General features: G+C 31.4%; 11 protein-coding genes and 2 long non-coding RNA genes across 15 annotated transcripts in view; 7 read left to right on the top strand and 6 right to left on the bottom strand.

The window, feature by feature from the left end:
• Positions 1-2,218, bottom strand: part of LOC107940746 (BRASSINOSTEROID INSENSITIVE 1-associated receptor kinase 1-like) — a 6,810-nt gene extending 4,592 nt beyond the window's left edge. Inside the window, 3 exon segments of the mRNA NM_001327440.1 lie at positions 579-650; positions 735-867; positions 1,978-2,218. Coding sequence (NP_001314369.1) covers positions 579-650; positions 735-867; positions 1,978-2,071 — 299 coding nt within the window. The 5' untranslated portion in view covers positions 2,072-2,218.
• Positions 2,219-32,283: 30,065 nt separating this feature from the next.
• Positions 32,284-33,951, top strand: LOC107903175 (uncharacterized). Its single transcript, XR_001685720.2, has 3 exons — positions 32,284-32,436; positions 33,263-33,365; positions 33,479-33,951. It is a non-coding gene; the product is annotated as an uncharacterized lncRNA (long non-coding RNA).
• Positions 33,952-58,122: 24,171 nt separating this feature from the next.
• Positions 58,123-61,904, top strand: LOC107940742 (beta-xylosidase/alpha-L-arabinofuranosidase 2). The gene is made up of 6 exons (XM_016874188.2): positions 58,123-58,745; positions 59,399-59,686; positions 59,789-59,958; positions 60,051-60,148; positions 60,274-60,624; positions 60,702-61,904. Exons 1-6 carry the CDS (start codon positions 58,296-58,298, stop codon positions 61,682-61,684), a joined length of 2,340 nt encoding a protein of 779 aa, XP_016729677.1. The 5' UTR covers positions 58,123-58,295; the 3' UTR covers positions 61,685-61,904.
• Positions 61,905-64,303: 2,399 nt separating this feature from the next.
• LOC107940745 (uncharacterized) lies at positions 64,304-67,575 on the top strand. Its single transcript, XM_016874191.2, has 2 exons — positions 64,304-64,537; positions 65,057-67,575. Exon 2 carries the CDS (start codon positions 65,396-65,398, stop codon positions 67,322-67,324), a length of 1,929 nt encoding a protein of 642 aa, XP_016729680.2. The 5' UTR covers positions 64,304-64,537; positions 65,057-65,395; the 3' UTR covers positions 67,325-67,575.
• A 42-nt stretch (positions 67,576-67,617) lies between these two features.
• On the top strand, positions 67,618-70,378 carry LOC121214815 (mRNA decay activator protein ZFP36L2). Its single transcript, XM_041089091.1, has 2 exons — positions 67,618-67,742; positions 68,295-70,378. Exon 2 carries the CDS (start codon positions 68,308-68,310, stop codon positions 68,746-68,748), a length of 441 nt encoding a protein of 146 aa, XP_040945025.1. The 5' UTR covers positions 67,618-67,742; positions 68,295-68,307; the 3' UTR covers positions 68,749-70,378.
• Positions 70,379-75,879: 5,501 nt separating this feature from the next.
• Positions 75,880-82,293, top strand: LOC107940744 (dynamin-like protein ARC5). 2 transcript variants are annotated; one of them, XM_016874190.2, is made up of 17 exons: positions 75,880-76,496; positions 76,601-76,765; positions 76,864-76,986; positions 77,323-77,544; positions 77,852-77,985; positions 78,079-78,171; positions 78,397-78,460; positions 78,695-78,743; positions 78,849-78,931; positions 79,412-79,569; positions 79,681-79,741; positions 80,284-80,346; positions 80,454-80,554; positions 80,833-80,890; positions 81,240-81,587; positions 81,770-81,934; positions 82,030-82,293. In XM_016874190.2, exons 1-17 carry the CDS (start codon positions 76,182-76,184, stop codon positions 82,120-82,122), a joined length of 2,295 nt encoding a protein of 764 aa, XP_016729679.2. In that variant the 5' UTR covers positions 75,880-76,181; the 3' UTR covers positions 82,123-82,293. The 2 variants fall into 2 exon arrangements, with proteins under 2 accessions (XP_016729679.2, XP_040945024.1); XM_041089090.1 differs by having other exon boundaries at positions 75,991-76,496; positions 76,861-76,986.
• On the bottom strand, positions 82,290-84,926 carry LOC107940737 (L-type lectin-domain containing receptor kinase SIT2). The gene has a single exon (XM_016874184.2). The coding sequence runs from the start codon at positions 84,792-84,794 to the stop codon at positions 82,665-82,667; it is 2,130 nt and encodes a 709-aa protein (XP_016729673.2). The 5' UTR covers positions 84,795-84,926; the 3' UTR covers positions 82,290-82,664.
• A 5,203-nt stretch (positions 84,927-90,129) lies between these two features.
• Positions 90,130-91,679, top strand: LOC121214814 (probable protein arginine N-methyltransferase 1). The gene is made up of 4 exons (XM_041089089.1): positions 90,130-90,397; positions 90,559-90,674; positions 90,817-90,967; positions 91,085-91,679. Exons 1-4 carry the CDS (start codon positions 90,145-90,147, stop codon positions 91,288-91,290), a joined length of 726 nt encoding a protein of 241 aa, XP_040945023.1. The 5' UTR covers positions 90,130-90,144; the 3' UTR covers positions 91,291-91,679.
• An 8,091-nt stretch (positions 91,680-99,770) lies between these two features.
• On the top strand, positions 99,771-101,746 carry LOC121214813 (NAC domain-containing protein 104). Its single transcript, XM_041089088.1, has 3 exons — positions 99,771-100,365; positions 100,474-100,757; positions 101,402-101,746. Exons 1-3 carry the CDS (start codon positions 100,200-100,202, stop codon positions 101,537-101,539), a joined length of 588 nt encoding a protein of 195 aa, XP_040945022.1. The 5' UTR covers positions 99,771-100,199; the 3' UTR covers positions 101,540-101,746.
• Positions 101,747-104,042: 2,296 nt separating this feature from the next.
• On the bottom strand, positions 104,043-106,179 carry LOC121214812 (uncharacterized). The gene is made up of 2 exons (XR_005910551.1): positions 105,740-106,179; positions 104,043-105,224 (listed from the first exon to the last, which is right to left on the bottom strand). It is a non-coding gene; the product is annotated as an uncharacterized lncRNA (long non-coding RNA).
• A 2,322-nt stretch (positions 106,180-108,501) lies between these two features.
• Positions 108,502-111,467, bottom strand: LOC107908193 (probable serine/threonine-protein kinase PIX13). 2 transcript variants are annotated; one of them, XM_041089087.1, is made up of 8 exons: positions 111,044-111,467; positions 110,806-110,895; positions 110,375-110,688; positions 109,917-110,052; positions 109,670-109,812; positions 109,456-109,579; positions 108,859-109,303; positions 108,502-108,764 (listed from the first exon to the last, which is right to left on the bottom strand). In XM_041089087.1, exons 2-8 carry the CDS (start codon positions 110,870-110,872, stop codon positions 108,695-108,697), a joined length of 1,299 nt encoding a protein of 432 aa, XP_040945021.1. In that variant the 5' UTR covers positions 110,873-110,895; positions 111,044-111,467; the 3' UTR covers positions 108,502-108,694. The 2 variants fall into 2 exon arrangements, with proteins under 2 accessions (XP_040945021.1, XP_040945020.1); XM_041089086.1 differs by having other exon boundaries at positions 110,806-111,466.
• A 22,665-nt stretch (positions 111,468-134,132) lies between these two features.
• LOC107908988 (protein EXORDIUM-like 5) lies at positions 134,133-135,732 on the bottom strand. The gene has a single exon (XM_016836323.2). It carries the CDS (start codon positions 135,328-135,330, stop codon positions 134,281-134,283), a length of 1,050 nt encoding a protein of 349 aa, XP_016691812.2. The 5' UTR covers positions 135,331-135,732; the 3' UTR covers positions 134,133-134,280.
• A 5,591-nt stretch (positions 135,733-141,323) lies between these two features.
• Positions 141,324-143,881, bottom strand: LOC107908987 (amino acid transporter AVT3B). Its single transcript, XM_016836322.2, has 2 exons — positions 143,053-143,881; positions 141,324-142,587 (listed from the first exon to the last, which is right to left on the bottom strand). The coding sequence occupies exons 1-2, from the start codon at positions 143,406-143,408 to the stop codon at positions 141,645-141,647; spliced, it is 1,299 nt and encodes a 432-aa protein (XP_016691811.1). The 5' UTR covers positions 143,409-143,881; the 3' UTR covers positions 141,324-141,644.
• Between the last annotated feature and the right edge of the window lie 298 nt (positions 143,882-144,179).

Raw genomic sequence — 144,179 nt, 5'->3', positions numbered from 1 at the left:
GACAAAAAAGTTCAATCATAGCACATATCCAAGTAACTTTATACGGAACATGCAACTAAATCCAATGGAATACAAGCATCTTAAAGATTAAGATGGAAAAACAAATAAACAGAAAAAAAAGCATGGAAAATCAGTGCTTACAACCATGTCTACTTTTCCTACGGTGGATGCATTGTTGTCAGGGCGCAGAACCAAGCACAAAGGTACAGCGCCAGATAAAGTTATGACCTCAAAACTCTCAAGCAAGGTCCTTGCACCTTGAATAGGGGTTCTAACATCTAGAGTGCACCTTGTGCCCTTGAGGAGTACTTGAAACTTTGAGTTTAAATCAGGCATTCTAGAAAGTTATGTTTATTTGATTTTACACAGTTATGAATTTAAGAAAAATTATTCCAAATGAAACCTATCTCACGGGAAATTATCTAAAGGGAGTCCTAATCAATCAAAAATGTAATTAACTATTTGGCAATGCATGCAGATACTCTGATTTTCCTTTATTTATTCATCTTTTTCCGCTTAAAATAATTATAATAATCCGGGGCAGCATGTATTCACCAAGTTCAGTATCATCAACTTACAAATACTGCAAATTTGGAAGTGACCCGAGCTGTGGAACCAGTTGACCAGTGAGATTTGCATTCCCAAGATCACTAAATTCACGAAAGGGTAAACATTTAATATTGTGAAACTAGGAACTCAAATTACAACAATAACAGTAGCAAAAGTAAACTTACACTCTTGTTACACTATTTTCACTATTACATGTAACATGAAACCATGTGCAAGGATTAACAAGGGTTGGGTCCCAACTTTGTAACACATTATTAGGGTCAGCCATATTGGTCTTCAATGCATTCAAAGCATCACCTGTTTCATAAAAAACAAAGCAATGGATCATTGGAGGCTGCAAAACATCAACCAGCATATATATCTTCTGATAAAATATAGCTACTATAGGAACGTGAAGAACTTTCTTAATTACTGTAACTACTTGTGAATCAAAGAAGTGTGTTTCTCATATTTGAAACAGCGAGGGACTTCAAAAAGGAATAAGGGTAAAGAACATTTCAGAAAAACTCCAATGCAAAAAAAGCCATATGATAAAACCAGTTCGGGGGGGGGGGGTGCATGGCCCCCCTTGCATCTCCAAAATTGTTCTTATTCCATTTTCTTCAGTCTAGTCGCCCCCTCGTTGATTTGATCAATTTGTTTATAAATGATTGAACACTTTCAAATCATGCACTCAGTACTAATGACTTCTAATAATTATTCAACAACTGTTTTTGTTTTTGGTTGATTTAAGCGCTAATTGTGTACAATTTAGTACTCATAAAACTTATTTCTACATTAATTACGTGATATTTTCATAAATATACATTCTTAATTTTCATATAATTACTTTTCCTTGTAGCATGCATATTATTATAAAAATATATGTTAAGTATTTATAGTTGCTGCTATCAGAAAAAGTACATATAGTTGCTAGTTTTCAATATTATTATATATACTTCAATTTTCTAGCTTAAGGCTTCTTCATCCCTAATTTTGATTCCTTGCTACCTCCCTGAAATATTGAGAAGGACAAAAACTTCAACATAACTTGCAAGGTCCAACACATGAAAATAAACTTCACAGACGTCAGGCATCTGTGAAGACAATTAGACAAAGCATTGGTTTACTACACCAAACTGAGTATCAAAATCGTGAATCAGAATGTAAATTATATCCAAAAATTTCGAAGAAAAATCATTAAGAAGCGTGCAACTATGCCTACAGTGAAATCAATTAGCACACTGAAGCTAATTGAAATTCGAAACAAGCAGTCAACCTTATTCCACTAATAAACCAATCAAATAGCTACTAAACTGAAAACCTTCTAATCTCGACCTATAAACAATAATTCCATTTTTAAAAAATCGGAAAACAAAATTAAATGAATAAAAGAGGAAAAAAAGAGAGAAAATAGTGATAACAAACCTTCGGCATTTCCAGCAACTCTGAAAGCCAAATCCAACACGAAAATCAACCATAAACAAAAGGAAATCAATCGCCGCGTCATATTTTCCTTCATTTTTGCCTACTTTTGATTTCAAAGAGCTAAATCCCCAAATTCATCATCAATCATCCACTTGACGAATCACGGAACCATCAATTCAGTCTAAAACGAACATCACAAATCACACACATATCGGCCGTTGACCGAATCAACGAGCAAATAATTCAAAAAAGAAAAGAAAACAACACGATACACTTTGAAAAAGACTCTTCTATAATCTAAATCCAAAAGAGAGAATAGAAAATGTTCAAGATTCTAGCAAAATTCTTAATTCTATTTCTCTCACTTAGCTTCTACAAGGTAATTATGCCCTTCTTCTTCTTCTTCTTCTTCTTCTTCTTCTTTTGTGCAGTGTTTTGCGGCAAATTGAAGAGAAAGAGGGAGAGAGAGAAAATTATGTTGTGTTTGGTAAGGGGAAAGAAAGAGAAAGGAAGAATCGGAGTTATTTTTATTTTTTTCTTTTATTTTCAAACTATGAAAAATACTTTTTTAAAGAAAATTATGAAAAAAAATATTATAGTAGAGTGGGTTTTTCTAACATTTTTGTTTGGCTTAGTCAAAGTAGCATTAAGTCAGCAAAATGTGATTTCAGGGAGAATTAAAAAATTTACTAATTACGTTATTATTACATTATGATTAATATTATTATTAGAGATTTATTTGAGAAATATACAGCTTAATGAAATGAAAAAAAAAAGGGCATTAATAGGAAAAGCGGAGGCCGGTCAAAGACGCACGCTTCAAAACAACTGGTCCCCACCGTTTGTTCGTTTCTTTCCTTCTTTTATTATATTTAAAATCTATGTTAATTTTGGTATATTATTGTATTTGCATGTTGTTTTTGATCGCCTAACTTGGGATGAAGAAAAAAAATATAGGACTAATTGCACAAAGATTCAAATTTTAAACGTTTTAATTGAATTTTATCTATTAATCAGATTCAGTTTAATGTTAATTTAATTATTAAATGTTAGTTAGTATTTATAGTAAAGTAACACATAATTATAAATTTAGCTTTTAACAATTTTTTTGTCACTTTAATTTTATTTTTATCAATTTAATCCTCAAATTTTAAATTTTAATCAATTTGCTTTTTGTTAAATATAAAAGATGATTAAATTATTAAAATTTTAATAGTTCAGCTCGCATGATAATTTAAAAAGTCTAAATTATCTGTTCAATAAGTACAAACGTGTTTTAAATATATTTTATATCAAATCTAAGATATTTAATGTCCAAGCTCACGGTCCAACTAACAAAAAAAACTTAATTAATATAATATTGCTATTTGATAACTTAATTATAATCATTTTAAATTGAAAGATCAATTTGAAATTTATACCACAATTATGAACATTTAAGGAATTTAACTGAAAAATTTTATAAAAGCTAATTTTTTTAAATAATTGCATTCCTAAAAAAAAAAGGTTGAATTCATTTATTATTACAAAGAATCAAGAAGATAGGTAATTGTAAACTAATGTCCCCTTTGGATGCCAACGCACGCAGTGCGTTGGATTTTTTACCCTTTATTATCAGTTTGACTGCACTGGAGTGGAAACGCTGTGCCTTTGGATGTGTTGGCTTCCAGCACAGTGAGGGATTCCCACTGCACTGGACAGCCTTGAGCTGGCTGGAGGTAAAAGCTTCAGTTAGGTGTAGCTGGAGCAATTGACATTTTTAGAAGATAATAATACCATTTCTTTAATTTATTAATTTACCATTTTATCCTTAGATGTTAAACTAATTTCTTTCTCAATCTTATTTGTTTTCAGATTTGGGAACTAAACATCAAAAATTTGATCCAAGTATAATGTTATTATTTGTGAAAATAATATTTATCATTATTATAAAAAATATTTAACTATAAAAAAATTAAAAATAATTATCATTTTATCTAATAAATAATTTAAATTAATTATATAATTTATTAAAATATTAGAAGATAGATTTTAATATTTTATTAAATGAATTTATAAATTCACATATTTTAATAATTTTAAAAAAGTAAAATAATTTAAATAACTTCTATCATATATCAATTCTAATCTGATATCCTTAATAGTAATTTCTTATTCTCACCTCACCGCTACAGCTGCTTTTGAATCCAAACACACACTCCACCATTGTTTCTAATCTCACCGCTACAGTAACTAATCTCACCGCCACCGCTGTTTTTAACCTCACCGGAGCTAAACACACAGTTTGAATGGGCGGTGTGTTTAGCTCCGGTAAGGTTAAAAACAACGGTGGCGGTGAGATTAGTTACTGTAGTGGTGAGATTGGATACTATAGCGGTGAGATTAGAAACAATGGTGGAGTGCGTGTTTGGATTCAAAAGCAGCTGTAGCGGTGATGTGAGAATAAGAAATGACTATTAAGGACATCATATTAGAATTGATATATGATAGAAGTTTTTTAAATTATTTTACTTTTTTAAAATTATTAAAATATGTGAATTTATAAATTTATTTAATAAAATATTAAAATGTATCTTCTAATATTTTAATAAATTATATAATTAATTTAAATTATTTATTAATATTTTTTGAAAAATTTGTTTTTACATATATTAATATACATATTTATAATTTTTCTATTAAGCACATTTCTCTTTAAATTTTCTATTAATATACATATTAATATACATATATGATTTATTTTTACATATATTAAGCACCATTCTCTTTAAAATTTCTATTTGTACCTACCACAACCGGTACAGAGAAAGGAATTTGGAATCTCAAATTCCTTGGTTTCAAAAGAATATGAATTTTCTAGGGAAAAACCAAACAAGAGAATTATATATTTTTTCTCTACTTTGTTGAATCTGTATTCTGCCAATATCCAGAAGTCAAATTAACAGGATAAGGATCAGTAACAGATGTAGAATAATTGGTCCATGGCCCATCAGCTAACATACTCTTTGTTCGGCTAATATCTGTATCATCTTCTTCTAGTTTCCGGTGCACCTTTGTTACAGAGAAAGGGCATAAGTTGCAGAAGATCGGTAGTGGCAGAAGTTGAAAATGGTTGAAAAGTCCACAAAAGTCCACTACCACAACCACAAGCAAACATGGTTGAAAATGGCAGAAGTTGTAGCAGAAGCTTGAAGAAGGAGATGAATGACTTACCTGGAGCTTTGTGAAGTGAACTGGTTGCACAATTTGAAGAAGGAGAAGCACGGTAGGAGGAGGAAAGATATGGAGAGTTAAAGTAAGGGTATTTTTGGAGAGTTAAAGTACCAATAGCTCACTGCACCTCCATTGCTGCTGAAATCACCAGCTGATTTTCAGCTGAGCAGTGTGGTGGAGATGCAATCTCACTGCACTGACTTGCTGAACCAAACAGCATAGCAGTGAGATTGGCACCATTTTTTCCCCCCAACTGCACCTCACTGGCTATAAAAGCCAAACCAAAGGAAGCCTAAATAAATTTCATTTTTTTTTATGTTTACTCTCTGTCTTAATTGTTATTATTTAGCCAAACCTCAACTTTCCCCTTAAAACCTTATCTACAGATAAAGGTTCGATCGAGTCAAGGCGAATCACTTTAAAATGTTCGAGTTAATCGAATTGACAAATCATATTTTATCAATTAAATCCAATTTAATTTTTTTAAAATATATAAAATTCTAGTCGAGTCGAATCGAATATATTTGTTCAAGTTAATTTTTAAAAAAATCCAAAAAATAATTATAAAAATTTTATTTTCCAAAATAATCATAATCAAGAGCATAATATGCTCAATAAAGACGTAAATGAAAGAGTTAAAAGATTCTCTTCTTTGAATATCTTTTGCTTCAAATGAAATTAAGAAAATAAATAAATTCCATGAAGAGCATCTGTTGTATCTTTTGCATAAGAGTATTATCATAAACCAACAAGCATATATTTGTTGTTTTCAAAGTCACCTAATGTAGTTAGTACAAAAGCATCCTAGGGTCTGAACTCATCATTAGCACTAATTTCTTTAGGATGTGCAATTGAATAAAGAGCACACTGTTGCTTTCACTCGGCTAACCAAAGTTTGAATCTGTTCATTCAACTCTGCGATTCAGAAAACTTGAGTTTGGTAAAGGGATCACCAAATTGTTATCAAAATCCTATAACTTTGTAAATTTTCGACGTTGTCGTTTAGCTTGTTATCAGCTTGAATAATATCAAAAAATTCGAAGTGAACAGTTTAGCATGATTTCTCATATTATCTTAAAAATGTTTCTTAGAAACGAAGAAATCAAAGCTACATTATGATATGACAGAGGCACAAAACAAACAAGGCAGCGTTTAAAAATAGCAAAACAACATAAATAGCTCTTCATTTTTTTAGTTTTACACATATATTTACCAAAAATCACAAAGGCTAAATTCCCAAAATGTTTCTTTCAACATTTGCAGCTTGTTTGGTTTGGTGTATTGGCTAAGCCAATACACCCCTAATCGGTGGGGCCCACCTAATACCAATCTAAGACGCCGTTTGGTTGAGCGTATTGCTAATACGCGTGTATCCCCTTACTTTCCTAATCGGTGAAAAGCACCGATTTCTATTCCCCCCCTTCTTCCCAGATTAGATGACCCTACCCTAAACCTTCCCTCTTTTACCCCTAATCGATCCCCTCTGTTTCTCTTCCGTTTCCCACCTTCATCCGAATTGCTTCCTTGTTTCATTGCTTTTTCCCAGTATTATTTTCTTCCCTTTTCTGCCGATTTGCTCCCCCGATTATTTTCTTTTCTATTTCGGCCGATTTGCTCACAGTTTCTGCCGATTTGCGTCATCGGTTAGTCTATGTTTCCCGATAGATTAATATCCTTTGCTATTGTAGATGAAAACCAATACTTTCGAGGTAAATATGATCTATTGTTTTTTATCTAATCGGTTTCCCCTTTTGCTTTTTTCAGGTTCTTCTTCATTGTGCCCCGATTTGCTAATAGGTTAGTTTTAGCCAATTTTATTCTGTTTGTATTGCATGTTGAATTGAAATGTGTTTTTTGTTGTTGGTTAGGCTTAAGAAATGCATGTCGTTCGAAGTTTTTCTCTCTTCTCTGCTAATCTTCGATTTCTGTTTGTTCTGTTGTAATTTTCGAGTCCTTTTCTAATCTCCAAAACCGCGAATGAGATTTCTTCCAATGTTTGTTTGTTTAAGTGCCTGAACTGAGTAGCAAAAATAGGTAAGATCATTGAGTTCTTTTGGTCCTCTGAAAGTAGCAAAAATAGGTAAGATTTCTGCAGTTCGAGTTCTTTTGTTTGTTTGTTCTGTTGTAATTTGGTCCTCTGAAAGTAGCAAAAATAGGTAAGATGAAAATGTTAGATGATAACGAATGTTCAAAACAATTTATAATGTTAAGAATATTGAATTTCATGCTGAGTGCAGATCAGAGAAACTAGAAGCTGTTAGATGCAATTTGTGTAGTCTGGCTTTGGGGTTTAGGGGTGAAGATACTGATACTGGTACTTAGAGGTCTTTCATGTATTCCATTTTTTCTAAATAGTTAATTAGGATGAACAGAAATATGATTTTTTTAAGATATTAAACATTTTGGAATTTGACAGCTTGTTATTGATTGAATAGGATGTTTGATATGAGTAAGAATTTCTATTTTCTTTTTGTGTTTTAATCTATGAATTTGGGCAAGATATGAATTTGAGTCATATGTATATAACTACTTTGTTGTAAATTACGAATAAAATTTGATATTTTCAGCCTTTGATAAACAGAAAAGCAATGATGAGTTGGATTTTCCAATCAGTGTAATATGATTTTTTTCTTCTAACCAAGCTATCTATATGTTTATGTTTAATTGTAGGTCCAAAGTTCTGAATTCTATAGTCAAACTTCTAATGTTTCATCGGAACTTTTTAAAAAGCAATAATATTTTTGCAAAATTCCCTACAACTACCTTTTATCAACTTGTTACAGTCATTAAGTTCTATTGTTGGTTTTTGAACTTATCAAAGTACATTGTGTTTGGATCATTTATTAAACATAATTATGTATTTTCTGCTAGTAATATCACAAGATTTTGTTGGTTTGTTCTGGACATTGTTTTGATAGTCTGTTGGAAAATGTTATTTTAGTTTGTTAGTGAGTATAAGATGAAACTGTTGTGGAAGATGAAATGTTATTTAAGTCTGCTGGACCTTGTTCTTGATTTGTTAGTCAATAGAATTTGTTATTTTAGTTCTTTTGGACCTTGTCTGTTGGAAAATTTTGATTTGTTCTTGATTGGGACGAGTATAGGATTTGAAGAGCATGTGTTTTGAACATAGGCCATGATAATACAAAGGAAAAAGTCAGCCATTAAAACAAGCAAGTAATTACTTTCAGTTTCAAATAGCATTCAAAATAGGCTTTCCTCATTTGCTTTCAAAAAAATGCTGATGTTCTTGAAAAAACTTGTAAAAGCAAGTAATTAATTTCATTAAAATACCTTACCTTTCAAGCATCACTTTTCATGCCCTTCATGATGTTTTAGGGTGAAAGTTTGTAATCTATTTACCAAAGCTAAATTATAATTATATCTTTCTTTATATGATATTTCACCGACCAAAGTAAGCTAATTTAATGTGATTAATTGCTCTCTTTTTATTATGGTTTACGTCACTATCGCTCAAACCATATTAATTTCGTTTACTTTTGTCTCTAATTTTTTTTACATTGGTATTTAAATTATTTATCGATTACTGTTTTTAGTCAAATAATTTAACGAGTTTAAAAAATAAATACTCCATCCGATTATTATTTTTATTCATATTTAACAATCTTAAGATTTGCTTACCTAGTTTATTACTTGTATAATATTTGTCATGAGAGCAATTTTAAGTTAAAATTGTCACTTAATCCAATTTAACAAAGTAAAAGGATTAAATTTTTAAAATTATAAATAAATAAATTAAATTTTAAATGTGTAAAAATATAGAGACGAAAGAATAATTAAACCAAAAATGGGGCTTGTGACCTAATCTATCAAAAAAAAATTCTTCATGCGGCAAAGGTTGTTATTATTTAAAATAGTACAGGTAATTTATTATAAATTTGATGTTTAATTAAATTATAAATATTATGATACTAATAATGAGAACATTATTAATAACATAAATATAATTGTAATTATTATAATTTTTATCTTTAATATTAATAATTTGAAATTAATAATAAACACGAAACCTGTTTGTTAAGTATTAATGTTGATATAATTATTATAATTTTTATCTTTAATATTAATAATTTGAAATTAATAATAAACATGAAACCTGTTTGTTAAGTATTAATGTTGATATAATTTTATGTGGAGAGAATTATATTTTTATATTAATTAATAAAAATTATCATATATATCTAAAATATACGTAAAAATTATCATACACCAACAATGTTTTTTAGGGTAAATAACATTAAACCAACAATTATACATACACCAACAATGTTTTTTAGGGTAAATAACATTAAACCAACAATTAAACCAACAATTATACATACACCAACAATGTTTTTTAGGGTAAATAACATTAAACCAACAATTATACATACACCAACAATGTTTTTTAGGGACAATAACATTAAACCAACAAGTAATTTTAGGTCAATTATACATACACCAACAATTAATTTTAGGTCAATTATACATGCTTTATAATTTCTTTATTGTTTGGGTGATTCATAAAGAAATGAAATTAAAGTTGCAACGATATCATTTAGTATCAACTATTTTGCTTCGTGTGTTCTAAATTTGTATTGTTTATTTTTATTTTATAATGTGTAATTGCAACTTTAATTCATTGATAGTGTGTGTTATAATTTTAATATGTTGCAGTAATGGCTCGTCTGCCTTTAATTGCACAAAGTGTGAGGCGTAAAAGAATTGGTCTTGCTTTGACATTATGGTTGGAAATCTGTAGAATTGCGATTTGGTTCTTGTTTAGAATGGGTGCCAGCCTTAGCCTACAGACTTATCAACCAAGGATTAGGTCCTACACCTTAGATTTTTATGCAAAACGGGATTATGTGAAGAGGCTTGTATATGCTAGTGACGAGACTTGTATTGAACAAGTTAGGATGAATAGAACTGCCTTTTGTAAACTATGTGAGATGTTAGAATCGATAGGGGGATTGAAGTCGTCAAGGTTCATGCTTGTTGATGAGCAAGTAGCAATGTTTTTACATATCATCTCCCATCACCTGAAAAATCGAGTTATCAAGCATCACTTTAGAAGGTCCGGGGAAACTGTAAGCAGAGCTTTTCATAGTGTTTTAGATGCTGTCATACGCTTAAAGATGTCTTATTTAAAAAGCTAGAGCCAATTACAGCCGACTCTTCTGACACAAGGTGGAAATGGTTTAAGGTAGTAGACTGAGTTTTAGATATAGCTTGTACAACATTTTTAGTTGAGTTAGATTTAAATTAGTATTCTAACACAAGGTTTTATATCATGTGATATAGAATTGCTTAGGTGCTCTTGATGGAACCTACATAAAGATTAGGGTGCCAACAGCTGATAAACCTAGATATCGAACTCGAAAAGGTGACATAGCAACAAATATGCTAGGTGTTTGTACACCTGATATGCAATTTGTTTATGTTCTTCCTGGTTGGGAAGGTTCAGTTACCGATGGACGGGTGCTCCGAGATGCCATCAGTAGAAGACATGGACTTAAAGTTCCTCATGGTACAGTGTATACTTAGAGGAATTTGAATTACTCATTAAGATCAAACTTTGTTTGCTGAATTAATCATTTTTTAGCCAATTTATTTTATAGGTTGTTATTATCTAGTTGATGCTGGATACACAAATTGTGAGGGATTTCTTGCACCATTTAGAGGACAGCGATATCATCTGAACGAGTGGCGTCAGGGTTATCAGCCAAGTTCTCCGCAAGAGTTTTTTAATATGAAACATGCCTCAGCACGTAATGTCATTGAAAGATGCTTTGGCTTATTAAAACTTAGATGGGGAATACTTAGGAGTCCATCGTTTTATCCTGTAAGGGTGCACAATAGAATTATTATTGCATGTTGTTTGCTCCATAATTTTATTCGAACCCATATGAGTATTGATCCCATTGAAGCGGAGGTGGGAGAAGGATTACCTACTAATGTGGTGGATGACGATGAACCGAATATCACAAATATTCATCCATCGGATGCTTGGGCAACTTGGAGGATGGAACTAGCCAACCAAATGTTCGATGAATGGCAAGCATCTAGAAATTAGTTAGGTTTAGGGACAAATTCAGTTTGAATTGATTTGTTGATGTTTTTTTATGTATAAACTTTGTGAAACTTTGGTGGTCTTTATAAAACTTTATGAAACTTTGTTGAATTATAATGTAATTATCTTTTCATTAAGCATGTGTTATAAATTTAAATTTAGTATTGAACTACCGATATAATATTATAAACTGTTCACCCAACAATTAAATGATATTCAAAATAGTAAATAATGTTAATTTGTTTTTTTTTAAGAACAATATGTCAGGTGTTCCACCAACGGGTGCTTCTTCTCAAGCTTCTCGAGGAAGCAAAAGAAAATGGGTTCCAGAGGAGGATGCAGCCTTGGTTTCTTGCATGGTGGATTTGCACAATGTAGGAACATTTAATGATGATACCGGGTTCAAAGCCGGTTATTTGAACGAGCTAGAGAAAATGCTAGAAAAGGCTTTACCAAGAGCAATGTTGAAGGCGAAACCAAATATTGAATCTCGGATTAGGTGCCTAAAAAGGGAATGGTCAGTCGTCTACGACATGATTAATGGCCAAAACAACAGTGGTTTTGGTTGGGGCGAGCATAGGCAGCTCGTTGTTGCTGAAGATAGAGTTTGGGAATCCTATGTAAAGGTAAAATGTATTTCAAGTATTTATTTGTTTTTTTACAAAACTTATAACTAATATGATTTCCTCATTTTTTTAAGAGTCACAAAGAAGCCTCTCAGTTCAGACATCGTTCTTTCCCTTACTACAACCAGCTTACTGCCATATACGCAAGAGATTGGGCGACTGGGAAAGACGCTCAAACAGCTGCTGATGTTCTTGAAGAAATACATGCTGAGGATGATCGTACTACAGATATGAATGAAGAGAGAAACACATTCTATGACTGCGAAGCTGACGTCTCTTTAGACGACATGGATGTTTCCGGTATGGATCCGCGAGGAGATAGAGATCAAGGGGGTTCCTCATCTTCAAACAAGAGAAAAAAGAAATATGATGCTCGTGATAATGTGTATGCTTCATTTGAGGAGGCTGCCACCTTGTTGGGGGAAAAAATCCAGGCCGTTGGCGATCAAATCAGTAGGACTATGGCCTCCGAGGTGGTAGTTCAGCAGAAGTCTGAAGAAAAGATGGAAGAGAAAGCTTTAAATTTATATTCAGCCTTATGGTCAATTGAAGGTTTAACCGACGATCAGCGGTATGATACTTTGAGTAAAATTCCCGATCATCCAACTCAAATGATCGTTTTCTTCAGTTTACCTTCTGTTGCCCGATTGGAATGGTCAGAAGATTTCTTTCTCACCATTAAATATCAATGTTCAAACTTTTTGATGTTGTAAAACTTTTGAACATATTGATTATGATGTACAATTTCATTTTCATCTAACTTTTTCTTAGTATAAGTTAATTATGTTTATGCAGAATATAATTTTCAAGTTATATATTTAATAATAATTATGTTAATTTATATTTTACAGTATCATATATTATGATTTGAGTAAATTAATATAAGAATATTAATTATTAAGAATTTTTTTAAATTATATAGTTTAATTAAATATATTTAATAATAATTATGTTAATTTATATTTTACAGTATCATATATTATGATTTGAGTAAATTAATATAAGAATATTAATTATTAAGAATTTTTTTAAATTATATAGTTTAATTAAAATATATTTAATAATAATTATGTTAATTTATATTTTACAGTATCATATATTATGATTTGAGTAAATTAATATAAGAATATTAATTATTAAGAATTTTATTAAATTATATATTTTAATTAAAATATATTTAATAATAATTATGTTAATTTATATTTTACAGTATCATATATTATGATTTCAGTAAATTAAAAGAATATTATCCAATTAAGAATTTCATTAAATTATATATTTTAATTAAAATATATTTAATAATAATTATGTTAATTTATATTTTACAGTATCATATATTATGATTTGAGTAAATTAATATAAGAATATTAATTATTAAGAATTTTTTTAAATTATATAGTTTAATTAAAATATATTTAATAATAATTATGTTAATTTATATTTTACAGTATCATATATTATGATTTGAGTAAATTAATATAAGAATATTAATTATTAAGAATTTTATTAAATTATATATTTTAATTAAAATATATTTAATAATAATTATGTTAATTTATATTTTACAGTATCATATATTATGATTTTAGTAAATTAATATAAGAATATTATCAAATTAAGAATTTCATTAAATTATATATTTTAATTAAAATATATTTAATAATAATTATGTTAATTTATATTTTACAGTATCATATATTATGATTTGAGTAAATTAATATAAGAATATTAATTATTAAGAATTTTATTAAATTATATATTTTAATTAAAATATATTTAATAATAATTATGTTTAAATATGATTAAATTATTTATTATTGATAATAAAAATCTTATTATAATTTAAATAACAATAACAATAATCATTTACCAAAACAAATTTATGCTAAGGGTATTCTAGTCATTTTAGTTTTTTCTATTATGCTATTACACCTCTATTCCATTCAACCAAACACAAGATTACTATTATGCCTCTATTCCATTACATTCAACCAAACAGTGGATTAGCTATTACACCTCTAATCTAATACATCTCTAATCCCAATACACCTCTAATCCAATACGCCTCTAATCCAATACAGCGAACCAAACGTGCCCTTGAGGCTTCTGGAAGATTCTAACAAGCAAAAACAAACACGACTTACACCTATAACCAATTTGTAATTTTATCATCAAGTATAGGATCTTTTAAAATTCTCATTCAAACCCAAATTATACCCCAAAATCAAGGGAGTCGTGTTCCACTCCAAATCAGAAGACCTTCCGCCCAGAAGTCATGGCAGTTTATTCTGCACCACTGTCAAGGCCAAAGCATTTGAGAGAGGTCAAGTAAGTTAACAATTTAAACTGGGAAGAATTAGTGGGTCGTTCAGGTTTGAAGCATACAATGATCAAGAGGAAATTCCTTGTTCTCCTTCAGGTAGGAACAAGTAAGCTAAAAGAAAGCCAAAAGCTCCTAAATAATTAGTGAACATGGGTTATCCGGTCATCTACTCGATCTCTTGTTCACTTCTTCATTTTCATATTTTCTAAACAAATTAAGATATTTAATAGCTAAAACAATAGGCATTCATAAACATGTTACCTGAACAATTGAAGACTAAGGGGTGGACTGTGGACTCGGCGGAAACGATGGCTGTGGCAGTGGCGTTTACCGTCTGGACGCTGCCGCTTACGCTTCTCGAAATCAAAGACGAAATAAGGATTAAGAAAAGTTCTGCAGAGAAAAATCTAGGGTTCCAAATTTGGGGGTTTAAGAATCGGGGTTGAGGAAGAAAAAATGGCAATGGGCATGGAGTTAAAAAGTTTTAATTGAAGGTGTTTTTTTTTAAACATAAAGGAGTAAAACGAGTAAACGACGTTAGGGGAGGAAATCAAAATCGAATTACACCTAAATTCAGAACCACCTCGATTTTGTTATTATTCGAGTGGTAAATTTTTAATTTATTTTAAATTTGAAAAATCGATTAATTTATTTAAATTAATTCGAAAAACCAGAGCAAATAACAAAAAAAAATTGACTTGTTTAAATTCATTCGAGTTTTAGGATGAGTTTGGATGGGCGGTGCGTTTACTTGTGATTAGTGTAAAAACAGCGGTGGTGGTGAGATTAGATATTGTATCGATATTGTAAAGTGAGACAAAAAGTAAGTTAAACGCACCGCATCCAATCGTCCATCCAAATTCACTCTTACTCGCACTACTAGTCCGGAGAAACAACCATCTGTATCAACTGTTTCATTTTAATGCATTAATGTCACGTAAAAACCACGTGATCGTATATGATACATGGGCTATGGTAAAATACTAATTACAAACATATATTCAAACTTTCCGGAGGTTTTATAAAAAAATCCACTTACTCGAAAATATAAGTTTAATGAAAAATACATTAATCTTTTAAGGTTTACTTATTAAACGATTTTTAAATAAAATAATAAGTTTAGCTTTCATTAATTATTACTTATTTTATTTATCATTATCTTCAATTTTTTATTCAATCGCTTTTAATTAATAAAAACTTAATTAATTATAAAAATTTAATTATTATTAAATTTTTAATTAATATATGTATATTTTTTAAGTTATAATCACACTCACATTACAATTACAAAAAAATAGATCCGAATAATTTATTTAATCATTATAAAGCACGATTAGATTGATAATTAAGATATAACTAAACTTAGACAAAATAATTATAATCAAATTTAATCATTATAAAGCACGATTAGACTGGTCACCAAAATATATTCAAACTTAAATATGGGCTAAGAACCCACACGTGAATTACACAAAAAGACTTAAAGTTCTCAAGGCCTTTAACTTTGCCCATTGAGTTAAAACCTCGATGGCCGTAAGTTTATTTTTTTAAAAATTATTATTAATGATAAATATATTTTGATTTTTTATTTCTCTCTTACTTTTTTAAAAAATATTTTTAAGCAAATGCATGTTAATTATTTGAATTTTAATTATATATATTAGATAATCTCACATATAAGTAAAAGATTTTTTAAAATATATTGATAATTTTATCTTTAAAATTAAAAAATAACATTCTCTTTTAAGTAATAGTGAAGGCTATTTTTGCTTTATAAATACTCCTACAATAATGTTTATAAAAATTATATTTTAGATTTTTTCCAATTAAGCTAGTGTTTGGTTGATTTGTACCAACTTATTTAATAGTTTTATATATAATATAGATTAACGATTCTGATCTAGTACCCTTAATGCAGTTATTTCATCAAATTAATAGTTATAAATTTTTTGAACGAGTTGATTAATAAAATTCCATCATTTATATTATTATCTTTTGTATATGTCCTTAATGGTTTTTGTATGAAAAACAAAATGTATAAGCAAATAATGACTCACTAATTACCTAACATTAACTGATATTAAGTTGTATCATGTGGTTGAATCATGATGCAAGAAGTTGATCTGTCATAATTTGATACATCAAATTAGACTCTCCAATACACTTGAGGACCTTATTCTCAAGCAATTTAAATATCTTTTATATGTTTTTTTTTTGCTTATTTTTAGTTCTGAGCATTAATAAACGTTTTTTTGTTTAGTTTTACGCCCTTTTAAGACTTAAATTGACCAAACGTGTCATGGAAAACCTAACAATATGATTAAGTTGGTGTAGGGAGACAATAATGGCTCAAACTCGAGGAGAACATCATTCAAAGTGAGTATCGCGACACCAATACCATGGAAGTCGTGATATCCCTAAAGGTGCTAAAGTGAATAAATTAAGTCATTTTCCAGTGGTATCGCGATACCGAAGAATGGGTATCGCAACACAGAGACCCCCAAGACACCAATTTAGCTATTGTTTTGGGTATCGTGACACTAAGGGTTGGGTGTTACGATATTGCTGCCTGACGGGTGAAAAACTACAAGGGAAATTTTATGTCCAAACAAGCTTAAGTCTTTTTTTCATTTAAGGGCATAATGGTCAATGTCAAGTTAAATGTTAGTAAACTATAAATACTACTTTATAAGCTTTCGATTTTAGATTTTTTTGGTTGAACATATTTCTTTAGTTTTATAGTTTTAGGTTAGGTTTCTTTTCTTTTCATTTTTAGATTAGGTTTTCTCTTTTCTTTTTATAACATATTTTATTTTTATTGTTTCATTTCTTCCTTCTTGTTAAAGACTATGTAAAAGAGAGATTATCAAACCCTTGAGCTTCATTGGATTTCCCTCAATGAAATGAGTATTTCTTAAACTTTTCACTTTTATTTTATGCCTACCATGTGTTTGATAAAATGTTTGTTTGAAATTTAAGTTTGATTATGTGCTAAATTGGTTAATAGTTGGTTGATTGGCTATTTGTTAGTTTAAGTTAATTTTATTCTTGATTAATTGATTTTTCGATTATATTGAAATACTTAATACGCTAGAATTGATGCCTCTAGTGGAAAATCTAGATAAAAGAGACTGAAATGAGAGTTTATCATTAGATAGTTCGATACAATTATGTTGAATACTGAGACTGATAAGAGATTTATATGCCTAGGTGAGATCAATAGGAGATTCTTATCTAAGAGTGACAAGCAGTATAATCGGTATAGATTTATTAGCTTAATTAGAGATTAACAAATCAATTGATCATTGTTTTATCATTTACATTGTATAAAACAATAGAGAAGAAAATTAGATTAGCTTGTTCAATTGATAGTTTAATTTTAGTCTATAAACCTGATACGAGTCACAAAAGCCCAACCTAAGTTCAAGAAAGTGATGGGCTCAAATTGCCACAAGGCCCAATAACGAGATCAAAGGCCCGACAAATGCGGTCCAAACTAAATGGGACCATTCAAGAGTTTGTTATCAAGGCCTTAGATGCATACACGAGAGAACAAGAAAATCAATATTCACTTTCTTGTTTTCAAGAAAATCAAGAAACCGAATCTTGGCCCAATTATGCTGTTCGAAGAGATTTCAAGAATCAAGAAAATCAAGATTTCAAATCTTGGAAATCTTGGTCCAAGAAACCAAATCTTGCAGCCAACACGCATTGGATCTCCGTTACGAGCATCAACGACCCAATTTCGGAAGGAGATGGATCACGAGCCCAAATTCTTGAAGGCGAGGCCCAATAACCAAATTCTAGCCCAATCAAGAAATTCCTTCATACTTAGTTGAAAATCAGGCCAAAATGTCAAAGGGCCCAATTTATAAACATTTTAATTGTTTAATTTAATTTTTTTAAGCTGTAGGAACATACATGTAAAATTCGGCCCAAAAACAGCCCATATATATGCTTGGCCGAATTTTCCTTTATTTTATTCTATTAATTAGGTTTAATTTTATTAGTTACTTGTTAGATTAGGATTACTTGAGGCCTATTTAAAGGCATGGCCAGCCACCCCTTGTAAATAACACTTAGATTCATTCTTAAATTTCAGATTTGAGAGAGCAGAATTTTCTTTGAGTTTTCTTTAGAAGTTGTTTTAACAATCTTTTGATTGTGGGAGCCATCTTCAACCTTCTTCTTGCCATCGATATTCTTTGGAGGGGAGATTAGAGCCGTTTGAAGAGATTTGTGAGATCTTTCGGGATTTCAAGGATCTTTAGGACTTATCTTTTATTCTTGCTGTTCAATTTCTTTTCTTTATTTCTGTTGATGCTGAATCTATATCTAATTTCTTTGCTATTTTTGTTTGTGTTTCAGCCTTGATTCAAACTCTAAGAACTCTTCATTTAATCGGTTCTTTTATTGGCAGCATCTAATCGATTCAAAATTTTCTAAAATTTAGGGTTCTTGCCGTTTTCTATTTCTTCTTGTTGGGTGAAATTCGGCTGCTGAAATTTGGGCAATTCATCTTGGGTGTTCAATTGGACCGAATCGCAACTTAAATTCACTTCTTGAACCGTTCAATTTCATCTATTTCTTTCTTTTCTTTTTGCCGCCCAAATCCCTAATCTTCCAATTAAAAAAATCTGATTGTTTCAATCTACTTACTGTTTTGGTGTTCTTGGCAGATTCGGCTTGTGGGATTTCACTATTGGAGTTCGATTTCTTCTTCTTGAACTCCGAATACATTTATTCATTCGTTCTTTGTTCCTTGCTGCTCATTTAATTGAATTTGGGGATTTAATTTTAGATCTGATTAGTTTAATCTTGTTCTTTGTTTTAATTTTCAGATCTGTTCGTTTTAGAGCTTTCGTAAGAGTTTCCCGTGACTTGGCAACTCGATCTTGGTCCGCGCGCAAACCCCGTATCAAAACCATTTATATTTGAATTTGCACTAATAATTTTTTACTCGATTAGATTAGTAATTGTTTAACTTGTAATTAACTTGATAAACAAATTTACCAATTTTGAAATCCCTTGGGTTTGATCCTTAGAATACTCGAAGTGTTCCATTGTAACACTACAAATATTACAACTGACCTGTCACACTTGAAGTAAAGCCGTTAGGTATTTAAGTATAATAGAGTTGATTCTTAGCCCCCGCGTGCAGTTAGAAGACAACTTATATTAGTAATAATCTAAATGATCTATAGTCTAAAGAATCAAAATTGAGCAAATTGATTCAATGGACTATTATTCCGTCTATCAAGACTAATTAGGGAGATACTGTAACACTCTAAACTCGGCCTAGAAGTTATGGCCAGATCAGGAAGTGTTACGTAAATTGATTGAAAATTTAATTTTCGTATAATTTGGAAATCATCATAAACTCTTAAAATCTCGGATTATTCGAAAACATATCTTATCTAACTATTTTATTGAAAACGTTGTTTGTTTATATATTTAAAAAAAACTTACAATTTTGCAGCGGAAACTTTTAGAACGTTGATTTTTGAAAATATTGTCTATTGTTTGAAATCTGTTACTTTTGCAGAAAAACGGATTTTTTCAATAAACCGTTTAAGTAGTATTTTATGAAAAACGAAAATAAAGTTCAAATCTCACACAACCAAAATGTCCAGACAGTCCAAGATTTACAAAAAAAAAACACTTAATAAACAAATTGAACGAAAAATATTTATAACTGAGCTTCGTCGCACCAACCCGCCTAAGTCTAAGGATTACTTGAAAATATCAGATAAACGGAAAGTGAGTTTTCAAAACTCAATGTGTAACAAATAACTCAAACAGATAATTTATATTAGACAGATTAAATAAAAATAGAGTCATAACAGAATAGTACATATACAAACATATTTCCTATCCCCATCAGCTACACACCATCTCTGACCATCCCAATACATCATATGGGGTATAAAATGCACATCCAACCCTACACACCACTTAGTGTCGATATGATGCTTTCCAGAATATTTGCAGTTGTGTTGCCAGATAAAGAAGTGAATTATCGCCATTTACAGAAACGCTTCCTCCATATAGCAAAATAGGGGTGAGCATTCGATCGAATCGAATCGAAAATTTTTGAGTTAATCGAGTTTTCGAATCTCATTTTATCATCCTAACTTTATTTGAAGTTTTCTTGAATCGAGTCGAGTGAGATGGAATTTGAATCGAATTCGAATCGAATATATTTGTTCGAGTTAAATTTTAAAAAATAATTTTGGGTCCTTGTAACCACTGTCACCCATCGTAATAAAATTTGTCCACCTTAATCAAATTTTTTATTAATTTTCACCACCTCATAATTTATTTATTAATTTTTTATATACTGGTTAGCTTCTTTGATTACTTAGTTGTTTCAATTATCTTCAGATTCTTGCCACTATGTATTTTAGAATTAAAAAATATATTACATGTAAAAATATGATTTTTTTAATAAAAGTTATTTTAAAAATAAAATGTGAAATTGATACAAATATAAAATTTTAACACGAATATTTTATGGCACAATTAATAATTCAATTTTAATATAAATATTCAATATGCCTAAACAATTCAATAATATAAATAATATAAAATGTGAAATTTAATTTAATAATATAAATAGTAGATATAAATAAAATTATTACTATTTATGTTTAGTGATTTTTTTGGATAATTTTGATTTTTTATTTTAGAGTAAAAGTGAGAAGTAAAAGTTTAGGGGGAAAATAAAAAGTTTTGGGGAATAAAAGTTTGAGGGAAAGTAAATAGGGGGAGTAAAATTTTGGAGGGAAAATATTAAAAAAAATGTAGGGGGGAGGGTTTGGGGTAGATGAGAGGTAGGATGGGAAAGGAATAAAAGTTTTAGGGGAAAAGTGGGAGGAAGTAAAAATTTTGGGGGAAAATAAAAGGTTTTGAGGGTTTTTAGGAGTAAAATTTTAAGAAAAAGTAAATGAGAGAGCAAAATTTTGGTGGAAAATGGATTTTGGGTAGACTGGGGGGTTGAGAGGGGAGGGGAGTAAAAGTTTTGGGGGGGGAAGTGGGAAGGAGTAAAAGTTTTGAGGGAAAAGTAAAAATGTTTGGGAGTTTGGGGTAAAATTGTAAAATATTATAGTTTGATATTTGAATTATTCGAATTATTCGAGTTATTCGAATTCGAAAACTCAATTTGATTTGAACTTGAAATTTGAAAAAAAAATTTGAGTTGATTCGAATAACTCGATTAACTCGAATAACTTGATTCGTTTAACTCCAAATTCAAATTTTTTTTCGATTTTTTCGAGTCGAATCGAGTTTTGCTCACCCCTATAGCAAAACCCACCCCAAATGCAAATACAGAATGTAACAGAAATCAATCATACTTACAGTATATACGCATAACGTAATAGATACAGAACATATACAGAACATACATAGCATTTCTCGGTTTACTCACAACCTATTACGTAACTTACTTATCATATAACGTTTCAGATTTGCGAACATATATCAGAATTAATATTAACAAATGATCATATTTCATGTTTTTTAGTTCATTTAATCACATACTGACCCTACAGAAGGCCCACAGTCAATCAGAACGAAATGTACAGCCCTAAGGAAAAATTCAAAATTTTGGGCTCACACACGCTTGTGTGGCCCGCACAGCCCAAGTAGCCCAAAACCGTGTGTCATACACGGCCCAACACACTGCCTATCATGCAACCGTGTGGCATCAACTGGGTAGATTTTTAGTTTTCGTGGTTCACTATTTTTCGTATTTCTCATTACACACCTGGGTATTTTCAAATGCAAAATCAACAATTGAGTATTCCCACACCTAAAACAACCATTAACACAAGTAATTTCAGAAACAATGTGCGAAGCTCAATTCAAAAATCAATCTCAAACGAACAAACTAAAATCCCCAAAACACAATCGAACCCTTACCACTTGAACGAACAACTATGCGAGGACTAAGTGGTAAGAGAAACGCCAACTTCGGGATCCCCACCCATCAAAAATTCGCATAAATCAACACTACGCCATAAAGAATACAACTCGTCTATTTACATATTTCAACAAAAGTTTGATAGAGAACACTTCCTTGAGATAATTTAAAGATTGATGGCACGATAAGACTTAGAAGGAAATATCGGTGAAGGGTAAACAATAGGAAAAAAATTAACCAAGAAGTTATGAACGAAAAACAAGAAATTTGAATAAAAAAGATCAACCGAGAAACAAGAACGTGAAAAGCACAAAGGTGGCACCGCAATCAAACTTTTATGGAAAAAGAATTTTAGATAACCAACAAAAATAAAATTAAAACAAAATTAAAACCAAAAGAAAATCTACCCACTAATCAACTACTCATAAAACCCCACCACATTCGGTAACTTAAAACCCCCAACTTTCCAAAATTCAAATCCCAATCTAATTCCACTACCAATACAACCTAAGCAGGAGTTTGCAAAAATATTGCCTTTGTTGTTCATGTAGAGGCTCAAAAAAAGACCCCTAATATATTAACAAATCCCTTAACCACTGAAGCAAGTACTTATTACATAACAAAATTTCACAAAAGAAAAGCTTAATATTTTTAGGCCGTTACAGATGTCTTGTCTTGAGTAAAGGGGCTAACCACTTCCAAAAAGATAGAGACATAGGTGTGATTTTTTGGACTTACAATACATTGGACATGACCTAACTTGAATTTATCCTAGATCTGTTCATGAATTTATTTATGACATTCATAGTGTGACTTTACCTCAATCCTGAGTAAGTAATTGATTAAGCGTAAGCAACTTGTATTCTTTGATATATTAAAAGCCTAAATTCAATTGGTAGTAGAGTTGAAAGCTAGTATGACAGGTATAAGACTTGTATATGACATTGCTTTACTTACAACAATGGAATTCATAGCCTAATGAAGGGTGAATGATATCCTTTTATATGCATTGTATGATTGATGAAAAAGAAACATGGTTGGTACAAATGATTTTATAACTATGTGTTAGTAATTAACATTTTCATGAAGAAAAATACAATGGTTACTGTAATACCCAATTATTGCCAGGGGCCCAAACCAAATACTAGAACTAAATACAATTTCAAACCCAATAAAACTTGGGCCAATCCTAATCCAATTACAAGGCCCAATTAGCCTAAAGTTTTAGAAACCCTAGCAGCTAGCAGCAAAACCAGCAGCCACAGCAACCTCACCCACACCTCAACATCGTAGTACATCGCCCCGTACCATGCACGATCTTCCAGCAACAAACCACAAACCGCAAGCACGTTAGCATAACATAAAGATAACAAAGTGATAAAATGGGTTTTCTTTTTTGTAAATGGGGGGATTGAAAAGAGAAAAGGGATTGATACAGAAAAAAGGGAAGAAAATATATTGGAGGTGATTTTTTGCAATGATTGTTTGTTTCTATTTTTGAATCTTTTTGTTTATTTATCGTGTGTAAAAAAGGAAAAAGAAATGATTAAGAGGTGAAAATTTTACCTAGTATTGTTGAATCTTTCCCCTCTTCGTCGCAATCAGAGACTGGGGCGACAAAGGAAGCTGTGGGACGGTCCTGTTGGCGACGGCGGCAAAGGGAAATGAGAACCCTAGCGGAGGGTTCATCTGTTTTCTGTAAAAGAAAGGAAAAAATGAATTCTTTAGAAAATTTTTGATTTTTTATAATTGGCATGAAATGGCGTCGTTTGGGCCTATTTCAGTTAGGGTTGTGCATTATTCGGTTAAAACCAAAATTTTTCGGTTAATCGACTGAATTCGGTTAATCGATCGGTGAACCAAAAAAATTCGGTCGGGAGTCGGTTAAATTTTTTTGGTTTGTTCGGTTAACGGTTAAATCGGTTTGAAACGGACCGGTTAATCGAAACAAAATTGGGTAAACTAAAATTAACAGGGTAGGGCCTAAAAGTTAAATTTAAACCCAGCCCAAATTTAAACCTACTGTCCAATGTCCATTTCTCAGCAGCAGCCCGACTACTCTACCCCCTCCCTACTTTCACTTTCACTTTCAGTTTCACTTAAACTTTCACTCACACACTTAACACTTAACCCCCCGTAGCCCTAAATCCCACCTTAATATTCTCAATCTCAGTCGAATCCCACCCTAAATCACACACTTAAGCTTTCACTCACACACTATTTCTCTTCTGCCGGAGTCGCTAAGTCAGAGTGTCGGACCACCACACCAATACCCAGACCCAGGGCCAGGTTTGCTTTCTTCTAATTTCCCTTTCGTTTTTTTTTCCAATTTCTTGAATGGGTCTGTAGTTGACTGATATAGTATTCGTTTTTTTCCTAATTATTGAATCTGTAGTTGACTGATATAGTATTCTATTTTCTCGAGAAAATGATCCGGATTTCGTCGAGGATAAAAATAAAAACGCCAAATAAATTGTTTATTACAAAAATAGGTTAATCAAATAAATGGTTTCCAAATTCACGAGAATGGCAGAACATAATTACATTTTGTTTATCCCTGCACTATTCTAAAACTATCTGCACACATTTAAATGCCAAAATCTCAGCATATCAATGCCACTCTACTTCACAATTGCAATTATAAGCTTTTTAATATCATATCTTACTTTTTTTTTAAATTAAAAGCTTTCAAGATTTGTCGATGAGGTGTTCACAAGGTTGAGATTTTTTATTTTGAATGTCTAGATTTGAATTTCATAATATGAAAATTTATGTGTAGATTAGTTAGTTAGTTGAGTTTAATTTAATTAGTATTAAATTATACAATATTTATAATGCGTTGATTCAGATTAGAACTGTGGATATAATAGTTGCATGAAACAGTTGTGTTTCCTACCACCACAACTGATATTCAAAATTTAATTTTAAGTTATGAAGAGTGGGAAATCAATAGTAATAAAAATTCCTAATATATAGATTCCCTCACTTTTGATTCATTTTCTCTATGTGAAACATCTTGGTTAAAGAATTCAAACAAAACTTTGACTAGTGTAATTCATCATTATATGTTTATAGTTGACCATCTGATAAGTAAAAAAATGATTATAATAGAATGTGGATTAATTTGATTAGGCCCCTAAAATAGAAGGACCTTTTAAGTATATTCACCTATCTGTATCTACTATTTTATGATTATATATGTATATGTATGCAATCTTATTTTTGTTTGAATTATTTCCCTTTGGTCATAAAAGCAGGCCATGAGATCACTGCTAAAGAATGCACCGGCATAGACGCATAGTTTGTTTATTGTGTATTTTAGTGACGGAATCAAGTGTCGACAATTCCATGCATTTGTTATGTTTTTGGCTATTTTAAGTTTTAACTTAAGAAAACCACAGATTGGACATTTCGACAATACATAATAAAGTTTTCTTTCTTTCTTTTTTGCATTAATTGCATGCACCACAGCAGTCGAACATGGTAAATTTATGATATAAAAATACTGTAACAGTCTAATATTATAGATGCATATGCATTGTAAATTTGTATTAGAGAAATCAGGATATGGTTTTGTCTTTTTTCTTACAAATTACTCTTGAAAATTCGTGCCCTTCCAAGTTGAAATAATTGCTTATTCATTTCTTAATACTATTCTCCTTTTCCGTTGGCCATATGTAATTCACTGCTGGGCACCTTTCTTGATGTTTAACTAATCTTTTACTTGTCCCGTGGGATCATTATTACTAAATTATAATCACTCTCGAGTAATTATTAAGTAAAATCAAATTATTATAGTACAAATAACTGATTACTAATATAATTCATTTTGGACTTAATCATTAACTTCATTTAAAAAAAAACTTTATATCATTTTGGACTTAATCATTTAAATAATTTTCTATTTTGCATCTATTTAATTAAGTGTTGAGTATACTACGTGGATGAAAATCAAAATTCGAAAGTATTCCTCCTATTTACATCTAATGGAATACCAATTCTTAACTGATGATGCTAGGTTTTCGACAAGTTATTAGACCAAACTCTTGATATTTATTTATACATACGTATGTATTTATTCAATCCCACAGCACCACTTAACTAGGACTAAGAGATATAAAGTTTTTTTTAAACTCTTGATATAAATTATTTAAATAATATTGCATCAATTTAATTAAGTTTTTGGATTTTGTAAATAATATTGTCCTTGACAGTTGACCCCAAGTTTGTCGTATTATTTTAATTTATTATATACTTTTTTTTCTTGCAGAATGTCAACCGAACCAACATCTATTGAGGGTAGTGCTACACCTCCCACTTCGATAGATTCTGAAAATTCGGGAGTTGGAGCTTCAATCCAAACAAAGGGGACTACCGGGAAAAGACAAGTCACTCCTCAAATGTCAGAAGTTTGGTCTCACTTCACTGAGATTATTAATAGTGAGGGTCAATTGTATTTAGATGAAAGGATCAAGATAAAACAACTTTTGAAAAGTTCTTGTTCTAGAGTTTGCTTAACTACTGACACATGGACTTCTTTACAAAGAGTTAATTATTTGTGTATCACTGCTCACTTTATTGATAACGATTGGAAATTGAATAAAAAGATTTTAAACTTTTGTCCAATTTCTAGTCATAAGGGTGAGTCCATTGGGATGGTAATTGAGAAATGCTTGTTGAATTGGGGGATTGATAAGTTGTTTACTGTTACTGTTGATAATCCAAGTTCAAATGATGTTGCTATTGGTTATTTGAGAAAGAAATTTAACCCTCGAGGGGGTTTAGTTCAAAATAGCAAATATCTTCATATGAGATGCATGGCACACATTGTGAATTTGATTATTGTTGAAGGCTTAAAGGAAATTAATAAATCTGTTGAACGTGTTAGGGGGGCTGTTAGATATGTGAGACAATCTCTAGCTAGATTACAAAAGTTTAAGGAGTGTGTTGTGGTGGAAAAGATAGAGCGCAAGAAGATGTTGTGTCTTGATGTTTGTACTAGGTGGAACTCAACCTACTTAATGTTAGACAATGCTCAGAACTTTGAGAGAGCTTTTGAGAGATTTGAGAAGCAAGATACAAACTTTAGGGCTGAACTTGAAAGGGGAGAGGGTTGGCCTAGTGTGGATGATTGGGATAATGTTAGAAACTTGAGGGATTTCTTGGAACACTATTATGAAGTCACTTTGCGTATATCTGGCACTTCATATGTCACGTCCAATAATTTTTTTGATGAGCTTTCCGAAATTGATATTTTTTTACGAGATGCTCAGTTAAATAGTAATATTGATTTTAATGTTATGGCCATCAAGATGAAATAGAAGTATGATAAGTATTAGGGTGATATTGATAAGATGAATTTGCTTATGTTTGTTGCTTGTGTTTTAGATCCTAAACAAAAACTAAAGTATCTTGAATTTGCACTTAGTGAAATGTCTAGTTCTGAAAAGGCTTGTGAAATGGTGCAAAAATTGAAGGAATCTTTGTATGAATTGTTTGATGGGTATAAGCCTCCACTTCATAGTACTTGTAGCCAATCGAGTGTGCCAACACATGTTTCTTTCGGTGAACTACAACAAAAATTGAAAAGGCGAATGCAAGCTTTGTATAAAAAGCGTGAGTTGGAAATTTGTGGTGAGGATAAAACATCTGAGTTGGATAAATATCTAGCTGAGGCTAATGAGGAATTTGTTGAAGATTTTGATATTTTATTGTGGTGGAAAGTGAACAGCCCTAGATTTCCCACACTTTCAAAAATTGCCAGAGATGTGTTAGCTATACCAGTTTCTACGGTTGCTTCAGAGTCTGCATTTAGCACCGGGGGACGTGTGCTTGATCAATATAGGAGTTCTTTAACTCCTAAAATTGTACAAGCTCTTGTGTGTACTCAAGATTGGATTCGAAAATCATCATCACAAGAAGACGTAAAAAAGATTGAAGAACAAATCCAAGAGCTTGACAAGATTGAAAATGGTATGTTTATTGTTTTATTTTAATAGTTTCAATTTTTTTACCGTATCACTCCTACTTATTTAATTGATTCAATGTTTAGACATTTCATGGAATGCATTAGAGCCTACCCTAGATTCATGAGCTTTCGTGAGTTGAAGGGTATGCTTACTATCTTATTCTTATTAATTTATAATCTATTCATTTGTTTATATTATTTGATTTTTTTAGATACGTATATTTCTATTATATGCTAAATTATTGCACATGTTTTTTTTTTAGGTTTAATGCAAAAGGAGATATTTTGGAGAGATGAAATGGACATAAATGGAGAATATTAAAGACTTACATTTCAATTATGTGTTAATTTCAAGACTTATGTAATGTTTTTAATTATGTAGTGATTCAAAGACTTATGTAATATTTTTAATCATGTAGTGATTCAAAAACTTATGTAATATTTTTAATTATGTAGTGATTCAAAGATTTATGTAATGTTTTTAATTATGTAGTGATTTAATTCGGGTAATTTTTAACCAAAAATGAACAAAACATACTTTTCGGTTAATTTGGTTAACCGACCTTATTAACCGAAAAAATTTAGGTTCGGTTAATTTTTTTTTAAAAAAATTCGGTTCGGTTAACGGTTAAAAATTTTGGGAGGTTGGTTAATTCGGTTAGAGCAATTTCGGGTCGGTTATGAACACCCCTAGTTTCAGTGGCCCCAAAGTAGCGTCGTATAGGCCTATACTCGCGTGTGTGACCCGACCCGCCTAGGTGACCCGCGTGTTTTCGCTGGTGGGGATACTTGCGCAATCGGTCCCCCCGCTTTTGTTTCATTTTCAATGAAGTTTTTTTCACATATTTTCAATTTTGGCCACAGAATTTCTCTCCTGTTTCAATTTGGTCCATAGACCATGTGCATAAACTTTATTAGAGCGACGTCGCTTGATCGATAGGGGATAATTTTCGATTAGCCCCCTTCTTTCGCACGCGTCCTGATTTAACCCTTTTTTGTGTTTTTTTTACTTTGATTTCGGTCCTCAAATTTTGTTTGAGTTTCAATCTAATCCTACATTTGTGGTTTAATTTAGTTTTTTATTTTATTTCTAAAATTGATTATTTTAATATAGTTATTATTGTTATATATTAGTATTAGTATTAGTATTGTATGTACTTATGTGTACGTATTTCTAATATATATTTGAATTGGCATTTCATAATCCATACATATATATATACATTTTCTATAATATATATATACGTACACTTTTTTTAAAATTATTATAAATATATTTTTTACATATTTCATTTTTTATATACATACATATACTTATATATATGTATTTTAATACATACATACATACATACATACATACATACATACATACATACATAATCTATTGTTAGTTTCGTATTATTATATAGATATTTTATCTCTTTCAAATGCTTTAACATCTTTATTTTATTTCAACTTATTTCAATATTATTAATTTATTTAAATTTATTTTAATATTTAAATTTATATATACTATATTTATTTCTTAAATTATGTTTAAATTTGTATATGTCGTTAGTGTTTATATAAGATTGCTTGATTTTAATTAGTTTCCTCTTATTAGCCAATGTGGGTATTTACATGAGATTATTGTTGCTATGTGTATTACTTGCTTGTATATATATATATCTACCGCTCATTTGATTAATGTATGGTTTATTTACAAATTATCATTTTCGCGTTGCATATTATCATTTAATCACCTTACATTTTTCATTCAAGGATTTATAAAATAAGACTCGGTATCCAAGATTCTTGAGAAGATTGTGCCCTAACTTACTGGGCTTCAATTTTCCTCGTTGAATTTAAGTAACCGAGTATTCCTTTTTCAATTAAAGCAAAGATTCCAAATTAAAGCTTATCTCGAAGATTCAAAATGTTGTGTCTTAACTTATTGGATATATCATTCTATTATCTCGAGGCGAGGTTTTTTAAAAAAGGGCAAATTTGTGTGTTGTCAATGGAACTTCAAATAATCGTACCCTAACTTACGGAGTCTCGTTTTCTTTGTTGAAGCAAGATGACCAAATTTTTTAGTTTTCAAAATAATAAATTTCAATAATGATTTTAAAAGGGAAATCGCTTTTTAATCTTTTTCACTCGACCTTAAGACATAAATAATTAATTTGGTACTAATTTTGGGCGTTATGAGGGTGCTAATCCTTCATCATACGTAACCGACTCCCGGACCCGTTTTTCTAAAACTTGTAGACCAGAATCATTTTTTTAGGTGATCCAATCACACCTCAATAAAAGATTGGTGGCGGCTCCATTTATATTTTTAAAAGTCGATCCAGTTTTATAAAAAAATGGTTTCGACAGTTACAATAAGATAAAATAGGATCATATTGGATAAACGAATTTAACCAAAAAAATAAAATAAAATCCTATGAGGGTAACACACATATGACAAGATCATTGTACAACTAAAATTATAAGTTGCTTTTATAATGGTATATAATAAGGAAGAATTTCGCCATGGTACTTTTAGTGGATTAATTCCATTACTAAATAATGTTGTAATTAATAAAAGAAGAGTCAAAACTTAATTGCAAATTATTTTAGCCCTAATTATATATGTTCAACCAGTCTCTTCGCTAGCTCAACACAACTCTATATGGATTGCATTAGAACCAATATGTTGAATGAATGAAAACTACGAATGGAGAAATAGATTGCATGTATTATTATCCACAGTGAATGCATTTTTTTCATAAAAGACAAAAGATGACTTATTGATTAATTTAGTTTTTTAAAATTAATATTTAATTGATTGTAACTAAATAATTGAAGTTCAAAATGAAAATTAAATTAATTAGTCAGTACCATTTTATGGAACGAAACAATTGAATCTATTTTAACAAAATTATAGGTGGGATGAGAAAATAACTTAATTGAATGAATCAATTGAATCTATTTTAATTAATTAATTAATTAATATTTTAGGAATAAAAAAAATAGTTATTGGGTTGAATAAATTATATTAATTGAGTTAAAGATCAGATAACACATATAATTATATTCAATACATGAAATACCAAAATTTAGCCCATCATATTGCGATGGTTGGCAACCCTAGTGTTCCAAAAATGATGTGCTGCCGATCATATAGTCCCAATGGGATTATGTTTGTTTTCTATTAAAATATTATTATTTTAACTTATTTTGTTCAAGTAAAACTCTTTGTGATATTTCTTTATAAATAAGGACTATGGACTAACCCAAAATATATCATATATTAAGATTAATTATTTTGCCAAAAAGTAAGGAATTTATTGTTCCTAAATAAGTTTTATTTTCGTGAGAACTCGAGTTAAGTTTCTAACCCATAGAAAAATTTAATTTTCTCCACTGAAAAATTAAAAGTTTTTATTGTGTGATCGGTTTGTGTTTGAGAATTGTGAAGAAGATCGTGTTGATTGAAAGCCGAGAAATGATCAGACCACTAAGTTAAAAACACATGTAATAAGTTCGGTAAAGTTTATTGTTATAAATAACATAAAGGCTTGGTTTTAGAAAAAAAATAAATTTTCGTTATGCATCAAACTTTTCCAAACTAAGATGGTGTTCAGTTAACTTGTGAAATCAACTTAGTAAATAGTACAAATTAACTTTGAGGTGAATCCTCTATTTTTTTTTATATTTTAATCAATTTCTTTTTTACTAGAACCTTGTAAATATAATTTTTTTGTAAAAATATCAAAATATTTAATTTCATAACACTTTAATATATAATTAAAATTTCACGGTAATTGAAATTGAAAAGTGAATAAACGAAATAAAAAATACATATATAAATAATAACAATAGTATAATTATCTTTTAATTTAAATTTGTTTTAGCAAATAGAGGATTTTTTTCGAACCTTACGAGATAAGTGAATATTCTTGAAACCATAAAATGTAAGCCTGAAATTAATGTGCAATTTGATACATAAATTTTTGTTTTGTGTAATTATATATATAAAATCTTGATTTTGATTCAAATGTATACATAAAACTTTTATTTTAATTTAAGGGTCTGTTTGATTGGCGTATTTCATTTTCCGGAAAACATTTTCCCTCTTTTACGGTGTTTGATTGACCAAAGGAATTGATTTTCCGGAAAAGCAACTTCAACACACGGGAAAATCAAGCCCTTCTTTGCGTAAAATGTCTTACAGAATTTTTTTCCGTAAGACATTTTCCGGAAAACACAGCTTCAACCTCTCATTTCCTCCTCATTTCCTCTCCGTCCATCAACGTCAGCCTCTCCTCCTCATCGGTGTGCTTCTTCTTCTTGGGTTATCAACAGGTTCCGTTCTCCTTTTCTCTGTGTATTATTTTTGTTGATCGTGATTTTTTCTTGGGTGTGCCTTTCCTCCTTTTCTCTGCTGTTTTTCCTCCTCTACTTTCTTGATCTATTTTTTTTTGTTTCTTTGATTGAGTTTTTATTTCAGTTATTTTCTAATTTCAGTTTTGATTGTTAAGGGTTTCTGCAAATGGGTAGTTTTTTGCAAATGTTTTCTGCAAATCAGTTTCTGGGTTAACTGGAAAATGGGTAATTTGGATACTTTAGCACCCCATCATGCATGCGTATGCTATATAGCTTCTGCAATGTTTGCTAAATTTCATCTGTAAGTTCTCTTGACCTCCAACTTGGTCGATTTAAGGAAGGAGAAAAGTATGAATATTTTGGCTGATCATCAATGTCTCATTTACATTCTTATAAAAAAAGAATACATTTTTTAACTAGAAGAATATCAGTCTTATTTTATCATACATTATAGATGGTCAAAAGTCAGCAACTGCATTTGTTCTGCATTTGTAGCTTTCAATCAACTTGGAAGCTTAAATGAGTGCCGAAACTTGTTCTGCATTTGTAGCTTTTAAAGGTGCTTTAGTTGGATGGTCATGATTATCATATTGTTGCAATTTATTGTCTTGTTTTATTAGTTAATAGGAGTAAATGTAAAATGTTCATTGGCTTTTAAAATGTTGGAATTCTTTGAATTACTTGAAATGCTTAATGATGTAAACTTGAAGTGCTTTTTTTTTGATAAAGATGGTTACTGATATTATTGGATTCTTATCAATCTGGTTTTCTTTACTAAAGAACCTTGATTTGTGTTCAATGATAGTGGGCTGATGTTGCTGGCTTTGGATGCTAGCCAGATTCCTGCTTATTTCATACCTGCTTTGGGACCTGTTCCCAAGTGGTGTTCTTCGCTGGAATCTCTTACGGTGTGTTTTTAACTTGTATCCTAATCAATTTTTGTTTTATCCTTTTATTGGATGTACTATGTTGGGATATGCAGATGTGGTGCACTAGTGTTTACTTTGTATATATTTTACAGGAAGAGCTTGAGGAGGGTGGACAAACGAGCATATATGACAACTATAAATTTTTAACAAAAGAGGATCTTGAGAAGTTGAATTTGACAAATCTAATTGGGACCAATCTTCTGCGAGCCTACATGCACGGGTTCTTTATTGACTTTCGTTTGTACAAAAAGGCAAGACTGCTATTCTTTTTATTATTTCTTGTTAAGGATATCATGCAGCTTAAAAACTCCGGATAATTGCATTGTGTCACCTGCTGGAAATTTGTCTGGTTGGGTGTGTGAAACACGAAATATCTAGAAGTAAATAAAAGTTGAGATGCAGAAACAAAAAAATGAGTTCAGAGTTGCTAGATTAAATTCAGAAAGAGAGTTATGTAATTTTTCTATTTTCTGATCAGATAGTGCTTTCAATGCTCAATGTGGTTCTTTTGTACATCTTCACTATTTTGCTGTTTAATATTCATATTTTTACATATATTTCAATATTCTTACTAGTACTCATTGTGGATAATATTTTTTCAATTTATAACAATCAATATTGTAGCTTATTATTGAGTATTATTATAAATAAATTATTGCAATATATGTAAAAACAATTTTAAAATATAAAAATTTATTAATATATATTAATATATGTAAAAAACAACTTTTCCGGAAAATATTTTCAGGAAATCTGTCAAACAGCAGAAAATATTTTACACTGATTCAATCAAACACCAGAAAATATTTTCCAGTAAGTCATTTTACAGAAAAGTAAAACATTTTCCAGAAATCATTTTACGGAAAACATTTTACTGCCAATCAAACATACCCTAATTGTACACATTTAAAGAAATAAATACATTAATTTTTTATATTGAATAAGTATACTTTTTGTGTGTATGTAATATGTAAATATAAAACTGTGCTGTATCGGCACTGATATTGACAATTTATAAAAATCAAATCAAATCAAAATGGTATGTATAAAGCTGTACAAAATCAAAATTTATGTATGATGTTACAAAAATATAATATAAAGATTTATCTCTATATTTTACCCAAATCATTACTAAATACAAGCACTTTGATTTTTTTTAAAGAAAGAAATAGAATAGTCAGAAGATGGGTAGGGATGAAAATGATGGAATTGTATAATATAATTCTTAAAGGGACCACTCCTTCCAGGTCGATATTTCGTCCACATTTTATGTGAGCAATTTGCCATTTGGTCGGCTAATCATCCTTTATAAAAGTCTTGCCCTAAAAGTATTTTAATAATAATAATTATCCCATGACTTCAACTCAAGTATATGGCTTTAAACTGAAAGTCACACTCTTGAATTACATGGCCAATCTTTCAAAAGTGGCCACGTTTTTGGAATTTTAAGTAGTAACTTCAAAATTTTCAATCTATTTTGACAAATTTTGCTTCTTTTTTTTACTTGTTATTTGAATCACAAATGTACAAGTAAAAGATTTTATGCTTAATTCTTTTTGTTGATATTAATTTCGAATTTAATCTTGGAATAATCTTGTAATAATAAATATTATTTTACCTATAAATTAGATCTAAAATGGGGTTAAAATATAATTTTTCGTAGTTCTAATCATACTTAATTAGTGTAAAGTTCTTCATTAAATTTAATTACAAATGTGATCTTTGTTATGCTAATCCATAATAATAGGCCATACACTTGCTTGATTTAACCACTCGAGCTCTAAGTTTGGTTATATAAAAATAAAATGTATAATCTTAGGTTTTCATTCATTCTCTCAACACTCTTCCTTATTAAAACTGAGCCCTATTATTCTTTACAATTTTTGTTCCTGGATATTAATACAACATTAATTTGGTATTTCAACTTAATTTTTTTTCTTACTTTGGTACTTAAAAGTTTTTTGGTCCAGTTTAATATTTAAACTTGACACTTTTTCTTAAATTTGGTAGTTAATCTTTTTTGGGTCCAATTTAATGCCTAAACTTGACACTTTTTTCCTCAATTTAGTACTTAATTAATCTTTTCCTGTCCAATGATACTTAAACTTGTCAAACATTATACAAAATACTGTAACATACTAACAATGTTTTTTAAGAGGTGGTAAAGATAGTCAATATATGATTGACATGTGACAAACATGGTTTTTTTTGTATTTAAATGTTCAATTGCTTTTAGTTTAATTAATTAATTAATTTTATTAATTTAAAATAACAAATTTCTTTTATTTTAGTTTTTTAGAACTCTTCTTTTGTCATTCAATATTAATTCGTTAAGTATAGCTCAATGCACAATTTTTTAACACAAATTTCCTCTAATATTGGCGATATTTTTGTAGCATAACATGACTTTTTAAACACCATTAGTATTTCGGGGTAATTTGTATATCATTTAATAGGTTTGGGTACCAAATTGAATCTAAAAAATCTTAAGTACCAAATTAAGAAAAAGTGTAAAGTTTAAGTACCAAATTGAATAAAAAAAAGCTTAAGTATCGAATTAGTAAAAAGTATTAAATTTAGATACCAAATGTTATATTAAACATTTCTTTTTAATTATTCTACAAGAATCCTACTTAACTTAAAGCCTTAAACAACGGTTGGAGTTTCAACTCCCAACACCCCTTAATTCACTCATTTATTGTAGGTTTAGTCAAAGCTCGTGATTTAGCATTACGGCTCAACCTCTCCTCAAAAAATACAAACAATACTACTATAAAAATATATATTTTTAATATTAAATCAACAATAATTTAAGTTCATAGAATAGATTAGACAAAAAATGCATCAAGCAATAACTATATCAATTTATTTTTATATTAGATAAATATAATTATTTGTGTATTTAATATATAAACATAAAATATTATTAGACCAATAATTGTGTTACTAATTAGTGAGAATTCGATTAAATTAAAATTTCATGTATAAAATTATGCAAAATTAAAGTTCATATATAAAATTACACATTAAACCAAAGTTCATGCGTTGAAATTTTTCTCTCAAAGTTTTAATTAAGTTTTTAAGGTATTAATAATATCTAGGTTTAAGGGTGTAAAAAAACTCTCGAACTTTAAAAAAAAAACAACAATTAAACCATTGCTTCTTTTTTTTTGGCACTCACTTAGATACTTAAACGCCAAAACTCAGTAAACTCAAAATGATGTGGCAGTTAAGTTTGAACTTTTTGTTCCTTTTTTTCAACTAAGACGCCACTTCGGATACCACGTGTACTATTTATGACATCAACATTTTTTAAGAGTGAGTAAAACTCGTTTAATTTCGATTCCAAAAAATCGAAAAAGAAATTGAATTTTGGTTAATTAAATCAATTCGATTCGACCGACTACTCACCCCTTTTTTGTTTCTAATACGAATTTTCTTATTTGTTATTGTAACTAAATTAATTTATTCAATTTTTAATTACAACAAACATCATTTACACCAATCATAAGAAGCAGAGTTAATAAAATTGTAACAACTTAAAACATCATCAAAAATAGAAAATTAATCAATAGTCCATATCCATTATGAGGAAATAACTTAGCCTAATTATCTTGTCCTAAAACTAATGAAGATTTAATAACAAATAAGTAAATAAAACTCCTAATCAATGTCATTTGATAGATCTTTTTTAAACGACACTTTTCCAAAACAAAGTTTGAGGGGCTCGAAAGTGAATTTCCTATAAATGGTCCATGCTAAGATATCAAAATATAATGTTTCTAAAGATAAAATTACTAGAAATAATAAAAGAAAAGTATGAAAGTTTCCCGAAATAGAAAGTTTTTGCAAAAAATAGTAACGACAATGATCAAATTTATCTAACGATTCCTTTTTTACGTATTTCAATTTCATGAAACAACTTAAACTGTCAAGAAATAAAGTATTTAACAAAAGGATTAAGTTTGAATTTCATTTGAAGCGCTTTGCTTCTAGTGACTGGTCCACTAAGTAAAACAAGTCCTTGTAAATCATTTGCTGAATTTTCATGATTTTAACATAAAAAAAAATTAATGGTTCACATATTTTTGTTTTTAAAAAAGCAAACAAAAACTATATATGTTTTCTAAAATAAAATGAAGCATTAGTGTTTTCAATTTTGTAGCGGATACTCTTTAATCAATTATTTTATTGACTAAGAAAAAAAAACTCTAAAATTTAGAAATTAATTTAAAATTTAAACTATATTTTAAAGGTTATAATTCAAATAGATAATCTGGAGGTGGTCAGAACTTTATAAGACAATGTAATGGTGGACTCAGTAATCATAGTGCTTAGAATCCAACGAATTTTGATAACTGAAGGATAGTGGTGGATTTAGTATGTCCCTAAAGAAGATAATTTAGTTGTTGAACGATTAGCTAAGCTGAGTTTAAAATAGAGGACAAGTTTACAGGTTTTTGAAGACGAATCCAAAGAAATTTTTGGGTTTTTACACCAAGACAAAACTAGTGAGGCTTTTGCTCATGTAATTTTAGTCTTTTGTTTTTCAAAAAATAAATTCTCATAAAAAATTAATTGAAAAACCAAACATGGTTTCCTTAATATGATATTTATTTCTTTTTAGACTTAATAATAGAAAAATATAATAAAATACATATATCTTTAAATCAATGTAATAAAGTTTTGGCTTATAAATTAAAAAAAACTTTTAAGAAAAAACGAAAAAAACCATTTAATTAAAAAAAAATTAAAACCAATTATGTGATACCAGGACGTGAGTGAAATAAAATTTTAAAAAAATACATTTATAATTTTATATTGAATATTGGAAACCCTTTTAGAGTAGCAGATGATGCTTAGTTTTTAAGCACTTTCTTTTTAAGCGTACACCATAAAAATAATCAATTTTGTTTGTCTTAAATTACATTTTAATTGTTTATATTAGAAGTGTTACGTTTTAATCACTTACGTTATTGTTTTGTTACGAAGTGGTCACTTTACCGTTAAGCTCTGTTACATCCTTAGCGGCGGTCTTATGTGGCAGTCCAAATGGGTTTTAAATGCCAACTTGGATGTCTTACGTGACAATCCAACTTAAATTTCTTTAATTAAAAACTTATTTTCATCCCAACAACTGGAATCTAAGTTGGCATTTAAAACCTATTTGGACTGTCATGTATGACCATCGTTAGGGAGGTAACGAAGTTTAATGGTAAAGTGACCATTTCGTAACAAAACGATAACGTAAGTGACTAAAACGTAACACTTCAAACATAAATAATTAAAATGTAATCTGACGCAAACAAAAGTGACTATTTCAGTAGTTTATATAAACTATTAGATATAAATACTTTTATAATAATATTTTGTTGTTTTTAAAGAATAATATTTTAAATTTTTCCAAATTAAATTGGTGTTTTATTGATTGAACGTTTTATATATATAAAAATATTTCACATCATATATATATATATATTATAATTTTATCTTTTAAAATTGAAAGGAGAAATTTCTCTTAGAGTAGGGGGTTGAGATTTTTCTACCATAATCCTTTCAATTTTTAAATATGAAAATGAATGCGCTTTGGTGCATTTAAACCCATATTATTTATATTTATTTTTGTTAAAAAATATTTTAAATATTTTATAATTAAATTAGTGTTGGAGTTTATATAGAGAGAGTATTGATACATAAATTAGTATAAATAGTTTGGAGGGTATAGAAGACTGTGTAGGTTGGGACACTGGCGGCTTGACTCAAAAGCCCACCAAACCAGTGCTAAAATCGCTCTGAATAAAATTTAAATGCACTTTATGAGAGCTAAATTTTCAATACAACTTTTGTCACAATCGTATATGTTTTTCAATAATTATTTTTATTTAAACAAATACCAAAATTTAATTTTTGACTAAGCGCAGATCAAATTTGAATTATTTATTGAATCATAATAATATAATAAAAGCTAAAGAACTTTATTAGTCTTTCCTATGACTATACCGATTAAGACAAGTCTTTAATTATATTATTACTATTAGGAAAATAAATATGAAAGACTTTAAGGTATTATGGAAATTGGAAAATAGAATGTATTTAAATAAAAATTGTTAGTGCTTATCGCATTGATTTTGTTTTTAGGGTTGGACGAGAGTTTAAGGTATTTTTTTTAGAATAATTGAAGAATAAAATTATTAGTATTGAAAAGTGTCTTTATCTTTAAAATTTTATTTTCAAAACTAGACTGTTTGTGGACGTATGGTCACTCACCAAGAGATGACATGAGCGTCTGACCTTTGATGGAATTCGAACACCTGACTTATGTCATATAGATCGGTTGTACATCTTCTTTGAATAATTAATGTAATCATGGATGGATATCTGTATGTTTTGGATGAAAATATACATATAAAGCCCTTTACGACAGATATATACTTGATGATCAATTCACGTCGGGTCAATCCATGAAATCATTGGAAACAAACCAAAAATCCGCTGGAAACCAGCTAGTGTTCCGTTGCAGCAGCTAGAGCATATCATATGCTGATGCCTGATGCTGAATTGGCTGGCTTTTGACAAAACGAGACAGCTACAGGTTTTCAACATTTTCTTTAGAAGCTTTTGGGCTGATTTGCTTGTAACTTTGATGTTATATGAATAAGGTTTTCAACAATATTAGTTCATCGTGGTCTCTGCTTTACCAAATCTTCCTCCATGTTATAACCAAACCAAAGCTAAGCAAATAATTCAGAAGCCTGCCATCCAGTCAAAGTACCTTTTGTCATATACCCTATCACAGTCCATTTATTTTAAAGGGTAAACCATATATAAGTTCACTAAACTGTTAGTAAGTTTATGTTTTAATTACTTAATTTTAAAAATAAAAAAAATGGTCATTGAACTATTTGAGAGTTTTTATTGAAGTCGATAGATTGTTTTTTTTTTTTTATAAAGTTCAGCTAGCAAGTTCCAAGTGATGATTTGATGATCAGTACAGTGGATTAGTATTTATCGACGAATAGAAGAAAATAACTTAGATTTAAGTCAATCTACGGTTAGTTTCGGAGATCAAAAAAGAAAGCTGTTTGGATATTTGTTTACAGATTCAAAGTTGTTCCATGAAAAAAAACTGAATTATAAAAGAAAAAAGAAAGAAGAGTTTTCTATTTGTGCAAACGATGCAAAAAAAGAAGGCCATATAGTGATTTTAACAACTCAACGACTTCAATAAAAATTTTCGAATAATCCAATGACCATTTTATAACTTTTTGAAATTTAATGACCAAAACATAAACTTACTAACCGTTTAATAATTTGGGTGCACTTTACCCTTTATTTTAATTGCAGCAGTGACAAACCATGCAGGGTAGATTTCTTTGCTAAAAATATTTGCCATAACTTCAATTCGGACCAGCCCATTTGCTTTACAGCCAAGCGCCAAGCCTCAGCCCTTTGGAAGCCGAACTTAACTAGGCTGTAAAAAGCTCATTAGCTAGCCAACCGAGAGCTGCTGAGGCTCAGTACCTACGGCCTATAAGCCCACTGGGCAGCGGCTGCCGCCTTTCCTTGGGTCCTGAGGACCTACGTCTCCCTCACTTTTTTTTTTAGATATCTATTTTACGATTCATATTTGAAGCTTTGTATATATCTTTTTTAATAATATTATTTTTAGAGTTTAAATTTATATTCTCTTTTTTAAAGTGCGATATATTTTACTATTATATCTAATTACTTATAAATTTTTTTCTTTATAAATCAAAACTAATTTTAATGAGTTAGCTAAATATATATAAATAAAGTAGGAATAATGATTCCAAAATTACCAAGTAGAAATATCTACGCAAGTCACAATAATAATGATTCCAACTTACTACAAAGAGTATAAAGTAAGCAAAAGTTGATTATACGCCGTGACATATCAGTAAAAATAAAAGGAATAATGCAAATCTTTTGCTGGTGGGGGTTAGGGAATTTGTCTCAATTCAGTTTCACAATCATAGCCCTTTTCTTTCTCCATTATGAATCCCATCAAATAACCACCATCCTTGAAGGGCTTCATTTTGCCTAGGTGGACCACACCGATCCACCGTAGCATTGGTCCTTAAGATTTCATTTGAATTAGGTTAAATTATGCTCTTAGTTCCTTCTCTTTATGAAAGTTCTAGATTTAGTCCTTATACTTTAATTTGGTCATTTTAGTCTCTCTATTTTTCAAATTTTAAAAATTTCAGTTTTCACCAAATGATAACTGTTAAATTCATTAAGTTTTGTTGTTTCTAATTTTTGATGGGGCAAATATATTATCACATGTTTAATCCCATAACAGCTTTTTATTTTCACATATTACTTACAAAAAATCCAATTAATAAATTAACTACTATTATTTGCGTCAAACCAAAAATTTAAAATTCGAAAAGTACAGGGACTTAAATCTACAACTGTACGCGTAGTACAGGACTAAGAATTAAGTTTAACCTAATAGAATTACTACTACTGTTAAAGTCATGACAAAATTTTCAAAATTTAAAAAGTACAGGGACTAATAGTAAAATTTAACCTTTGAATTATAGAGTTCAAGGATATTTACATGTTTTCATAATATTTTATGAGAGATATTTAGTGTTTTGTTAGAGCATAAATTTCTTGCATCCTCACTTAATAAAAACAAGATAAATCATAAAACTCGAAACTCAAAAAAAAAATAGTGAAAAAGTAATAAATAAATACTAATAATAAGTATAAATTATAAATCTGAAACTTAAAAACTTAATATAAAATTTAAATTCTAAATCTTAAATCTTAAACCACCAAATCTTAAACTTTAACTTTAAAACTTGAAACTAAAAAAATAAATTATGTTGTTATTAGTTGAATCATTTCTTTTTAGTCAGTTTAATATTCTATTATTTAAATTCTGCATAGGGATAATTATATGTATCTCTCCCCTAGGCATTGTCACGATGTTCACGTCAAAATAGCAGATAAACTTCGATGCTGTACATATCAGTCATGGTATCGATAGCAGGAAAAATGAATGATTGGATAAAATCCGAAGTCCACATTCAATATACAAACCAAGTGGGGGGAGCCCCACATTTATCAGTGGTCACAAGGCCAAAAGCAAAAAAGAAAGTGGGGGCAATGAGATAGCAGATCAGACCAAGTTGCTGAATAGCTTTAGTGCTAAGTTAGTCATTATGTATTGCGTTTCTATTTTGTATAGTATTAACATTATAGCCATTAAACCAACAAGTAGGCTAGCAGGCACTCCACTTATTCCCACAAGAAAATAAGTACAGCTTTTTCTTTTATACTGCATGGAAACTTGGGGGGGGGGTGGAACAGACAAAATGAGCCAACCCTTGTGACTTAATAATCCGAGTCATGGATTCAGGCACCTCGTGATCTTTGATTTTTGTACATATATATTTCAATTATTTTGACCTTATTTAGGAATTAGGATAGAGTGTAGCTAAGTAGAGTAAAACACAAAAAGAGACGAATAAAACAAGAGGTTGACTGATGAACCGCCTCCAAAGATGGCCAATGAGCAATGATTTTGCCTTCGGCATTGGCTTAGAAAACATTAGATGATTATTATGTGAATGAGAAGCAAATACTTTCCGCCCATGTGCGTGTTTACCTGCCTTTTAGACTTACAGGATAACAATGGAAACATCCTACGTACCTTTTTATGCTTAAATAAAAACTAAAATATTATCCGTATAATTTTGTTTTTGGTCCTTTATATTTGATTACGTGATATTTTAGTATTCGAAATTTTTTAAATTTAACATAAAAGAGAACAAAAACATCATAGTCCAAATCTTGTCCAGTCAACAGATTTATTCCATGGCTCTATTTTTTTTTTCCAAACATAACATAAACATCATAGTCGTTTTTGTTTTTTCCCTCATTTATTTATTATTTATTGGGAGACATGTTGATCAATGTCTGTATTTATAATTTAGTAATGCAAATAATAACATGGAATGGTTGGTATTGTATATGTTTCGTTTCAGCTTCCGACGGTGAAAAAGGATTCAGGGTTTGGTGAGCAATGTGGGGATCTTTGATTTGGATTTTTTTTTTAAAGTGATTTGGATATTATTAACACAAGAAAAATGGGGAGGGGCTAGTGTTAGGTGATATGTAAATAACACGTTACCTGCTGCTTATGAGCTCAGCTATGGCTCAACAGTGGTGGTGGGATTGTGGGGGCTCTGGGGTTGTCTTCAATTCAAAATTACTAATTGCTGATATTACAAAATTCTTTTCGGGTCCTTATTCCAAAACTTTTCCAAGTTAAAGCTAGGATATAATTATATAAATAATTGATGAATGTGTTTACTTCTTTTTATTCCTATAGAAATTTATTATGGTAAACTATTAAAATAGTCACTTTTGTTTATCTTAAGTTACATTTTAGTCATTTACATTAACATGTTGTAACAATTTAGTCACCGTGTAGTTAATTGTTGTTAACGGTGTAACGGTAAGCTGACGTGGCACGTTAAATGATCATTTCAAACAAATATTTTAGGTTACATTATACAATTGATATTCATATATTTTTTTCATTTTGATCAATTGAATTTTTTTCTTTTTTTCATTCTCTTCTGCTTCTCCCTCTACTTTTCTCTCTTCTCCATCTCTTTTAACATAAAAGAAAAAAATTAAATTGCTCAAAATAAAAAAAAATATAGGGACCAATTGTATAATTTAACCTAAAATTTTCGTTTGAATGATGATTTAAAGTGCTACATCAACTTACTGTTACACCGTTAACGACAACTAACGCTCAGTGACTAAAATATTACAATGCGATAACGCAAGTGTTTAAAATGTAACATTTCAAATATAAGTGACGAAAATGTAACCTGAAACAAATAAAAGTGACTATTTTAGTAGTTTACCCAATTTATTATATATTATATACCTTAATTTAAACTAACGAGTATACCCGTGCATGTTACATGTAAGTTTCTACTATAGCGGTTATCATTAAAAGCAAATAACATAATGATTAAAAAACGTAAAATAAGCTTGTAAAAGTAAAGAGGCAATTAGTTATAACTTATATGAAAGAATTAGAAGTGAAGAACGAAAATTTGAGTCATAAGACGCACATTTTAATGTATTAATGACATTTAATTTAAAAAAGTTTTAAATTTTATAAACAAATAAAGAAGGTCTGCTATTCTAGCATATCTTATATTTTTGGGGTTTTTGTCTTTTGTTTAAGTTTGGTATGCGGCGGTGGTCTTGGTAGTGATTGGTTTATTTCTTTCAGATTTGTGGTGATAGAAATGGAAAATGATTTGGCGAGACTTACTTTGGAAGATGAGGAGGAGGAGATTTTACAAGTAAGGGGATTGATCTTGCGAAGGAGATCTATGATTTGTGATTGGTCGGTTGTTTCTTAATTGCAAGTGTAATCTATTTCCTGGCAATGAGAAGTACAATGGCTAATCTGTGTCACTCGGTGAGAGGAGTCCAAAATTTATATCTGGTAGAAAAACGTTTTCTGCTTCGGTTTTTCCATAAAAATGGATCTTGATCGAGTACTGAATGGTGTTGTATGGGCTTTTAATAATTATTTCTTGGTGATCCATAGCATGGAGGATGGAGAGAATCCACTTAAAGTTCTGTTAACCCATGTGAGTTTTTGGGTGCAAGTCCATGAATTGTTGTTTGGTTTCTTCTTTACCCATATAGCAAAACAATTAGGCGATTTTGTGGGGGAGTTTTTGGAGTGTGGCACTAAAAATCTAGAGAGGGGTTTGAATAATTATATGCGAATTCAGGTTTGACTGGATGTTAGGCGTTCGCTGAGGAGGAAGAAGAGGCTAATATTTGCTCTGGGTAAGTGTTCGTATGTAGTTTTCAAATATGAAAGGTTGACTTTGTTTTGTTTTTTCTGCGGTTGTCTGGGACATAGTGATTCTTTTTGTCAAGTCAGGATGGCAAAAGGAGTAGAAATATCGTAGATAGGATGAGATCTGTAGACTCGTGCTCAGTTTAGAAGGGTTATGATAACAGATGGTTAAAGGGAGAAGGAGGGAGTAAAGACGTTGGCTTAGAATGATTTGAACCGATGCTGGGGATAAATTTGGAGGGGGGACTCAGAACATATGGGTATTATAAGAGGGAACATCCCCTTCTCAAGGTCTGGAGTTTCACACATCACGGGTGCACTCAGCAACATCGTATGGCGGTATCTAATAGAAGTCCCCATTTCCCAAGTCCTAACTTCATCTAACCCGCCAATAGTTTCCCCGCAACATGCATACATTACTCAAACATTTCATACAATTTATCATTATATATACATCACGCCAATTAATCAAACATTTACTATCTACCATTAAACAATCAACACACGACTAACAAGCTCACATAGTACTATACACATACATAACCTTAGGCAATCTCTGTATATAAACAACATGTACATGTAAGTCATAAGACATCATCTATCATCTAGAAGGCAAGGTACAAAGACTCATCTTGCTTATTTATCATTGACAGCGTAGCTTGTTCGAACGCCAGAACCTCCTTTATCCTGGTAACTAACCATGACAACCACTTATTATTGTAAAATTATTAATTATTAAGAAAAAAACCAAAAAAATAATATTGACAAGTGCGGAGTATTAATTTACAATGTCAAAAAAATATTTGTACAATATAAATGTTTTAATAATAAATAGAAATAATTTAAAATATCAAAATAACTTTTTTTAATTATGCTTATTAATTATTATTTTGAGTAATATGTTTTGCGTAATTTTCTAAAATAAAATTGTTGTGTTTAATACCCAATAATTTCTTTAATTTTTAATTTTTATTTAATATGTAAAATATATTTCTCATTCACAAGTGTTGTAAATATAATTATCAAAGTAAGTTCATTTATTCAAAAATTTTCAATGAAAAAAGAAGATGTAAATGGACAAATTTATAATATAATGAATAATATACGGTAATTTAGTCGATTCAGATTGTTTTTTTTTTAATTTGTGCTTATGTATATTATAAGTAAAAGAAAAATATTTTATAATTCATTGTACAATTTACATATCATCACAAAAAGGTCCTCCGTAATTAATTAAGAATAGGTAAATTAATTATCGTGTAAATAATTATAAACCTATTAATTTACAACCCTGATATTCTATCGTCGACCTACTCTTCAAATCACGTCGGTCTTCAGAGGTGGAAAGGGAAAAAGGGTCACACATCCATTTATATTTCGATTTGAGATTATAGTTATTACTGTACCTTTATAATAACTGCTTCGACATTTTTCTTACTTCAAATTTTATTAAAAAAAAGTTGGATGACTAAAATAAATCTGATATCCATCATATCATGGGGTTATTATCCACGTATCGCATTGGTACCGACTAATTTTAAATTAAATTTCGTTCTAAAATCAAAATTCCATTGATAACATATTTTGATAATTTATGTTTTAACTACATTTATATAATCATTAAATAAGTTATTAAATTTTATATTCGTATATAAACAGATGTAATCAATAACTTAAAAACACTACATCGTATTCACATGTTTCTCTTCTCCATTAATCTGTTCACCATGTTATGATCTTCTTCTTTTGCCGTAAACCTTAAGATTTTTTTAGGTTATAACAGCTAGCAGAAAATGACTATTTAATTGATTCTAAATTAGTTAAGTAAAAGACATATCCAACTGTTTTATTTTAATAAAAAGTGGTTTTGTCACATTCAATGTCTCATTCAAATTCCAAGTTGGTTTTCACTTGCGTTTTCATACCCTAAAGTGCAGTACTTTTAGACCCTTTCCACTGCTCTTCTATATCTTTCATCCTAACCTTCATTTTTTAATTGCACTTTGATAATGACCATTGTTCTGGTCCTCCACTGATGGAATTTCCACCCTAAATCATGTGATACGTTAACAACCTCTCCTCCTAATCAATCAGTAGGTCTAACAAATTCAGACTAATCCAATTACGTCACGTAGTGATTTTTCAAGAGTTGATATTCAATAAGTTTGATCAGGATTAAATTCCAGTCTTTCTTTAATTCTAAGCTATGGACTTCTATGACGTATATCATTTCTTCGGCTGGAATTTTGTATTAATAAATTACCATTTACTAGAAGGGTCTAATAAGGTTAGGAAAATTAGCTAAGGATTAAAATAGTGATCAAGGACCACAGCAATCACATGGGGGGTTAAGGCCATGTTCTGCCTACCTTACCTTATTATACCCTCTAATCTTAGCTTCAAGACGGTGAAATCCATGCATGGCACCATGTAGAATCATCCTCATCCTAATGAATGTCCCATTGTCATTACATAACGTCCCTCCTACCAATCAAATCATGCAATATGACAATCTTCCATCGAATCAATTGAGTCACACACACATATAATATATATACATGCTTATCGTGATTGAAATGTAAAGAGAGATCAAACCATTATTGATATCCCAAATATTCTTAAGTTGGCCATGGAATTCCGAGAATTACATTTAAATTGTTATTTGTCTTTGGCTTTGTTTGATGATAAAGTTCGAGCAATAAATTTTTTTGGAATCTCATGTTTAAATCATTACATTAATTTTAATTTTAAATTTTATTATGGTCCTATCTAAATTTATTATATTTTAGGTTAAATTTGGTGTGTGTATATGTTATCATATATATATAATAAACAAATAATAATATGAATTCGATAAAAAATAAATATTATATTTATTTTTGAATCTTAAATTAATTTAAATTAAATTATTATATGATGTAATTAATAGTGAAGTATATGATATGATAATTAAATTAAATTGAAATATTATATAATGTAATTAGATTAAGTTAATAGTGAGTCCTATAATTATAGATTAATAATTAATAAAATATTTTGAAACTCAAACAATTCTCTCAAAATTTAATATTTTCATATATACTATTGATAGCTTCTTCCAACTCTTAAATAAGAAGATAATTCGCTTCAACACACTCGAACCCATAACCTCTTGCACTGAAAATAATATCGATACCAGTTGAATTAAGACTCAATCAACACTCCCTACTTTTTTTTTTGTATATAATATATAATTTTTATCATGATATTATATTAAGGAATAAGAACCGACACCTTCTTATGGGCAAAAGGAAACAAGAAAGAATAAAACAAGGATTAAAAAAACAACCAATTATAGGAATCAAATTTATAGATCTCCCACCCAAACCCAGAAATGATTAATTATTGCATATGGCAATTACTTTCTTTTTCTATGAAAAAACACATCCAAATGCCTATATTGACAAAATTAGCAAAATAAAGAAAATCTGTTTTTCACTTGTCAATTCAATTCTGTGTAAAAGTCATCATACGTATACACTACAAACCAAAATAAACACAACTGTTAAAATGTTAGAATAAAAAAAAAACAAAAGGATTAGGCTAAATCGTCTACCTAACAGTTCGGGGCCAGATTAAGTCGTGTGTGCCCAAAAGGGTAAAATATCAAAAAAAGCCCATTTTTTTAAATTTATCGAAATGGGCCCGATATTTTATTATTTACCGGAATGAGTCATTTTCCCTTAAATTGCGTCCACGTCAGCGCGAAGTCAGGGGACATTTAAGCGCGATTTGCTGACGTGGACACAAATAGCGTCCACGTTAGCGCTTTCATTTGCAAGCGTCCACTGACTTCGCACTGACGTGGACGCGATTTAGAGGAAAAGGGGCCCATTCGGGTAAATAATAAAATACCGGGCCCATTTCAGTAAATTTTTAAAAAAAGTGGCTTTTTTGGTATTTTTCCCTTTCATTTGTTCGACGGATATGTGCTGCTTATCAAGACGAGTCAATTCTCTGTCCATTGCGAAAATCGTACAAATTTTTACGATTTAAAAAAATTTAAAAAAACAATTTTTTTAAATTATTTAAAAATAGGGATTTAAGAGAAATTTAAGAGCAAATTGAGATTAAATATGGATCTGGGAGAAATTTGGAAGGAAATTGAGAGCAAATTGAGAGGAAATTTGAGAGAGGATTAGTTTGTGAAAAAAATAAAGGATAGGGGTACTTATAGATTTTTTTTTGACCCATTGGGGGGGCAACGGTCAAAAAAATGACCGTTGCACTGTTCATGTGCGGGGAAATCGCGTCCCCAGGGGCGTGCTACGTGGCAGCAAATCGCATCCACGTAAGCGCTATTTGTGTCCACTTCAGCAAAACGCGCTGACATGGACGCGATTTGTTGACATGTCCCCTGACTTCGCGCTGACGTGGATGCGAATTAGGGAAAAATGGTCCATTCCGGTAAATAATAAAATACTGAGCCCATTTCGATAAATTTTAAAAAAATAACTTTTTTTTTTGATATTTTGCCCTTCCCAAAATATATATTAAATTAATTTTATCTGTCTTCATATATACACGCAATTAGCCTGGAAAATAGTTTGACAGATAATGAGAATTAAATGATTGATGATTTTTATAAGAAAAAAACGTGTTGTCTACTTGTCTTCAAGTAGAAAAATGATCAGAATGCTTCTTTTTTTTTTTTAATTTTTTCTAAGTACATTTGATTAAGACTTATTATCTATATAGAATGGTTACTTTAAAGTGATTTAACACTAATTAATAGAACTGAACAGCTAGTGCTTCTAAAAAAGGGTGAAGGCATTATTCAATTAAAAAAATATAAGTACCAATGATCTTTCACCATTGGAGCTACGTTATTTTCCATTTAGCTAGTATACCCAATTGAGACATATATGGAGCTAAATTAGAAAATGTTAAATAATTTTAGGGTGCAGCCCCTTTTATAGCAAGTAACTGACAACAACGGTATAGGTAATTGAATTTGAGTGTTAGATGCGAGGATCATCTTTTTCATATATTATTTTATAATTAATATTTTAATAATCAAATCATGGAATTTATACGTACAATTGTAATCGTCATGCATATAAATATTTGAACCCATTTGATAGTGTATTTATTGATATTTTATTAAACGGTTAAAAGTTTTTTTACATAAAATAAATAGTTAGAAAATTTTAATTTATGTCAATTTTGGTACGAATGATTTGTATGAATGGAATATGAAATATTAATCATACCAAAAAATACAAAAGGATGTAAGTGGATCCCTTCCCTCTATCTATAATATCAAGTATCACGAACCAACCAAACAAAAGCTCAGTTGTAAAATTATTAAATTACACTCACATATACAAATTAAGTTATACTTTTACGATGGTATTCTTGTTTATTCTATATAATAAATCAATAAAAATTTGAATCCGAAACACTATGCGTAAAACCAATTAATTTCAGTATTATAACTAAAACACCGATTGATTTTTATGTAAAATTTTAATAAATATAATATTTTTTTTATATATTTAGAGAAGTATGCATTCATATATATATATATGAATATGCCTTGGCATAAGTATCTTAAAAATGATGAATTCAGATACATAGCACTCCCCACAGCCACAAGGATTAACCGATTAACACACAAACTTTCCCTTGAATGATGAAAATATAATTTTATTATTTTTAGAGAAGTTAAATTAATAAATTTTAAAAGAATTAATTTAATATTTAAAGGGCCTTGCCCTGACACCGTCATTGACTCCACTGCTTCATTTTGCAGTAGGATAATAATAATAACACACACCAAGTTTATATTATATATATCAAAGAATGTCTAGTGTTAAGGTTTTATGAAATGCAGAAGCCTATGTAGTCTTGCAAGTTGCAATATTATTATATAGTAAGGCCATTGAAGATTGGAATTTGGATATGTTGGCCTTAATTTCTGCCCTTTTTTTAATCATGAAACATCAGTCCGTTTAAATGATTTGATGTGTCGATTTGTGCTTAATGTGACTCATTTGCAGCTAAGGTAGGTTACCATGATAAGTACGTTTTGTGACGATGAATATCTGAAATTCACATAATTTCTACATATTGATGTCAATAAAGTGTTGTGCACCATTAGCCGCACCAACTTATATTTCAAGTTACCGAGAAATTTAACTTTTACAAGACATGACTGTTGACTTCATAATCCAACTGGATTTAAAATTTAGTACAACTGTATATTTTTAAAAACGAGTAAATTCACCGGATGTTTTTTTTTATAATAATTTATTCGGTTTTTATAATTTTTTATTTAAAATTTTCATTTCTTTTAGTCTTTAAACTTGTGATATTTGTTAAATTATTCATAAATAAATAGAAAATTTAACGTTTATTAACTTTATTGGCGCGACATACGTGTGGATTGCAATAAGAATGCCACAAAAGCTAGTTACTCTTTTAAAATTTAAAAATTCAAAAAATCCTAAAAATATAAAAATCTTTTAAAAATTTAATTAATTGCTAATTTAGTATACATGCGAACTACCATATGGATGTCACGTTAGTAAAGTTAACAAACATTAATTTTTTTCAACTATTTTTAATTGATTTGACAAACAATTTAAGTTCAAAAACTAAAAAAAACAAAATTTAAATAAAAAACTAAATTTTTTTTTTTTGGTTAAAAATAAAAAAACCCAAATAAATTATTATACTTTTACTACGAATCTCGAACTCAAAACTTTATTTAAAAAACATTAAGTTTCTTCCATTAAGACCCAAATATGATTGATTCCCTTTCTTGGTGGGATTGAGGATTTTCAACTAAAATTTAATAGGCAATGTACCTATCATAACCCTTGCAAGTTGCAAGGGACTTGACTGATAACAGATAATTGTACATTTTTTATCTGATGCAAAAATTTAAAATGGTGGCACTTTTAAGGCAATATTTACTATAAAAATGTTTTGCATATTTGGTCATTCTTTTGTCCATGCTTGTAATTTTGGGACCTTCATGGGGGAAGTTTTGCTTTAATTTTCAGAGTCCCTTCTGATTGCAACATACCATTAATCTTTCTTTTAAAAAAAAATTATTTGTTGAAAAGTGTTAGGATCGTCCCGATTAAGCAACAAACAAGTAAAAATAGCAAAAGAAATTGAGAAGATGAACACACAAATTTAACGTGAAAAAGTCCCTCTAAAGAGGATAAAAAACCACGGGCAAAAATAATTTTACTATAATGGCAAAAGAACGAAGAGTACAAAATATGGAGATAAAAACTAAACCCCGAAAACCCGAAAAACAAAGAACCCGAAAAACATAAACACAAATAAACTGTACTAATAAATGTTAAATATATTATACTAATAAATACTAAATCTTCTAAAAAGAAAATACATTTTTGTTTAACTTGACTTGCAAGCAATCTCTTAGAATTTGGGTCACACAACTTTAACAAAAAGTTACAAACAAATTTATTAATGGTGTAAATAATTTTGGTTTAATTATAATTTTAATCTCTCTGTTTTAATTTGATTTAATTTGGTTCTTATATTAATCTACTTTTTAATAATTTGACTTAATTTGGTTCTTATATTACTCTACTTTTTAAGTTATTATTAGTAGGTCTACTTTTATAATATCATTAATTGTTTTCATTGAAGTGATTACCACACAAAAATTCAATTAATTATGTTCAATCAATAATAATTTACCTATCAACTGGATACTTAAAGCTATTTAAAAAGATGTTTCGCATCATCATTTTAGTGATAGTGGCTAGTCATTATTAATGTAGACTTTTTTTTTATATCTTTCATGTTTGTGTTACGGTATTTTTTTGGTTATCGGTATAGACCTATTAATAATATCATAGAGGTAGGCTAATATAAGAACCAAATTGTACTTAATTAAAATATAGAGATTAAATCCCAACTTCTAACATAGTAAAAAAACTAAAGCCGTAATTAAACAAAATCATTTACATTGTTTTTTACATAATTATTTTATCTCAACAATCATTTTTACAAAACGACATATATTAAGTTTAGGTTAAATTCTCTTTGTGAAAGTTGTAGATTTAGTCTTTATACTTTGATTTGATCAATTTTAATTCCTATACTTTTGAATTGGTCAAATTTAATCCCTATACTTTCTAAAATTTAAAATTTTAGTCCTTACCCAAACAGTAGTAGTTAAATCTATTTGGTTAAATTTAATTACTAGACTTTACTATGTGTACAGTTGTAAATTTAGTCCATATTCTCCAATTAGATCCTTCTAAGTCCCTATACTTTTTTGAATTTAGAGATTTCAGTTTTTATGCAAATGACAATTGTTAATCCATTAACTAAAGTTTTAGTGAGTAATACGTAGAATCAGTGGAAATAACAAGTTGATTTGCCATTACATATATAGTAATATATTTGTCGTATTATATTTTGACAATAGTAGAACTTAATTTAATGAATTTGACATTTATCTTTTGGTGAGGACTAAAATTTTAAAATTGGAAAAGGAAATTAAACTATAGGGATTAAATTGGCAACTTTCATAAAATACAAGGACTGATAGTAAAATTTAACCTTAAATTTAACTCAAAAAAATTGCTTTCACCAGGAAATGAGACCGCACTTTCCAACATTGAAGGATCGTTTAGTATTGCTTTTGAGAAGTGATTTTGAGAAGTATTTTTGAAAAGTTTGGTTTAAGATTTAAGTGTTTAGTATTGCTGTTAAAAAAGTGCTTTTGAGAAATAAAATATTCATTTTAGACATGGTGTTATAAATAACAAATAAACATTTAAATAATGTTCAAATCAGTTAATATTACGATATTTTAATAAGAATATACAAAAAAATTTATTATTAATATTTTAATATATGAAAAATAAATTTTAAATATTTTTTAAGTAATCAACTAGAGAAGGGAAAGTACCATGTGTTTGAGGGGTGAAAATGTAATTAAGCTATCAAAAGTGCTTTTAGGAGAAAAAAAGTTAAAAAATTTAACTTCTCTATTTGGGAAAAAAATACTTTTGAAAAGTCAAAAACTTCCTTCAAAAGTTACTTATTTAGCATTCCTTTTACTTCAAAAATATTTTTCATGTCAAAATTATTTCTAAAAAGCACTGCTAAACACAACCTGAACATTTTTAAAAAACACTACTAAACACAACCTAAACAGTGAACTATTATTATTATTATTATTACAAGCCTATGGGTGGGTTTGGATGGGCGATTGGGTGCAGTGCGGTGCGTTTAGCTTACTTTTTGTCTCACGCTACAGTATCTAATCTTACCGCCACCGCTGTTTTTACACTAACCGCAGATAAACGCACCGCCCATCCAAACTCACCCTAAATCTCTATCTCCCCTTTACATGGATTTTACATTTTTAGATAAACTGTTTACGTTTTGATAATGTCCACAAAATTGCATTGCGTTGGTATTTTTAAATAGTAAAAAAGAGAGTAAAATTTATTTTCCTTTTTGATATTATCAGAATTTGACGCTTAACAGTGAACAGACCACAACGTTATTTGGCAACTTTTTAATAAAAAAATAATTATATATTTTAGGTACGAATTATTTATAATTTTTATTATGTATTTTGTATTTGCCAACCATATATATCAGAGATAAAGTATAGATTCACAAGGATTTTATTTTTTACCTTTTCTTTTTGTTGTATTAGGTGAGTGATTAAAATTTGCCGGCCAAGTTGGAGAATGTTGACAACTTCAAGTACTGTACTGCACCACAGCTTCTTCTTTTCTTATATAGAATTGGAATAACAATCCATTTCCTTTTCCAAGTTTAATATAAAATATGATTAATTGTGTATAAAGAGAAGAGATAATTTTAAAATTTTTCAATATTTTATAGATAATCATACCAAAAGCTTGTACATAATGTGAGGTAAAAAATAAAACAAATTAATATACTTTTTTTAATTGTAATAATATATTTCTTCTCTACTAATAAATGTTGGGTGCAAACGTAAGATATTATACATTAAAGTAAATTTATAAGTTTAAATTTTGAAGACGATAGTGTTATAAGAGATATATTTAATAAATGCTTAATTATTTATATATTTATATAATAATAAAATGAAATAATTAGAATAGAAAAAAGTTGAAAGTCAAGTAGTGATGTGCCATTTAGTTTTCTTATGTTTAAGAGATATAGATTAATGAGAGATGTGTGTGTTTTTAAAAATAAAATTATTAATACAATCTATAAATATATTATTTTTATTTTTATAATTTTGTTTTTATGTAATGTTTTAATTAATTTTATGTAACCGTTGATTAAGCCTTAATTCAATTGGCATCATTGTTATTGTAATAATTAGTAAGACATGAATTTAAGTGCGTTTTTCCTCTGGTTTAAGAGTTAGAAAGGAATCATGAGTAAAAATAAGTGTGTTAAGTTACTCTCACTAAATTGAGTGATACTAAACTCAATTAAGATTTTTGTGATGGTATAAATTTTATAATTTAGTTTTTTTTTAAAACCTAGTTGGTGCCACTAAGTTAAGAGACATCGGATTCGATTAAAGCTTTTATCATGGCACAAGAATTAATTGATATGCAACAAATATATTTATTAAAATTTCATATAAAAATTAATTGATGCTTTGATAATAATGTTAAAATCAAATTTTTATTATTTATCGTGTTTTAGGTTCAAATTTCATTGTGATTGAAATTTATTGATTTATTATATAAAAATAAATATACTTTTATAAAATATAACTTAATTTGTATATGAGAATATATTTTAATAATTTCACAATTAAGTTATTACCCGATTGACATGTGATATCAACTCAACAAAAGACTTATAGATATTCAATATTTATAGTTATTTAATTTTTACAGCTATCCATTGGATCCCATTAAGAAAACTAACCATTTTATATATAATTTTCTATACTTATTTTAAATATTTTATTGAGTTAGTGTCATGAGTTAACCAGACACCACTTCAATTATGAAATTACTAAAATATCCTTTCGTATATAAATTAAGTTATATATTTATGATGGTGTTTTTATCCTTTTATATAATAAATCAATAAAAGTTTGATAATAATGAGACTTAAACCCGAGGCACTATGTATAATAAACAATTAACTTTATTATTGTAATCAAAATATGAATTGAATTTTATGTGAATTTTTTGGCATGTTTGATGAAGTGTTGAAATAATATAATCCATTGAAAATTAATATTTTCAGAAACCTAATTTTTTGGACACCTTTGATAACACACAATAAAAACTACTAGATAAAATTTTTCTATAAAAATGTAAAAATGATGAGTAAATAGGGGCGTACTTATCACTTAATAGAGAACAAATCCGATTGTTTTTATTTAAGATTACATTATCCTTTATCAAACAATATAATTATATTAATATTTAATTTTAAGTAATATACTAAACAACTTTTATGACTTAAATTGTATACTTAATTTTTTAATTGATCAAACATAGCCTTAACAAATATATTTGTTAATGTAGGTTGCGGTGTCATAGTTGAGTTAAAATGTGTTTTGCACTACAAATACTAAGGAAACCCTTATATTAGGAGTTAAGTTGTATTTTGCGCCATCCACTAAAATTATGTACAAATTAATCTCTGTACTGGTAGGTCAAAGAACAAATTGGTCATCCTATTAAAAATTGATTTTTATACTTCAAAATGTAACCTTCCATTTATTCCTATCCGTTATATCAAAATTTAATAATAAAAATAAATAAAAATTACAAAAATGACCAATTTACTTTACAATCAAAACATACATGCCTACATTAATTTATTCTTTTGAATTAATAAAATAAAATCTCCATAATAATTTTAGCTGTGTTTCGGGTCTTACGCATTTACTTTTTGGCTTACGTTGAGAGGCTAAGAAAATTAGGAATATTTTACTAATTATTCTCCAGGATTGGTTCACAGACCAATCACGACGCAGTTTCTGATATCGCCATCTTACCCAAACCGAGGGGTCAATTTGGAAGTCAGGCTTCGGTTTTACTTTTTTTTCACTTTTTGTCGTGCCATTTTCTCTTTCCAATTGTCAAGTTTTATTCATATAAAATAATTGTGACATGAATTACTATATATAAGTTGTTAAATTTACCTAAAACTCTTCTACTCCCTCTGTCCAACTTCCAAGCATAAGCTGTAATAAATAGTAGAAAACTCAACCTTTAATATAAACTCAATGCAGTAAAAAGTTATTTTAATAAGAGACTTCATAAATTTTTATCTAAAACTCGAAAAGAAGATGGATTAACTCGTGTTGACCTGATGGTCAAAGTATTTATAATTCCAAATATAATTTAGAGTAAATTGTATTACTATTATAGAACAGCCAGAGTAAATAAAACTTTTAAACCTGAGCTTATTGTAAAACATGACGGTGAAACAAAATCCCTCACGTGAGTTACAGAAATGCAGAAAAACAGGCCCAGGAATCTAAATTTACGATATTCTAACCTTACTCTACAGTACTACAAAATACATAATTATACATAAAAAAAGCTTCGAAGCTACTGCTATACGAAGACACTCATCAAACAGTAACATCCCATGCATTCAGTACTTCCAAATAATAATTAAAAAAAACACCCTTGATTAAGTTAGAAAAAAGATGAATCCATCACGGACTCGACCATAGCCTCTTTTATTTTTCTTTCTTTTTAATTATTTTTTCAAAGAAAAATCTCTTGGATTCCCTAGAAAAAATTTGGGTTCATTTCTCTTTTGCCAAGAAAAAACAACCCTAAAAGGAAATTTAATGCATTTACACCAAGTTCCCATCACGGGCTACTACAAAACAACGTGTGAGTGTCTATTTAACAACTCCCCCCCGCTATATAAAATACACACCTAGCTGAACCAGTTTTTCATACCCTTTTTTTTTCACTAATTCTTGAGTTAGATTAGGTTCCTCTAGATATTTGCTCTTTGTTTTTTTTTAGTTGCAAAAGAGGATCAAAGGGAAGGTCAAAATGACCACCTTGTTCTCCTCTGTTTTACAAAACAGAGCACCTAAGGTCTCTGTTTTCATCTTCTTCTTGATTTCTTTGCATTGTTTGTCATTGATCTCGGTTCGGGTTTTGGCCCAAACATCACCTGTTTTCGCCTGTGACGCTACTAAAGACCCACAAGTTGCGAGCTATGGTTTTTGTGACACAAAGTTGGGACCCGATGCTAGGGTGGCTGACTTGGTTCACAGGCTGACATTACAGGAGAAAATCCTCTTCATTGTGAATAGTGCTGGGAGTGTTAGCCGGCTCGGGATACCAAAATACGAATGGTGGTCCGAGGCACTTCATGGAGTCTCCAACGTCGGCCCAGGGACCAAGTTTACTAGCTTGGTTCCTGGAGCCACGAGCTTCCCTCAGGTCATCTTGACGGCAGCTTCTTTCAACACTTCTCTCTATGAAACCATTGGCAAGGTAAAACTTGTGCCTTGTTCCTTTATTTTTTATCCTTTGTTTTGGCTTGTTCTTCATCAGGTTCATGTCGTTTTGCCTTTTGTTTTAACGTTCTTTTTCTGTGGTTTTCCTTTTTCTTTTGTGTATACGTTTTAGAATATGATGCTAACTTGTTGGGGATTGGGCATTTTCATTGTTCTTTAGATTTTGGTTTTTCTATATTTTTCATAACTATTTTCAAATGTTGCCTTTAGCGGATATTAATGACAATGAAGTTGGCTGTATAGTGAAAAGTTCAATGTTGATATTGGGAAAGTAGTTAAGTAGATGGAGGCCAGAGAAAAATTTAAAATAATGAACTGTCTTTTGCTTCATATTGAAGAAAGAGGAGGATATTAATGCAATTATATGGTTGAATTATTTTATGTTTGTTGTAGAAAGTGGTTGATTTATTAATGTCTCTGATTACCAAATGCTGAAGAATATAGACTTTTTTTGATCACTCAGAAGACTTTGTAACCTTTTACTGATCTCCAGCTTGCAATGCCGAAAATCGAACTCCATCTTACAATTAAACCGGATTAAACCCGAGGTCCGAATTGAGCCATTAATCTATCATTAAAGAACAAGTTGATATCTAATGTATATCCATATCCATTTTTAATAAAATGCAGGTGGTTTCAACTGAAGCTAGGGCAATGTACAATGTTGGATTGGCAGGGCTAACATATTGGTCACCAAACATTAACATATTCCGAGACCCGAGATGGGGAAGGGGGCAAGAAACACCAGGAGAGGACCCATTGCTGGCCAGCAAATACGGATCAAGTTACGTCAAAGGTTTGCAACAGACCGACGGAGGTGACCCTTCTCGGCTCAAGGTCGCCGCATGTTGTAAACACTATACGGCCTATGATGTGGATAACTGGAAAGGGATCGAACGCTACACTTTCGATGCTGTGGTAATTTAAGTTACAATGCAATTTGAGTTTTTTTGTTTTTTTACTCAAAAGTTGTTTTTTTGGGATCCAAAAGTCATTTGATTGGCCTTGGGGTATGGTTAGGTAACACAACAAGATCTGGATGATACATTTCAACCACCATTCAAGAGTTGTGTAATTGATGGGAACGTGGCTAGTGTTATGTGTTCTTACAACAAGGTTAATGGTAAGCCAACTTGTGCAGACCCTGATCTTCTTGCTGGGGTTATTCGAGGCCAATGGAAACTAAATGGGTATATATATTCATTCCTCCCTTCCATTTCTGGACCCATATAGATTTAGTAAGCAGTGTTTTTGTTTACCAGGCTTTTTGGGGTTGGTGCAGGTATATAGTTTCAGATTGTGACTCGGTAGACGTGTTGTTCAAGAACCAGCACTATACCAAGACACCAGAGGAAGCAGCAGCCAAAGTTATTTTGGCAGGTGAAACTTCTTAATAAGCAATAAAATGAAGAGATTGGGCATTTGATATCATATTTCTGCAAAATAACATCTTAATTAGTAAACTAGAATGCTGTGCTAATTGCAAAATGTTAATGATATTCTAGGGTTGGATCTGAACTGTGGGTCATTTCTTGGGCAACACACTGAGGCTGCAGTAAAAGCAGGGCTTTTGAATGAATCGGCCATTGACAAGGCCGTGACGAACAACTTCGCCACTTTAATGCGACTGGGATTCTTCGATGGTGATCCCAGCAAGCAACCTTACGGTAAACTTGGCCCCAAAGATGTATGTACACGAGAGCACCAAGAATTGGCCCGTGAAGCTGCAAGACAAGGGATTGTGTTGCTCAAAAACAGCCCCGGGTCGTTGCCTCTATCTCCGACTGCAATCAAAACCTTAGCCGTAATTGGACCCAACGCCAATGTCACAAAAACCATGATCGGAAACTATGAAGGTAAATCAAACCCATTGCTTGGAATAAAAAATGACATGTTTTAATTCACAAAATTTGACATTTTATTTTGTTTGCAGGCATTCCATGCAAATATACGACGCCATTGCAGGGTTTAACGACCTCGGTGGCAACAAACTACGTGCCTGGCTGCACCAATGTGGCTTGTGGCACTGCCCAAGTAGACGATGCTAAAAAAGTAGCTGCCTCAGCTGATGCAACTGTACTTGTTATGGGCATAGATCAGAGTCAAGAAAGGGAAAGCTTTGACAGAGTTAGCCTTCTTTTACCAGGACAACAACCACTTTTAATAACTGAAGTTGCAAAAGCTGCAAAGGGACCCGTGATTCTCGTCATAATGTCCGGTGGAGGCTTTGACATATCGTTTGCGAAAAACGATGATAAAATCACAAGCATCCTTTGGGTTGGTTACCCCGGCGAAGCCGGTGGAGCCGCCATTGCCGATGTGATATTTGGGTATTATAATCCAAGTGGAAGGCTACCAATGACATGGTACCCACAATCGTATGTCGATAAGGTCCCGATGACAAACATGAACATGAGACCCGATCCTTCTAATGGTTACCCAGGCAGAACCTACAGGTTCTACACAGGGGAAACCATTTATACATTTGGAGATGGGCTAAGCTACTCCAAAATCACCCACGAATTAGCCAAAGCACCTCGATTAGTATCAATCCCATTGGAGGAAGACCATGTTTGCCGCTCATCTGAATGTAAATCAGTTGAAGCCGTCGAACAAAGTTGTAAAAACCTAGCATTCGACATTCATGTGAGAGTTCAAAACAGAGGGAAATACGGCGGAAGCCACACGGTGTTCTTGTTTTCGAGTCCCCCATCAGTGCACAACTCGCCCCAAAAGCATTTGTTGGGATTTGAGAAAGTTTCATTAACAGGGAAATCAGAGACATTGGTGAGGTTTAAGGTGGATGTTTGTAAGGATTTGAGTGTGGTTGATGAACTTGGAAGCCGAAAAGTAGCATTGGGACAACATTTGCTGCATGTGGGGAGCTTGAAACACTCATTAACTGTGGGGATTTGAAAAGAAGGTTTTTCAAAATCCTCTGTGATTTTGATTTATTTTTATCTTTTTAATTATCCTTTTGTGATATTTGCCCAAGGCAAGTAAGGGAATGGCAAATAGAGCCTGGAATAATTGCGAGAGAGTTATAGTGATTTTCTCTGGTTTTTAATTTTTTAACCAATTGTTGAAATTTGAACATTTCGAAATTGCAAAAGGACAAAAAGAAAGCATTCACTTCCTTGTTGCCTGGGTGATACTCGCGTCTCCCTCGTTTGGTTGTCCTGATATTCGCCTATTGTATTATTTAACGTATAAATAATTATGTGCGCATGCAAAAAATAAGTTTTAGCTTATTATAAATAATGATTAAAATTTCTTCTATGATTATCAATGTCATTTTTACGTATCAATCTGGTGGAGTGATGGTAAGTTTTGACATGTTGAGGGATGTCAATGCCTATATTGCATTTGTAAGTAAAAGAGTAATTAAGAAAACATTGAATAAAATAATACCAAAAGGTTAAATGAGTAGTTGAATATTTATTTCATAAGGGTTTATTCGATCTAATTATACCACATAATCCTTTAAAAGATGTTTCGAGTGTGTTAGTTCGATTCCAAATTTTTTTTTTCTTTGAAATTTCAATTAAATTAATACATTAAATTTTTTATACACAAGTTGAGTGATATTTATGAGTTTTGAGATATGGTTCTAATTTTTTTTCCCAATTATACTCCCATACAATTAAATACATTACATCTATCATCTTTACTTCAGAATTTCTTAAATTAAACAAAAATTTTAGTTTATACCAATACTAAGATTTCTCAGAGAAGTGTAAGAAAGTTTGATTAATTAGAGAAATTTGGTAAATTAAAGAAATTTTGGTATAAGGTTTGAATAAATGATAGAAATCCTTACAATTTTTCGGCTATTCTTTTTCTACCTAATCCACGACAAGGTAAACGAATTATTTATTTATTTTTAATGAGATAAATTATTTTTTTGAAAAAACCCATTTATTAATTTGTTTTAGCAGGAAGATTTGCTATGCGTAAGTAGGAAGTGGCCACTTCCATGGACCCAAGGTTCAATAAATTTGTCGTATTTGAAGTTAACAATTTTTAAAATAAAATTTCCGGACTTTGAATTATATTGATATTATGGATTTGGACCGGAGCTAGGCATGATATTAATAAATTTTATCATTGCCCAAGTCTAATTCGAAAATTTTGCCCAAATTCGACCATATTTATAAATAACTAACCTGAATTTATTTTAAGCCTGTTCATATTATTTATTTTAAAAATTAAAAAATTATATTTATATTATTTTTAATTTAGTATTTTTTCATTTATTAAAGTTTTATATTTAATAATTTTTAATGGTTACATTCTAATATAGATTTAATTTTATATATTATAAAATATAAAATATAAAATATTATTAATTTAAAAATCAATCAAATTAACTCAAACTATAAATATTTAAAATTAAACTTAATCCGTATTTTAAACGGGTTTAATTTTAAACCCAAAATTACTTTTAAAACCTTAAATTTTCATCTAATCCCTCTTAAATTTGAATTGAGTAGCACCACCCATGATAAGTCTAGGCATGTACATGCGCGCACTTGAATTGCGGCAAAGCAGTGGATCCTAAAGGACTGCATCGAATCCTCAATAGTTGTCACATGAACCAATAACTGGAAGCCATGTGTATAAGTTCGGGAATCAGCCAATTAACTGTCGAGTTTCGTGCCCAGCCGAGAGGAACAGCCGGCTACTTGGACCTGGCTTTGGTAGCTGATGTGGCCCTGGCTATTTTTGTCACTTCGTTTATGCAATTGTTTAATTTGGTACACTTAAATCCATTGACTAAAAACTTTCAATGAAACTTATTTTTTGAAAAGAAAATAAGATAAAAATATTAAAATTATCAAAAAATTTCTGAACTCAGCCAACCCAAGCGGAGGCTGGGCAGCTGTTGAATAGAGCAGCGAAGCCGATTCTTAGTGAACATTTTGGCAGTTTATGGAACATTCTTTGATAAGGGCACACCGCGTTACTGGCCGAGGGGGGAGACAATTCCCATGAAAAAATAAAAAAAATAAAATCACACTTTCACTTGACGTTTTTGCACTCCACAATCTTTTGAGGACGGTCCCATAATAAGGGTACTTTAGACTTTTAAAACGACGGAAAAACATGCATTGTCACTAGGAAGCGTTTCGGTTCTGCAAGGCTGTTATCAGTCGCTTCCTTACTGACAATTGAGGCTATTTCGGCATTAAACTGTTTTCCAACAAAAATTTTTTTGTTTAAAAAACAAAATGTAATAATTTAAAAAGAAAATCGTTCCAACCGGCCAATTTATATAAAAGGTTAAAATCTATTATAAGTCCCTGTACGGTTAGTAAATTTAAAATTTAATTTATGTACTTAAGAATTTAGTCATTCTATTTTTTATATTTAAAAATTCATATCTAATTATTATCGGTGTTAAAACTATTTTGTTAAACTTAAGTTTATTATTGAATCTGAATTTCGAAATCTGAAAAAATAGAGGACTAAATTTTAAATTTGTGAAGAATATAGGGACTGATTACATATTTTAACCTATATAAAAAAACCCACTTTTTTCTTTTCGTCTTTTCTTTTAAAAAAAATCATTTATCGGTTTCTCCTCTTCCTATATTTCTTCTAATCTTCTTCCTCCTTCACGCTTTGTTAAAATTCTCTTCTTTTATTTTTGATACAATCTTTTTTTCCCCTATTTTAAAGATTCTTTAGCTCTGTTTAACATATCTTTAGCCACTTCTCAGATCCTTCAGTTTTCTCCATATTTTCTCTAAATTTGGATTCTTCACGGTATATCTACGAATTTTCTTTTCATTTCCATCAAGTTTAATATTTTTACTAGTTATTAGTTCACAGTTTCATATTTTATTTCAATATTTTTTTTGCTGTCAATTCTGTTTGTCTAATTTTCTTTTTGAGGGTAAGTTTGCGTATGTATTTCATATGACTTTATTGTTTACATGGTTTCATAAAACTTCGTTAAGGTTTAGGTTTTTTGCGCTATGTATGCATGGTTTTGAGCTGATATGTTTTCATAGTTTTGTTGTTTGGGTGGTATATTAATAAATTTAAGAAGGAATTTAGCTATCTGTTAATGGTATTTGTTGTCTTTTCATGTTAGATTGATAAAGAGAGTAAAAAGAGTTCGTTCTGTTTTATCTTTTACTAAATAGTTAATCCCACAGCTGTTTTATTTCAGTTAATTGTGTGGGAATTCAAGTTTAGAGGAATATTTTATAGCTTAGAATCCACTTTAATGGCTTTTTATTAATATCTGAATGTGTTACCTTGATTGTTTATTCTTGTTAGGGTTAATGAATCCAAAGTATTTGTCGTTAAGACGCTCCAGATATCTCTTTGCATCCACTTTGAATGTTCTAATAAAAGGATCTTATCCTAGAGATGTTGTCAGATACGCTGGCAACTAAGCTTTTACAAAGTTGAAGTCTGTGTTGTTGTGTTGATGCTTTATAAGATGGACCGAGAAGATACATCAGGGTTTGTAAGTGGAGGGGGAGCGTCATCGGAATTTCTTATTTTCCTAATTTGTTTTTGATATATATACCATACCAGTCATGTATTAAAGATTTTTCATTAAGGTGGGCCTCTTGTTCCTTAATCTTATAGTTTGCACCTTTTAGAAAGCTTATGGATTTGAATAAGAATGTACAGTTTTCTCATGTATCTGAACTCTCAAAAAATGAAAAATTTGGTGATACCACCCTATGCCTGAACTTTCTTGGTCACGGAGGAAGCAATAAGGCCAGATTTGGAACTACTCAAAACGATCTACATGCTGATCTTTCTAATGCACCTGATGATGGCTGCGTGTTGGTTTTGGGGTTGGGCCCGACTCCAAGTGTATACTTGGATAATGATTACATTGTTGGTCTTAATAAGAATAAATCAACAGTTGCTTTATCCACCCAGGGTTTGTTACTTGAGGATGACTCAATCCTAAAACTTGGCCTTTCTGGTGGGACTAAGGGAAGTATGAGCCTGTTGGAATGCCCTCTGTCAACAGAAACTGATGTTAGTATGCCTCACCAGGTTCTTGCAGAGGATTGTAGACTTTCAATTCCTGTTGTTGATGAGGGTTCTACTTCGGCCAAGAAATCTGGTGCTTATATGCCAGCACTCCTTTTTGCTTTGAAAATGGATAGTGGCAAAGGTTTGGTTCATGCACAAGAACTTTTTCAGTTTGGGGATAAATCACTTCGTTATCAATTTCATCAAAGTTGTGAGCCCTCTTCTCAGAGTGACTTCTCAGTAGACACGCTCTCTGAGCAAACCACCACTATAACATCCTCAGATAATCGAGCAAGCAATTCGAAGAAATGTAGGTTTGTTGGCTGTTCAAAAGGAGCAAGAGGGGCTACTGGTCTTTGTATTGGTCATGGGGGCGGACAAAGATGCCAAAAACCAGGGTGTAACAAAGGTGCCGAGAGCCGCACCGCCTACTGTAAGGCTCATGGTGGAGGGAGGAGGTGCCAACACTTGGGCTGCACTAAAAGTGCTGATGGGAAGACAGATTTTTGCATAGCACATGGTGGAGGCAGACGATGTGGGTTTCCTAGGGGGTGCACAAAGGCTGCACGAGGTAAAACAGGGCTTTGCATCAGACATGGTGGGGGAAAGAGGTGTAAAGTGGAAGGTTGCACGCGCAGTGCAGAAGGACAAGCTGGTTTGTGCATCTCTCATGGTGGTGGACATCGTTGCCAGTTCCAGGGATGTACTAAGGGTGCTCAGGGAAGTACTATGTTTTGCAAGGCTCATGGTGGTGGAAAACGTTGTATATTTGCAGGGTGTACCAAAGGTGCTGAAGGGAGCACACCATTATGCAAAGGACACGGTGGGGGCAAACGTTGCCTCTACAATGGAGGTGGCATTTGTCCCAAGAGTGTGCATGGAGGCACCAACTTTTGTGTTGCGCATGGTGGTGGGAAGAGGTGTGCTGTGCCAGGCTGTACAAAGAGTGCACGAGGTCGTACTGATTGTTGTGTCAAACATGGTGGTGGAAAGCGATGCAAGGTTGAGAATTGTGGCAAGAGTGCCCAAGGAAGCACAGACTTCTGCAAGGCACATGGCGGAGGTAAAAGATGCTCCTGGCGGGAGAGCAAATGTGAGAAATTTGCAAGGGGCCGTAGTGGGCTATGTGCTGCTCATAGCAATATGGTACAAGAGCGACAGGCGAACATGGGAGGGCTTATCGCACCCGAAGTCTTCCATGGGCTTGTAGCAGCAACATCCACAAGAATCAGTTGGGACAACAATCAGTCATCCTCCGGCACTAGTGTTATTTCTGATGGTATTGATTTCCTCGACAAACCAGCGAAAAGGCAACAACTGATACCACCTCAGGTATTGGTTCCTTTATCTATGAAATCCTCATCCTCTTACTCAAGTTTCTTGAGTGCTGAGAAGCAAGAGGAACGAAGAAATGAGGACCGGATGGACATCGGTGGCGGTGTCAACAACAAGAGCTTTGACTTCATAATTCCGGAGGGTAGGGTCCATGGTGGTGGTCTCATGTCCTTGCTTGGTGGAAATCTAAAGAACCCCTTTGATGGAGTTTGAAATCAAATCATGTAGAAATCTAGTTTGGTTTTTTTAGGTTGTTTTTGTACCTTGAAATTATTCTTAAAATTTGGTTGCCGTCAAAAGACTTGATACACATATACACGGTTTGTGTTGATTGATGAAACCCAGCATAGAACCAGTCATGCATGGATGTTGTAATCTGTTGTGTTCTAATAACGTCGTAAAGTCATAGACCGTTGGCTATATTTCTGGTTATATTAACTTAAATCTCTTTTTATTTTTGCTCACTCGGTGCCGCCCTTCTTTGTCTATCTTTCCCTCTCCTAACACAGTAACACTAACAGTATATATACACACCCATACAGAGAAACAGGTTCGTTTTTTTGACTTTCACTTCTGAAGATTCAACCTTCGCCTTTCACCTTTTGAATTCTCTAAAGCCACTCGTTTTTAGGTAAATTTTCACTTCGAATTTCTATCTCCATTTTCATTCTTCGATTCTCATGCTTTTTATTAGGTTATGTATTTAATATAATGACTTCCAACTTTTAGATTTGAATTGAATGCGCAATTCTTTGATATATTGTTTTGCTGCAACTTTTTAGTTTAGGATCGAATTGGTTGAATTGCAATGACTTTTTCTGCTTTGAATCCTTTTCCTCACCTTCAGTTTGATCTGTTTCTCCTTTTCTATTTATAATGCAATGTTCGTCAAAATTTCTCCTCTGTTATTATTTTCCTTCAATATATATGTATTTTTTTCTTTTCAGAAATTTGAATTTCGAGGGAAAAGTATAATTCACTTTAACCATTGATTCGAGTGTGTTGCTTAAAAAAACTGATCATTAACCTTTTTTGGCGGGAATTAAAACTTTTAAAATAGAAGAGAAAAATCACCAGAAAAATAACTCCGTTCTTAATTTAAAATCCTTAGACCTTGCGTCTAAATTTCAAGTGTAATTCACATTTTCTTTTGCTGGTAATTGATGATTAATACGAAATGCAGAAATTTAAACTCAATGGACTCGTTCTACAATGAAAACAACAAACTCAACGTCCTAAAAAACAGCAACATTCCGAAGCTGATGACTCCAGCAAGAAGCCGTGGCAGCTACTATTCATCACCTGAGAACCTCATAAAGTACCTACGCTCCAATTCTCTCTCCAGTTGTGGCAACAGCAGCTCCTCCGGGAAAAGCAGCTTCAGATCATCGGTTTCACCACAGTCGGAGAAGACGCCACTGAAGGTGGTGGAGAAAGATGTGCTTGTCATGGACGAAGTTCTTGTTGCTTCTGATAGTAACATTGTAGGATCTGGTTCTTCGTCGTCTTCGGGAAGTGTTGGTTACTACAAATCAGAGATTTGCAGGGCTTGGGAAGAGTTTGGCCATTGCCGATACGGATCCAAGTGTCAGGTATATTTCTCTGCTGCATTGTCTAATATGATTGAAAGTTCATGATTACGTAAATGTTATAATAAAACTCCGCCTATGCTATTTCTTGGATACTAAAATGATGATATTTTGCATTAATTCTTTGTTTAGTTTTCTGAACCTTTTTGCAAAATGAAGGAGGTTCAGTTGATTGCTTGTTGGCAAGCATCAGGGTTCTAGTTTCGCTAATAATTCCATTTGGTAGATGATTTAAGTAGCATCTTCGACTTAAAAAGTTCGAGCATCGACACTTTAAACCAATTTAAAGAAAAAGAATAAGAGGGAGATTTTATTTTGGTCTGATTTGTCTTAGCTCTTCTATTTTGGTGTCATTGTCTATTTAACTTGATGATTTAGTGGACTTGAGCTGTAAGAATCTGTTTTTGGCACCTGTTTCGGAGAGATATTGTGAATGACCAATCAATTGGTTTTTTTGTATTTGTTGACTTTGGGTTAATGGGTCACTTTCTCCAGTTTTCTTTTGACAAGAAAATTGGAAATAGATTGAGAAAAAACCAAAAAGTCAAGATTTGACTCGTTGAAAAACGATTCAATTATTTTAGATAGTAAATGTGAATGTTAGCTTGTAGGCATAAACTAGGAACTTTTAATTTCATTAGATGCCAACTGAATATGAGGCGCATGTTTTCTACCACGAGGTGTGGCAAATTTCAATTGCCATGTTCTTGCTGTACAATTTACATTGCTTCCCAACCTCTTCCAGTGAAGATGTTATAGTCCAGTGATTTTATTTTATTTAACCAGAACTGCCTTTTCATAATCTGATCCAACTTTAACCACCCGTTTTATGCTTGTTTAAACATTGGTGTACTTAAATGCTAGAAGGTCATTGCCCGTTTCTCTCTGAGTTGCTTAGGCACAATACAAGACATACGGGAGCACCGTGTCGAACGCATACAGCTCAAAACCTCGCCTTTTGCATCCAGTCACTGAAACGGCTGCTTTTATAACCCAAAAGGACTCATTTGCCAACCCTGGTTACACAGGCCCAAGCTTCAGCACTACTATCAAGCCTGAAGAGACAATCATCAACTCCCTCTCCACTGTCCAACCTGAAATCACCCGCTTGAATACCAACTTCACGATGAAACGTAACACTAAAACCAGCAAGATCAACCCCACCTCCACCTCCACCTCCACCTCCACCTCCACCTCCACCATCAGACCTGATACGAGTGCCACCACTTTCACCAATGGGTCCAACTGGTCACCTCAAGATGATCGCATTGATGTTACCTTGCCATCCTTTCCTGGCCAAACACCATCAAAGGGGAACATCGATGCATACATCGACAATGTTCTCCATGCTCCTGCTACAAAGAAAAGGTTGCCAGTGTTTTCTGCCATTTGTCCAGAGTAATGATCTCTTTTTGATTCTCAGCTTTGGATCAAGGTATAATCAATATTTTCTTGCTATTAGTACCAAACTGTAGAAATTTTGGTCATCTACTCAACATTGAGGAGTAAACATAAACAGCTTTCCATAACCATTACAGTAGAACTTACAAACCAAGACCATAAAGTTTTTTTTTGTTCTAATTTTCGGTCAGATTTGTTAGATTCTTGATAAACGAGTCAAGGATTATGTTTGGATACTGAGAAAATAAAGGAAAACTAAAAGGAATTTTCAGAGAAAGATTGATTTCTCGTGAGTTAGTTGCTACTGTCTAACTGTTTAACAGCAACAGTAACAGAAACATTAATCAACTTTCTTTCCAGGTTCTAGTGTATTTGTTCAAGTACTATTTTTTTCGGCACCCTGGCTTATTTTTAGCTCTACATCTTGGTTATTGCTGTTTGTACTTTCATTTCAGAGCTCACTTAGCGGTAGGGGTGTGCAAAATTCGAGTAAAACCGAAAAAATTCGGTTAACCAACCGAATTCGGTTAATCGGTCGGTTAACCGAATTTTTTAGGTCGAGGGTCGGTTAATTATTTTTTAATTTTTTGGTTAACGGTTAATTCGATTCGAAATCGGTCGGTTAACCGAATTTTTTCGGTTAACCGAAAAAATTAATAAATAAAATTATAATATATAAATAGGCCCACTATTCACCTAAACCAAATCTAAACCCAAGTATTCAACCCAACCCAATGACCCAATCCAACCCAATCATAAAATTAAATTACAAATAATTTAATAAATAAAAATAAAATTTTAAAACTAAGACTAAAACTAAAGTCTAAAAGTCTAAAAATAATTTAATTATGTAGTGATTCAATTTGGTTAATTTAGTTAATTCGGGTAATTCGGTTAATTTTTAACCAAAAATAAAAAAACATATAATTTTCGGTTTCGTTAATTTTTTTGAAAAAAAATTCAGTTCGGTTAACGGTTAAAGATTTTGAAAGGTCGGTTATTTCGGTTAATGTTATTTCGGGTCGGTTAATCGAATGAACACCCCTACTTAGCGGCTCATGACTTGAAGATCTTCCACTTAATTTTTGTTCCGACAACTAAGATAGTAGCGTTTTAAGGGGTGTTTGGGTTATAGAAATGTTTGATTACATTTGGTAATATGATTACTCTTTGTTTAGATTACTTAACTGCCAAGTTATCTTATTTGATTTATGCACTTGAATCCATGTTTTCTTGTACGGGTAACAATGTCAATGCCAATCAAGCTAAGACTCGACCGGTAATTTTATTATTTAGCTAATAAAATATAAGATAATATAAAAATATTTATTGATATGTTAACAATTTGACTATCATGTTTTATATATTTTTGTAGATTATGTATGTTAAACTTTGACTAAATTAATCTTGACTTGTATGTAGCGGTGGTTAAAGTTCTTGTCAGATACCCATTTGGCATGAGTTCAAACCTAGTTTTACCCCATTCCCTACCCCAAATATTGTATCAATTCTTTTTGGATTAAATTAAAAATGTCTATCTACATATTTAATTTTAAATTTTCAATCATTAAATATATATTAATAAAGGTAATATTTTGAACCTATATAATAGAGATATCAAATTAAGATAAAGTTTTACATGCATGACAAGTTTAACTATATTAGTAAATTTAACGATTGGATTGTTACAATATTAATCATAGAAAAATTACAAAAATATATAAAATTACTTGAGTTTTATATTGATGTAAATGAATCTTTTTCAATTTTGTAAAAATTAATATACTATAATGGATGGAATGTAATTATATAATGATAATAGTAGTAGACAAATCTCATTTATAATAAATAAATAAATAAAGTTGAAACGTTAATTAAAAGAAAATATTAGAAAAAAAAAATAGAATTTGATTCATTAACATTTAGTATTTTTGTTTTCATGAAAATGGATTAAACTCACAAGATTACTTAATAAATACAATAAAATTACCGAATAACTTTAAAGGTAGGAAAATTATTTGATATATTATCAATACAGTTTTTTAAATTTTACAAATGGATCAAAGGTCTAACAAGTATTATATTTATTTAGGTAATTATTTTTTTATATTTTTATTGGTGGAGTTGAAAAACTCTCCACTAGTGGTGTATCAAATAATTACCCATAAACATATGGTATTAAGATTATCCCTATATTACTAAAATTTGGCATTGTTGATAATATTATATTATCAACTAAAGGTAATGTTTGTTGAACCAAACGCGATCATGTGATTAGAGAATGTAAGATTTCATCGATAATCTAATATTTTGTGATCTAAATGACCCTAATTGTTTTATGCCAAAGTTGATGCGAGAATTTTCTTTTCATGATTAGATGTGTTTATGGGTCGAGTCAAAATATTATTAAAATTTGAAATTAAGTAGATATTATTAAAATTTGTCAAAATATTTTATTTTAATTCATATTTTTTTTATTGTAATTTGAAATTAAGGACAAATTTGATACTCTTCCTTTTGATGTGTTTGAATTTTACAATTAAACTTTAAATTTGATTGAATTTTGCCAATGATTTCTATTGAAATTTGTCATTCAATATTGATTTTACGATTTGAAGATTGAAAAAGATCAATCCAACATTCATTTTAATAATTAACAATAAAGTATTTTATAAAAGCATTAAAAATTAAAAGAAAAAAAATCAACGCAAAATTTTTATTCTAGGAAAGAAGACTAGTATAAATATCAAGAAAATTAAGTTTATTCTTTTATAAATGAAATATTTATTGTTAATGTTTTAATTTCAATATCCCTAATTTATTATCAATTTTATTATAATAAATATTTTTATATTAAAAAATATTGTCAAATCATTTAAATTTACATGTCACTGAAAACGCGTCCAATTGGGCGCACTTCCAATCCAATTTACTCAAAGTGCGCCTTGCAGGGAGTGCTTTTACTCTCCTATTATCAACCCGCCCTGAAACATTTCCTCACGCGGGAATCCTTCAAATATCCTGGGATTCTTGGGATAATATTTTTGCAGGTCATGCTACTGAGGCAAAAGTTGTATAAATGGATTAGGAGTTTAGCTGGTGACGCCATAAGGAAAATTTGAGCGTACTGAAACGCAAGAAGGTGAATTTCACAAGACATTCGATAAGGCAAAATTTTGAGCAAACACGTAATTATATCATGGAAGTTTCAATTTTTGTTGTTAATGGATAATTACTACTCTTTATTTTTTTGCATAATGTTTTGTTTTAAACATGTGAAATAAGTTATTTGGTTCGAAATGAGTAGACGAGTTAATTCTATTGTGCAATTTGTGACATCGATGTTAAAGTCATTTTTTCATCAGTGTACACAGCACGGTTGGCTTTCAACTTGAACATACAATTGTCGAAACTCCATAGAAGAATTAGGCAGAAAGTCATTGGATCCACCTAGATGAGAGTATCGTCCTTGAAATATAGATATTTAGCGTCGACAAACCCCGTCAAATATGAGGTTTTTGATGTCGAAGGCCCAATACTCGAGTTATATGCGGAGTTTGGCAACACAGGTGAAGCCAAACGGAGGTCGATATCTGTTCCAATTCGAAAGGTTGGAACAAAAGAGGAAGCTGAGAGTCTAACGACATGGTTATGCAGTGGGTTCACGACTTTGTTAGAAAGCTCTCATTATGATATCCTGGAATCATCAATGGGAAAACACTCATCGATTTCATCCCTAGATTTTTATCGCGACAGACAAAACGTCCAACAGTCGGGATATGGCAGTAATCGAGACTTCTACACTCCAGCACAATATTCTGTTAGTGGTTTTGATTTCAACTTCGCGAGTCCAATGTTCTACCCTGGGGATACTTACAGGGGTATGTCATCAAGTTACACCGATTGGCAATCCATAGGTGATTTTGGTTGTACCGACAACTATACAAGAAAGGATGATGTACTTAGTACAACCTTCACCGATGAAGACCCTGGACTTGCTAGGGGGTTGTACACTTGAGCTGTAATTGCACGTCCTCCAGTGTGATTGTACACTTGCCGCATAGAAGTTGAAATATGTGTGTCCCGGGTTTCCATCTATTCACCAACGCATTGGCAAGTGTGGGATCCAATTTACACCCCCAAGCATACGAGTCATGTGAAAGAATCCTGCATCTCTCAAGTATGGTTTGATTAAAGCCAATGGATGGAGCAGATAGATTGCGAATATATGTCTCCAAAATCTAATCTTCCACCTAATTATAAAAAACATGCAAAATTTTAAATTTTAGTATAACAACTTAATAATGTAATTAAACTAGATTAAAAATAATATAAATATATTCTTACCATTTGCAATTGGAAGACCGAAATGTGGTTGTCATTAAACAAATAAGAGAATTGATCATTAAGAATAAAAAAAAACGATTAAATTTCATAACACAAAATTAAATAATAAAAAAACTTAAGACAAATTTAATAAAAAGTGAGAAAATTGAGAGTGAATTGAGAAAGAATTAGAGAGAATTGAAAGAGAATTGAGAGTGAATTGAAAAAAAAAAGGGAATAGAGAGGCTTTTAAATAGGTCTTTTTTTTACCATGGGGGGTGGGGGAAGTAGTCGTTAGAATTTGCCTGTTGAAGGTAGCGTTAGGAAAAAAGTGTCCAGCTAGAAGTGTTTTGCTGATAAAGCAGTAAAGCGCATTTAGCTGGAAGCGTTTTCTTGCAACTTATGCTGAAAATGCATCCAGCTCAGCGCATTTTCAAAAATCGGCCTAATCTTAGAAATATTCAAAAAAGCAGCTTAGTCCCACAAATATTTTTAAAAAAAAACTTCATTTTCTGTTAATTCATCCGCACATGTATATAAAAAAAGATTAGATTAGACTTGTGAATTATTTGTCTAAAGTATTAGTTTATTTAAGTTCTTCTCCCTTTGATAGTTCAAATTCAATTCTTTTTTAAATCCAACTCAAGTAATTTATAAATTTAGATGTTCAGTTAACAAAAATCTTTCCTTGAAAGTTTATAAAGTAGTGAAAAGTGACTTAAAGTTTATTTGGACAAAATATTCCCTTGCAGTTTTTCACCTGTCAGGCTTCGGTCTCGCTGCACCTAGGCTTGAGTATCACAATATCCTTGACAGTGGTGCACTAGTGGTTGTAGGGGTTCTTTGGTGTCGTGACATTACAGGTGTTGACCACAATTTTTCCACTTTTAACACTTTCAAGGATATCATGATCTTGGAGGCTTGGTGTCTACTTTTTCGACAATCGGCTCTAGGTTGATTTCTTGTTGAAGTTTTGCACCCTCAAGGTAAAGGGACTTGGTGTCGCGACTTCCATAGCATCAATATTGTGACACACACATTGAATATTATTTTCCTCGAGGCTAGACTATTGTCACCTCTCTACAACAACTCAAACATCTTGTTATGTTTCCCATGGTTAAAACAAAATATTAACAAAATATAGAAAATAATACTTAAATTGCTTGAGAATAAGCTTGTAGAGTGTTTTAAAGAGCTTAATTTGACATATCAAATTACTATATATTAATAAACAACTTTACAAAATTAACATGTATTTTTTTAATATTTTATTACACTCTATAAGATACTTGTCAGACTTAACATTACTTGTGAAGTCTACAAATTTCACGAAATTGTACTAAAAAATTTCCCAAATTTATGGATTTATCGTATAAATAAAAGACAAAAACATAGAAGACGATGATCGCTCTTTATCTGTATATAAAAATATGGTTTAATAATTTAATAACCAAATGAAGGGTGAATTGATGCCTGATGGTAAAACAATTACAATAAATTGAAATATCAGTCATAAACCCCAATTAGCTGGAAAAAGAAAAAAAAACACAACAATAAAATTCTGCCGTGTGGCACATCATCCAGGGGGATTGCGGTGAAGATTTGACGAATAGCGCATTCAAGTCATCCATTTCCGCTAAGCTGAAAGCCAAAAAAAGGTAGTTTCGCTTTCATTCACCCTACAGTGACTACTGTGAAGCAGAGCAGTGGCTAAGCCTAAGGCTTAGGACTAAGCAAGTAAAATAGAAACTGAAATGGAGGAAGAAACACTGAACCCACACTCAACTCTCTACGAGGCCTACAACGAGCTTCACGGTCTAGCTCAAGAGCTAGAGGCTCCCTTCGACGCGCCGGCTGTGTTAGTCGTTGGACACCAAACGGACGGCAAAAGTGCGTTGGTCGAAGCACTCATGGGCTTCCAATTCAACCACGTCGGCGGCGGAACAAAGACTCGCCGGCCCATCACTCTTCATATGTCTTACGACCCTCTTTGCGACGTCCCATTGTGTCATCTCGTCTCTGACGATGACCCCACTCTCGCCCACGAAAAGTCTCTCGCCGATATTCAGGTTTTCTTATACGATTTCTTTTCCCATTATTTTTTCTCTCTTTCTATCTGCAATTCGAGTTTAAATTTTTTAAATGAACCTATCACTGTGATTTTCCATTTTAGGCCTACATTGAAGCTGAAAATATGAGGTTGGAACGTGAGCCATGTCAATTCTCAGCTAAAGAAATCATCATTAAAGTGAAATACAAACACTGTCCCAATTTGACTATTATTGATACTCCTGGGCTTATTGCTCCTGCTCCGGCTCGAAAGAATCGTGCTTTGCAGGTGTTTTCTCAACCCACCAAGCGTTTCTACTTAATTTTGTTTCTTACATTTCTGTAATGTGATGGTTGTACTGGTGACGAGCGGTGATATTCAAGCAGAGCCAAGCGCGTGCTGTGGAGTCCATAGTGAGAAAAAAAATGCAGCATAAGGAGTTCATTATATTATGTCTCGAAGATTGTAGTGACTGGAGTAATGCAATGACAAGAAGAGTTGTAATGCAAGTATGTAATTTTCCTGCCAACTGCTTATAAGTGTTAACTTTTTAGCTCAAAGAATGCAGGGTTGAGAATGTGAGACAGGTTACTAGTTCTTAAGAGGATCAAAGCCAACGCACTTTTGAGTTGTTTGGTTGATGCAATGCTTTAAAGTAATCTAGCAGCTAATATGATCTATGACATTCCTATTTACAGATACTGTTAGCTTTAGCTGTTTAGTTTTCTGGTGTTATGAACTACCTCTTGTAGTTGCAAAGAAAGGATTTGATTCATTTAAATTTTTGTATTTTGGTTCTGACGATGTTGCATAGCTTAACATTTTGTTGGTTGATACTTGGTTAGATTGATCCAGAGCTTTCAAGAACTGTTGTTGTCTCTACCAAGCTTGATACCAAGATTCCTCAGTTTGCACGGTCTTCAGATGTGGAAGTTTTTCTCTCTCCACCTGCATGTACACTTGATGGCTTCATATTGGGTGACTCTCCGTTCTTTACATCAGTGCCTTCAGGAAGAGTTGGTTCCGAGCATGACTCCGTTTACAGATCGAATGATGAGTTTAAACAGGTTTGCTTTTGCTTGCAGTAAAGTCATGGAGTTGGTTATGATACTGAGAAGTTTCTGCTTCTTTTGTAACTTGTGCTTCTTAATATTTGTTTCCTTCGTTTTATGGTGGGTAGTCTAGTTTTCTGTGGGAAGTCTTTAAAGCGTCATCCCTAAAACGGGCATAACACAAAGAGCTTAAGGATTTTTTTTTTTTTTGAAGTAGTCAATAAATCTAAAATATTAACTATCTTGATGCTGTACACTATGGTGTATTGGGATTTAAACCTGGTTGATCCATTCATTCCCCACTCTTTGATTTCTAATGTAGGCAATAATATCTAGAGAGGTGCAAGACATAGCATCTTTGGAGGAGAAATTAGGTCGACAATTGTCAAAGCAAGAAAGAAGTAGAATAGGTGTAAGCAAACTTAGGCATTTTCTAGAAGAATTGTTACAGAAAAGGTATGATGCTGCTTTTTCCCATTCAGATAAACTTAAAACAAGGATATTGAGACTGTACTGTGCAAATTAAATTTGGAAATATATAATTGCAAGGTATATGGATAGCGTTCCTTCGATCATTCCACTTCTTGAGAAGGAGTACCACAGCACCACAAGAAAGTTGACAGAAATAAATAAAGAACTCAGGTTCTTGCTGAACTTTTTTCTTTTAGCAATTTTGATGGATTTTATTAAAGCTGTTTGACCACTTAAATAAGATGATGATCTGCAGTGTGCAGAATCAAATATATATTATTGGTTTTACTGTTATTATTATTGTTTTATAGAGCTTGGTTCAATCCTATATATCTGGTTGTGTTGCTTTCAGTTTCTTCTTCACCATAATCTTTTCGTTATTTTCTTCACATGCAGCACTTTGGATGAAGTGAAATTGAGGGAAAAAGGAAGAGCTTTTCATGATCTATTCCTAACCAAGGTTTTTATGTATTATCATGTCTTTCTGTCTGTTGCATGCGTATCTTATTTCAGCTTGCTTTGCAAATAAGGTGGGAAACTTTAAAGGTCATGTCAGGATTTAAATACCGTTCCTTTGAATCAGTGAAATTTTACATACAAATTCAAATAAATATAGAAGACATTGACATTAAGTTCAAAATTGTCATTCCAGTTCATGTTATGCATTCTGACTTAAATACGCTTTATTTCTTAGTTGTCATTGCTACTGAAAGGGACAGTTGTTGCACCTCCAGATAAATTTGGTACTTAAAATATTTCTTTGGAAGATATCACTTGTTTTTTTAAATTAAGTTGTTCTCGGTTGTGATGTTGGATCACTAACAGTAATGCAATGTGACTTATTACAGGGGAAACACTAGTAGATGAGAGAACTAATGGAGGAGCATTTGTGGGTGCTGATGGTCTTCAATTGCCACATAAGATAATACCTGTAAGCTAAAGAGATGGTTAACTTTAGATATTCTTGAAACCTGGATTTTTTAATGTGTTTCTTGTCTTAGTTGTACTAATGTCCATGATGTAACCAATCAAGTCTGTTTTTCACTTCAATCTCTATCCTATCGTTTGGCCAGACCTTATAATCTCTAATTTAAGTAAAGATAATACCTGTAAGCTAAAGAGATGGTTGACTTCAAATATTCTTGAAAACTGGAATTTTCAGTGTATTTCTTGTTTTAGTTATACTAATGTACCAATCAAGTTTGCTTTTCTCTTCAATCTCAATCCTTTTCTTTTGGCCCGAGCTTTAATCTCTAGATTAAGTTGATTTTTCTATAGAATTCATAGATCTCTTGGTTTAGAAAAGATATTTTCCTTTCTTCCTTAATCCTCCCATACATAAAACGGATGGAAATTTGCGAGTTAGAAAATTTTTCCAGATTCTGCTCATGTGGGTTTCATTGTATTTTAGAATTCTGGAATGCGTCTTTATGGAGGTGCACAATATCATCGTGCCATGGCTGAATTCCGCTTTATTGTGGGAGGGATAAAATGCCCACCAATTACAAGGGAAGAAATAGTCAATGCTTGTGGAGTCGAAGATATTCATGATGGAACAAATTACTCAAGGTAGCATCTACTTATGGCTTATCGTCTTTCTGTTGCTAATTGTTCGTTTTCATTTCATGTGCAATGAACAGTTCTAATTATTTCTTTTCCACCTTTTATTTTGGAAATCAGGACAGCGTGTGTTATAGCGGTTTCAAAGGCTCGTGACACTTTTGAACCTTTCCTCCATCAGGTGAAAAGTGATATTAGCTATCTGTACCTTTCAGTTATTCTTTTTCTTTTCATGTTTCTCTGTTGCTTTCTTGTTGTTAACTCAATTAATGGTTGCGAAATACTTTAAAACCTGAAAATTAAGATTTTGAAATGATGGAAAACCTCTTAGTTAGATTCTCGATCCATTTAGTTCTTGCACCAAGAATTACTGGTTGATAACATTTAGGAGAGGAATGTGTTTGCTTGGGGTCTTTGATAAGCAGATAAAGGGTAGGTTTTTCAACCGGGTGCCATTGGCTTTGTAATAAGGTATCCTTTTGTTCCAGTTTCTTACCTCTCTAACCAAACTTGTAATAAGGCAAAAAAAGGTGGACATTATGTGATTGTCCTTGACTTGATATATGAGTCATTACTTTCTAGGCATATGAGTGGGGAGGATGTATCATGGTCAAAAGGTGCAAGGCATCATATCATACAACCAACTTGACAATAAAAGTTTGATTTTGTCTGCTTGATTTTGTTACTAGTGTCCTAAATGAGATATTTTTTTTCCTTGTGTAGTTGGGTTGTAGGCTCTTGTACATTCTGAAGAGATTACTTCCTATCTCCATATATCTTATGCAGGTTTGTGAGCTTTTTTTCCTTCCCCAGAGTCTAGGACTCTCATGCAATTAAGTATTGCACTTCTTTTATTATGGTTTATTCTTTTGAATGTTCCTGATTTCCAACAGAAAGATGGAGAGTTTTTAAGTGGCCATGAGGTGTTTCTCAGGCGTGTTGCTACCGCTTTCAACAACTTTGCTGAATCTACTGAAAGAGCTTGCCGTGAGAAGTAGGTCACTTTCCTTTATTGCAACCCAATTATGTTCGTTAATGCTAATTTGCGATGCATGGTTTGATAATTTATTCCAGTTGCCATTATTCGTATAAATTTTTTGTTAGTAGAGGTACTGAACAAAGAATGATTTTGCTTGGAGGTGTTTTTTGGTTGACTCATATTAAGTTGTTGGTCGTTTTAAGCCATAAAAATACGTTCTAATAATTAATAAAGTAAAGATGATGGAGCCTCTTAATCACCAAATATTACCCAGTGTTTTATATTTGCTGCAGATGCTTGGAGGATTTAGTAAGCACAACCCGTTACGTATCCTGGTCCCTCCACAACAAGGTCAGTTACTTATGAGCACATATTATTTCATGAAAGTGAAGCCTCTAAAGTTAATCTTAAAATTTACTATAAAGAAGTCTAATATCTCTGGACTTGGATGGTGAAATTGGCCATGGCTGATTCACATGTCCAATTTAAGAATTATGTGTCTACTGTTACTGCTTGCTAAAGAAAAACAATTCTTGCAATTCCTCCATGGTTTTGATGGTTTATTTTCTTTCTGGTTGTTCCATGTTGCTTTAGGATTTATCATCAACTCTTGAATTTAGAATGACATGCATATGTTCTGATCTGTTGGTTCATCTGAGCTGTTGCTCTGTTCATCTTGCACCATATGTTGAATTTTCAGAATCGGGCTGGGCTACGTCATTTTTTAGACTCATTTGGTGGAACTGAGCAATCCAGTGTGGCAGTGAATTCTGTATCTCCTGGAAATTCCCAAGAGTCATTGCCTGGGTCTGTTGCTGCAGAGAAGCATGAGACAAAGTCAAGAGCAGATATAAAGCAAGTTCCTCTATCCTCAGGCATCGATTCAGGCTCTTCTGCTCAGACAGTAGAAACAAAACTTGCTGACCTTCTAGATAGCACACTTTGGAACCGGAGACTTGGTCCTTCATCAGAAAGGATTGTTTATGCATTGGTACAACAGATATTTCATGGCATAAGAGAGTACTTCTTGGCCTCTGCTGAACTAAAGGTTTGCTTATTTTTATTTTGTTTCTAATTATTTGATGCTATGCTATTGTTGCCACTTGCCATCCTAAGCTGATTTCTCATTAGCTAAATGCATATAAATGGAACACTCATTTTTGATTTACTAACTTGTCATTACTGTCTGGTTTGATTTTTTCCTTCACTGTTTTTCTCAATGTTTTGCAGTTCAACTGCTTTCTTCTAATGCCAGTTGTGGACAAATTACCTGCACTTCTCCGGGAAGACCTAGAATCTGCATTTTCCGATGACATGGATAATGTATTTAACATCAGCAATCTGCGACACTCTTTGGGCCAACAAAAGAGAGATACAGAGATTGATCTCAAAAGGGTATTATTCCAAATCTATTTAATGTCCTTTACAAATGTTAATCTTGGCATGCTTCGTTTCCAATTGACGTGTTATAAGGAATGGTGATTTTGCAGATTAATAGGCTCAAAGAGAAATTCAAGGTAATACATCAGCAACTTAGTTCGTGTCAGAAAGTACCAAGTTCATCACCTGCATGTGCTGATTGATTCAGGTCCAAATTTGAGAACATAATCAATCACTTAGGTGTGTGCAGGATAGAATTGTTTGCTTGAAAATGACATGGATATCAATAATTTTAATTTCTTTTTAAATTAATCATATTTTTTTACTTGAAAAATTAATTACTTGATTAATGAATATTTTGTCTTTTACTGTTATATTTTAATCTACTAATATTGATATAATCTCATGCCAACTATTTTGGTTCACTGTATGTATAAAAGTATTTTCTTCATCTATTTTATTCTTAACTATTTCCTTGAGAAGTTCCCTTGATAGTTGTTTTTTTGACACTGTAAGTTGAAAGAAAATATTTTATGGACTTATGATCATAAACTTATTGAACACAATGAAGATTAATTTACAGTCAGAAGTTGGTTACATATTTACTGCACTTGAACAATGAAAATTGGATGATTGATTGAAAACTGAAGTTAAAGAAATATGTCAAGTTGCCATGTTATTCATCACAAGTCAACATTTCTGGTTTACAGTCATATTTGATGGTTCCTTGTCATGATAAGATGATCTAGAAGGTAACTCTTGTAGTGTGACCAATTGTCCAACTATTCTTACTTGAGGATGAAGACATTTTTTGGCTAGAAGGATTGTCAGAATCATCACCAAAGGTATCCGAATAATCTGTTATTGCAATAGGAACTTCCATATGAATATCATGGGGTAGAGGAGGAAGGGTGGCATCTCCTAGTAGAAGTTGCACGACTCTTCTCATGGTGGGCCTGTAATCAGGATGGGGATGACAGCATAAAAGACCAAGGGTAAGCACCAGCTGAGCTTCGCCTGAATGATAATTTTTTAGTGTGGGATCGATGGCTCGGGTGATCTCTCCTCGAGAATGCAATTCCCTAGCCCAATCCACCAGCACCAGTTCATCAGCACCGCTCTGGGGCTCAATCGGTCTTCTTCTGCTGGCAACTTCAAGCATAAGCGTACCATAACCATAGACATCAGTACTTGTGGTGGCTTTCCCGGTCCTTGTGAGCTCAGGAGCCAAATACCCAAGTGTACCAACAATGTGTGTGGTCTGTGGATCATTATTGTGTTCGTAAGTTCTGGCCAGGCCGAAATCCCCGAGCTTTGCGTTTAGATCTTCATCTATCAGGACATTGCTTGGCTTGACGTCTCTATGAACTACTCTCTGATTGCAATTTTCATGGAGATATAGCAATGCATGTGCAATACCAGTTAAAATCTTGTACCTTTGGTCCCAAGTAAGGTTTTTTCCCTTCAGTGGACCGTCTTCATACAAAAGCTTGTCCAGGCTCCCATTGGGGAAGTAATCATAAACAAGAAGGAGCTCGTTTTGCTTCCGGCACCAGCCATGCAAGTGTACAAGATTCCGGTGCCTAAGCCTCCCCATACTTGTAATTTCAGCAACAAATTCTCTCATTCCTTGACGAGAACCACTATAGACCCGCTTAACTGCCACTTCTAGTCCGGTACTACGAATCACCCCCCGATAAACTCTCCCAAACCCTCCAGAACCGACGAGGTTTTTCTCTCTGAACCCTCTTGTTGCAGAGAAGAGCTCGGAGTAATTGAATCTATGCGCTCTATATTCGATTTCCCAATCCTCCATAATCTCATCTCCATCTCTGATTCTGAATATGATCTGAATAACACCAATGATTGCTAGGAAAATCAGAGTAATGCTTGCTAAAGTGATACCTACTGCAAATCCCTTGCTGTGCATCAGTTTACTAGGCTTACTATTCAGAAATGGGAGCTTTCTTGGATCTAAATCTTGTGCCCTTCCCTCAATACTAAAGCTCCAGCCATGTACATAATGTAAGGCCGCCAACAAGCCAGTGGAAGCAGAGAAGCCAACATGCATATACTCATCTAGCACCAATGAGAGATCAATGGGGAATGATATCAAAGGGCGGTGAGGTCTCAACATGCCACAAGGAGATATTGATACATTCATCAGCATCTTGTTGCTGTCATAGTCAATCCATGCCTGAACAGGTTCCCCACTCTTGAGAGCAACCTGGTTGCTCCGGTTGTCATTGGAGGAATAGTAAGCAGCTGGCTCAGATATGCTGGATATCAGGCTGGATATATCTATTCCTACATGGTTATCATTGATATCTTGAAGTTCAACGTTCTGGACTACATCGAACTCCACCGCGAAAAAATGAGCATTGTCGGTGTCATTCGGAAGGCCTAAGTATTGGTTTGGAAGACTTTTCAGCTTTTCAGTAGGCATGAGAACAAAGGCAAGACCATGACCTCCAATCTCAGGGTACTTTGGACTGATAGAGAATACAAAGTTTGTGCTAAATGTAACAGCTGCTTCAGTTCTGTTGGGATTGCTTTTCTTAAATCGTATTGGAGATGGATAGAAAGAATGCCCGATAAGTCGCACTGAATCGTTTGTTAATGCCAATATCCCATCGGACTTGATAAATGAAGCTCCTTCCGTTGTCACGTTTGCTTTGAGGAATCCGTTGTACGTGAAATTTATCTCTGCATGGACGAGAAGGCCTAGAAGGAGCAGGTGGAACAATAAACCAACTGCTTCCATAGCTGAGTTGAGAATTAACTGGTTTGTTTTTCTAGGAGAAATCTTTATACTGTGATGCCTGTAGTCTAGTTTGATAAATTTAAAAGATAATATTTTTGATTGGTAGATCATAGAAAACTTGAAACTTGGAAAGTTACATACTCTACTATAGGAAACTGTGTATAACCAAATTATTTAGAAAGACTAAACTTATACTATCTGGATTTGGATAAACATCAATATTATATATTGATCTTTAAAAAAAAAAAATTGGAGGGGTTGTTTAGTGAAGACCAAATTGAAGGACAAATTCCTTGTATTGTGTTGGTCTCCTAGAATTTGCCACAAAACTGTGTTGATGGATAGTATTGGGTTCCAGAGAGAGATAAAGCAAAACTTACAAAACTGGAAATCTGGAATTAATTTAAAGCACAGAAGTTGTTTGAAACAATGAAGAAAATGATGTACCAATGCCATCGATGAGTACTATTGTCCAATAGAAGGCTAATTAAGGAAAGTTTCTGTAAATGTTCAATTGATTCATTTTATAAAGATTTATGATTATCGCTCTTAATAATAGTCTTTAAAATTCGAATTTGAGTTTTTTCATTTAAAATACAATGTCTTGATAGCTTAAATGAAATTTTAAATAATTTAAAAGTGATTTTATATTAATTAAATATTCTACAACACATCCTTATAAATTCAGGATGGGGTTGTCTGGGTCTTTGCATGGTGCTATAGCATCCTAACCCAGCCTCCATACTAGTTGGCCCCTAGTCCTAGTGGTAGACCTAGACCTTAGTTCCTTCGGCTAAGTTAGTGCTTTGTTAACAAAATCGGAAATGACAGCTTCTTGGAGGTAAAGCAAACCTCAAAACTGTCTAGCAAATAGGGTACCACACACTTTCTGATGCCATCAAATTTTGCGACCTCACATATCTAAATTTTTTTTAAACTACCAACTTGGGAATTTTTTCATTTTTTTGGTGTGAATTTCGAGACTTCATCCTTCTTATTTCCATTTTTCTTCGATTATAAATAACTTCTACTTTCATCTAAGTTTGGGATATATTACACTTTGAAAAAAAAATTATAAAAAAAATTATTTATATATGATTTAAATTATGTTTTGGTCATTAAATTTTAATTTGTTATATTTTAATTTGTAACATATTGATTATTATGCCATTATCTAGCGAAATGGTGTAATGAAAGTCTAATATAACACAAATTTTACCATTAAATACTAACGTGTCATTCATGTCATCAATATATAATTTAAGCATGTTTTTTTAAATTACTTATTTCTTTTATTTCCTTTTTCTTTATTTCTTTTTTATTTCTTCTACTTATCATTGTTTTCTAGAACACTCTCCCTTCCTCAAAGCTTCATTCACGATCACTGGCTGCCTGTTCCAATGCCGTCACCGCATTGCCCCCGACGAGCATACGCTGAACTGCTCCCTCGATTGCCTCTTCACAAATCTCCAATAAATGTTCTTCAAAACCCATTAAAAATCCTTAGATATAAAACGTAACTTTTGAATTACCCAAGCTCGGATCTCCATCATCTGTTGTTGGATCGGCTCATTTTTTTATGTGTGTTCCGCCTCACCAATACCTCTTTCCGATTGCCGGGATTGGCAAGCAAGTCCCTTGCCCCGAATTTGACCCCCTATTTTTTTTTCTTCGATGTTCTCTTCTATTTTTGACACATTTTTCTTTATTAGAAGTCTGATCTTAGGCTTAATGTGGGGTTTTTTTTTTTTTGTGCTTATCGATTGTTGTTTGCTTGACTATTTGGTTGATTTGAATATAGGTTTATTTGATAAGTGAATGATGTTGTTGGGGTGCCTTGAATGAGACTGAAAGCTAGTGGTGAAAGTGATATTGTTTAAGAGGTTTGCTAGTATTTGATGTTGGAGAATTTTGTTTCAAATTCAAGATGGGCTTGTGACTGTTGCTATGATAAATCTGCCATTATTTTGTTTTTCACTTGTTTGATTTGATAGATGATGAGAAATTTATTAAATCTAATTTCTTTTTTTATAGTTTCAAGAAAAAATATGAGATTTATTTCTTTTAAATTTATATTTAATCAACTCCTTCAATTATATCCATTAAAAAGTGTGGATGAAGCTTGAGAGAAGAAGTGTGTTAAAGAGAGGGTGAGTTGGGAGAGACCATAGAACAACGAAAAGAATGGAAAAAAAGGAAATGAAATAAAAAAAATGTATTTAAATTTTGTAGTGATGACATATATAATACGTCATGCTGAACAACGTAATTCGTGTCACGTTCCATTACATCACTAAAGTTGAATAGTGATACAATGATCAAAATGTTACAAAATTATACTGTTAGCGACCAAAACATAATAAATTAAAGTATAATGACCAAAATGTAATTTAAACCATATATAAATGATTATTTTTTATAGTTTACCCAAAATATTATATCAAATTTAATTTAAATAAGTTTAAAGTTTATATCATTATTTAAAAATTATTTTATAGTAATATTTTATATACTTTTTGGTTATATTTAAATAAAAATATTTTTTATATATAATTAAATTAAATTAAATTAAAATATTTGATCAAATATGGATTAATTGAATGAATAACTTAAATTTGAAAAGCTTTTATTATCATTAGAAGTGTTGATGGATCTAAAGCTCGAGCCTGTTTCACTCAAATGACGTAATTCACTATTTTAAAAATAATAACAATTTTTTATTTAAATTTTGTTGTAAAATTAAATCAATATTAATATTAACTTTTTTATATTTATTATTAAAAATAAAATTGGCCAGCTTGGCTCAATCTAATGTTAAAAATATAAGTCCAAACTCAACCTAAGTGGGCTGGTTGATTGGGTTGGGTGGGTTACTTGATTAATGAACAGTTCTACTTATTATTTAAGGAGTAAATAATATATATATATATTAATTTTTAAAACTTTTTTTATATTTTTCATAATTTTTGAATTTTTAAAAAAAATTTATAATGTTTTAAATTACTTATATTTTTTTTATATAAATTACAAAAAAATAATTTTACAATTTTTATGTCAATTTAAAAAGTAAAAAATAAAATAACAAAAAATTCTAAATATTAATGCTAAAAAAGATTATTATTTTTTTCATAATTAACAAATCAACAACAAAATGGGATGGAAGGATAGTTTTTTTTAATATATATATCTTTGTCACATTTAAACCAACCTATAATTAAAGGAATATAAGTGGAGTGTGTTATGCTTGATATATGCTTTCATTTCAATTTATTATTTTAATATTATATCTACATTGGTTTTTTAATATCAATTATTACTTTTACTAGTTGAGCTGTTTTAAATAAGAATAGAATTTGCCAAATTTGTCATAAAATCTATTTGAAAATTTGATTGTATTTTTAATAAATAAAAAAATTAAATAATTAATTAGAATAATGATAGATTTAGACTTCAAAATTTACATCTTTTTTTCAATTTAATTTTTATTTTTTAATTAATTTTAGCTATCAAATTGTCAAAAAAAAAGAGTTAAATTGCTTTTTTAATGAAAATATTGATTTTTTAACAATGCATGCTATGCGGCAATCTGCATAGCAATCTACTTGCATTTCATGTTGGCAGAATACTATTTATCTTATATGCTATATCAACAAATAATTTTAAATAAGTAATTGCAACCGTAAAATTGACCCCAATCATTATAAATCACTAACCCAAATATCTTACGATACAATCAACAAACTCTTCAAAAAAGTCTGAAAAAGTGTCACAAAATAACCACAAGAACACAAGAAAGTTATCAATAAAGACACTTCTAAAACTGCTCTTGATGTGAAGTACAAAATAACCTATTTATAAGCCTCTTCAAGTGGTCAATGAACAACATTTTAATAGATTTTAAATTCCTATTTAAAAGCTCAAATTATCTCATTAATTATCCTAAATATTTATCACATAAAAATTTTCGTAAATTAATCTTCCAACTGCTTCAAAACACTGAATAAATATGATATTTATCTCTAAAAAATAGCTCTTTAATCATCAAAATATAATTAGACTTCCATACCAATCAAACCACTGATTGAAAAACTTACACCATGTTTGGTTGGGTGTATTGGCTATGCCAATACACCCCTAATCGGTGGGCCCCATTTAATCCCACTTCAATCTTCTGTTTGGTTCAGGGTATTGGCTAATACCCGTCTATTACATTACACCCCTAATTCCCAAAATCCACCGATTTCTATTACGTTCCTCTTTCTCAGATTAGGTGCTGCTTGAGTTTTAGACCCTGTTTTACCCTCCTGCTTCCCCTTTCCGTCTTCTGTTTCTTCCTTCTGTCTTTCTTTTGCTGAAGATTACAATAGAATCGACGCTTGGCCTTCTCAACCTTTTATTTTCGGAGTTTACTGCAACTGGAAAGGTAAATTCATATTTCTAACTCTCTTTTGCTCTCAAATTTATATGGATTCCTGTATTTTAATTAGCTTAAGTTCCGAGTAGATTTCTATTTCTTAAAGGTTTTTGTTGCTGGTGGAAATTGGAACTCGATTGCAATGTAAATTGTCTCGTTTTCTCTGTTTTAATTAGCAATGTAAATTGCTTCAAAACCCAAGACTGAAAAACCAGCTACTCCTCGAACTACCACTCGACCCTCTGGGATTTTTAAACTTACCCCTGTTTCTCCTACTTTGGCTCGATTCCTTGGAGCCCCAGAGGCTTCCCGTTCCGATGCTGTTAAGCATATCTGGAGCTATATCAAATCCCATAACCTTCAGGTTCTCTCCATCTCTATTGCGTCCTATATAAAGTTATATTGTTTGGTCTAAATAAATGTGGGCTTGAGTAAATATCTGGGAAAATGTTGTTCAATTTTGGTAGTTAATTTGTACCATTTATTAATGGTTCTTGTTGCGAGTTGTTTGCTTGATGGCTTTATGAGGTTTCTTTACCCTTTCCATGGGCATTTGTTCCCTCTATAATATTTTTTTTGTGCTTGTTAATGCTGGGGTTTGGACCTGTTTGGTGTTTATTGTTCAAGAGTAGTTAAGCTAGCAGCTGTAGTAGGATTAGTTCATTAGGTAAATAGTTCTCTGTGATTGGATTCAATAATTCAATTATATCATCAATCAGTTCCGAGTGAAATGTTTGCCGGATTCTGTTTGTTCTAAATTCTTACACTCCTGGCGTCTATCTCTTATTTGTCAAATGCTGTTCATATTTTTCCCTTTCCTAGGTTGAATGCTCCCATATGGCTGACATGGCTAAACAAATTGTTGAAACAAATGGCTTGCCTGATGGTGAAGTTTTTAAAATTGTTGTGTCTTCTTGTATTGCTTCGTGTGGTTGGGGCAGCTAGCTACTTTGTTAGTTAAATTCTCTGTTGCATGCTATGATTTGCAGAAAGTAGCTTAGATTCCTGCTATAACTGTTAATTGATTGAGATTTTAACTCCATCATCATGTCAAGCTCTCTTGAGCAGTTTACTTCCTTATTATTTCGTGTGGTGAACGGGCTGGGCCTTTTAAATTTATTTTTACTCTTGCTCATCAAAGCAAAACTTTTGTTGGGTTCTTATAAGCTACATTCTTTACAATCAAAGTTCTTATTCCTTCACCCGTGTCAGGTTGATGATGGAGTTGTGCTACCAGATGAAGCTTCTCTTTACTTGACAGCAATTGAGGATGCCGAGTACAAAGACGACAAGATCGAATGTGAGTATAACAGACTGCTAAATTGATATAAATCTAGGTATTCATGTTCATATGTATTTGTATAACTTTCAATGAGTTTTTCTATTGTGTTTCATTGCAATTCAACTTTTTGTATTCTTATATATACCCCATCTTTTCTACATGGCATCATCTTGCTACAGTTTGGAATAATGTTTATGGCTTTGACATGAGTTGTATAAAAAAGCAAGCTATGATGGAACCTCTTGTTGACACGGTTGACCAGAAACAAATTGTAACAAATTGCCACCTTCTCAAGGTGAGAAAATACACAAGCATATTCCTGTATGTATGTATATATCATTGGGTATCTATATATATGAACACTTATTGGAAATTATTTTACAAAATAATGTGTTTGGAGTACAACTGAATTATTTATTTTGGTTTTTTGGTTTCAGACAATGGATATTTCTAAGATGGTTCTTGGGGATGCTTCTTTCACTGCACCTTTCAAGCTTATTGCAGAGCGTGATGATTACATCCATGCTTTCGTTGCATATTTTGATGTTTCGTTTACCAAATGCCACAAATTGATGGGTTTCTCTACAGGTTTGTATCTACATCAAAATTCTCCATCCTTTGTCCTTTCCATTTTATCTACGAATAGAAATCAGCAAGCCAGCCTAGAAGAACTTTGCCTTGGCTAATGGCAAATACAAAATGCAGGACCAAGATCGCGAGCTACCCATTGGAAGCAAACAGTCCTATATCTAGAGGATGTGTTAACCATCTGTGAAGGGGAGACAATAATTGGGAGCATGACTGTTGCACCAAACAAGAAGAATCCCCGAGACGTTGATATAATGGTTAAATATTCATTGAGCGGACGACGTTGTGTGGTTTCGAGAGTTCAATTCTATAAGATGCGCTGATTTTGTTGCAGAGTATTTCATCACCACTACTAGCTGTAGGATACCTTGTTTGCATGTTCCTCAAATGTTTCACCAACATTTTTTTAATTCCTTTTCTACTTTCTTTTTTCTCGAAAGGTTTTCCCTGAGAAAGAAAAACACATAAGATGCATGTACTTCATTAACTTAATCCAACTGTTTTCTTCTCATGTATGCTTCATATTGAGTCTTGTGTTTTGTGCTGATGTGAGGGAGCATATATACAAATGACATTGGATGTATGACATAGGACTAAATAGATTTTGAGCTTTGACAAGCTGCTTATAAGCATTGTTTCTTATAGAAGAAACACATTATTGGAGAAAGCTTTTGAATCTCCCAACTATTGGATTTGGGTTTCTTTTTGACAATTTGTTTATTGTGCTTTTGTTTAGATGATGAGAAAGGAAAGTCAAGAATTATATTTACTCGTTAAGTTAAATGAAGATATTTGTAATTTAAAAAAATAAAAATTCAATATAAATTTAAAATAAGAGTTTAACTAAAAAATAAGAGTTAGTGGCAAAAATTAATAAAATTTAAATTTTAGTGGTAAAATTCAATAACATAAAAATTAAGTTACAAATTTACTCATTTTTTAAAAAAATAACGGCAAATATAAATAAAAATAAAGTACAGTGACAAATTTCAATATTTATCTATAGTATGATGATAAATTATATATTTTTATTAACTTATATTTAATAATAATTATGTTAAATTATATTTTATAGTATTATATATTATGATTTTAGAAAATTCATATAAGAATATTTAATATTAAGAATTTTATTAAATCATATATTTTAATTAAAATATATTTAATATTAATTATTTCAAATTATATTTTATAGTATCATATATTATGATTTGAGTAAATTCATATAAGAATATTGATTATTAAGAATTTTATTATAAATTATATATTTTAATTAAAATATATTTAATAATAATTATGTTAAAATATGATTAAATTATTTATTACTGATAATAATAATCTTATTAAAATTTAAATAACAATAACAATAATCATTTACCAAAACAATTTTATGCTAAGGGTATTCTAGTCATTTTAGTTTTTTCCATTATGCTATTACACCTCTATTCCATTCAACCAAACACAAGATTACTATTACGCCTCTATTCCATTACATTCAACCAAACAATGGATTAGCTATTACACCTCTAATCCCAATACACCTCTAATCCAATACAGCGAACCAAACGCACCCTTAGTATCTAAGTATTTTTATTTATTAAATAAATCTCTAATGTATATCTTAACTTCCCAATGTTTTCCTTGTATTTTAAATCATGCCAAAACAACACATAAAATCAATCAATCTAATGAAAAAAAAAGAAAAAAAGCGAAAAAACAAAATAGATTAGTAATCTAACAGCGCATGCTAATCATGAACTCATGCCAACTAAGAATGAAGATGTGACATGCCATCACTTTTTATACCATTACCAAACATGATGTTTTTAATGTCACTTCAAATTCCTTTTAAAAATACTTCCTTGGGCTCACTGCTACTATGATCAGCTCATCTTTCATTTGTTGCATATGACCAAATCCTACTCAGCATTATTATAATTTAGGTAATAAAGTGACCAAAGTTTTTAAGCATAAAAAAAAGGTTATAGTGGAGATGATAAAAGTTGATTCACCTCAATTTTTTTTATTAGATAATTACATTAAATTCAAATTGTTATTTTTTTATTGCTGATAGTGATGATAAAGGTAGTATTCGCGAGTCAAATTCAAATTTAAACCGTTAATATTTGAGTTAAAATTAAACTCTTATTTTAAATATATTTAATCTTTTTTTCAAATGTCTAAATCTATCCAAATTTCAGGGTTTTCTACTCTCAGTTTTTCTTCTTGGACTCAAAGCATCGAAAAGTGGAGCTCAAAATCTATCCTCCGCTCACAATTTGAAGTAAGCGAAAGAGAGATACATGACATAAATATGCAGTCATCAACCCAAAAGCAATCCACTTCCAAAGTCTAACACGCCTCTTATTAAACCCCATTTTACGGCTCTCCTTAATCCCCCTTTCATAATTGGTGTATTCATATTCTTCTTCTTCTTCTTGTACAGATACCAATTTCTAGTACGTTGATATTTCATGTGTTAGCTTTTTGTTTATTTTTATATGGTGTTCAGAGCTAGTGTATATATTGCTTTTTATGAGTTTGGATTGATATTTTCCTTCTCTCTTTCTTAGTTACTTCCCATTTCCATTACCTGTATTGATTTTCAATGATGATGGGTTAACAGCAAATTGTCATATCCATACATGTATGCCTCATAACAAAAGGTAACCCACTAAACCCAATAGGGTTTACAACAATAATTTTGCTTTTTTTCCTCCACACACATGAGACCTGCCCTTTTAATTCTTAAAAATCACTTACACTAAATACGAAGCATTGTTCTTATACTATGGATTTTTGCATTTAATTAAATTATATTTATAAAGATTTTCCTGCTTGATGTAAAAGAAGGAGGGGGACCCAAGAAATTCATTAATGGAGTTGAAGTGGTGAAGATGTGTGATTTGAATCCAATCTAATGTAACAGTGCCCAATCCATCACCCAAATCCATGCTAATAATTAGCTTTGGAACTTACCTTCATATTACCTTACATATATTGAATGGCCAAGAAATTTTGGTAGATTTATAATTCAATAAAAAGAAAAGCCAAGTGGATAAAAAATTAATAAGTATTGGCCATGTTGGCTAGGCAACTTGATTTGATAATAATAATTATCATTATTGAAAAATTCTACATTTTAATCAATTAAAATGAAATAAAACATTGGACCGATTATGGAACTAAAAAGAAAATTAATTAGCTGTGTATTGATTAAAAACAAAATTTCTCCTAGGTGACTTACATAATCAATTATTAGGGATGATGTTGTCTTCTCCCGAATCTAGACCTACCATAATATGAAAACCATCAAAACATAAATCTTATCATAAAGTAATTAAATTAAATAACCTCATCAACATCATCATTAATATCATCTTCCTCATCACCTAATAATTATTGGAACCATCTTCTTAATCCCTTAACTTATATAAATAGACAAAACATACGACTGTTTGGCCTTCATTTCATACACAAAAAAAAGATAATGATCAATCAAGTTTGGTTCACAGCAATGACACATGTAAAATTGTAAATAGATATCTACGGCAGCAGCAGCAGCAATAATAAAGAAGGTGAGTAGTGTGAAAAGTGAAAACCGATGGATAAGAAGTGATTTAGATGAGAAATATTGGTGCGGTAGGACAGCGGCTGGCATTGCTTCAGTTGGGACTGCCATCCAATGACCTTTTATATATATGACCCAACACCAAGCAACTGTATCCTCTTTTATTTTTTTTATTTTTGGGGGATTTAATTTTTGTTCTTGTTTCTGCAACCCCACCCGTAGCTTTCTTATACATGAGTGAGGACCAAAAGATTGTGCTATTCTATGCTACGGGGTCTTTCTCCTTACTTCAACTCCTCAGTCCTTGTCTCATTTTATCCCCCACAAAAATGGTATCAATCTCCTCTTACAATCTACCCTCAACATATAAATATATATTTTTATATTTTAAAGATATTTTATATTGATTGTGTTTTAATTTAATTAATATTATCACGATTATTATAATAATAAAAACAATATATTTATTTTAGGGTTTGAAGAGATTATAAATAAAAATATATTTGGTATAACCTTCCCAGCATTTTTATTCAATTCTAGCACAAGTGATGCGTTGATAAATTATACTTATTTTAATATATATAGATATAGATATAGGTATAGGTATAGATATAGATTTAGATATGGCCTAATTAATGTCACTAAGAATTAGTAATATTTTCCTTACTTAAAGAAATAGTTCAAATAAGACTTAAGCAAGGGGAAGCTACAGAGCAATTGCTCTCTGAAATGTAAAAGGTTATGCTTTAATCTCTCCAAAATTTGAAAAAAATATATGTTAATATACGATAAAATTAGATAAAATTATGTATCTTATAGTCTAAAATAATAAAATTGTAATTTAATTGTTTTAAAAACATTATAAAGTTAGAAGTTTACAATTTAAAAAAAAATAAACTATACAAATAGTCATTTAACTATATAAAAAAATTCATTTTATGCACCAAAAATAAAAAGTTTGTAATTTAAACACTCACTTTATATAGTTCGGTTATTTTGGTCACTCCCATTAAAATCACAAAAGGTAAGTTGACGTGGTAGTTAAAAAATCGATATAATAAGAAATTTAGCTCTCAACTTTTACATATTATATCGATTTAGTTATAATTTTAAAAAATTGGCCCTCAAATTTTACAAATGTTCTCAATTTGATCCTAATTTTAAAATCCTCCACCCCAGTCCCTCTCCCCTCCCCCACCAACATTTGTTTGTAATGACCGATAAGCCATCGGATGGGAATCCAACCTTAAATTTGGGTTAAATTGAGAACATTTGTAAATTTTGAGAGTTAACTTTTTAAAATTATAACTACATCGATATAATAGGTAAAAATTGAGGGTTATATTTGTTATTATACTGGTTTTTTTAATTCTCATGTCATATTGCCATTTATGATTTTAACGGGAATAACCAAAATGACCGAACTATGTAACGTGGGTGTTTAAATTGTAATCCTTTTTGAGGCCTAAAATAAAAAAAAATTGATAATTAAATGCCTATTTATGTAAATTACTTTTAAAATAAATATATTTAAACTCTTGTAAAAAAATTATAATTTAATTTCGACTCTCAAAAAATTATTTAATTTTACCCAGAAACGAAACTGAGGCACCTCAAATTTAAGTTTTTTTTACCACAACACTTTTTTTTTTTAAGAACCAGCACTAAATCTTAATAATTAAAATTTAATAAATTAAATTATTTTTGAGCCCTACACCTTAAAAGCTTAATATTTATGGAAAATAGAGATTTAAAGAGTAAAACTAAAAATATTTCATTAAGTAGTTTCATTAAAATTGATTGGCATCGGTGTAAATATAATTATTTATTTTTCTCCAAGTTTTGTAGATGTAGTTTTATTGTTTGGTTAAATTAGCATTTACTTATAATAGTTTTAGTAATTGAAAAAAACGTACATAAAGGACGCAATATGTCAGAAAAGATCTAAGTTCACCTCATTACAATGCACAAAGAGTTTAGGTTGATTTAACGAATCAAGCTCAACATATTAAAGCATCACTTGATAGGCAAACAACACAACAAATTGCAACTAATCGTCTACGTCTTAAAGCTAGTGTAGATGTTTGATGGTTGACGTTTTAGGAATATGCCTTTAGAGGTTGTGATGAAAGCTTAGGATAAAAAAATTGTAGAAACTTCCTTGAATTGCTAACCCTTTTAGCATCTTATGATGAGAAAGTTGAAGATGTCTTAAAAGTTTCTCCACAAAATGCTACATATACTTCTTCAACATACAAAAGGAAATAATACAAATTTATGCTAGTAGAGCTGGTGACGCAATTCGTGAAGAAATTGGTGACCAAAAATTTTGTATTATTGCAAACGAAGCAAGAGATGAGTCAAAAAGGGAGCAAATGGCAATTGTTTTAAGATTTGTTAACTAGAAAGGATTGATAAAAAAAAGCTATTTTTTGACATTGTCCATGTTAAAGATATAACATCATTAACTTTGAAGAATGAGATTTTTAATGTTCTCTTGCAACATGGCTTTGACATACAAAATCTCCAAGGTCAAGAATATGATGGAGCAAGCAATATGCGTAGGGAATTGAATGGTTTGCAAGTTTTGATTTTGAATGAGTGTCAATATGCTTATTATGTTCATTGTTTTGTTCATCGTCTTCAGTTAACAGTGGATGTAGCAGCTAGAGAAGTGCCTAAAGTGCATAAATTTTTCAAAGACTTGTCTGATATTATTAATATGACTTCTACTTCTTCCAAACATCATGATGAATTGTAGAAAGCCCAAGCAAATGAAATTGCTTGTATGGTTTCCATAAATGAGTTAAAAATTGGAATAGGTATGAATCAAATTGGCATTTTACAATGTTCTAATGAGACTCGATAGAGTTTCACTTGAACTTAATTACTAGTTTATTGACGATGTATAATATAACTAGCATAGTTCTTGAAAATCTTAAAAATACGGCCTCTAATTTTTCTTAGTGATGAGATCTCATAGTGCATATCATAGATTGAGATCTTTTGAGGTTATTTTTATTTTGCAAGTGATGAAAAAAGTTATGGAGATTACTGATATTCTTTGTCAAGCTTTACAACGTCATTCTCAAGATATACTAAATGTCTTGAGTCTAGTCTCAACAACAAAAGATTTAATTCAAAAGTTGAAAGAAGATGAATGGGATGAATTGTTGAACAATGTAATATCTTTTTGTGAAACTTGGGAGTTAGAAGTTCCAGATACGAATGCTCGATACATCGTAGGTCGTAGTCGTAGCAAGAAGGAAGACATTACGGTGGAGCATCATCATTGAGTGGATATATATTTTGCTATAATAGATACTCAGTTGCTAGAATTGAACAGTAGATTTAATAAAACTACAATTTTAGATCCTAAAGAGTTCTTCAAGTTTTTCGGCATTGAGAAAATTTGTGCTCTTGTAAACAAGTTCTATCCAACAGATTTTTCTCAACAAGAGAAAGAACGTCTTTCGTATGAGTTAAAACATTATGAGCTCGATGCTTGTCAACATCCTGAATTGAGAAAAATATTAACACTTTTTGATCTTTGTAAAAAATTAGTTGAGGTTAGCTATCCACTTGTTGATAAGTTGATTCATCTTATATTGACTCTTTCAGTATCAATTGCATCTATAGAACATGTTTTTTCAGCTATGAAGATTGTGAAGACTAAATTTTGTACTAAGATGGAAGATGATTTTTTGAAAAATTCTTTAGTTGTCTAAATTGAGAAAGAAATTGTGGAAAATTTTAATGTAGATTAAATAATTGATGATTTCGGTGTAACGAGAGATAACGAAGAGTGAAATTTAAATAATTTTAAATTTTTTTTCAAACTTATTTTTATTCATTATCATATTTATTTACCTAATTTTTACTTTTAAAGATATTAACTACATCACCGTATTATTAAATATAAAATTATACATCACATTTAGTCATTTTATGATCATTTTAGTGGAAAAATGAGGGATAAGAATATATATTCTAAAAGAACTTTTGCCTGACTATTAGTTTTTTCTATTAATCCTTTTTCTAATAGTTCATTTATTTGAACATCAAATTCATCTATATCTTGTTTAGTATAGATTATAGGTTTAACCCTAATGATTTTATTTAGGATTTATCAATTTTATTTCACAGTATCGGGGACTGTTTTTCCATAATTTTAATGGTTCTTTACTAAAATTATTTTCAAGAATTTTAAACAACCAATGATTTGTTTCTAGTTGTTTAATTTGTTCTTTTCTTGTTGGTGTAAAGTTTTCATCGCATATAAACTTATGATTTTCTACAAGTGGTATTTCTACTGAAAAATTTTCTACAGATATGAAAATAACATTTCATCTCTGAGTAAGGGTATAAATAGTCTTGTTGATATCTTCTTTTAATTTTAGAATATATATCCTAAAAGAATTTTTGCCATTAAAAGCAAACATTCACTTTGGACTTTAGGTCAATACTTGTATTGGTTTTTGTTTAGTCAACTCTCTTAGTCAGAATGAGGTAGAAAAAATGAGTGTTAATTTGGTGCAAAAACCCAACTCTTTTTGCTCTTCCTCAAGTGGGGGGGGGGGTGATGGATGCATAATAATAAGTACTTGTCTCAAAGTTTTCACATGGAATTGGGAAAAGTAACATATAAGCAAAGGTAGCTCCATTTCTCACCTCATTTCTTCAGCTTGTTTTATTTTCTAAGATTTAATAATTGGTTAATTATTAATTTATAACTATATATTTCTGACCCCATACAAATATCAGTTCAACTCACTCCCTTCCTAAGGAATTGGTTGATTGCTGTTTACATTTGATGCTCTCTTTTTTTAAAATTTTAATCATTTATTTTTTGTGTTCTTAAACAATTGATTGCTGTTTTCTTGGGTTGTCGGAGAGATGCATAAGAAGAAGAATAAAATAAAGGCATGCCAAAGGAGTCATTTACTTGTATGTTAATTATTATTATTGGTACATAGCCACACTCCTAAACCAAGTTGTGGGTCCACTAATGTTTTTATTTATGGTCCACGACCAAACCCATTTTCATGTATGCCACGTGTATGATAGCAGATGCGTGATATAAGCATGAAGTATGATGATGCCCCCACCGCATTTCCTCAATTTGTCTATACCATTCATCTCTTCTCCGATTCAATTAATGTTACAAATCAATACGAAAAACACGAAATTAATGTATAAATTTAGCCTATGTGTAGTAATATAACATGTGTGCGCATGTCTGGCGTGTGAGTTGTATATGTTTAGAAGCAAAATCTGCCACGTATGAAATAAAATATGTTTGATTCGGTTCCATTTGGATGCCTATCTTATCGCTAACATAGCAGATATCGTTACTTGGAAGTTTACACAGCGTTCCGTTAGCCGCCGCCATGGGAGAAAGCTTAAGAGTTGAGAGAGAGAGAGAGAGAGAGCACCTAAATAAATCATAAACTTGCTCATTCGTGATTTATGATGAAGCCCACCTTCCTTTTCACGTCACTTTCTCTCTTCTTCTCTTTCATTTGTTTTAATCTGCATTCCTCCCCTCTCTCTCTCTCTCTTTAATAGTTAATCCTCACCTACACTATAAATATCACCCCACTACAAATCCTTCTTCTTCACTATTCTTCCCTTCATCTTCTTCGTGTTGTTTGTAGAGATATGGGAGATAATCGCAATGTTAATCTGCCACCGGGGTTCAGATTCTATCCAACAGATGAAGAGCTAGTGGTTCATTTCCTTCAACGTAAGGCCGCCCTCTTGCCTTGCCACCCTGATGTCATCCCTGATCTTGACCTCTATCCATATGATCCCTGGGAACTTGATGGTATTATCTCTCTCTCTCTCTCTCTCTCTCTCTCTATATATATATATATATATATACACATTACCTTCCTTTTGTTTCTCTAACAAATATGGTGGAAATGAAACGTAGGTAAAGCATTGGGAGAGGGGAACCAGTGGTACTACTACAGCAGGAGGACGCAAAACAGGAACACCAGCAAAGGGTACTGGAAGCCAATGGGAATAGATGAGCCTGTGGTTAATAGCAATAGCAGCAAGAAAGTTGGGATGAAAAAATACTTCGTTTTCTACATTGGGGAATCGGGTCCCGCCGGTGTCAAAACCAATTGGATAATGCAAGAATATCGTCTCTCCGATTCTGATTCCAGCTCCAGTAGTCGATCATCCAAACGTAGAGGAGGACATTCCAAAATTGTTAGTACCCTGCACTCATTCGTTGGTTTAATTTTTCTCATGGATCTTCTACTCTTTGCATGTTTAAATTTAGTCCCTCTATTTTCTTTATTTAAGGATTAAAGTTTGATTGATAACGTTGCTAAAATGTACATCTTTTAATGTGGCATTTTTTAAACCAAAAAATTTACTTGCGTGGCTAATATTCACATGTGGAAAATCGGGATTGTTAAATTCGCCACATGAGCAATTTTTTTTTAATTTTGAAAATGATACGTAATCAAATACATTGACAATGTTATCAATTGAACTTTAATTATAAAAAAATAGATTAAAATGTTGAAATTAAAAGCAATGGACTAAATTTATATCACTTTTCTCACCTAGTATCAAGTTTTTTTTAAGTAAAAATGGTACATTAATTTCGACTTATTTCACTTTAAAACATGATATCAACTAGTAATATTATGATATGCGACACTTTTTTAAATAAAATGAGATGAATTTGATATATACATTTTATTTTTGACAAGATATAAAATTGTATGATTTATTTTAGAAATAACTTTAAACATCCGGTGATTCGTAATTAAGCATTGTGATTATTAAATATTAGTGCTGTATTTTTTTATTAAATATTATTGCTTTATTGACCTATGTTATAGGATTATAGCAAATGGGTGGTTTGTCGAGTATATGAAAGAAATTGTAGTGAAGAAGAAGATGATGGAACAGAGCTGTCGTGCTTGGATGAAGTGTTTCTATCATTGGATGATCTGGATGAAATTAGCTTGCCAGATTAGATGCCCCCCTTTGAGATATATCCTTTAGGGTTAATTAATTCCATTTATATAAAAAGAAAAAAGAAAGCTTTTTCTTAAATCCAAATGTAGAATCATGGCATTAATATGTGTTTGTAGGGAAAAATGGAATATTATTATAGCAAGTATTCTACATATATATATATATATATATTTGTGGGTAGTATATAATTTCTGGAATTTTGCTAATTTTAGCACCGAATCCAAAAGAAAAGAAAAGAAAAACATGGAAAAATATCGTCTGCAATTACATTTCCAAGTAAGTGGACTTGTCTGAGGATTGTGCGTGGACCGGAACATCCCCCGAGGACAGCCACATATTATGTTGGGAAAACATCTCTTATTTCCTCAAAAGACAATGTGTTGGACGTGTAGAGTACAATTGAATTTTTAAATGAAAAAAAAATAAAGTTATTTTAATGTTTTTATTAATTATAAAATTTAATTTAACTCAATAATAATAAACCTATCAAGGTAAAAGTGTTATAAATATCTCTTTTATGCAGAAATAGATAAAAAAATTTATTATTAAAAAATTGTCGTGATTAATAAAATAATCAAACAATTATATATGCTGGCGTATAAAGATTAGATTTTAATAATAAAAATAGATGAAATATTTAATAGAGATAAGTATAAGATTAATTTATCTATTTTTTTGAAAAATAAAATAAAATATAATTTAACTTTTAAATACAATGATTTTCATAATATTTTTTGTTCCTATAGTTTTCATGTGTCGACAGTTGAGATAAATAGCATGGAAAATGTGTGCACTTTGAGAAGGAAAAGAAAATGAGTGGTAAAATTTTTTGGGTTTGAGATGGTCACGTGGGAGGGTGAGGGTGGAGCCCAAAGAGCACTGTGTAAGGCTTTGGTGGGGTAAGAGACAGTATGAAGCAATGTTTTTACATCCTTTTAGGCCCTCAGTTCTCCCCTTTAGGCTTTTGGAGACAAATTTATTAGCTTTTTCCACTATGATTAGTTGTCTTCGTGTCACAATGCTACTGGTGGTGGCTGCTTACACAAGCATTCCGTCACATATGATGCAAGCACTCCCACGCTTTTAAACCCCACACGAGTTAAATAAAACTTTCACGACAAGTATATTCGGTTCGATTCGATTTTTAAAATAAAAATTAAATCAAATCTTTTTATTCGGTTTTAATTTTTGAAACTGAAATCAAATTAGTATGAAATAAAAATTGAAGTATCCGAAATTGAAAATTGCAGTTTGGTTTGATCCAGCTTTGTCAAAAAAAATGTCACTTTATTTTGGGTCTTTTTTTTTTATAGCAATTATAACACATGCTTTAGATTCATTTATACATTTATAAATAATTAAATTAATATTATAATCATCCGTAAGATCACTTAAAAATTATTTTAAGTTAAGCTATTAAGTTTATAAATAATTTTAAGTTATTACAAGAAAAGTTAATACATAAATCATTCATCTACCTAATGTTTTGTTGTGTCATTGCTTTTAATTGGTTACTAACTTTAATTAGTTATAATTGAGTCATTCCATACTTAAAAAATCGAGTCATTACAATATGTCAATATAATTGATTAAATTCATAATTATCAAATATATATAATTGGTAATTTGTGTATAATTATTTATTTTATAAATAAAATGTTATAAAATTTAATAAACTATTTTTAAAAAATTATAATTATACTTATAATTATAATTATTACATTTAAGAAATTACACTTTCATAACTTTTTTGTGAAATATTTCTATAACTTTAACTTTTTCTATGACCATATCTAGTTTTTAATAATAATAATAATAATAATACAGCTAAATGAATTAGTCCATATAGACATTGAAATGATCAATTTATTATTCTATTAGGACTATTTCTTTAACTATAGATTTTTTTTCATTCGATTTGATTTGGATAAATCAAGTTCCATGTAGAAAAATTGAACTCGAACCGAATTGTAGAGTTTGGGTGATAAAATCAACCTGAAATTGAACCGAGCATCACAAAGCTAGAATCAAACCAAATACATCGATTCGAATCGATTTCTCGATTTCTTTGCTCAACCTAACTTAGATTAAAGATTTTCATATTTTAAATTAGTTTAATTCGACTTAAATTTAAATTTAAATATACCAATATTAATAAAAAAACATATTATTGATATGTGAACAATAAAATGAGTTAATAAATTGAGTCAACTAAAAAATAAGCTTAGGTTTTTTTTTTTTTTTTGAAATCAAACTACGACTCGACTAGGTATTGGATATCTCTGTAATTGATGGAATTTAAAAGTTTTTTATTTTATTTGTTCATATTTATTTTTGGTTCGAACTAATTCATGAAATTCAAACTATTTATTTAATATTGAAAAATAAAAAAATTATATTAGTATATGTTTTTATTATTAAATAATATTTTATATTACAGCATTTATATATATTTTTAAAATTTTTAATCTAATGAATACCAATATCATCATTGACATAGTATAAACTGTCATATGGTGTGTTTCGATAAACTCTATGTGGCCTTTGATTAAATATAGAAGCCAATTTAATATTTTATAATTAGTACATATTTAGAAAGAAATTAAATAAAAAAATAAAAAGTTTTGATTTACATTGCTAGTTTATTCAGAAACTGTCTTCTTAGGACAATCTCTAAGGATGTGATCCTTAGAGCCACATTTAAAACAGTGCTCACAGACGGGGAGAAATGATCTTCTCCTCGATCCTCCTTTACTAGCTACAGATGTTGCTTGCTGCCCCGGCGTAACTGTCGAACCCAAACTTGGTCTCTGATCATATCTCTGAGTGCGAATTGGTGTTTAATATATCGTACCTCGAGAATCCCTAGCCTTTTTCATAGGTGAGAATGATACAGAGCTAGTTTGTCCCTGACTTCTTTTCATCAGACTTCTATCGTTCTTTTTCTGCTCTTCATTCATGACTTGTTCTACTTTCAAAGCTCGCTCGACTAAAGTAGAGAACTCCTGAATCTTTAGAGCTATTAGGCATACCCTAATCCCATCATTAAGACCACGCTCAAACCGAGCACACATATCAGCTTCCGTAGACACAAACTCCTTAGCATCGTACAAATTCCCTCTCAGTACTCTGCAACAGTCATGCTATTCCGCTCAAGATACAAAAATTCTCTCTTTCGTTCCTCCAGATAGATCTCATTGATGTATTTCTTTTGAAATTCCGCTAGGAAGTACTTCCAAGTCAACTATGAGGGTTGAACTATATGGGATACAGTATCCCACCATTGGTAAGCCTCCTCCTTAAGTAAGGATACAGCACACTCTAATTTTTCCTCAGGTGTGCAGTGTAGCTGCTGCAGAATCCTTTACGCGTTCTCTAACCAATACTCAGCTGCCGAGGGACCATTGTCTTCCTTCCCTTTGAAATCTTCTGCACCATATTTGCGAATTTTCTCAAGAGGAGACCCATAGCTTACTGGAGCCGAAGGTGCCTGTGGTATAGCCCCAATTAACTGCCTAATCATATTAGCCAGAGAATGGAAAAAAGCCTCTTGACCTGACCCAATAGTGCTAGTAGGGGCCTGTTGTTGTGCCTGATCAGGACCTCTATCTTCTGCTCCAACCGGTGCATGATTCTTTACTTCGCCATTTACAGCCCTACAAGAGTCTGCTGACATCTTTCAACCTAGAATTGACAAAAGAGTGGATCATGTACTTACAACATAATTTGGCATATACAATTAACCCAAGTTTTCTTATACCAACATCCCTTACCTGGATCGTCGATGATCCCAAGTAAAGTGTACCACATTGGATATACAAGAGAATCCATAGTAATTTCTAGAGAATCAAAACATTAATCTTAAGCTTTATTAATTCATTCATTTATTCAATGTTCTCAAAACCATAATTGTTTTCAAGGTTTATATAATTAACACCTTAATCCAAACATAAATAATTCATACATAATGTTCAATCAAACTATCATGATCAATCACATTTCTAAGACCCTTATACTTTAGAAACACCACATAACATAATGTATTATTCAAAAATCACTCCATAAACACAACTTAAGCTATTATTCATTTCCATGGTAACCTATAAAATTAATAATCCATAAATATTTCCCAAGCAATTAATTGAACACAAAAAGATTTCAATATTATTTTAAGAAAATGGAAATCATAGATTACATACCCAAACTTCAACTTAAAATAGCTCAAAAAGTCTCTAAAATTCCTTCTCCAAGCTTCCAACTTTACCTTTTTCCTTTCTCGTTCTTCTTTCTCTTCAATATTTCAAAATATTCACAATCAACTCAATATAACACACACACACAAAATGATATTCTAGAGCTAAAATGATAACATGCATGGACAATTAACCCTTCCCTCCATTTTCTCTCTACTTGGTCATTATTCATCTCATAACCCTAACCTTTTCTTCCACTTTTTCTTCAAACTAAGCTCCGACATGTGGATGAAGTTTTGATGGATGGATTAATCAAAATGGGTGAGAAATAAGGTGGAAATTAAGAAGAAAAATGAAACAAAAAATGGTGGCTTTCTACCCTGCTAACTTTTTATCAAATTCCTCACTTTTCTGCACTAAACCTCTCTTTTATTTCAATCAAAGGCTAGGATTAAAACTTGGAATTTAAATCCAATGGTTCCTATTGGTTCCTACACAAATATCTCCGATTTCCCTTTTTATACATTAATGAAATCAATTTTCTTTTAAAAAATCAAAATTCAGATATTTATCTATCTCATGAAATGTCCAAATTACCCTATATATATTTCGAGTAAGCTCGTTAACTAATCTTTCGCATTCTATAAGCCTATTAAGGGGTAGACACTAGTCACAAATTTTAAAAATTAATTTCGTTTAAATTATGTGTTACTATATGTGTAAATTTATCTTTCTATGTTTTATTGGACTTTTTATTCAAAAGTTTAAATGATAATATACTAAGATATCGATACTTTCATCAAAACATAAGGTATAGATGCTTTTACATAGGTATCGATACTTATCCCTTGTATTGATTGAAAATAATATTTAGATCATTTCTAAGCATATTCGATTAACCGGTAATGTCCCTAAACTTCTAATATAAATTCATCGGATTGTTTAAATGAAAATTTTATCATTTAATGTTCAAAATACCTAGCGATTAGCCAAGATCATTTTGGCACCAAATGTAATATTCTATATCAGGTTTTGAGGGTCGGATCGGGTATAGGAGTGTTACATGGCAAGGGTTTTTTACATAAATTTGTTGGTCTTATGTTTGATTCTCAAATAATATTTTTCAATTGTGTTATTCAAAGATTATATAAAAGTATAAAAAGATAAAAATGCCCTTGTAATAATATTGATTACCCTTTAAGGTAAGGATATTTTAGTAATTTCACAACTCATCTATAATTCACAACATCATCGGTAATATATACTTATTATAAAACCCCAGATTGAATTAATGTTGTGGGTTAATAGAGTATCAACTTAATTAAGGAAAAAACTAATTTATTATTTTTAAAATGATAATTAATATTATAATTATAGTAATTTTATGTTTCCATATTTTATTAAAAAATAAAAAGAAAATATATGTGTGGCTCTATTACTCCTATTTTGGAGTTTTCAACAATTAAATATTCTAACAATACCTAAATTTCACTCAAAGAGAATACGATTTACCATAAAGCTTCTGCAATTATTGGTACTAAAATATGAAACTGAAAGGGACAAACCCAATTAATTTGATACGTAGGACTGACACCATGTAATTGTTCTGTCAAAATAATTTATTTTAATTACCAAAAATGTTAAGGTGAATAATCTCTTCTCTTTATATAATGAGAAGAGTGTTTTATTGTAAGTATATCTTTAAAAGAAATTCTCTTATAAAATAGACGAGACATTTAAAAAGATTGATAATTTAAAATATAATAATAGGAAAGTTATAAAGTGTGGCATGTGTTACACGCACAAAAAACCCGTCATCTAACATGGTGGGTTCACTTTTTAGAGAGACAAAAAATTATCATACTATAATTTTTTAAAGTTAAATAACTAAAACGTGAACATACTATTATAGAAAATATTTTGACCGTTCCTTTGTTAATGGTTCTCTCCAATATGCGAAACTAAGCTAATTATTCTGTATCAAACTCGGTTATGAGATTATAAGATCTGAGTTGGTGCTTTAATTTTCTTATTATTGGTATTTGGTAGATTGGGTTGTTTCTGAGTATTATTTTTAATATTGTTTCAAGTAGGAACTTTTGGCCTAAGATTAATTGATTCGTAATTGTCTTTTTATTCTAATAGCAAGAGCAATTTGGCATAGTCAAAGTAGAAGAGCAATTGGATCATGTTATGAGGGTGAGCAATTGTGGAGCTGTTGTCATAATTGATTTACATCTAAGGAAAAAGATCTCTGAAGATGTTCTTTGATCGCTTTAACTGGCTAGCTTACCATAGAATCTGAAAATATCATCAAATCAATTTACACTAATTTAATTTGAAATTTCTTTCTGTTTTTTCGTATATTATTATGCACCTTGTCGTTTTGAAGGAAAAATTGATTTACATTGGCGAACCCTTGAATGGCAAGCCATCACTCTAACGGAGCGACGATGGCGGACTTGAGGTGTGAGAGAAGTTGGACATCCTCTCCTGTTACTCAAACCTATGAGTATCGAATACGAGAATGTACCCAACACAGGCATCTTCATTGTCTTTGAAGAGTAATATTCTCGAATCTAAGTCTAGACACGAATATTTGAAAGAAAGGAGTAAAAGATGATCAGACAGGCTCCCAGTTTTACCTGGAATGCAAGTTAGATTTATGAATAACAGCAAGAAGTGCAAAAATGGAGCAAATAAAACAACTTTCTACCGTACTTCGGATACACCAAAACCTTTTATTCTACCACTGTTGAGACAAAGCCTAGAAAAATTCTTTGTAATTCAAAATACATGAAAACTATAATACAGTACTCAAGGACCAACACCAAAATGTCTCATAATTTGGATCCCCATTACAACTGTTTGAGATTGATAAACAAAGAGATTCACGGTGTAAAACAGCATCGATAAAACTAACGAGATATCAAACTCAACTCCGTGTACTTACTGAAATAATTACAAGTTAACGACTATCATATCCATATGCCTGACACAAGCCGGACTGCAAAAGTTGAACTCGTAGATTCTTTGGAAAAGAATAAAGAAATGGGAATTGTGTGAAAAACAATTAGCACGGTAATTCGAGACCTGCAACAAATTGAGCTAGTGTGCCAACTTACCTCACCCGTGGTGGGGTCTGATAACCACGGCCTACTTCATGCTTTGGAGCAAGTGGAGATCGTTGATGAAATGGCTGCTGGCGATGTCTACGAGTTGTGTGATGAGTGGAACGGTTTTTTGGCTCTGTTGGCTTTTCCTTGATTGACTCGATCTGTTCCAAAGTCTCCACAACTTCTTTCATTGATGGACGGTTCCTAGGTTCAGGTTCAAGACATTTTAAAGCAAGTTGAGCTATTCGAAATGCAGCTTTGGAAGGATATTTGCCCTCCATACGATGGTCCATTATGTTCTTCAATTTTCTTCTTTCAGATAAATGTGGCTTTACCCAGTCCACCAGAGTATGTTGCCCGCTTGGGCGGTTTTGGTCGAGTGCTCGTAAGCCGGTTAATATTTCAACTAAAACAACACCAAAACCATACACATCGCTCTTTACATATAAATGTCCTGTTTAATCAGCAAAATATTCAAGTCATGGAAACTGCAAACCCGGATTTGCTCAACTGTCTCAAAAAAACAACAATATGGTGCAAAAGCAAGGACATTAATGTCCAAAGCACCCGAAATTCGGAAAAGGTTTGAGAGCAAAATCAGATTACCTGTAGCAACATATTCTGGAGCTGCATAACCATATGTACCCATGACTCTTGTTGTTACATGAGATTTGCTAGCTGAAGGACCCAATTTGGCTAACCCAAAATCCGATATCTTAGCCGTATACGACTGCAATAAAACCAATAGCCAAACCATATTAAAGGGTTACACCTCCATATCCATCCTATGGTATAATTCATGGGTTGTATAGAAAGTTACCCCATCAAGCAGTATATTTGAAGCTTTAAAATCTCTATAAATGACTTGCTTGTCCGATGTGTGCAAGAACGACAGGCCCTTTGCTGCTCCTATTGCAATTTTAAGCCGTATACTCCATTCGAGTGATTGAACAGTCGAACCTCCTGGATAACGAAAACCATGAAGGAAAGTCAGTACACACACAAGTATATGCTCACACGAATAATAGGAGACTTTAAAAAACAACAACTAAGTTTTAAGCTCTTACTTCCGAATAGATGGTTTTCCAAGCTACCCTTCTGCATAAACTCGTAAACGAGAAGAAGCTCTTGATCCTCCCAACAGTATCCTAGCAGCCTTACAAGATTAGGATGAGACAACCTTCCTAAGAAATTTACCTCGGACTGCACCGATAAACAACAATCAGGATTATGTACATGTCGTAATGTACAAAGAAAATCAGTATAACAAGCACTAAAATACAAGTACGAACGAATCGCCACCTAGAGAAAGCGAACTGGATAATATACTCCGATCTTACTACAAATTTTCTTTGGGGACTTCAGGGAGAGGCACCAAACTAGATATCTCACTATTTCAAACCCAGAAACCAATAGGACTTATAGTGTCATTTTCTATTACTAACATCAATATATATCTATCAGTTTTCAAAGAGTGTTCCACAAATAGTAATGTAATTGTAAAGCATAAGAAAGAACTATTGACCTGCCATTCCTCAAATCCTTGTAAGCTTTCAGAGTTGAGTTTTTTAACAGCAATGAGGGTTCCACTACCACTCTTCCCTGGCGATTTCTCGTCAAGCCAACCTTTGAAGACTTTACCGAAACCTCCCTCGCCCAGCACCATTTCAGGCCTGAAATTCTTAGTTGCAGACTTCAATTCTGCAAAACTGAAGATCCTCAGATCAGGTGCTGGCAATATCTGCCCATTTGGGAAAACCTCATCCCCACTTGAAGCTGAGAACCTACTGCCCCTAGATATTGAAGTGGATGCTGTATTGCTGGTTGTTTGAGATATCACTATTTCAACCACAAAATTGAAAAAAAAATTGCACTCAACAAATGAAACAAAATAACCCATAATCATTAAAAAAAACGCAGAAATCCCCAGAAAAAGAAAGGGATTTTGAAAGGTACCTGAACTGAGACAACCAGTGGTGGTTGGTGTTGGATTATCAGCTGAAGAACCCCAGCAAATCCCCATCTTGAAAAACCTTTTACCCTTCCCTTTGCCCACCTCGTTGGAGCATAACCAGACACACAAATCAGCAATAGCAGAACCAGAATTTCCAAACCATAAAACGAAAAACAAATATATATCTTTTAACAAGTTGATGCTCAAAAAATTCAACTTTTTCTGCTTTAATCCACCAACCTTTTTTTTCTCAATTCAAAGAAAAATAAAATAAAAGAAGTGCTCCTATTGCTTTTCTTTGCTTTGGTTTTTTCTTTTTTATAAATTGACTTGAATTCTCAGTTCCTAGTTATTTCCATTGCCACTAACAGAGCAACTAAAACTTGACAATGCAAATGTTAATAATAATAATTAAATTTGCCCAAAAAGAAATCAACAAAGGGCCAATGTATGAACTTAGGGTAATAAAAAAAGACGAAGTCTTCTGATGTTTTCACAGACGACATTAATGAAGAAAACTTGTTGGCGGGTAATATAGACTGGAATTTTTTCTTGGGTCAACTGCCGTGTCCAAGAAAAAAACGTCAGTCAAACTTAAGAATATTAATAAATGTATTAGAATCTAAACAAATTTCAAAAGAGAAAAGAAATTCAAACACTTTACATTTATTTATTTCATGCTTTGGTTTGGAAAAAGAAAAATGAATCATGGAACTATCCGGTTTTCTTCATTTCATGTGCTTCATGAAATCACTGTGTGAATGGTAATGGCGAAATTTTGTAGAAAGTCTTCTAATTACATGTTTTTGATCAATTTAGACCTTTTTTTATTACAATTTCATCATTTTTATTATCTTTAACAGATAATTTTTCGAGTGTTATATTTTAATCACGTGGTGACATGGCATATATACCTTAACATCTGTATGTACATTTAGACAAATATTGTATATATAAGTCAAATTATATAATATAACTGATAAAAAAAATTAATTTCAAAACTTAAAATTAGAGCTGCTCAAGGGTTAACTTATTTATCGAAGCATGAAATTTAAAATGGTTTATATATAAATATTAAATCAAGAAATTTGATTTGATTAAAAATATTAAGCCCATTTATAATATGGGGTTAGGTTTGGACTTCAGCATTCAAAGCTCGAAATCAATTCAATTGATCTATTTTTTAATTATGTAATGTATCTTTTATTTTATTTATATCACATATAAATTAAATCTATAATGATATATATACGACAATGTAAACATTAAAAACATGATAAATTATTTATGTTTGGGCTTTTAATTAAAAACATATCAAATATTAAATTAAAATGGTATAATTTTTTGTTAAAAGAATTCAAAAATAATAATATAGATGGACTTAAAACGAGTATAGATTAATCATTTACAAATATAATCAAGTTTTGACAAAATTTGAAATCTATATTTTCGGTCAACTCGAGCATAAAATTGTATTAAGTTCATATTATCTTATACAGATCCAGCTCGAACCTGACCTGACTCATAAATATTTTTAGTGAAAATATGTATTTATGTGAGACTAAAAATATAAAGTTATAATAAAATTTAAAAGGACTAAATGCAAAATTATATATAATAGAAGGATTTTCGGTAGAATTTATCCATTTAATTGAAACTATTTTTTTTTATAAAAGAAGTCGTCGTGGAATAAGACGTAAGGGTAAAATAATAAATCCCAATGATGCATACATACTAATTAATTCATTTTATTCTAAAAAACGAATGGTTTAGGTGGAATATCACTGCCTCAAAGTGAAATCAATTTTGAAGAAAGAAAGAAAAAAAAAGTATTACAAATTAATTAAAATTTGTTCGTGGGCTCGTTTTACTCGAGTAATGCAGTGGAATATGACGCCATAATAATATTTTTAGGGTAAAATTCAAGAATAGTCCCTCGACTATTAAATTTGTTTCTATTGTAGTTGTCTAACTTTTTTTTTTCATTTTAATCACTAACTTTTCGAAATTGAATATTTTAGTCACCCTTGCATTAATTGCCAAAGGCTAATGTGGGCTTCGTTTTATTGGTCTAATAACAAATTTAGCCATCCAATGTTTGCACATTCTATCAATTTGATCCTAAATCTAAAAAAATTCAACAAATTTAACTTTCAGTGTTTACAGGATTTTGGCATCTTAGTTCTAACTATAAAAATTATAATAAAAAAAATCTTGAAAATTTTAAAAAGTAAATATAAAAATATTTTAAAGATTTTATACCTAAAATGACTTTCAATGGTTTCTTCGACTTTGTTCTTTCATTCAACTGACGGAGTTGGAAAATATCAAATGTCACGGTCTTGACATGTAATTTCTGTATAATGCTTGAACTAAAAATGATGAAGACACAAGAACACTAAAGCTTGAAACCGATACTATCTCTATAGCAAAGAGGAAGGTCCTTGGAGTGGGTGTGGTGAACCCAACCATTTTCTGGGTTTATAAATTTGTTAATTTTGAGATTCTTTTTTTAACTTTAATTAGTCACTTGAGACGAATAATATAGCAAAATAAAATGAAGACTAAATCAAGAGAGACTTAATAAATAAAAACAGCTTTGCTTTTTGGGTTTTTCACATGTTTGATTGATAAGAAAATCAACATAATTGATGAGAATATATATATATATAATTATTAAAAAAATAACAAAATTTTTAAAATTTTTAGAAAGCAAATATAAAAAATATTTTTAAAATATTTTAGAATTTTAAGAATTATAACTAAAATGACAAATTTTGTAAACATTGAAGACTAATTTTGTTGAATTTTTTAAATTTAGAGTCGAATCGATAGAATGTGTAAAAAGGCTAAATTTGTTATTAGGTCAATAAAAAAAGCCTACATTAGATTTACGTTACTAAGCTAACAGCAAGAGTGCCAAAAATATTAAAATTTAAAAAGTTGAGTGATTAAATAAAAGAATAGTTAGATGACTAAAATAGAATAAATTGAATAGTTGTATGACTATTTTTATACTTTACCCATATGTTTTTATTGAGGAGAGGTTGATTCCATCGAAAGAAGTTTGGAAAGTGTTGTTTTTCAAAAGTTGACGAACCTCTCGACTATTATCTTTGGTAGGGATTTTGTCTTTCGACTTTATCGTGCACTTGATTGCATAAAAAGGCGATGGCGGATTCATAGACTGGGAGCACACTCTTGTTATATGAGTTGTCGCATCTTCAAGTCTTCTCTTTATGTGTCAGGAGACAAAACCTCCATTGAGAACAATACAAATTAGTTGAGTGGTCTGCGGATTTCTACAAATAAACTTGGTCTCCATCCATAATTCTAAAAACGCGTTTAAATATCATAAAGTAACCCTGAAAAAAATAATTATTTAGTAGTTACGTTTACTCATAATTATAATAAGAATTAAATTTTAAAACATATTTAATTCTCTATTGCATATTATCCCACATGTTTCCCTCAATTAGTTCTCAACATCTCCTCTAAAATTTGAAATTCATTAATTAAAAAAAATAGTTAAATATGTACACAAGTATAATTACTAAATTATTTCCCAAAAACACGATATAAATATATGATGGAATTATATCTCTCCATTGGGTAATTAATATTTTTTTAATTTAGTTATAAAATATAAAATTAATCTGGTTAATGTATTAGAAAAATCTTTAAATTAGTATATTTTGTTTTATTAATAATATCTTTTAATTTCAACTAAAAGTAAAAATAAAATTATTAAATTTCTCATGACATGGTAAAATTTTATTTGTTTGAACACTTTCTCAATCTTTTCAAACTCAATATTTGCTTTGTCAATGGCGGTGGCTACATCTTTCGAGCTAGTTATTAGTCATAGTTTCTTCAATATTCTTTCAGATTATTTTATTTTATTTTTAATTTCAATATACATTATCATGGTTTCTATTAATAATAGTATTTTTTAAATAAAAAAAAGTTGTTGGTTTGAACAAACACATAAAATACAGCGTTTGTTGTTGTTTTCAATTTGATACCTATCACAATTTTTATTAATATATATTTGAACTACAATCAAAGTTCATGTATCAAATTACACATTGAATAAAAGTTCATGTATAATTTTGAGATTTACCCTAATTTTTTTAATACCTAAAATTCACGCTCACTTTAGGGTGAAAATAATAAAATAATTTTATTATTATGTTTTTTTGTTCACTCGCATAAATAATTAGAATATTTAATGAAATATTCCATTAATGTTAATGATAAAACTACATTAGTTTTTTTTTTCCACAAATACTTAGAATAAAATTAATTAAATAGCTATGTATTTTTTAAATAATTTATTATCATTTTAATAAGCTATTGGTTGAATAGCATAATTGAGGTTTTTTTAAAACCATTTATTGAAGTTTTGTTGAGTATTTTATTGTGTGTTCTTATGACTATTTATCGAAATGACGTCCTAGTTAAGCTCCATGCATGCTGACACGTATACTGTCCTAGACTTAACACGTGTTTGCCTATCAACTCGTTTGACTTCACATCCACTGCCTGTGAAAACCAAAAAATATACAAACTTGACTTGCGCGAACCCTTAGTGTATCCACCTTGTAGGGCCCAAACTCAGATCACAGGTCGACATTTCGAGTTATATTCAGGTTGTGGGTTAGTAATGAGAAGTAACATAATAAGTTTCACTCTATGTTACCATCTAAATTTAATTAATTAATTCAAATGGAATTAATTCTATTTTAACTTTTTTTTAAAAGTCGTTACCATAGCAAGAGAAATCGTGGTTTGGTCCTTATAATATAAAAAAATAGCATAAGGTCACTTTTATTTTGACTTTTAAGTAGTCTTTGGTCCCAACTCAATTGATGGGTCCAATCGGCCAATTGACTCCAAGGAAATAATGCAACAATTTCGCCTTCATTTCACGTTTTGAGGGCTAATTCTGTTCCTTCACAAACTAAAATTATCCATTTTTCTTTTAATGTTACTTATACTTCGTATATAAATACTTATATGTAGAATATAAATATTGAAAGAAAGAAAAAAAAGTCCCAATAGATGTCTATGGCATTCCTTCATGTCCATTGTCGAAATACAGCCTGTTTCCCATTGTAGGAAAATTTATGGGTCTTTTTTTTTTTTTTTGACCAACTCTCCTTGTCAACATGTTGAAGACAAAGCTTATCTTTGTTTCATTCAACGCCTGGGCCGAGAAAATCTTAACTATTGTCCTAAATAACATGTTATAATCTTTGTCTTAGCACAACAGTTTTAGAAGCTTAATCACGTCTTAAATAGAACTCCTTTTATGGCCGAGAAGATGAAATATGAGAGGAGTTCCATAAACCATTGTCAACTGCTAAACTGCATTTGAGATCAAAGAAATTACCTAAAAAGGACTTAAAAGTCAAATTAGAAGGTTGCTTGAGGGTTTAAAAAGAAAAACAAAACTGAATAGATGTATAATCCAAACTCGAAATGTCTCAATTAAGACAAATTAAATGATTTTTACGTGAAAAACCTCTAAAAATAAAGGGTTAAAACAGCAAGAATTGAAATTTTACTCAAAAGTTCTACTACAGTTAAAGTTCAAGATTACATTACAATAAGCATATAATTCCAACAAGGCCAACGACGGGTAAATCCAAGCAACGTCCACTTTAAAACTCAATTAAAGTCTTCAAATCTACTAATCAACTGTCCAAAAAAATCAACTCTTAACAGATTAGGGATAAACCCCAGATCAACTCTAACACAATTATTGTGGGTTTGCGTCGAATAAATGTGGGGAAGGAGGGGTTGGGTGTTGTCTTTTATGGCCCAACTATACCCTTCTATCTTTTTGGGCCTTGCCACTGGATGGTTCAGTTAGAGTCAGAGGAGGCTTTCGCCCTCCCAAAACTGTAAAAAATTTTAATTACCTCACCAACATTTTTAAAATCTTAGTTAATTCTTTTTTAAATTTTGGAATTTTTTTAATAAGTTTAAAATTAGATTTGATCATGAGTTGATCGGACTGATACAAAATTTTAGATCCATATCCGACCCGATTTAAAAATAAACCCCAAATTCTATCCAATTTTAGCCCAAATTAAAAGTGTTAAATTCGAGCTCAACCCGACTTGCTTATATTAAATTTTTATATAAAAACAAATTTTAAAAATATAATACATCAAATACACTAAAAATATTAAAATAAATATTTTTCAACAAATTAAAAATACATTGAAAAATATTTATATTTAAATAACACTAAAATAATTGCAACTTAAAATACATTTAAAATAGTAGTAAAATTAACAATAAACCAAGAGTTATACAATATCCAAATAATAACAAAACAAATAGTAGCAATATAATAGTGACATGATAGCAAAACAACAGCAAAAAAGAAAATTTAGGTTGATTCGGGCTAAGTCAAAAAATCTTACCTAAGGCTCAATTTGTTTAGAAAATTAGCCTTTCTTTTTGTCCAAACTTTTTTTTGAACTTATATTTTTACCCAAATTAACGAATGATCCAACTCGTGATAAAATCTACCCAAAACTCAAAGATACGTTCCACCACGTGCATGCCAGCGATGGCATAGTGATTAACCCTTGTTCTCTTTTGTTGATCTAAATTTTCTTTTATTATAATAATAACGAGATTAAATTTACAGTTTTGATTTTGGATATCATTTAAATCTCATATAGGAATATATAGATGTGAATCTTCCCCATGCATCTAATATGTCCCTCATAGGCTGTAACCATGTTTGTGAGTTGTAATAATTAGGCCCGCCTAGCCGAGTAGGCCATGGATTGTACCTTTTCACAAATGAGCAAAGATACCAATTAGGGCTTACATTTATATCGGAGCAAAATATCTAAAAATTTAATAATCTAGCAAGTAAGATACACAACACACGTGTGCAAGATTTCATCTGCCACTGACACCAATTAAAATAAATACAATCCCTAAGTCCCATTGTACGAAACAGGCGAAATCAGGGGGCTCATAATGGTTACATCTCATCAGAATGAATATTTGCATTGTAGTAGGCACCGTAGGAATACATTCCCAATAATTATACCCTTTTCCCATATTGTAGGCCCTTATACTATATGGACTATGGACCAAACCAATAATGCATTGTGTCATGTTTCCCAACCCAATATATTTGTCCTCAAGGCCCCCTTGCTCTACGCCCATCTATCTACCCCTTATCTTTTAAGGTAAATTATGAAAATAGTGATTAAACTTTGGTAAATTTTCTTCTTTTGCCATTGAATTATGGAAAGTTACATTTGGTCACTTATTCGTTAAAAGTCATTACACCCTTAACAAAAAAGTGATATGACATGTTAATTGAAGGATTTATATCTAATTTGATCCTTGAATTATAATTAAAATATTTAATTTGATCCTTTTATAATATTTTTTAACTATACTTCTATTCATTTTGTAAATAAAGAAAGTATTTACTCCAAATTCACAATACATAAAATATATAGGTAAGATCATAGTTACATAATTACATTTAAAATATACATGGAATACAAATGTTGTAATAACATAATAGGGTGTAATTCAAAGAGTCATGGCTACATTTGGTCGACATATCACTATTAAATAGTAAAAAGGTGTGCCCTCCAAAAGAGGTAGCCCCCCATTCAGAAAGGGATAGGTGGTGATGGAGACCACAAATCTGAGTGAACAACGCTCCCTGTTTTTTTATTTAAATTTGGCTGTGATTATTAATGATGATGGTATGAGTGCATGTCAAATTTCCATCCAAAATTTAATTTCTCATCTCTATCTGCCATGCAAAGGCCCCTCCACCCCCACCCCCATCACACAGTTCATATTATATTATTATATTGAAAAGACAGCCACCTAATACAAACCCCTTACTTCACCTGGGCATTTCACAGGAAACAAAAAATACAACTTTACTTGCAGCACCTCAAACCCATATCTTTTAAATTTTCTGTATGAGTGTGACATCGTATAAAATATTAAATGCAAGTATTTAAAAATTTAAAAATATGCGTGAGATTGCTTTTTACCAAGTGATGAGAGATAGGAAAGTGCCAAAAATCTTAGTGAGTGTCAAAATGTGTCGTATAGTAATAGCTAGGTGAAGGAAGGTTTTGTTTGGTAATGTGAGTACAGTGCATGTGGTTCCCCAGCTCAAGCGATTGGGACCGTGTTCTTTGGTGGAGTCCCAGCCTGCAGTGACCGCCCTTTATAAGCTGGGTCCGGGAAAATATTATTATTATTAAATAAATAAATATAAAATATCATTAAATTATTTAAAAGTTTTTCTTTTAAATTATCGGACTATTAAAATTATTATTGTATGGCTTTCTCTATTTATATCATCTACATCAATCGAAAACTCTCATTTTCCTTCTCTTTTACAGTTTAATTTTTTTTCTTCATAAAACAATATTGATCTTCACGAATCTGCAAATCAAAATCTGAATAATTTTCTTCAATGATCTCCTACACTGACCATCAAATATATTTGGATATAAGACAGTTCTTCTACTTTCAATGGATACTGATCCACCATACCAATCGTCAAATAGTTGTTCGAAGTTCGCTAGCCAGACTTAAAAATAAAAATAAAAACCCTTACAACCCAATTTAGAAGTGTTCATGGGCCGGGCCCAAAAAATTCAGCCCGGTTGCTAGGCCCGGCCTGGAATATGGGCCTACAATTTTGCCCATGCCCGGCCCGTGGAGAAAATATGAAGCCCGAGCCCGGCCCGGCCCTTTTTTTTTACTTAAAACTAATTGTTATTAAAATTATATCAAATATCAAATTATATTTTTTTGTATATACTATATAATGAACAATAAAATAAAATAAGATTACTTATTTGAATTTAATTACAAACAATCAATTCTTAAAAAAAGAGAATAAAAATAAAAAATAATTATACAAGTAATTACAAAACAATTAACTCGAATTTAATTACTTTTAACTTTTTAACTTAAATATTTTAAAGTTTATCATATCATTACATTTTTATGCTTTTAAAGGATAACAAATTAACAATATTATACTAAATCTGTTAATTTATGGCCAATTTTGCATTCCCAAAGGTAATTTATGGCCTCACAATTTTATACTAAATCTGTTTGTTCTTGACTATATTTTGTCTTAATTATTTATGGCCAAATTAGTTATTTACGAATGGTTTACAGAAAGCATTTGAAGAAGACTCTCTTCATTTTGAGATTGTTAAATAGACTTGATAAATCTACTTATGGCAGTTTGTAAAAACTGATTCTCACCATTTTAACAAGGATTTGCACTTTCAAAAGTATAATTGCAGAAGAATCGAAGTGAAGAGAAACTAAAACTTAAAACTTTGGGGCTTCATAATAACAAAAAGATAACATTTTTCAACAGTTCAATAACATAAAAATAATACCTTCGAACAGTACATAACATTTAAAAAGAAAACAAAAACAAATCTTTGGACAGCATAAAACATAAAGCATAAAAAATAATACCTTCGGAAGTTGCAGAAGAATCGAAGTGAAGAGAAGTAGAGAACAACAACAACACTAGCGTCGTGGAACTGGAGCCTGGAGGTGGAGTCGTCGAGAACCATACACCGGAGGTGGGATGGTTGATCGGTGGAGGTGGAGGTGGGGTTTTCAATTTGGGGGAAAAAAAACAGGAGGAGGGAAGGGAAGGGGTTAGGGATTCTGAAGTTTGAACGGGTGGGGGAAATGAGAAAAGTAAGTTGGTAACTAAAATTGTAAATGTAATAAATAATAATAAATATATATATACATTAATTATAACCGGGCCGGGCCCGGGACAAAAAAGTGGTACCCGAGGCCCGACCTATATTCTAAACGGGCCTATTTTTTTGCCCAAGCCCATATTTTGGGCCTATATTTTTACCCAAACCCTCCTATATTTCGGGCAGGCCGTCGGGCCGGGCCGAGTCGCCCGGCCCATGAACACCTCTACAACCCATTGACTTAAATAAAATTTTTTGAAAAGTTCAGTGACCAAAACGTAAACTTACTAATAATTTAATGACCTTAAGTGTAGTTTACTCTTATTATTACTAATATGGTTCCATGCTTCACATAGAGTTACTTTTTCCTTGTAGCAAATTATAGAATGAAAACTTGAAAGTTAAAATATGCTTTAAGTTCCTTCACATTTTATAATCTCCTTATTTTTTATTTTTAATAATTTAATCGATCTATTTTTTAAATTTAGAAATTTAGGATTAATTGTAACCATTGTTAAAATTCTTCCGTTAAATTCACCGATGTGACATTTTAAAATAAAAAATAATCTACTCGATAATTTTGTAACAAAAGATAACATTGAAAATGTTGATGTGGATTTTAAAAAAAACTTTAATTCAAGCTCGTCATGATAAAATATATTTTTTTATGGGAATAGTATTCTCAATAAAAAAATGGCATCAACATTGTAATTGAAATAGTTAACAATATTAACCATTTAGACTGCCGGCAGCAATGATTAATCCCCTCATCACGGTGCTCTCCGAAGAGGTAAATGGTTGACTGTGAAATATGCTATGTTCCCATGAGCAAGGATTGAACCCCAACTAAATGATTAAGGGATGAGGTGAGTAACCACTATACCACAACTCATGCTTTCCAACATTTAAATTTGATTATTGTCTTATATTGTAAACAAGCAAAGCAAACCCAAAAAATAGTTTCTAAAATCATTAGGACATTCAAATTATATATAATCATGTAACAATTAATCGAATATTTAATGATATTAACTATTTAGATTAACTAATAACATTATAAAAATATAAAGATTAAATTATAATATAAATTAAAGTATAGAGATTAAATTTCAAATCTTAGCATAACAAAGAAACTAAAACTTAAATTATACATTTTGTAAATAAAAAAAAAATTAACTTGTCTCAAGAAAAGGAAGACCCTAATGCCTAGACCTGTTCATGGGCCAGGTTACTCACCCAGGCCCGAAGGCCCGCCCGAAATTTAAGAGGATTTGGATAAAAATATTATGCCCAGGTCCATTTAAAAACCTGAGTCCGGCCCGACTCGTTTTTAAGTTTATAATACTTTATAGTATGTTATTTTTATACATTATGTAATTTAGAACACATTAAAAAACAAACCTATACAAAATATATAATATTACTCTAATGTAAATATTAAAATAATATTATAAAAAAGTTCAATAAATAAAAATATATAAAATTATTAAATATTAAATATTGAAATAATATAATATAAAAATTTAAAAATTTAAAAAATATATTTTATAATGAGTTTGGGTTAGTCTTTTGTAAATATAGACGGATTTGAGCAAAATTTTAAACCCATATTTCGAGCCGGGCTAGGCTTAGACAAACATAAAATATATTAATATCATATTTAGATCCAGCCTGAACTTAGCATGACCAGACCCATAATCACCTCTACTAACCACTTTTCTTTTTATATAAGTTATACAAATTATTAATCAACTGTTTTTTCTCTAACAAATTGTATGCAAGTTTTTAAAGTTTAGGGTTTAGCGAAAACTAAAATACTTAACCATCATAGTATACGAGCCAAATTCTCGGAATTAGGAACAAAATTCGAAACACTAGTAGGATGATTTGACCATATATATCTTCTTGTTTTTTTTAACCCTTTTTCGCAAAACCCCATAAGTCATTTCACTAAACTCTAAAATTTGAAATGGATTTTATTTTTACAGAAAACAACTCGATTAACGCAGCAGCATGTTCATTATAGAGAAAAAGAGAGCTAAAGCGTAGTTTCTCTTTGTCCAAAGTCCAAACATGAAAAGGGGGAGTGAATCAAACAAGTAATTAAGCAGAGGATTGAGCCAATAGGAGAAAAGGAGGTTTGGGTTAATCACACCGACCCAAGAGCAAATGTCGGTGATATGATCATTTGTTTACTAATGAGGTTAGCAAATAGTAAAAACCTATCGACTACATGCAATATGCTTTGCACTTTAACAATTTTTCAACTGTCACCCTTGCTAATCGGCTCAATGGGCAGAGGCAGCAACCCTTTTCCCTTTTTTCCTAATAGAGGTGTTGTAGTCGGTTTTTACTATTTGAGTCTAGTTTTGTTTAGGCAACAAGTGATATTTAAGTAAAAGATTAAATTATTGCACAGGTCTTTATAGTCTATACAAATTTAGAGTTTAATTTTTATATTTTTAATTTTAATAATTTATTTTCTTTACTTGGCAGCAAAGTAATTAAAAAAATGACGTTATAATAAATTTAGATTTAACAAAATAATTTTAAAAGTGATAACAGTTGGATCTAAATTTTAAATTTTGAAAAATAGAAAAGTTAATTTCTAAATTTACAAAGAATATAGAGACTTATGGCAAATTTTAATCATTTATAAATTATAAGATAATTGAGTTAGATTTAAAGTTTTTGTTAGAATTTCATTGGAAAAATAAAATAAATTATTTGAGTTCAACTCAATGTTTACTTATATTTGAGTTTAAAATTGATTGTTTGTATAAAAATCAAGCTCCGTTTTTTTTTAAGTTTGATATTACTTGAATCAAGTATTAGAAAACTCTTGATTTAAGTTTGGATAAAAAATTGTAGACCCAAATTTAAATATCGTCATTAGTTCCATGAATATCATCTTTTGTACCTCGCAATGGACATAGGTCTTGGACATGTTTATATCTCCCGCACCCAAAACAAAACACTAGGAAGAGCTTCATACTCCACCTATTGCAAGACTCCATCAATTCAAATCTTCAAGATCAGTGGCTTCCCAAGATCCACACTAACAACCGTACGAGGAAACCAACCCCCAGAACTGTTATCAATGTTATAATCAATCTTAACCAGTCGACAGATAATGCTGTCAACAGAATTCAAGATGCTTTTCTTATACAAAGCAACAGAGAAACTTAGTAGACAAATCCAAACCATGATCCTACAATGAACCATTAAATATTGGCAATAAGCTATCCACGAACATTCAGCCAAAGCTTTGGCATAATCCTCCTCATCTTCAACCTTAACCAAACAATCATCATTCCCCAAATCCATAAAATGGATTGTCGACTTTGGCTTCCAAAGGGCATATAAATTGTTTAGTAAAGCATTAAAGCCTATCCTCCTTGGACGAAACCTAAAAATTGATTACCAATCCAGTTTGAGTACCTCTATAGGATAGACCTCAAAAGAAAACTGAAGAGTAACGACAACAAGTTATTGAGTTCAGTAGTTCTTCGTATAAAATTATTAATTCTAGAGATATAGTAATATGGAGAAGACAGATTTGTTTTAAGCACCAATAGAACTAGAAGCACCCATTGTTTCAAAGAGAGGAGGGCGGGTTATTCACATTTCATTTGATGGTTAGAGGTGAATTTAAAGCTAAGCAGGGGTAATTTTAAAGGTTCCCCGGAGGAAGACTTGATGATTACTATAAGACACATAGTTTTTCCAATTAGAGAATAAACCTTTTTAGAGAATCATATAAACGACATAGCATCTATGACCACTACAACTACATCACCCTCTTGCAACTTCAAATTGTCCTCCTTATCGACCTTGCATTGCCCTTATCCAGGAGCATGTTCTTAAACGAAGCCCAAGTCCCCTCACTAGGCTCACTCGACGGATTGCTAGTATCAGTAGGGTCATCCTTTCTCTGACTCACCTTATTGGTTGCTTTGTCAATTCTCGCATTGTGAGCAGTTAACATTGAAGCCCTAAGGTTTTGATTTTTTTTAAATAAATTCTCTGAGTGAAACAATAATGTAATGAGAGGCAAACAATTCGTAAGATTATTTTTATAATTAAATTATGAAATATAAGTTTACTTAATATATTATAAGATATGTTACATTATTCTGTTTGGTTAATTGAAGTATAAATTATTTAAAAATTACATTTTACTAAATTATCTTAATCATAAATAATGATGAAAAAATTATTAAACTATATTGAGAGTAAAGGTTAATTATAAAAAAATATTTAAAAAATCATTATAATATAGAACATGACAAATTTGGATCAATTAATAATAATGAAAATTTATAAAATTAAGATAATGTAATAAAAAAACTACTATATAATAAATAAATGTTAAGTGTCCTAAAATAATACTCCCTCTATCCCAATAAAAATGTGGAAGTTGATTTTTTTAGGTAAAATATTTCTTCAAAAAAATTATTGTAAAATAATATAGAAAATATTTATTAATTTTATAGGAGAACAAAATAATAAACTTTCGACCGGATGGATAAAGTAGATCGGTGGACAACAGCTAGAACAGAAAATGATGAGGGTATGGTATGGTAAGTCCAATAATATAATATAATCCTACGTGTACTGTAATGGGTCCCTTTATTAGCTGTGGATTGCAAAATTTTCAATTAAAGTTTTGGCCTTTTTTTTGGGGGTGGGTCCTTACTCTCAACCCACCCACTCGCCTCCATTCCCAATTTCATTTCCATATTTATGTTTAATAATAGATATACGGCGAAGTGTTCAGTTTTTTACGCTAAATTAAGGGTAATTCTAGATGGTTTAAATATTATGTTGAGTAAGAATTTTGAGAAATTTTTTATTTAGATTGATAGTACGGAAATGATAAAGACTGTTCATGACTGTTTCATGTTATCTTCGAATTCTGTATTAATCAGGTGAATATATCAAATATTAAAGGAGATTGGTAATTGATTTTTACAGTATATTCTCATAATGAAAAATAAAGATGCTAATTGTATAACTAATGTGACCTTTGATAAAGAAGAGCGTTTGGTAATCCTCGAGGATCCACCTAGGGGGATTCCTAGTGTCTTGAGTTAGTGTAAATTTTGTTTATTTTCCCCCCAAATATATATATATATTTATAATTTAATCAACACCCCCCTTAAATAATGATTGATGCTGCTTTGAGTTAATTTAGTGAAAAATCATAACTTGCTGATGATATTAGCAATTAATTTTCATCAAATTAATATTAAAAATTTGAATTAAGTCACATTCATCGAATTATATTTGATAAATTAAATACAAAATTAATCGACCATTTTACCATTAAAGGCCTATTTCCAACTTTATTTACGGAAATAGGCTAATTTTTTCATTATTTATCGGAAAGAGCCGATTTTAGCAAAACGTGTTTACGTAAGAGCGTTTTTGTGAGAAATTTCAGCAAAACGTGTCCCTGTGGGAGCAATTTTGCCATGTCAGCACAAAATGCGCCCAATAGACGCGCTTTGCTGAAGTGGCAAAATCGCTCCCCCAGGGACGCGTTTTAGCCTGTGTTTTTCTATGATTAGGGCTTTTTGCATGTTTAGTCTCTAGAGTTTTTTGGTTTAGGATTTTTAGGGTTTTGTTAAAATAATTTAGGGTTTTTGGTAGATTTAGGGTTTAGGGTTTTTTAAAAAAATAATTAAATTAGGTTTTTGAGGTTTTAAATAAATTGATTAAATTAGGATTTCTGGGTTTTAAGAAAATTAATTAAATCATGGTTTAGTTTTTTTTAAATAAATTTGTATTTAGGGTTTAATGAAAATTTGACAATATACAAACTTTTATTTTTTCTACAGTAGTTTCTGAAAAAATAATTTTGAGAAGACGATTCTAAAAAGATAATGTAAAAAACACTTTAAGCAAGATGCATTGTCAGCAAAATTACTGAAAAAAGATCCCACGTGGACGCTCTTTTTCTACAGTAGTTCTTGAAAAAAATAATTTTGAGAAGACGATTCTGAACAAATAGTCTAAAAAACACTTCAAGCAGGATGCATGTCAGCAAAATTACTGAAAAAGTTTCCACGTGGACGCTCTTTCTACAATAGTTCCTGAAAAAATAATTTTGAGAAGACGATTATGAGCAAATAGTGTCAAAAACGCTTCAAGCAGGGTGCACTGTCAGCAAAATTACTGAAAAAGCTTCAACGTGGACGCTCTTTCTATAGTAGTTCCTGAAAAAATAATTTTGAGAAGACGATTATGAACAAATAGTGTCAAAAACGCTTCAAGCAAGGTGCACTGTCAGCAAAATTACTAAAAAAAGCTCTCACGTGGACGTGGACGCTCTTTTTCTACAGTAGTTCCTATTTGACCTTAGACCATAAATTAATTAAATTTCATTCTCAGGTTACATAAGTTACAGCAAGAAAAATTAAGACTAAGTATAATAGAAATTGAAGATGAGTAAACGTATTAGTGTTGTTTTTTACTATGATGGTGAGGTCCATGACACCGAGAACGACATTATTTTTTTTATTGGAGAAAACAACGCGGTTGGTTTTTAACCAGAACATATATTTGGCAGAACTTCGTAAAAGAATTAGGCGTAAAATTTTCGGAATGACGCCAATGAGAGCTTCGTTGATTAAGTAATAATTTTGTGCTTTGGTTGATCTCATGACATATGACTCATTTGATGTCAAAGGTGATCGTAGCTTGGAGGCGATGGTGCAGATTCATCTCGCTAGTGGATCACCCTATCTTGAGTTATATATATAATTTTCACCGCCAAATAAAGCATTTGCAACTTCAACATTTTATATGTATAATTTTCATTGCCAAATAAAGCATTTGTAACTTCAACATTTACTGTTGTTCGAGAAGAATACATGACCCCTGCCCAATACTCCGTTAGTAGGAGGCAGAACACAGAAGCGCCCATGTTTGGTAGCAGTATGAAATACATAACCCCTGCACGACACTCGGTTAGTGGATGGGACATGCACCTCGGTGGATCGATATTCAATGCTGAAAATACGTAATGGAGAATGACATCAACTTCTAGTGGTTGACAATCCACATCTGATTGGGGACGTTATGAAATGTCCACAAGAAGAAATGATGTACTTCCTATGACGTCTACCGGTGAGGGGACCTCGTACGTTGCAGATGATGGTGGGTTGGATGATGAGTTCGATCTGGATCCACCTCGAGAGCTCAACCTTGACGGTGCAGAAATTACATTATTTTTTGAACCGGAGTCTATTCCAACTAAACCTAAAGATGTTGAAGGGAGTTCAGATGAAGAAGAAGAAGAAGATCCCCGATTCAAGGCATACTCGCCTTCAGCCCACATGCATAAGGTCGATTTATCGGCAGATGATACGTTAAAGTTGCCAGATCTACCACAAAATAGGCATGACTGTACAAGTTCGTCATTGGATTCAAGTAAATTAGAAGTTGGTGAAGAGTTTTCCAATAAGGATAGTTTTCTTGGTGTATTAAAACAACATAGCATAATGAACAGGGTTAACAACAACGTGGTTAAATCTAAATCTGAGAAGTTCGATGCCAAGTATGCAGTGTAATACGGTACATGTTTATGGAAAGTCATGGCTTCGATTAGGAAAAAGACAGGCTTGTGGGAGATAAAAAAGTACGAATGTGCACATATATATGTTACCGGTACAATTCTACTGGGTGTTTAGGGTTTTTGAATAATATCGTTATTACGTAATGTTGCATTATTTAACATACTTCGTTGATAGGTGCTTTACAATATCATCCCAAGATGGATTTAGATATGTTAGCTAGCTTAATACTACCGACGATGAAGGCGGATCCCAGTACTTCAGTGTCGGTCTTAATTGCCAATATTCATAGCCAATTGGAGTACACGCCCACTTACTACAATGCTTGAATAGCTAACCAGAAGGCGTTGAAAAAGATGCATAGTGGGTGGGACGCTTCATATAATTAGGTGTGGCAGTAGTGTCAGGTGCTGAAGAGGTACGTCCCAAGTTGCATAACAGACCTTGAAACGGCACCTGCGTACTACAACGACCGATTGCTCCATGGATGCCAAGTGTTCAAGCGTCTCTGGAGCTTTAAGTAATACCGGGACGCATTTGTATACTGCAAGCCATTGGTACAAATTAACGGTGCCTTTATGTATGGTAGATATACCAATCGGCTATTGTTAGCTGTGGCACAGGATGGCGGTGGGAGAATTCTTCCAATTGCGTTCGCAATAACAGCGGGGGAGTCAGGTGATGACTGAGATTTCTTTCTTTCTAGGTTAATGAGGCATGTCTTCTCCTAACTTGATATATGTGTTATATCAGATCGGGGCACTGGAATACTAGCTGCAATTGAGCGACAAAGAAGCCTATGGGATCGCACACACCATTGGTATTGTCTAAGGCATGTTGTGTCCAACTACTACGGGTAATATCGGTCTACCACTGAACGACGACAAGTGACCAACATGGGTATTTAATCTCCATGAATATAAGTTTGTTTGTAATATTCAATTTATTTTGAATGGAATAGTGATATGTAATTTTTGTTATCAACTTATATTGGTAGGGTACGATATCAGTAAGGACCGTTTTCATGATATGTTGGTGATTTTGTGTTTAGTTAACGAATAAGGCACAGACTACCTCTCTAACATACCTTTTGAATAGTAGACACAAGCATAAGACGGTGGCCTACGATATGGTCATATGATCTTAAACCTCGCTGAATGCATAAATTTTGTTCTAAAAGGAACATGTCATTTACCGGTAACCTCGATTGTGCAAGAGACATATTTTCGTTTAATGATACTATTTCCAAAGCGAGCAACAAGTTATAAATGTCAAATGTAGGGAGGCCATGTATGGTGCCGGAAAGTATTGCAAGAAATTAATAAGGCGAAGGCGCGAGCCAACACCATGCACACAGTGTGTCACGATTGCGACAACCTATGGTTTCGTGTAACGGAGTTTGACAGACCGAACTAAGGTATTACAAGCGAGCAATATCGTGTACACCTGAGGAATATGACTTGCGATTGTAGGACGTTTAACGCACTTCGTTATCCATGCACTCATGCAATTACAGCTTGTCAGAATCTTCGTTTAAATCCCATGAGATATGTCGATGAAGTGTACAAAATAAAATACATGTACAAAGTGTGAAGACACGTATTCCAACCGGTTCCAGATGAACGAAAGTGGTCATCTGTATCGCTTGCTCCGTTTAAATTGTTACCGGGTAGAGAATTGCGTCGCAAACCGAAATGTTGACATTGCTTGAGTAGAATACGTAACAATATGGATATCTGGGAAAGAACGAACCAACAGAAGTTGTGCAGATGGTGCAGGAACCCAGGTCATACAATTCGATCATGTCCAAATCAAAATTGTTGATAGTTGCTGTAATAAAACAATGTTACATTATTTTTATTTTATTAAAAATATAAAAATATTAAAAATATTGTCTTATTCAAAAGAACTTCTATTTTATTAAAATATAAAAATAAATTACTGCTAAATTATTAAAAACAACTTTTATTTTATTAAATGAAACAATATAAAAACAGTTTGTACAAATATGTTAAAAATATTAAAAATAAATTACTATTAAAATACTAAAAACAAATTATATTTTATTAAATGAAATAATATAAAAATAGTTTGTACAAATATATTAAAAAAATCAATGTTGGTGCTGGTTGGAATCAGTGCCACATAGGGGTTGTCGACAGTTATGCGCTGGATTCCTCCTTAGTTCAGCTTTCGGCGGGGGTTGTGGGTGTTGGGAGGATGACCCGCCTTGATAGAATAAAAAATGCGGAGGTATTTGCATCACCCATGGCCGAGGTGTTTGAATCTAATAAGTCGATAAGAATTTGTAATGAGAAGAGCTCCCTTGACGGTGCCTCGTGCGATCCCTCCTGCGACGGTGGCCTATATATTGTCGGTTGAGTCGGAGTCATCAGGAAAGAATATGCATCGGGCCATGCATTCTAACTTGGCATAGGACTGGGAAAATGAAACATATAAGAGTTAGGATACATATACGGGCTAAAATATGCACCTAGCATAATCTAAAGAGGCTGTGATGTGGGTGTCGTCGGTTGAGGAGTTGGGCCAGTGATTGTGTGGGTGCTGTTGATGAGCCCGTACTGTCATCCATTCTCCTTAGATGTAAAGGGTCTCGTCGTTCCCTTTCGACACGAATTTGCCGATGTCTCTACTTTTTCGACAGTAAATATGGCTTGCCATTGATCCTAAACCATGGCATGTAATCCGGTGCGTACGCTAACTCTGGAACAATGATCGGTTCCTGAATAGGTATATAATCATATCGATTTTCTCACATTTCAATATATTTCGACCAGAATATCAACCAGTTCGTATTCAATTTGTGCTCATCATTGAGCACCTTAGGTGCCACAGAAATCGGTTGTCGAAATCTAAATTGTCGCAACACTCTATCCGTCTGGTGTATCTCTACGGTAGCATAGTTGACCAATGAGACCTTCACATGCCAAATGTTCAGATTTTGAAAGAATTCTTCCAGAATTACTACCCGAATTTCCAGATCCTTGTATGGTGAACGACTATTTTATATATATATTTTATTTAATACTTACTTGCGCTTCTGACCGTTGGTTTAATAGAAGCCGTATATCTTCAAGAGCAGTAGGTATTCCAACATAACTCGTTGAATGGTTTCACCTAATTAAATAAAATTTTAGCATACAATTGTATTTTAAATCTATGTAATAATTGTGAAATCTAATATAAATTTTACCTCGTTATGAGTGGGGATGAATATGGGTGGTCCACTCGAGGACGTAAAAATAGAAAGCAAAATCGAGCCCATGATTGTAGTAGTGATTGGCAACCTCTGATTTTGGCTTTAGTTGGTGGCGTCGCCACGCACATGTCCCAGTACAATGTTACCAACACGGCAGACCCCCAATCAAATTCGCCAACTGCTCTAAAATCAATGAGTTTCAGCAGCCACCTCAGATGTACGAGGTTTCGTGACAAGTCCGGAATCAGATAACCTCTAATCATATCAAGAATGTATGCCCGAGCATATCGTATTCTTTCTACTTCAGTCGAGTCATTTCCCGGGTTCGAAAATGTGTCTCGTAACCAACTCATCTCGATCTGACCTCCGTAAATATTATCCGAAATCGCACCCAAAAGATCATAACATACGGATCCCCAATCAACAGATTGAACGGACCCGGTGAGTGCGGACCTATCCATCGACAATCTCAATTGTAATTGCACGTCCTCTAAGGTGATGGTACACTCTCTACATGGAATATGAAATGTATGCGTCTCGAGTCTCCACCTCTCTATCAACGTGCTGATGAGTTTCGGGTCCAACTTGCACCCCAGCCTATAGTGGCCACGTGCGAAAAACCTGCTTCCCGCAAGTAATTCTCTATCAACGGTGATGGAGGACGAGACATATTACGAATATAGCATTGTAACACCCGATCTACAGACTGTTATAGAAAATTATAAAATAAAAATTAATTAAAATTACATAAATGAAAAAGTATTAAATAATATTGAAAAACTAAAATTAACTCTTACCATTTTCATTTGTTCGACGAAGATATGTTTATGATCGAGTTAAATTAATTCTCCGACCATTGTTAACACAATCAAATATTTTTTAAATTATAAAAAAAATACTAATTTAGAAAAAAATTAAAGAGAGCTTTTTTGCCAAAATTAAAGAGAGCTTTGAGAAATTTGAAGAAATAATGTGTGAAAAAATAGGAGAGGGGGCTTTATAGGGGTTTTTTTTTTACTGTTGGACCCCCAACGGTCAAAAATCAAATAGCCGTTGGGGAAAAAAACATGGGCTAAAACACGTCCATGGGAGAGCGATTTTGCCACGTCAACAAAACACGTCCACGTGGGTGCATTTTGTGCTGACATGGTAAAATCGCTCTCCCAAGGACACGCTTTACTGAAATATTCCCCAAAAACGCTCCTACGGGGATACGTTTTACTAAAATCTACCCTTTCCGATAAATAATTAAAAAGTTGGCCTATTTTCATAAATAAAGTTAGAAATGGACCTTTAATGGTAAAATGGTCAAATTAAACATATTTACAATTAACACTAAATTTATTCTATTAACAAAATAAAATTCAAACCTAATAATATTAGCAATTAACTTTCATTATATCCACCTGAAATTCAAATTAAACATTAAATCAAACTCAAATTTTAAAAATAATTTTCAATAAAAATTATACACCATAGCATCATTCAATTAGACACATTTATTTATCTTACAGGAAAAAAAAAGGTAATATAATAGTAAGAAAGAAAAAAAAAACAAATAAAGCAAAACAAACATCGTGAGTAGCATGATGATGGAAGGGGGATTTAGCTATTTGTGGGAAACACTTTTTGCTTTATTTCATCTTCTCTCTTCTCTTTTTGTTTCCTCTCTAATTTCTTTATTTGTTTATAACATGCAGAGGAACATAATACGAGATTTCATCTCAAATCAAAGTATCTTAAAACAAGAAACTTTATTATCTTAACAATAATAAAAAAAGGGAAATCCATGCATTAGTTTTGTCCTTTTTCATCAACTATATATCTAACTATGCCCACTTTTTGACTTTGAAAAAGATGTAATAATATATTAAGAAAATCAGACATGGAAATGGAGGGGCATCATTAGGGACAATATGACCCCATTTCTCACAAATAATGCATATCAACATCTGTACTTTTAGAATTTACTTCCAAACTTAAGTCAATGAAGAATGAAATTATCAGTCTGGTTAGTGAGCTTTAAATGATAATTAATATGATGGATCAATATTCATCAGTGAGTATAAGAACATACTTTAGGTCTAAGTTAATTTGACTATTAGTGTCGGAGATTGAAAAAGAGAGTTTGGTTTGCAAAAAAGAATGAAAAAGAAAGCTTCTAATTGATGCAATTGGTGCGAAAAATAAAGTCATTTAAGTGACTATTTCATAATTTTATTAAAATTGAATGAGAAAAACATAAACTTTTATTGAATGGAATTTACCCAAATAGTAATATTCTGCATACAAATGGTCCACTATGTAGGGTAAGGTACAGCCCATGGCATGATAATTAATTATGAACCGTTGAATGAAAAGTGTTTTTTGGAAGTATAATTTAAAAGCAAAGAAGATATGAAAATCATACATACTGTAAAGCTCAAACTATGAACTGTTTTGCACTACTTTACCTAACATTTCCATCACCAATGATGTTTCTATGTTGAAAAAACAACAACATTAGTTTGAGGTCTGTTTTGACTTAATTAAAAAATAATATGTGCGAAAGTGACATATTCTAATTTCGTTTTTTAAATAATTATTCACGTAAATTGGTGAATATTATGTTCTTAATTTTATGAATTGTAAAAAACAGACAAAAAGAAAAAATTTCAAAAATCACACAAATTAGACCTTCCCATACAGAATGAACACACGAACCTGGGAGCCAATATGACTCAATTGAATTTCAAACACCTGAAAGAAAACAAAGAGGTAAAAGATATGTTGGATATTGAAGATAATAAATATTATAAAAAGAAAAAGGAAAATCTACGTATACATAACTATGTTCCCCTAAGTAGGCCATAAAAATTTAAATAAAAATAATCAAGATTCCAAAGAAAAGAATCTGATTTCAAAAAATAAAAAAATTAAAAATTAGTCCAAAGCATTTGGACCAGCACAAGCTTTCAATGCGGGGCTCCATATCCACTGCACCAGAAATTTCCTTCCTTTATTGCCATTCATGTTATATGTCCTCCCTTTCCTATCTCTAATTACTTGACCGATATACCCTCCACCGCCGCCGGTACCGTACAACCCTTCACATAGATCCCCTATCTCAGTCGGTGCAGTGGGGTCCTCCCCTGCATACCACGCGTTCACCAGCGGATTCGTCGTCAGTTCGGCCAACTCGTGGGCTATCACACTGAACATCCCGTCCAATCCGACGTCTCCGTTCGGCGGTAGCAACGCCCCCGGACCACCGCCGCCCATGTATCCAGGGACGGCGAAAGGGTAAGCGCAAACCTCGGGACATTGTTTCCCGGAGTTCCCGATCCAAGCGTAGGGCATAGTGTAACCCACCATGGATGGGAACGTGAAGTAATGGAACCCGCAAACTGCACGACAGAAGTCTTGAACGGTAACGTCGTGGGAGGTGAGGATTAAGTAGATTCCGTTGCGGTGGTCGACGGGGAACGGGGCAGCTTTGACGGCAGTGGCGATGACTTGTTGAACAGAAAGGCGCGTGAGATGATATCCGTGGGAGTAACGAGCATCGGAGTGTTCTCTAGCTACGACGAGAGTCCGGGAAACGTTGGCTCCGGTCTGGTCGGTGTAAAGAGAAACGGTTTTCCACCACTCGGAAACGGAAGGGGACGGCGAAGGAGTGGCGGAAGGGGATATAGAGGTGATAAAGTCTTTGATGAGGAGTTTTTGGGAAAGGGACCAACGACCGTACCAAATGAGGTAAATGTTTATCGGCGAAGAAGAAAGGACCGGACCCATATGGTAACGAAGGTCGACAAGATTCGACGAGCCTTCGAACCTTTTGGAGGATGAAAGGGTTCGTGGGGGAAGCTTTGGGTTAAAGAATTCAGCATCTTGGGTGTTTAAAGTTTGCTCCTTTGAAGCGGCGGCAGCCACTGAAGAAGTGGGGCAGAATGCGAGTGTTAGGAAGGAAAATATGAAATGATGTAGAGGCATTTCTTGATCGGTGACGGTGGTGGTAGAATTAGACGGGGGTATAAATAGGAGGGAAATGGGCTGGAGACAACTGCGAATGCAAAAGTGTGGGCAAAAGCACTGGGACCCTTTTTTCACTCTCTTTCTATAGTTGAGACATAACCCCTCTCGTGTTTTTTTGTGGAGAAATGGGAATCCACTTTTTTTTGTCAAGTGAAAAGGGGGGTTTACAATTCCAATTTGGAACCATCATAATTAGGCCCTTTAAGAAAAAAAGAAGAAGACCTAGGCCCATCTCTATCCCCTTTTGTTTTTCTCGTCTTTTAGTTTGGTTACCTGCTTAATTTAAGACATTATCCTTAGGATTTAGTCTAGATTGTACTCATTCTTACTTCGTTTCTACTATACCAACTTGATACTTATAGTCATGATTGATTGAATCGAACTAGTTGATTATCAATCTAGAGAAACGTATTGGACTTATTAACCCAAAGATTGGTATGGATTCGTAAGAAAAAACATATACATGAATTAAGTTAGGATGTAAGGAAATTATATATATATTTAAACAATCTCATTATAAGTTTTGATCATATCTATTTTTTTACATAATGCTTAGAACTACCCATAGCCCCTCTACAATCCATAAATAAATTAGTGCACTCGAATCCACATACTTCTGTATTAATAACAATACCCATGTCAATCGAACTAAAATTCTGATTAAATAGCATTTCACACAGCAGCATAAAATTTTGAATAAGTGGGTCAATTAGCTTGTTGTCCTTCTTCATTTAAATGAAGTTTGAATTGAATAGGTAGGTTTATATATTTAAGGAACAGACATTATAGCTTTTAAACAAAACATCCTCAATGTGTGTCCACAACAAAATTGGATACTTTTAATCCAAGCTGTGCAATTGCTGGCCGGGTGAAGTTAGGAATTTTGTTTGGGATCTAAGATGAAATTATAAAATTTGGAGGGATCAAATTAAAAATTTTGTATTAAAAATGCTTAAATTAAATTATTGGTTTTTTCAAAGGGTCTAAAAATACTAATTATTCCATTAAATCAATGGTTTAAAAGTGTTAATTAGACTATATTCTCATTCAGCCAAGGGGAAGGCCCCTACCCCAGCTATGCCCTAGAATCTTAATTGGGTGGTCTACAAGTCACCAACGAAAACCAGAAAGAAAATTGAAAACCAATTAAAATTAAGGTGTGATAAGACAATTTTTTAAATACAAGTTAAAATTTTCGGATTATTCAAGTTTTATTTTTATATAATTTATAAATAATATTAACTTTTATGATATAAAAATAAAAATACTATATTTAAAATAGTGAAAAAATTTAAAATTTTTATATACAATTTAAGGAAAATTTTTGGTACATTGCAAAATCAGAGAATTGACATATTAAAAGAATAAATATTAAAAAAAGACATAACAATTTTCTAAAGATATAATAATTTATATATTTATATTGTGTTAATACTGCATTAATCATATTTAAAACATTATATTATAAAAAAATTGACATTTTATATAATTTTAATATATATATGGATTATTAATTACAGCTAAAATAGTTTTAATATATATACACACATTTTTAGGTGCATTAATCATATTTTGATGACTCCAGCCTAGAAAGCCGAAAAATGAAATATGAAAACGACTGTGGTGATGATGGTCGGCCTAATGTAATTATGAATTTTTTTAAAAAAAAATTAATAAATAACAATGACTTAGACTTATATAACTAAAAACATTTATTTTAAATTTTTTATTATTAATTTTAAGTTTTTTATTGGAGCAATTAATTATTTGTATTCTAAAATCATATTAAAAGGATAAGCGTTTGACCACAAGTTTTAAAATTACTTTATTCTTAGTAAAAGAAATTTTTACCATCTCAAAACTGAAAATTACGATGAGCTCACATGGCAATTATATGAGATATTTGTAGGCAATTTTGGGATTGAACCTGAATTTAATGAATTATATTAGTGTCAAAACACTTATTTCATAATTTTGAAATTTATTTTTATAAATATTTAAATATAAATAAAAAATTTAGTATATTATATACATTAGACTATCGCACGTCGTGGATGAAATTTTTATTTAACAAATATATTTATAAATTCCGGTAATAATTAAATATTTTTTTATTGAAATGATAAAGGTAGAAAATTAAAATTCATTTTGTACTTGGCTTGAATCATATAGTTTATAATTTTTATTGAGTTATATAAATATAAAAAGATAAAAAAAAATTTTAAATAATACAATTTGCTTTATATATATTTTTTGGTAATTTTCAAACTAAGCTAAAAATATAAAAAAGACAAAAATATCTTTAAAATAAAACTTTCTTTATAAAAAAAATTAGTACTTTTCAAATTTAGCTACGGTACAATTAATAGGTGACACCAATTCAGTTAAGTACATTATTATAGTAGAGGTGCTCAAATTTAATTTTAAATGTCATAATGTCAGGTTTAGCCCTCAATGTTTACATCTTTTATCAATTTGACCCTTAACTTTTTTAAAAGAGTCAAATTTAATCATCAACTTTTTAAAAATATCCAAATTGTTGTTTTTTTTAAGGAAAATACTGACTAAAACGTTAATTTTTTAACATTTCAGTCCACATAGCAATCTACATGTACTGTATGCTAATTTTTCATGAACTTTTTAATATATATTTTAAAATTTTTGAATAATTTTAAAAAAATTAAAATATTTGTTAACGTGGTATATAAAACAAATAATGTCACGTCAGAATGAAGTGTACGTGGACTGCCATGCCAGCGTTGTTAAAAAATTAATATTTTAGTCAGTATTTCTATTAAAAAAAGTAATTAGACTCTTTTTGAAAGATTAATGATCAGATTTAGCTAAAAAAAAGGATGAGAGTCAAATTGACAAAAAGTGCATTCATTGAGGGTTAAATTTGACGTTATGCCATTTTAAATTCTATCTAAATGAAAGGGTTCTTGTGCTATTTGGGACATATATTTGACAATCGCTCCTACATTAGACCCTGAACTTTTTGGTCAAAATTAGTCCCTGAACTTGACAATTATTATCACATTGAGGGCTGAACTTTTTTTTGTACAACTTTTTTAAGGAAATATCAAGAACTAACTTGGAAAAAAAGGAGTTTAATCGCTAATGTGAGACCAATTGCTAAATTGAATGACTAACTTATTATTGGTGTAGTCGGATAATTATTGTATCAACAATTTTTTATATAAATATTGGAAAATTATGTATTAATTTCAATTATTTTTTAATATAATTAAACCTTAACATGACACATTAAAATATGTTTGGCCCGAACAGAAAAAACCTATTAACTTTATGAAAATGACTTGAGATTATGTTTTTACTTTTTGATAAATCTAATGTAGATAAAGTAATTACGAATAACAATATTTCAACAATGTCGGAGTGTAATAACAAATGAATGTCAGAATTTGTCAAACAAATCTGTTTGAGATCAAAAATATGTTTAAACAGTTTATGACGCACTGAATTTTTTATTCTATTTTTGAATATTGTGAATTTTTTTAGTAATTTTATTATAAATATTGATTATATTTATTCTTTTTAACATAATATCTAGAATTACTTATACCTCCTCCTTAATCCATAAAAAAAAAAAAGATAATACACTTTAACGTACTAAAACCCACATCGTGCAATCATTGAAATTTTTGAATATATAAATTCCTTAAAAGGTAAAACCTAAATATATACTTAAAAGTTAAGATTGAGTACCCCGTTTTATTCGAATTAAGAGTGAGCAAAATTTGATTCGATTAAAAAATCTAAAGTTTGATTTATTTAACTTAATCAAGTTATTTGAATCAACTAGAATAAAAAATGAAAATTTTCAGTTTAACTCGAATATGAATTACACAATTCGAGTTATCCAAAAATCTGAATAAGAAAAGGTAAAACTCCGTCGTTTTGATAAATGTTTACCCATTAAGCTAAAAGGTAAAATCATTATATTGTTTATGTAGTTAAATAATCTTGTACTTTGTCTACTAGTTAAATAATCAATCCATGCAACTGCAACATTGAGTATAAATAATAGGATTCATTAACTCGATTCGACTTGACTCGATTCGATTCGATTCAAAAAAATTTAAATTGAGTTTGGTTGCTCAAATAAGATTCGTCAACTCGACTAATTTGAAAATTTTTTAACTCGACTCGATCGAATACTCACCCCTAATTTGAATATCCACATTTAAAATAATTATCGAAATACATTTTAAAATATAATTTTTTGTAAAACAGAGTTAACTTATCCAGTTCAAACATTAGTGGAATCAAATATTTGAAGGACAATGTTGTCTAATTCGTACTCAAATTTAGGTAATAACACTCCTATATAACACAAATGACAAACAAATAAAATTTAAAAATAATCGTATAAATTCATTATCATCTATATAATAATATACTTGCACTATAAATTTAGACTTTTGAGCTGAATACTGAGAATAATTATGTAATGTTTTTAAAAATTGATATGAAAATTAAATATTGTTTTGAATTTTTTTTAAAATTAAATATTGACATAAAATGGTAAAATTGGAAAAGTATATGTTTTAATGGTAAATTAGATTCGACCCAACTCAATTTTGGACTTAATCGAAAACTCCTATAGCTTTCCAATACAATAAATAAAAAATCCAAAAGATGAAATAGTTGTGATTGAAGATGACAAGGATGGCAAAAGGATGAAGGGTCTTTTGGGCATCGCCATCTCCAATTTTCTAAAGTTTTGATGGGATCAACTCACCTAATTATCATTTCCATCCCTTTTTTAATTAGTAGACAAAGAAAGTCTCCTTTATTTTTATTTATTTAATTAATTAGGTCCCATCTTCAATAACACATGAAAAAACTGTTGATGCAACTTGTCCATTTTTAATCATCAAAACCTTTTTTTTTTGTTTAGTACGACTTTTTGGGCAAATAAATAAATGAAAAAAAATTTAATCAACGAAATAAGTTGTGGTGTATGTTTTCTTTTTCCAATTAGAAAACATATTTTATATGATTGAATCCAACCTTCTGGTATCATACTTATAAATTTATCAAAACATTGTTTCAAAAAACTTGGCTAGTTTAATCATTTAAAGACATGGGCCGCTTGTAGTATTTGAAAGGGATAATATACAATTTAGTCTCCAAATTTATTCATTTTTACCCAGTTGATCCTTAAAATTTTTGGACTTACTTGGTCCTAAAACTTGTATCCCATCATCAACCAGGTTGGTCTCTCTATACTAACACCATTAATTTATGCTGATGTGACATTTCTAGCCAATCTGGTAGTGCCACATGGTGACACATTGAGGGGTTGCCACATGACATCACCGGATTGACTAGTATTGCCACATCAATACAACTAACGATGTTAGTGTGGAAATACTAACCTGGTTGATAGAATACAAGTTCAGAACCAACTAAGCTAAATTTGAGAAATGTTTCAACCAAAATCAGCAAAAGGACTAATGAAGGACAAGGGCTAACCAAGCATAATGAAACCCTTAAAACTTTTCCTTGTACCACCCCTACTATGTGTGGCTGTGGATCCATCTGCTTTAAGCTTGCCTCGACCTTGGTCGCTTTTTCAATACGGCATAATCCATGTCCGACATACACGAGTACGAGGATATGATTTTTCAAAACTTACAGCCTATGATGGCTGCATTTGCTTTATGACTCAGACCTATGAGATGTGCTTATGTTTCCTTATGCACTTCATCAAGGCCCAAGACCAGAGTGACTGTAATTATCAAGCATAAATGAAGCACTCTTAAGGGGGAAGCTAATGTTTGTAGAACCTATCGGTTCAACCCTACCAATTGCACCATTAGGAAATGATCATCCGGAGAATCGACGTAGCATCTTACTTGGATTCAAGTATATAAAAAAAAGTGAGTTAGAAGTAAAATTTGAAGTTTAAGCAATCAATCAAATCTTGGAAACAACTTGCATTGCAGATAGATGTAATATTATAGACAATATAGCCAAACAAATGTTCCACACTAGACTATCAACGACTCATACTTGTGTCGAGGATATCACACCTTTTTCAATCTAAATATAAAATATCAATTTTTACAAATACGATCAAGAAAACAAGTAGACAGTATATCATGAAGCAGTTCAGAAACTTAACCTTCATTTCAACACTGTACCAATACGCTTTCACAGATAAAAATCTCCATGAGAGCAGACCAAGTTCCTAAAACACCAAGAACAAAGCCCAAGGTCACGATATTTGTGACGCTGTATCCCTACACCTTTACGGAGAACATCTCCACAAGAGCAGACCATGTTCCTGAAACTCCAAGAACAAGGCCCAAGGTCACAATTCCGACATCCACAGTCCATCCTTTCCACTCCAACTCTTCCTTGAACACCAACAAATGGAATAAAGCAGGCAATACAAACCCCAAACCACAGCACACACTGCTTCCGATCAAGGACAAGAAATCGGCAAAATTTGGGACGAACAAAGCGACCAAGCTTACAATCAAAACCAGCAGCCATCTCAGCCACAAACAGTACCTCCCTCCTCCAAATCGCCTCTCTACGATCTCATAAACGGGATTCATCATCAATGGGAAAGAAATAAATAAGTTAACGCAAAGACCTATCTGAACCATAGCGCTGATCCAGCCGGCACCAAGATTCGCAGTAATGATGTCTTTTGTATCTGGACCAAATGCAAAGTAACCAAGTGCACCAAATGCTCCATACATTAAAGAAATCAATCCCATGCTCAGTGCCAATATTTTGCCAAAGTGCCTGGATTCCTTCATCTCAGATTCAATTGGAAAAACCATACCAATACCTTCAAACGCATAAACAGCAACGCCCATACCGTAGAAGAACACGGAGAGACCCCCAAAAGCGATAATCTCGTTGCTTTGCTTCATGATAAGTGACACATCCTCAACAAACACCGCTCCCATCGCCCCAAGATCCACAATATCAGCGAAAATACTCAATGGAGCTAAATGGGTTAATGTTGGAATTGAATTCACCGCCAATTGAAATGGAAAACATCCCCAAATATACCAACTCTTCGCTGACAAACCCGAAATCGCCAAACTTAAGCCTGAAACCATTGATACTTCACCATTGAAAAGATTGGCTAGAGTGTTGCCGATGAATATAAGATATCCAACACAGAATCCAGCTTGAGAGAGAATAATAAGTACATCCACAACAAACCTGTCAAAGGAAACAAAAAATTAAGCATGAAATCATCAAGTGTAAGACAGTGCCTACAATAATCAGCATAGATTCAACCAAAAACCAATCATGGTATACAATAATAAGAAATTTAAAAAGGAATATGACATAACATGTAACCCAATCCAAACTGATGAGCATCTTTTGTGTTTCTTAATCATAAGGTTAGCCAAATTAGCAACAATTTCCAAAGAGACCCGATACAAACCCTAGCTCAAGCAAAGGATAATAAGAAGCAACTCTAGTTATCTACGAAACGACATAATCAAATAACAACCAAAAATATCAACAAGAACTTAAGCTTTAAGTAGTGGGCTTTGTTTTTTTATTGGCAATTTCGTGTTTCGTATCACAAAATAAAATTTACCCAAAATAATAAATAAACAAAAAAAAAAAGAAGAAGCTGGAAATGAAAAAAAAAACGTAAGGAAAACAACAACAGACCTGCCAAAGTGACCACAAACAGCGAAACCCAGATCGCCAAAAGAATTAACTTTGGCGAAACCATTGTCAAAAGACTCGAGTTTCCGGCGGGTGTGAACCAAAAGCATCATACAGTAGGTGGTCAAGCCGGCGACCGAGAAAAGCATGAGCAAACCCATGACCCACCCAGTCCTCTTGAAGGCGTATGGCAAACCCAGAACCCCAGCGCCAACTATAGCTATAAAAACATTGGCAAAGGTCTTGGATTTCGATGATAACGGCTTTCCCTTACCGATAAGAGGCGTGTCTTCTCTGGGTAAAGGAGACTTCAAGTTTTGTGAAGATGAAGAGGCGATAGGTTTCTTTTCAAACACCATAGCTGAACGATTCTCGATTCACAAAAAAATAAAAAGAAAAAGAAAGAAAACCCAGGGGTTACTTTTTTTTTTTGTTCTGCAGATGAAATTCTAGTTTCTTATCAGAAACTTCAAATACAAATAATAACAATTTCAAGGTGTAGGATTCAAAGGACAAAGCTTTCAATTGAAACAAGACAAAAATGAAGATGACCCTTTATAATATAAAATAAATTGGAAAAAGTTGTTTCTTACAATTGGGCGATAAATTAAGAATCAGTTGCAATTTTTTTAATTGCTGAGATATGAATATTGTTATAAATTTTACAGCTCCTGAGATTGGAAAAAAATGGAAAGGGATTTTGGAGAGGAAAGTGAAAAGTAGTCTGTAATCACTGAAGAACAGGTATATCTTTATCGGGGTTAGGTTACGAAAACGACACCGTATAGGGATGGTGTTGAAAATCAAAGATGGTGGTTTCCATGAACTGTCAAACCTGTCGGCCAGCTATCAAACACGGAAATTTAGCAACCCACTTGACGAAATGAGTCGCTGTTTTCGGGTCAACCCGCCCCGTTAGATTTCTATTTGACCTGTGTTTTCGGGTGAGTTGTAATTAGAGTACCGATGGCAAAAAAAAAAAAAAAATCCGAATTTGACGGGTTTCTATCTAACCTGATTTATTAGGGTTGGATTTTTTTTGAAAAATTGGTTTCATGGGGTCAAGTTGGGTGAAAACAGAAAAATAATTGGTTCGGATTAAGTTTAAGGTAAATTCATTTGATCTAATA

This window comes from Gossypium hirsutum, chromosome D02 (genome assembly GCF_007990345.1).
Source record: "Gossypium hirsutum isolate 1008001.06 chromosome D02, Gossypium_hirsutum_v2.1, whole genome shotgun sequence".
Classification (NCBI taxonomy): Eukaryota; Viridiplantae; Streptophyta; class Magnoliopsida; order Malvales; family Malvaceae; genus Gossypium; species Gossypium hirsutum.
This window is presented reverse-complemented; position numbering and strand designations above follow the sequence as displayed.

Coding starts and splice junctions, on each gene's coding strand:
- LOC107940742 (XM_016874188.2), top strand. CDS start 58,296: ATGACCACCTTGTTCTCCTCTGTTTTACAAAACAGAGCACCTAAGGTC. Junction 59,959..60,050: donor GGCCAATGGAAACTAAATGG/GTATATATATTC, acceptor GGGTTGGTGCAG/GTATATAGTTTCAGATTGTG. Junction 60,149..60,273: donor AGCCAAAGTTATTTTGGCAG/GTGAAACTTCTT, acceptor ATGATATTCTAG/GGTTGGATCTGAACTGTGGG.
- LOC107940745 (XM_016874191.2), top strand. CDS start 65,396: ATGGATTTGAATAAGAATGTACAGTTTTCTCATGTATCTGAACTCTCA.
- LOC121214815 (XM_041089091.1), top strand. CDS start 68,308: ATGGACTCGTTCTACAATGAAAACAACAAACTCAACGTCCTAAAAAAC.
- LOC107940744 (XM_041089090.1), top strand. CDS start 76,182: ATGGAGGAAGAAACACTGAACCCACACTCAACTCTCTACGAGGCCTAC. Junction 79,570..79,680: donor GATGGAACAAATTACTCAAG/GTAGCATCTACT, acceptor TTTGGAAATCAG/GACAGCGTGTGTTATAGCGG. Junction 79,742..80,283: donor TTGAACCTTTCCTCCATCAG/GTGAAAAGTGAT, acceptor TTCCTTGTGTAG/TTGGGTTGTAGGCTCTTGTA.
- LOC107940737 (XM_016874184.2), bottom strand. CDS start 84,794: ATGATCTACCAATCAAAAATATTATCTTTTAAATTTATCAAACTAGAC.
- LOC121214814 (XM_041089089.1), top strand. CDS start 90,145: ATGTCAAGCTCTCTTGAGCAGTTTACTTCCTTATTATTTCGTGTGGTG. Junction 90,398..90,558: donor CAAAGACGACAAGATCGAAT/GTGAGTATAACA, acceptor ATCTTGCTACAG/TTTGGAATAATGTTTATGGC. Junction 90,675..90,816: donor CAAATTGCCACCTTCTCAAG/GTGAGAAAATAC, acceptor TTTTGGTTTCAG/ACAATGGATATTTCTAAGAT.
- LOC121214813 (XM_041089088.1), top strand. CDS start 100,200: ATGGGAGATAATCGCAATGTTAATCTGCCACCGGGGTTCAGATTCTAT. Junction 100,366..100,473: donor TGATCCCTGGGAACTTGATG/GTATTATCTCTC, acceptor AATGAAACGTAG/GTAAAGCATTGGGAGAGGGG. Junction 100,758..101,401: donor GAGGAGGACATTCCAAAATT/GTTAGTACCCTG, acceptor CCTATGTTATAG/GATTATAGCAAATGGGTGGT.
- LOC107908193 (XM_041089087.1), bottom strand. CDS start 110,872: ATGGGGATTTGCTGGGGTTCTTCAGCTGATAATCCAACACCAACCACC. Junction 110,053..110,374: donor AAGGATTTGAGGAATGGCAG/GTCAATAGTTCT, acceptor TTATCGGTGCAG/TCCGAGGTAAATTTCTTAGG. Junction 109,304..109,455: donor TCCAGAATATGTTGCTACAG/GTAATCTGATTT, acceptor CTGATTAAACAG/GACATTTATATGTAAAGAGC.
- LOC107908988 (XM_016836323.2), bottom strand. CDS start 135,330: ATGCCTCTACATCATTTCATATTTTCCTTCCTAACACTCGCATTCTGC.
- LOC107908987 (XM_016836322.2), bottom strand. CDS start 143,408: ATGGTGTTTGAAAAGAAACCTATCGCCTCTTCATCTTCACAAAACTTG. Junction 142,588..143,052: donor GTTTGTGGTCACTTTGGCAG/GTCTGTTGTTGT, acceptor TTCCTTTGACAG/GTTTGTTGTGGATGTACTTA.